The sequence below is a fragment of the Diospyros lotus genome, chromosome 12 (assembly GCF_014633365.1).
Source record: "Diospyros lotus cultivar Yz01 chromosome 12, ASM1463336v1, whole genome shotgun sequence".
Lineage (NCBI taxonomy): Eukaryota > Viridiplantae > Streptophyta > Magnoliopsida > Ericales > Ebenaceae > Diospyros > Diospyros lotus.
Window position 1 is genome coordinate 38,575,076 of NC_068349.1, and position 144,179 is coordinate 38,719,254.

At 37.1% G+C, this 144,179-nt stretch overlaps 9 protein-coding genes across 22 annotated transcripts in view; 3 read left to right on the top strand and 6 right to left on the bottom strand.

Moving 5' to 3' along the window:
- Positions 1 to 253: 253 nt before the first annotated feature.
- Positions 254 to 4,920, bottom strand: LOC127787204 (probable serine/threonine-protein kinase WNK10). 2 transcript variants are annotated; one of them, XM_052315131.1, is made up of 7 exons: positions 4,057 to 4,920; positions 2,817 to 2,854; positions 2,455 to 2,682; positions 2,157 to 2,377; positions 1,917 to 2,074; positions 1,424 to 1,817; positions 254 to 1,352 (listed from the first exon to the last, which is right to left on the bottom strand). In XM_052315131.1, exons 1-7 carry the CDS (start codon positions 4,192 to 4,194, stop codon positions 493 to 495), a joined length of 2,037 nt encoding a protein of 678 aa, XP_052171091.1. In that variant the 5' UTR covers positions 4,195 to 4,920; the 3' UTR covers positions 254 to 492. The 2 variants fall into 2 exon arrangements, with proteins under 2 accessions (XP_052171091.1, XP_052171092.1); XM_052315132.1 differs by lacking the exon at positions 2,817 to 2,854 and having other exon boundaries at positions 4,057 to 4,199.
- Positions 4,921 to 5,343: 423 nt separating this feature from the next.
- Positions 5,344 to 15,365, top strand: LOC127786934 (uncharacterized). 2 transcript variants are annotated; one of them, XM_052314721.1, is made up of 4 exons: positions 5,344 to 5,730; positions 9,778 to 9,926; positions 14,678 to 14,739; positions 14,933 to 15,079. In XM_052314721.1, exons 1-4 carry the CDS (start codon positions 5,545 to 5,547, stop codon positions 14,938 to 14,940), a joined length of 405 nt encoding a protein of 134 aa, XP_052170681.1. In that variant the 5' UTR covers positions 5,344 to 5,544; the 3' UTR covers positions 14,941 to 15,079. The 2 variants fall into 2 exon arrangements, with proteins under 2 accessions (XP_052170681.1, XP_052170680.1); XM_052314720.1 differs by lacking the exon at positions 14,678 to 14,739 and having other exon boundaries at positions 5,347 to 5,730; positions 14,933 to 15,365.
- Positions 15,366 to 16,726: 1,361 nt separating this feature from the next.
- On the bottom strand, positions 16,727 to 18,634 carry LOC127786933 (dof zinc finger protein DOF2.5-like). 2 transcript variants are annotated; one of them, XM_052314719.1, is made up of 3 exons: positions 18,437 to 18,634; positions 17,706 to 17,815; positions 16,727 to 17,624 (listed from the first exon to the last, which is right to left on the bottom strand). In XM_052314719.1, the coding sequence occupies exons 1-3, from the start codon at positions 18,458 to 18,460 to the stop codon at positions 16,964 to 16,966; spliced, it is 795 nt and encodes a 264-aa protein (XP_052170679.1). In that variant the 5' UTR covers positions 18,461 to 18,634; the 3' UTR covers positions 16,727 to 16,963. The 2 variants fall into 2 exon arrangements, with proteins under 2 accessions (XP_052170679.1, XP_052170678.1); XM_052314718.1 differs by having other exon boundaries at positions 16,727 to 17,815; positions 18,437 to 18,631.
- A 1,119-nt stretch (positions 18,635 to 19,753) lies between these two features.
- Positions 19,754 to 22,956, bottom strand: LOC127787038 (laccase-6). Of its 2 annotated transcripts, none has more exons than XM_052314878.1 (6): positions 22,834 to 22,933; positions 22,344 to 22,495; positions 21,919 to 22,163; positions 21,236 to 21,364; positions 20,151 to 21,095; positions 19,754 to 20,040 (listed from the first exon to the last, which is right to left on the bottom strand). In XM_052314878.1, the coding sequence occupies exons 1-6, from the start codon at positions 22,873 to 22,875 to the stop codon at positions 19,910 to 19,912; spliced, it is 1,644 nt and encodes a 547-aa protein (XP_052170838.1). In that variant the 5' UTR covers positions 22,876 to 22,933; the 3' UTR covers positions 19,754 to 19,909. The 2 variants fall into 2 exon arrangements, with proteins under 2 accessions (XP_052170838.1, XP_052170837.1); XM_052314877.1 differs by having other exon boundaries at positions 19,761 to 20,040; positions 22,818 to 22,956.
- A 2,277-nt stretch (positions 22,957 to 25,233) lies between these two features.
- Positions 25,234 to 28,393, bottom strand: LOC127787146 (serine/arginine-rich splicing factor RS31-like). Of its 4 annotated transcripts, none has more exons than XM_052315042.1 (6): positions 28,287 to 28,393; positions 27,974 to 28,089; positions 26,445 to 26,557; positions 26,106 to 26,335; positions 25,759 to 25,998; positions 25,234 to 25,525 (listed from the first exon to the last, which is right to left on the bottom strand). In XM_052315042.1, the coding sequence occupies exons 2-6, from the start codon at positions 28,077 to 28,079 to the stop codon at positions 25,495 to 25,497; spliced, it is 720 nt and encodes a 239-aa protein (XP_052171002.1). In that variant the 5' UTR covers positions 28,080 to 28,089; positions 28,287 to 28,393; the 3' UTR covers positions 25,234 to 25,494. The 4 variants fall into 4 exon arrangements, with proteins under 4 accessions (XP_052171002.1, XP_052170999.1, XP_052171000.1 ...); XM_052315039.1 differs by having other exon boundaries at positions 25,750 to 25,998; XM_052315040.1 differs by having other exon boundaries at positions 25,750 to 25,998; positions 27,974 to 28,104; positions 28,287 to 28,325.
- An 18,075-nt stretch (positions 28,394 to 46,468) lies between these two features.
- On the top strand, positions 46,469 to 55,802 carry LOC127814212 (calcium-transporting ATPase, endoplasmic reticulum-type). Of its 3 annotated transcripts, none has more exons than XM_052355565.1 (8): positions 46,469 to 46,743; positions 47,449 to 49,080; positions 49,168 to 49,289; positions 53,165 to 53,443; positions 53,534 to 53,917; positions 54,028 to 54,137; positions 54,222 to 54,450; positions 55,014 to 55,802. In XM_052355565.1, the coding sequence occupies exons 2-8, from the start codon at positions 47,601 to 47,603 to the stop codon at positions 55,572 to 55,574; spliced, it is 3,165 nt and encodes a 1,054-aa protein (XP_052211525.1). In that variant the 5' UTR covers positions 46,469 to 46,743; positions 47,449 to 47,600; the 3' UTR covers positions 55,575 to 55,802. The 3 variants fall into 3 exon arrangements, with proteins under 3 accessions (XP_052211525.1, XP_052211522.1, XP_052211523.1); XM_052355562.1 differs by having other exon boundaries at positions 47,490 to 49,080; XM_052355563.1 differs by lacking the exon at positions 46,469 to 46,743 and adding an exon at positions 46,779 to 46,932 and having other exon boundaries at positions 47,490 to 49,080.
- Positions 55,803 to 57,172: 1,370 nt separating this feature from the next.
- On the bottom strand, positions 57,173 to 104,277 carry LOC127814213 (U-box domain-containing protein 44-like). Of its 3 annotated transcripts, XM_052355567.1 has the most exons (6): positions 104,151 to 104,277; positions 103,854 to 104,030; positions 102,034 to 103,411; positions 101,181 to 101,484; positions 60,535 to 61,022; positions 57,173 to 58,808 (listed from the first exon to the last, which is right to left on the bottom strand). In XM_052355567.1, the coding sequence occupies exons 3-6, from the start codon at positions 103,264 to 103,266 to the stop codon at positions 57,822 to 57,824; spliced, it is 3,012 nt and encodes a 1,003-aa protein (XP_052211527.1). In that variant the 5' UTR covers positions 103,267 to 103,411; positions 103,854 to 104,030; positions 104,151 to 104,277; the 3' UTR covers positions 57,173 to 57,821. The 3 variants fall into 3 exon arrangements, with proteins under 3 accessions (XP_052211527.1, XP_052211526.1, XP_052211528.1); XM_052355566.1 differs by lacking the exon at positions 104,151 to 104,277 and having other exon boundaries at positions 103,854 to 104,144; XM_052355568.1 differs by lacking the exons at positions 103,854 to 104,030; positions 104,151 to 104,277 and adding an exon at positions 103,660 to 103,679.
- Positions 104,278 to 105,856: 1,579 nt separating this feature from the next.
- On the bottom strand, positions 105,857 to 107,700 carry LOC127787418 (AAA-ATPase At2g46620-like). The gene has a single exon (XM_052315461.1). It carries the CDS (start codon positions 107,443 to 107,445, stop codon positions 106,009 to 106,011), a length of 1,437 nt encoding a protein of 478 aa, XP_052171421.1. The 5' UTR covers positions 107,446 to 107,700; the 3' UTR covers positions 105,857 to 106,008.
- A 17,121-nt stretch (positions 107,701 to 124,821) lies between these two features.
- Positions 124,822 to 144,179, top strand: part of LOC127813844 (outer envelope pore protein 16, chloroplastic-like) — a 20,527-nt gene continuing 1,169 nt past the window's right edge. Inside the window, exons 1-3 of one of the 3 annotated variants that reach the window (XR_008026233.1) lie at positions 124,827 to 125,239; positions 125,344 to 125,395; positions 127,147 to 130,057. Coding sequence is in view for 1 of the 3 variants with exons in the window: in XM_052354934.1 (XP_052210894.1) it covers positions 125,126 to 125,239; positions 125,344 to 125,395 (166 nt within the window). In the remaining 2 variants the exon portion in view is untranslated. The other 2 variants (XR_008026232.1, XM_052354934.1) reach the window with 2 other exon arrangements.

The window sequence follows — 144,179 nt, forward strand, 5'->3', positions numbered from 1 at the left end:
GTCAATCAATTGTATTCAAGTGACCAAATAATGGTGCTTCTAGTTGGCACCAACCGAACTGTTCATATCCCTCCTGTAAATACAATTAATAGAGATGTTCTTGAGAGAGAGAGAGAGAGAGAGAGGGGGGGGGGGGGGGGGGTGAGAGTGTGTATGTGTGTGTTAAGACAACAAAAGAGTAGAACATACCACATTAGAGTACCAGAACATTACCAATGACAATGCTGAAAGATTGTGGAACAGAAGTATGATGTAATCGTTTGACAAAATTGGAAAATTATATACACTCTTCAAGTTCGTTCAAGCCAGGTAAATATGATATGATCTTCCCTCTCCAAGTACATGGAGGAGTTGACAGATGCTGGGCCTGGGCAGGGCAGGTTCCATGCACCCGTACTAAGAATCTCAATAGGATAATAGTTTCCAGAAAACGAAGAAACGTAATCTTCCACACCCAAGCTAGTAATTGAAATTGTTAAGCAGACAACACATTCATGGAACCACCAGCTTCTTCTTAGTCATCCATCTCTTCCTTGTTGCCTCCAGTGCTTCCTCTTTCATCCTCGAGAGCTGTTGAAACCATTGCTGATACTGTGCCTCAATTGCCTCAAGCTCCACCTTCAGCTCGCCGTCCTGATCTCTTTCAGATAAGGACAACGTTGAGCAGCAGCTTGACAAGCTCACGACTTTGGAAGTAACAAAAGACGATTCCGAGCTCTTTCCAAATTCATTCATCAACGTGATATCTTCAGCACTACTATTTCCCAGCAATTTAAATCCGTCGATTGAATCCCTGAATTCTATTTCAGAGACATGCCCGTTCAAGTCTTTGAAGCTGTCACCATTCCTATAATCCGTGAATCTGCCCATTTTGTTGGTCTTTGATGAAGCATCTTCAGCCATCCCCTCAGAAAAAGCTGACGCTTGAGACTCGGTATCTCCCATATATGCCAGACTTGGACAACTATTAAGTTCAACGGAAGGACTACCACAGTCAGAACTTCTATGCACGCAACCCTTTTCAGCTTGTACATAACCTTCTCCAGCACTTGTATTAAACTCAGAGGGTAAACTTTGCTCGGCTGTTAGCATTTTTTCCCATGGATTAGCAAGCGTGGTTTGGTCATTAGCAAGTACTGAGGACACTTGATTTGTGTTTCTCATTCCACACGAATTGGAAGCTGATGAAGGTTTCCAACTGGGTAAGATTCTCATTATTAAGTAATCAATGAACTCAGCAATGAATGCAACATCATGATCTGCTAGCTCTAATTGTTCAACCATCTCACCCGCGACTGAGAGTGCAGTGTCAGTATCAAGGTAGAAGAGGAAATGTATATTCCTCACTCGGCCTGCAATCAAAAGATGTAATAACATATTATTATGCATAGAAACAGACTAAAAAAAGGAACCATTTACATACCACTCAAGTGAGCAATTCGCAAGGTCAATGACACGGAGTTATCAGCGTTCTTTGTCCCTCTCAGCCTAAACTCATTGTCCTGGTGCCTCCTCTGGAATTCCACAACTACAGAATGTGGACTCCCACTGTTGGAGCCAGTACATACAGAATGGTTGTAATCAGCATCAATATCCATGGAAAGAGGCCCAGAGTTCAGTGAACTTAATGAGTGTGGAAGTTGGTTGGGTAATTGTAGTGGATCGCGAATAGGTTCCTTTAGAGTCTCTGATTGAAGAAATGGATCTTTGAGGAGTTCCTTAGCAGGCAGTCTTTGAGATGCTGGAACGAGACATTTCTCAATGAATTGCTTTACTTCAGGATCACTCAACTTGCAAAGGGAAGCAGGTTTAACGCCCTGCAACCAGACATCATTGGATATTCAGTCATATAATGAATTTTGGCTTTCTGGCTATGGGTAAATCAATACGATGAAACTACAGATGGGCAAACTTACAGAGGTAACCTTCTTGTAGATTTGAGCTGGATTCTTGCACTCACTATAAGGATATTCAAAAGTAACCATTTCCAACATGCACATCCCAAAAGAATATATGTCAACAAGCACATCATATTCCTCCTCATACAGTTCTGGGGCCATAAATTCAGGAGTTCCTTACATTTATAATAGAAAAAGTAAGCTCCTAATGAAGTTTCATGTTCAAAGCAGATCAACAAAAGTAATACACCCCCTTACCAATAACACTCTTGGCAGTAGGCTGCTGCATAGCAATTGCCAACCCAAGGTCTCCTATTTTTATTTCTCCATGGTTTCCGTTAACAAAAATATTGTCGCATTTTAAGTCCCTGTGGATAATAGGTGGGTTTTGACTATGAAGATAATCTAAACCTCTGAGAATCTGCCTTGCCCAGTTCTTTATCGCCTTCATATCAACACTTTTGTGCTTCTTACGGTATCTAACAGGAAAGATGTGCAGAATTACTTCAAGAACACTTGCCAGGTAAACAAGTGAGGAACAATTAAGTGAACTTACTGCCTCAGACTCCCAGATGTGAACAGCTCAGTGATCATGTTGATGGTCTTCTTCTTATCATCAATCCATGAATCATAGAACTTGATGATATTTTCATGTTTCAGAGTTTTAAGAAGATGAACTTCAGAATACAATTTTTCCAAATTTTCTGGAGACTGCAAGACATCATTTATCTTCACACGGTTCCAAGCAACTTCTATTCCATCAATTTCGTCAAAACCCTTATAGCTACAAAAAGGAGTGAAGAAACAAAACAGCACCACCTGAGAGTTAATAAAAAGTCTCTCCCATAGGAGAATTAATATTTCAATACAGGAAACAAAATTACAAAAAAACAAATGAAAGATTAAGCTTAGCCATACACGGTCTTGAATGCACCCTTGCCCAAAATTTCATTGTACTGTCAAAGAACAAAATACAAGAAAGACATCAATGCCCAGACAACTTTCTTGCAAACAATAAATATACAGTTGGTCAATCAAATTAAGTTTTTCCAACTATTTAATGGCATATTTGGTTGGGTTCTTGGGATACCTTTTTCAATTTCAGTTTTTGTTCTCAAAATTTTGGAATTGAAAATAAGGAATGGTTTTTGGTTACTTGCTTTCATTTAAAAAAAAATCAATATAGAAATTTTGAAAACTTTTGAAACAAAAATGGAGAGGCCAAAATGACTTTTTATTTCAGTTCCTTCCCGTTCCCCACAGATCTCTCCCTCCCATGACCACACAAACTCAACAGCCACCCCCCCCCCCCCCCCCCTCTCCCTCCCCCGGCTCCAAAGAACTCATTAGTAACCAATTCCATCCAGTAAATTCATCAGCTACCCTTCTCCGGTGAACCTTCCTCCTCTTCTCTTTCCGTGTCACTCCTTTCTTCTTAATTGTCCTTTATTTTTTCTTCCTAAAGCAATTTGGGAGTTACTAGACTTGATGAAGAGGAAGAAGGAAAGAAAAAATAAACAAAAACAAAACTATCTAAAATGTGTTAAGTTTTCATTCTATCTTTTTTTAACTAAAAAAAAAAAGAAGGAAAGAAAATTAACAAAAACAAAACTATCCATAATGTGTTAAGTTTTCATCCTTTCTTTTTTTTTTTTACTGCTATTTAGTTACTAATAAAGATGGAATAATCAACTTCAACTCTTGCCCCAAAAGATCACAAAACTTCTCTTGTTTGAGTGGAATATTCTGTTGTTAGAAAGCTTAAGTCTTTGTCCCTGAGGTCTTCCAATTTCTCATTAATCAAAGAGTTCAAATAAACTAATGTCGTTACACATTAACAAAGCAATCGTGGCAACCATGTAATGGCATTATAACAATGAGAGAAACATTGACCATCATTCCTAACACCTTCACCTTCTGGCTCAGCATTCAACGTAGTTATACAAAATGTTTGGCACTATAGGTACTACATTATCATGTTTAAAGAGCATGGTGCTAAATTTCCCAACATCCAAGATCAGCAATGCCAATCCACAGCTTCGATGCAAACAGCACCCATCAAGAAAAAGAGCTCATCTTTAACATATACAAGAAGGAAGCTGCTGCAAACAATGTCAGGTTCAATTCTAGTAAAAGGATTTGAAACATAGTAAATTACCCGAACATATCGACCCCTGGGGTCTTTCTCTACATAGTCAGCATCAGAGTTAGGAGGCTCCGCCGGGCCAACGGAGCCATTGTTACTCAAACTACTACTACCTGAAGGAGGCAAACCCAACCCATGCCCAGAATTCATTCCGACAAATAGCCGAACACGTAGCAGGCGAAGCGGAAGAATAGAAGAGCGAACCGCTTCCTAGTCAGAGAAGCGCGGATTGAATGCTGCGGCGGTGATCGGAGAGGGCTTCAGAGGCAATGGAATAGGGATCGAATGTCGATCGCTGGCGCGATCCGGATCGAAATCCGCAGGCAACATCGAGACCGAATGAGCCTGACAACGACGAAGAAAAGAAGAAGAAGAAGAAGAAGCGAATCGAATCATGACCACGAAACCCAACCCCACGCGCGACCCCTCAATTCCGCCATATCAACCCAGAAAACATTTTTCCCCGAATCACCATTTGGTCAGAAACAAGAAAGTTGCCAGCCAGCGAGCGAGCGATAAAGCCAAGCAGGATGAAAAGGAGAAGAAGAGAATAAAAAGAGAAAGGGAAAAGAAAAAAGTTTCTGGAGAAGCGAAATGAAAGCGGTGGGCGTGCAAAAAGAGTTTGGAAAGGAGAGAATGGAGGAGGGAGGGAGGGTGGGTGGGCTGATTTAGGGAATGTGGTTGGTTGGTGCGAAAGCCATGGATCCAAACAAACGCTACGCTTGTTCATGCCATATTGCCGTCTCTTCTCTTTTCTCTTTCTCTTCTCTTCTCTGCGGCTTCAAAATCCAAGCTTTGCTTTGGATTTCTTCAGCTCAATTTAGGGCTATGCAACCGTTCCACATCTTAAACACAGCAAAACCGTTTGATCCAAATTTGGGTCTTAATTAGGGCTTAAATTGAGAGTCTGATTCCTCCGGAAAATATACATTCCACGTGGAAGATTTGATCCTGATTTCCTCCTCTTTCTTTTTTTATTTTTTTAATTTATTGTATTTTATTAATAAATAATAAATAAATCACCTTAATTAAAGGAATTAAGGCACAAGAGGTGCAGTTACAATGATAATGATATTGGTGGGTGGATAATGATATGGATGCCACCATATCAATTATAATTTTTGAATTTTTAAAAATATTACAACTTTATCTTATATAATTTTATTATTTTATTCATTTTATCAAACCAAGCGTGACCTACAAAACGTAAATTGTACCGCCCCTCTGACTCTGTTGGGTATGCGTGGGTTTGTTAACTTAGAAATAAAATAAAAAATAAATAAATAAAAGGAAAGAAAAATATTCGAGTAGGGCTAGCTAGGGCTCCAATGTAACGATTATCCATCTGTCTGTCTGTCTGTCTGGTTTTGCATTGGGTTGGTGAGCTTCCGTCCTTCCTCCTCCTCCTCCTCGTTTGCCCTATTAAATAATCCCATACCAAACCAAAGGATCATCGATCAGAGATCAGACGGTGCAGTCTACGACTGTGAATCATCGGGCATGGCGAATTTGTACGTTATGGCGGTGCCACCCTCGGATCTCAATAGGAACACAGAGTGGTTCACATATCCTGGGGTTTGGACAACCTATATGTTGATCCTCTTTTTCTCTTGGCTGCTTGTTCTCTCCATCTTCGGCTGTACTCCCGGCATGGCCTGGACCATCGTAAATCTCTCCCATTTCGTTGTATGCTCTCTCTCTCTCTCTCTCTCATCGTCTGATTCATTGATGTTTAGTTTGGGGTCCATCTTATCTGGGTTTTTGGGTTTCCATCAAATTAACCTCTAAGATTACTTAATCTCTTGTTCTTCACTAAGTATTTCCAGAAATTACACAAGATATAGAGTGGCATGATATAAGGAAGAAAAAACACAGAATAACACTTAATTACTTTATACTCCTATCTTGCAGCAAACCAGAGAATACTGAAAACTGAAAGAAAAACATAGAATTCCATTTCCAAAAACAGAGACTGGTTTCTCTCTTGGTTTCTTTCACTCTAGGTTTGAGTGTTACCCATCTGTGGCACACAAATTTCGCACATCTGATGAGCTGAAGCCAGTATATCCAAGTATACACAACCATTTAAAAACTCTTTAGTATTTTATGAATATTTCATTTCCTTCCAACAAACTTTCTTTCTTTAAAACACATACGCAGATTTTCTTTGAGGGTGGCCTCTGCCCCTCCTTTTTCCTTTTACTGGAAAACCTTTTAAGCCTCTAGGAGAGAACTTCAAGTAAGCCATTTTGCCCTAGCAGTAGCAGAGACCATTTCCATTCTGTTATCCATATGCTGTTCTTTCTTTTCCGGTTTAGCCCATGCCAATGCATATGCAGACAATGCTTTCATGGATGCATTTCATTTCTTTTGATGGCATATATGCAATGCAGGTGGATATACCTCAGATGAATCAACTTTCAATAGCTGGAGCTCTTCCTATCCTTTTATATCCATCTGTTTCGTATAACCTTGAAGCTGAACTTAGTTTTTTTTACCTCTCTTTTTCTTCTGGATAATTGCTCAACTTTTCTGCTTTCCTTTCAGACCTTAGCCTTTTCTTTCTGTTAACCAAGAACCCTTAACATTTTATGTTGATTCTCTCTTGTAACAACCTGCTACCAGATTGTATCAATCCTCTACCATTCAGTTTCGAAGAAGGCTTCTAAAGGATTCTGCTTCTAGAACTTCAGGCTTAAACCAGCAACCACTAGTCTTCATCCACGATACAATGATTTTCATGAAATATTTATACAAAAATATGTTATATGAACATCCTGTTGCCACATTTACTTTTCCTTTTTTGGCTAATTATAATCTTTGTTTTTTACATGTACAAAAACTTGATTTTACAACTCCCCTTGGCTTCTTTCTCGGATGGATTCTCCTTTTATATTCTTTGTAAGCATTTGCTTCTTGTCCCTTTGCATAGGTTCACCCTCTCATAGCATTGTATTAACCACATATCAAGCCTCAGTCCCACGTATGATGTCAAACAGGCCAGCTCTAGCCCGCCATTGGCCCTAAAGAGACAGGCCGAGTTGGGCCCAGCTCGATCATGGGATAGGACAAGCTTGGGCCCAGCCCGTCAACCCAAAGCACGACCCTACTCAGCTTGTGAGCCTGCCTAAAGGGTCGTGTTAGGTCAGCCCATCGGGCTCTAGAGACGAGCCAAGCCCAGATTCATCAGCCTTAATAGTTTAGCAAAAGCCTGCCAGGCCAACCCATTTTTAAAATAGTTTTGACAATAATTTTAAAAAATATATTTATTTAATTAATAACTAAGATATAAATATTTTTAAAAATGCAAATTCTACTTGTAAAATAAAAATTTAGAATGTAGAAGTTAAAAGTTTGAAATTTGAAACTTTTAATAGTTTACAATTCCACTTCAAAAGTGGTATTAAATTTTATAAATATTAAATATTCAAAAGTTACTTCATATTTTGAATTCGAACTTCAACAATTGTGTATGAGATACATATTATTTATATACTTAAATTTTTTTAAAGTGATTATGCCTTTTTGTGTAAGAGATATAATTTTTTTTGTAAAAAAAGTATAAAATTGTGTATGAGATATAAATTATTTGGGATTTATTTATTGTCATTGCGAATTTGTGACATCGTCTATATAGTTTTTAAAGTATTAGAGTTATTAAATTAAATATCAACAATTAAAATTCAAAATTGTATTATTTATAATTTTACTTTTTTATAAAATTAAAATTGGTCAGGCCCAATGGGTCAAGCCCATGAGTTGGGCCTATGGGCCTGAACTGAGCCCTTGTTAGGCTCCACCCCACCCTATATACATGGTGTGCCAAGTTGAGCTCAGCTCACTACAGTAACAAGCTGGGCCTGGCAGGCCCGCGGGCTGCCTGTCCCATTTGACATCTCTAGTCCCACTAGGTGGGGTGGGCTACATTAATTCTAGCTTGCCAAAGTTCTCTATCTATGGCTTTGTCTTTTGTAATTGTGGCATCTCATTAACAAAGTAATATTATTTATCAGAAAAAAGAGGTTATGATGTTGTACAAGGTGTCTGATAGCTAGTAAAGCTCTCTTGGTAGTTGTACTAAAGGCCCAAGATTAAATCATTTCATCCAAGCTTGGGATTGGGGAAGCTCTCTATTTTGTTGCCCATCTCCTTTGGACCTAGGAAATGTTTAACAATGTATATACTTAAATGTTGGCAAATTTCTATAGGTCAGAAGCTTTAAGAGTTATCATATAATTATTTTTTCAATCTATCTGGGAAAAGGCTGTTAATTCTCCAGTGACTCTAGTCCAGCATAATGCTCCATTATAACTCCATTTGTAAGCCCATAAACCACTCTGTTAGCCCCCATGAATCAGTTGTGTCTCTAATTAAGTAAAAATGTTTGTGGTGCTTTATTCCTTTGATGGTCGTTTGTGAAGGATTAAATTGTTTTACTTTTTCTCGTTATAACAGGTGCCAAACAGAAAAAAGTTATAGTAGGGTTACAGTAGTAAGTACCTCTCTTTGTATGATTGATGCTATTGATTAGGTTTTGGTGGTTGAACATTTATTATTTCTAGTGGTAGGGTTACTTGTTATAGGATTACCTTTTAGGTATTCTCCAGGATTGCCCTATGATAAGATGGGTGATCTGTGGCTTGGAGTGTTCTTGCATCACTCGTTTTTGCCAAAATTCTACTGATGAGGGGGTGTTTCCCCGAAACAACTATTTGTTGATTGAAGACACCTTCCAAAGTAGCCTGCTTCATCTGCAGGCAGCCCTCAGTTCAATTTTTGTGGTGGATAATTTCCAGAAGAGGAATTTTGGATGGGTGTTGTATGAGTAAGTTGAGGTAAGACTATGTATCATCATCTTCACTAAATCATGGGCAACAAGGTTCAGAGTATCTTACAACCAATTTTTGGTGTATACCATCAAGATGGGGCTTTGGCAATGGTATGTTTGTATGTGGACACGACCTCTGTAAATTAAGGCAAGGCTGCATACCAAAACAACACTCCCCCAACCCTCACAAAGCTAGGAGCCTTGTGACATGGTCATGGGTTTGGTGTATGCCCTTTTCAGTGATGGACATTTTGTTTGCACAGGGTAAACCTAATTGGAATAATTGGCCTGTTATTCGATGCTTTTGTGATATGGGAACAATCAGTGGAAATTGGAAAGCAAGAGTAGAGAATTTGAGGGAATGGAGCCCCCAATTCATCATCTAAGGGGAAATATCCTCATTTCTCCTTGTTTTTTGTGGCCAAGGGGAGGGATCTGTTAAGTCCATTCTATGTTCAATTTTTTGTGGAGCTTATTGATTTTTAATTTTATTTCTTTTCTAAAGGGTCTTTTATTTTATTTTTTTGGTTAGGTGAATTTGTAAATAAATAAATAATTATCACAACAGCATTAATAAATAAATAATTAAAAATAAAAATAAAGTAGTTTTTTTTTCTTACAATCTTTTTCTCTTCTTAATGAATGAATTCAGTATCACGGATTATAGTTTTTCTTAGCATGCAAAATTCTATATAGTTAAGCACACATTTTCCTGCTTCAATGAAATTATTGAAAATTCATCAGCTCTATTATCTCTTTAGACATCCCAAGTATGTTCTATCATTTGGTTATTGTATTTCCCTAACACTAGTTCTTTTATATTTGTAACTTGATACATTCTGCACCATATTGATTTGCTTCATACCTCTATATTGCATGATTGTGGAGTATGTTTCTGTGTATAGGTTACTTATCACTTCTTCCATTGGAAGAAAGGAACCCCTTTTTCTGATGACCAGGGGATCTATAATGGGTTGACTTGGTGGGAGCAAATTGACAATGGAAAGCAGCTCACACGCAACAGAAAGTTCCTAACAGTTGTACCCGTGATGCTGTAAGTTACTTTAATTGAATTATAGAAACAACATGCTAGTTGGGAGATGTAGATTTCAAGAGTCTTATTGGTGGCCTTCTTTAGCTGTGGTATTTTAGGCATTAATGTGCTCTAAATTGACTTAGCATTAGAAGTGTGCCAGTTAGCATGCTTTTCACATTGACTATTGTTGTAAATGTTGGGTAATGTTTTCTAGTTGTGTTTTCTCTTTATATGTAACAAAATGAAGAACAAAGGAATGCAGAGAAGAAAGGCGCCCAGAAAAGGGAGAGAAAATATTCTCTAATCTTATCCCTCAAAACTATACACTCAATCATCTATGTACCATTACAAAAGGAATCTTCTAATAACCTATAAAAGAAAAAGTACATCATTGTTCCTCTGTATAGCTCAGCAAACAAAAAAGTAAAAAGCAGAAAAATAACAAAAGAAATAGCAAAAGAATGAAAATTATCCTTCTTCAATAATGGACACTTTCCCTTTATTAGATGGAGCGTGTGTCACGGAAGGGGACCTAGGACGGATACAATTTGTAGCTACGAATCTTGGTTTATTTTTTGCTTACTTTCGTTATTTCCAATTGCTGTAATTCTGTTAATTTCCTTGTTGTAATTGCCTTAGTTATATTAGCTGGAAGATTCCCCATGTGGAGGGAATTAGAATAGGACAAGAAGCGGTTATAACCGCATGGAGGAGGGAATCTGCTGTAGCAGTCCCCACCGCTGAGTGCTATATATTCCCAGCTGGTTGGAGTAAGAAGCATCAATGAGAATATCAGAATTGCTTCTCCTCTCTCCTTCTTAACTCTCTCTCTCTCTCTCTCTCTCTCATTCTACATTCTCGTTCTCTCCCTCCCTTGCTCTGTTCCGTTTTGTGTTAGTCGAACCCCACTCCTAATTCAATCCGAACTAGGAGTAGTGGCCTTCACGGGTGTGCCGTGACAATTTGGTATCAGAGCCACCTTTCCTTGGACAATCGAGAAGAAAGTCAGTAATGGCAGAAGGTACTCGTATGAAGAACCTGGAATCACAACTACAGCAGACCAACTCGGCCACGATCGACTGTCAAAATCGGATCGACCAGCTTGAGTTAGGAGCTACCCGTAGCCATGAGGCTATCATGGCGTTGGACAGACGAGTGGAGAACTCCATGGATGGAATGGAGAGAGGGGCAACAGATCATGTGATCTGTTGCTCCAGTGTCTATTATCCAAGAAGTGGTGTGCGTTTGGGTGGAGAAACAAGTAACCATACCAGCGACTTTAGAGTTAGTGACATGCTGAGAAGATGGGGAAGGTTGAGTAACAGACATGGTGGCAGTGGCTGAACTGGTGTCCTTAGAATGCAACAAAGCCAGTAGTTGATTATATTGACCCTTGGTAAGAACCATAGTCTCAGAGCACTCTTCATCATGATTATCAACAAAACATGCTCGAGAAGGAGCAACAGCAGCAGCAGTAGCAAACTTCTTGTTCTTGCCATAAAGCTTATGGCCAGGGGGGTACCTGTTTAATTTGTAACATTTCTCAACAGAATGGCCAAACATATTGCAATGAGTACACAAAGGTGGGGTTGCATTTCCTACTCTGAAGCAGTTCTCAAGAGTGTGACCCTGGATTTTGCAATAAGTGCAATAAGGACGAGTTGGTTTCTGAGCGACAGAGTTATAAAATTTCTGGGCAGGTTTGGAAGAAGAGGGGTTGGTTTTAGCCATCATGGCCATGAGGTCAAAGTTAGAGGGTTGGGTAAGCATGAGATGTTGCCATTCTTGCTGTTGAATCATGGAGAAAACTCGATTAAGAGGGGGTAGGGGTTCAAGAAGCATAATCTGATCTCTGGAATGGGAATAAGAATCAGATAAACCCATTAAAAACTATATGACACAATCACGATCGTATCGATCATTTAAGACCTTCAGCTTGCCACAATCACAAACAGGTATGGGGTCATAGGTAGCCAATTTATCCCATAAAATTTTTAAGCGGCCAAAATAAGTGCTAATGGAATCCTGACCTTGAGAGAGGCTAGCAAGATCCCGTTTGAGTTGAAATATGCGAGAACCATTTTGTTGAGTAAAATGGTCCTGAAGTTCAATCCAGAGAGTGCGAGAATCATCGACCAAGGCAAGACTGAATTTAACAGAAGAACTTACAGAATTTTGCAGCCAGGAGACAACTAAATCATTGCAACGTTCCCATGCTTCAAAAATTGGATCAGTAGCATCTTGAGGTTTGGAAATGGTCCCATTGATGAAACCAAGCTTGTTCTTGGCTCGAAGGGCACGACTTACAGCTCGAGACCAACTGACATAATTGTCAGCAATGAAGAGTTCTGAAACTAAGGCAGCAGTGGGATTGTCACCATTGTCGATGCGAAATGGGTTGAAAGGATCTGAAAAGTTGAGAAACCTTTCGTTAGCCATGGTGAGAAGTTTGGATCAAGGGGAGCTCTGATACCATGTAACAAAATGAAGAACAGAGGAATGCAGAGAAGAAAGACGCCCAAAAAATGGAGAGAAAATATTCTCTGATCTTATCTCTCAAAACTGTACACTCAATCATCTATATACCATTACAAAAGGAATCTTCTAACAACTTATAAAAGAAAAAATACGTCATTGTTCCTCTGTGCAGCTCAGCAAACAGAAAAGTAAAAAGCAGAAAAATAACAAAAGAAATAGCAAAAGAATGAAAATCATCCTTCTTCAATAATGGACACTTTTCCTTTATTCGAATGTGATGTATTATGCTTCAATATTATATGTTTGGTTTCTAAATATGTTAACCATGAATGTCATCATGAATTAGCAGTTATGATGTGGGGTGTTTGTTTATTTGATTTTTCCTGTGAATATTTGTTATTTCTGTATGTGTTTCATACGTACCATTACAAGAGTTTGCAGATTATTCCCTCATTTTCTTGTGATCTTTCTTTCTCTCCCCCTCTCTCTAGATATATAAGCATATGGTTTATATATCTGGCTATGGAAATGTAGGTGAGGATTGAGATGCAACAAGTTGGTTAGGGAGTTTGCTCCCATATGAATGGCTGTCATAACCTCCATTTTGAAGTCAAATGCAAAGATTTTCTGTATTGTTGCAAGTCTCTCAATTTATTCTTTGTTGTCCATCTTGATTTCCCTTTTGTTGGTTGGTTTGTGTTTCCTAAGTGATGATTGGAGACAAAGAATCTCTTCATGATTCTAACAGAGTGGTGAGAAAAATTGGTCAATTTAGTTTGACATTGTTATTGACCTTGAATTCAACAATACTATTGGGAATAATCTAATTGAAACAGAGCAGAGTGATTTAATTGAGGCAGAAAAATTGGCCACTGTTACTGACCTTGACAGTCTCATGATGCTCTCACAATCTAATTGAAACAGAACACGAGTGAAATAATGGAATTCTGGTGTTTTTGAATTATTTATTGGCTGTAACCTCAATTTTCAAGTCCAGTAGAACAGATTAATGTACCACAGATGTCAGAAAGTATTCTCTGCCTCTTCTTCGTTTTATGGCTTGATTTTCATTTAGAAGTTTGTATGTGAATTAATTTTGATTTTTGATGTCAGACATGAAATCTCTTAGTGGATTGTGAATGATGGTGCTTAATCAACGAAACAAACCCCCGCGGCTTAGTCAATTTTTTGTGATGTTAATGTGGTCTTGATAATTAGCTTGGGAAGTGGCATTCAAATTGATCTCTGGTTGAACAACAATAATGGGAAAAAAAAATGGTTGTGATCTGAACTGCATGGTGTCATAGAAGGAACAAGATTTCAATTTTTTTCAGTATATATGTCTGAAACATTTTTGTTGACTAGAGTTGGAAAAGAGATACTGGTGAAATAATGAAGTTCTACTGGTTCTAAAGCATAGAACACGATATATCACATTGCAATACAAGGATATATACTGAAATAAATGTTGAATTATCAACTACCATCTCATCTAACAGTTTAAGTTGTTAGATAAGGGGTTAATTTTATCTTTTATATTATTAATTTTTACACTCAACATGCCCCCTCAAGTGTGGCTAGGCTCTACTACAAAGCTGGTCTAAACACGTGCAACAATTAAATATTGGGTTAGGTTTGAGGTTTGAACTCAGGATCTTTGTCTGTTTTGATACTATGTTGAATTGTTAGCCATCTCATTTAAAGATTTAAGTTGTTAGATAGATGGTTAACTTCATTTTTTATATTATTATTTTTTACTCTCAACAGTGAGTTGTGTTTTGAGAATAATAGTAGAAGGTTGTATTATAAATATTATTTATAATCAATAGTACTATTGCTGTTTTTGTCTGGAGAAATTTATGGACCTTGTTTTGTTGATAGTTTTACACAATTTTGACTCTTGTATTTAGTTATAACCTTACTACTTTTAATTGGCAGAAATTTTTTTTTTATTTACTTTTAATTTTTGCTTGTCCTTTTATGAAAACGACTTTGTGAATAATTTCTTTGATAGATTGATTATCATCCCTTAATACATTTACTTTCCAGATATTTTTAGATATTTTAAAATTGCTTTTATGAGTACATTTTCATTCCAATGTTAATTGGAGCAACGTGAAAAAAGAAAAATGAATAGGGAAATTGTCAGTAATGAACCTCAAAACCGGAAATGTAATAAATAATAGATTGTGTACTTGGGGTCTCCTCAATTCTTTATCATATTAGTCTCCTGCCTGAATTGCAAGCATAATGCTCATGCTGAGCTTTTTAGCCCTTGTTCTACTTGGCAGGCTTGTGACCGAAGCCTTTTCTTGGTTCAAAAGAGCAAAATTGTTGAGCGCCTACAACTTTGGTATATTTTCCTGTATAACCCATAATATTTTGAATAATTAAGAAACATGAGAGTTCCTGATATATATATAGGCTACCCTATTATTAATAATAGTGTCAGTTCAAGTCTCTACTAAGACTTTAATTGAATTTCAATTATCCTGAAGGTAGGTGTTACCACTAACCCTTAAAATTCCGGTTTCTTATCCTGGCAGGTACTTGATTGCATCACACACAACTGACTACCAACATCCAATGCTCTTTTTCATCACTCTTGCAGTAATTGTGCTGGTTGTTGCCAAGTTCCCTAACATGCACAAGGTGCGAATTTTTGGAATCAATGGAGATCACTGAGCTGAGCCTGCACACTGCGAATCCCTGTTTTGCTGGTGTAGAAGCCCCTATCCTTCCTTTGTTCTGCGAAAACAAACATCCCTGTATGGAAGTCAGAACTGGAGGATCTTTTGGTATATAATGTTTTTATTTGTACTTCATTTTACATATATCAAAAATGGTTGCTCTTAGATGTTCAAGGAATAATTGTATCAAATTAAAATTTGTACAGAACAGTTCTCGTGTATTAGGATTCAATCACAGTGCGGTTATTAGCCCATGGAATACTTAAAAAGAGACGCTATTGTTTGTGTAGTTGCCGTGTGTCCTATCTCATTTGCCTCTAGAAAAGAGTAAATAGTTGGGAACTTGTTGATCTAGTGCACCATGGGAAAACTCATGGTTTTCCTTTAATCTCAACTGTTGAAATAAAAGATTTAGCAATGCTCATGACCTTAAAGTTTGGAATTCGAGCTTTTACTTTCTGAGAAGTCACAGTGGTGAGGGGAATTAGATTTCTGTTGTTGTGGAGCTCAGCAAATTTTGTTGTAGAAGACTACTAGACCTTGGCCTTGGTTTCAGGGCCTTGGCCTACTCTGGTCACGAAGCAGGCTATAGCAGTTAAAAGATTTTGTTGAATTGATAATATTTATGAATGGTCATGGGATTAGAATTGGCAAAGCCAGCTGGGCAACGATAATAAGATTACTTTGTGACTGTAGATTGATAATAAGGTTATTTCTTTGTGACTGTAGGTTTTGTTGTCAGTCTCGTGTGCTATGGACTTTGTTGAGATATGGAATTTGCTATGGGCAAACTTGAATCATGGGATTGTAGAAATACTTGTTCAGTGTGGAGCAGAACATGGGATTAAGGAAATAATCTAATGGGGTGAATTGTCTACCACCTTGCTTGTATGGTATTAACCTGGGATCGATGAACTCTGCAAGAGCCAATAGGTAATTGCTGTATGAATCTGAGCCACTCCACTTCATATATGAATCGGCTGGAGAGCAATGCATCTGATTGATGAGTGCATTTCTGTTGCAGCCGCGGTCGCATAAATGTATAGCAAAACGTTGATTTGTTTGGGACCATGTTTCCAAATTAGCACTATATTTTAATTATTGATTTAGACTTTGAAATATAATCTTTCACCTAATTGGCATTGGATGCTATTTAAATCTCAGCAGAGCAAGCTCTACTGGCTCAACTAGCAGGTCTTAGGCTGACCACCACATATTAATTACACTTTAAAGTTCAAACTGGGCCTGTTTTTCAAGTGTTGGAGTCCCTTATTTGACCGGTGCGTCTCTTCTTAGCTTAGGCTTTACTTACCCCAATTTTGAATAGTATCCAATTCTAGTTTGGTAAAAATTTTATTATGTTGCTAAATCAATAATTTAAAAATCAAAGAGTTTTTTAAAATAATAAAAAAATATTATTTCAGCATTCAACTAAAACTATTCATCAATTTAGCAAAAATTCTATTATTTTGAAACTAATTCTAGCTTGTGGTGCCCTAACAACGGTAAAAGAGATAAATGCTGCTCCATATTATCCTTGTTTAAATTCACCTGGTGAGAAAATAAAGGAAATCCCTCAATTGAAACTGATAATCTTCAACTCTAAAGGATTCCTTGTCACCAATCAAACTTTGATAGTCAGGCAGGAAATGCATTATAAGCTATCCAATCAAGTGAGGCCCCAAATAACAGTAAACAAAGAGTCAAGTGATAGACAGTTGAACTACATCCATCCTGCAATGAAGTTAGTATCTCAACTGCTCTATAAAAAGTAACAACTATCTGTGTGTGTGTGAGAGAGAGAGAGAGAGCAAATTAAATAGAAAGAAAAAAAAACACTCCTTCCTCTCCTATATATAGGTAGGTAGTCATAGATCTTGCCAGTAATTACCAAGATCCCCCTCCTAACTTTCGACTGAAATACCCAGATGAATTCCCTTGTCCCTTTTTTTGATCATCAATTTCACTAGTACTAGTGCTTGAAAGGCCTTTTAGCACTCCAAAGGGAAATACCATCCCTCCACCATTCTCTTCAACTCTATGAAGATTCGCATACCTACTTTCAGGACAATCAAGAGGAAAGTTCAAGTTTTGTTTCATCTCCTGCAAAGGAAATAGTACTGGAGTATATATTGTACTCGAGTCTGGAGTTGCGGTTGAAATTGAAGATGAATTATTTAAACCCACAGAAGTTATTCCAGCACCCTTAAGCAGCTCTATGGCTGAAAGAGGTGATGAAGCACACGAAGCTGAAGAAGAGCTTTGGGGATTGCTGTTGTTGTTATGAATCTTGGGTAACAACTGATCAACAGGCTGAGAGATGGTAAAGTAGTAGTTTTGTATAGCAGCAGAGAAAGGTGGGTTGAGATCGAGGCCTTCATGGATCCTGCTAGGGTTTTGATAAGAGAAGTTTGAGAGGCCAATTGTTGGATTTAGATTAGTAATTATTTCCGAAGCTGCTGTTGAAGAAGAAGAGGATCTCTTGTTTTTCCTAGAACCTCCTCCAACTGGGACATTTCTAAGAGTTCCACCTTCAGTCCAGTACCTTCTGCAAGTTTTGCAGAAGTATCTTGGTTGAGTGAGGCTGTAGTTGTTGTAATAACAAAATTTGGTGTTGGTGGAAGTGCACCTGGGACAATTCAAGGCTTCATCTTTCTGTGGCCTTGCCTTCCTCTCCAACATCATAGTCATAGGTTTGGAGCATCCGCTGATAGCCGCAGCCTCTTCCATGGCTTTAACCTATACGTACAACCCCCAGTCCCAGAGAATTAAGATCCGGGAAGCCATTGAAACATATATAATTAAGCTTATGATCTAGAAATAATAATCTAACTAACAAGGATTAATTCCTACTAATTAAGTAAAGTGGTCGAGAAATAAAGTAGATCACGAGGTCAAAATTCAAATTAAAAAAAGAAAAGAAAAAGGAGAGTGAGCTTTCACTTTAAGGATTGTTGAATTGGCTACAGATCATAAAGCTGCTGACAGTAACGATTAAAACCTTTTTCCAAGCCTTTTGTAAGTTACCACCAAAAGCAAAAGAAACAGTGCCTTCGTTCTCCATGATAAGACTTAAATTTGGAACAAACTGAAACTAGAGATCAAAAAGAGATGGAAAAGTAAAGAAAGAATATCATTGATCTGATGTATCCATATATAAAAGGAAAATCAATGGAATTGAATTCAAGTATATGTTCTACAACAAGAGGCCAAGAAAAGAAAAAAAATGTCTCCCATATATAATCTAAAGCAAACCATATATATATATATATATATATATTAAACTGGCCTATAGCAGCTTAAACCCTGAACAAATAAAAGGACAGAGAGATAAAATAATCTGGAGCTGAATTCACTCACCTGTGACCATTGAGCTGCGTCCATGATATGAACTCAGAAGTAAGAAAGAGAAAAGGGTTAAGATCCAAAGGCGAATCAAATGATGTCTTGACTCTTGAGAGAGAAAATCTACCTCCTTTGTCTGCAGTTGCCTTTAGTGCGAAAGAAAGAATGTTTAAAGATTTTTTTTTTTTTTGGCTGGGAAAAGATGTTTTTTTGTTGGATCACTTTTTCAAAGGTGGAATGGAAAGCTAGAGATGGTGTTTTGACTAGCTACAGGGTTCTGGTATATATTAGTCTAGGTCAATTAGTTCACCCCAAACGATGTGGTTAATTATGTTAATTTGCATTAAGTTGTTGGTGGAATTTGTGATGTGGTTTTCTTTTTTGACACTTTTATATATATATGTATATGGTGGATAACTTTGATTATATATATTCTTCACATTTTCGGCACATCCCTTTTACATACCGTTCTCCAATGGCGCACTTGAATTCGAGAAGAAGGGAAAAAGAAAAATGAATTCTACTTATACGTATTTTTTTTCTGGATATATAAATATATTTTGATTAATTGGTTAATTATTCAGAAAGTTTAGTAAGCTATAATTTTTTGTAACAAAGGCACTGATATCTAATTTAAATTAGAATAAATATATATATATATATATATATTGGGTCGAATGAGGACTCTTGTCTTGTATTTACGCATCACAGTTGGACTATCATTATTCTTGTAATAATCTAGAATCATGCTATCTCACTCTGATAAATTAAAGAAGTATTAGTTAATTAGTTGTATGATTATATCATTTCAAAAAGAGGGGGAGCAGGTAGGGGCCCTTGGAAGGTGATTTTTCTAATGTGAAAGGGACGTGGGATTAGCTGGGTTTGAATGTCTTCGATCAACAAGAGCCAAATTCCTTCAAATCTCAGTTACCAGTTACCTGCCTGCCTTTTTTATTAGTTCTTAATTTTGTTCCTTTTATCTTTATGATCAGTTCTGAATTTTGTTCTTTTTACTCTCTACGAAAACGTTACAAAGCCATCGACCTTTCAGTACATTTCCCGTTAACATAAATATTTTGTTCTGCATAAACGAGAAAAAAACAAGCGGTCATGGTGCACGATGATTCTGTTTACTTAAAAATAGTTAAGAGTGTGTTAAAAGTTTTTATATATTATTTAAATTTTATTTTTTTTGTCACAAATCAAGGATGTGATGTTTGAATAATTAGTAAAGAACAATTTTATTTTTAAAGCTTGTCTTGTATAAGCTCACTAAAATTTATAAGACCTTAGGATAATTAGTTTAATATACATATTAAACTGATAATACACTGCTGCAATGCACAATACTGTTGATATCGAGTCAAGGTATCCCAATTGATCACTTTTTTGGAAAGACCAAACCCATTTGTCAAATTTCTGCTATATATATAAAATCTTGAAAGCTCTCTAGCTTTATATATATATATATATATATATGTCTGGCTAGCACCTGGGCAGGTCTGCAGGAGGGTGAGGAAGGCTCTCTAGCTCTCCTTTCCCATCCTTCACTATAAACACCACTCCCAAGCCCCACGATAAATGTATGTCCAAGTGACAGTGCATGAACCACACCCCTGTACAATTAATAAAATTAAAAATATCATTAATGTCATTTTTATATGTATCATGAGTACTTGCTGATTCAAGTATATATGTAAGTCTATTCTATATGTAGATTAGGTACCTGGATTGTCGGCGACGAATCTAATTGCAGCCCATCCTCCTACTGGGACTCCAATTGTGTTCATGTAAGGCGGATCAACCAAGTTAAAATTCGCAGTTTTGGGATCATAGTTGCCAATTCCGTACCCTACTACATAGAAGCTATAGCCATGAAGATGCATGGGATGGTTCTCAGTGGTGACCGTGCCTGTATCCTGGAAGATTAGTTGAACCCTGGTCCCATATTCAACCACCTTGGTCCTGGTCCCAACCAATGACTGGGTATCATTAGGGCTGTTATTGGGCGCCCCATTGACGAAGTCATAGAACTCAAGGGGTAAGCCTGGAAAGTCCTCAGTGTAATACCCACTAATCCTCCTGTAGTAAGCTTCAAGAAGTGAAATCTTGGGCTTTATAAAGCTTATGTTATTCATGGAAGCAGCGAAAACCCCGCCATTAGGGCCTCGGCAGTTTTGCTGCGGGGTCCTGGAATGGCACAGATTAACATTTAACCCAATGGTGACGAAGAGGTCTGCGTCAATCTGCTTAGGCACATCCACTGCAGGATTAAGGCTCCTAAGCCCGTCCATTACGGTCTTAACCGCGAGATTGTTGTTGAAACTTGGCAATGAAGCAGGTAAAGCCAAGCTACTTGGCAAGGCGCCCAAGTAGCGGAAGTAGGCAATGGCCGTTGTGTTTTGGAACAAGACGTTTCTTGCCGACATGTAAGGTCCCATGGACATGGAATACGTGCCGATTGGCTGGTCCGCGGTGACGAGAACGCCCAGCGTCTGACCTGGGCCTATCATGACATGGTCTGTGGTGAATGGTTTTGTGTATTCCGCATCAGCTTCGACAATGGTGAATTTGTGATCAGCAATGGCAAAGAAGACCTCCATGTTCAAGGCTGCATTGATTAGTCTCAGCAGATATGTCTTCCCGGGGACTGCAACGACGTCATACACATCTGAAAGAAAAAGAAAATATAGCACAGTAACCAGCAGCTGACCCATTAATTAACTATTGTTTAATATATACTCGATCAGCACAGCTGATGATTAATGGAAGTCTAATTAGTATTTTATATATATATATAAATTTATGTACCATTGGTGGAACAATTGTAATTGGGACCAGGGTGCCCATTAATCGTGAAAGCATCGGCTGGCGGGGGAGGGCCGCCGCTGGCCAGAACTGCCTGTTCCAATCGTGGAATGTCTCTCAGCCAATACTCCCCTGTGATGTTCCAAACACATAACAGACACCAAACCTCTTTAGTGCGAAATCAGAATTCACTTCAATTATTAATAAATGGGTAATTACTACTTTTGAATTCCATAATTATCTTCAAATAAATAACCCATTAATTTTTTTTTCAGTCAAGTAATGAGCTTGTTAACGCTACCACCTTATACACCACTAGGTTACCACTCGAATTCATGATGGGTATAATCCATTAAAATTCAAGATGCAATGAATATAACCCTTATTTTATAAAACTTTAAGGCAGCAGTAGCCATAGGTGTTACACATTCCAAACTAGAAAATTCAATATTTTGCAAAATTTAATTTGGAATGTCAAGCGAGTCATATCATTGTAATCATATAAATTACAAAGAGTGAATTTTCTTTTTCTTTTTTTTCTTTTTTTGTATATAAGATAAAGTCTAGTGGTATTCTACTTGAATTTTTGTTTTTTTTTTTATAAATATGTAACTTGTTTTCCTCGGACAAAGATTAATTAGGATTTGGTGGGGGCACAGACTACAGAGATTTAAATATTAATTTACCTAGGATTATGACATGCTCTTGATAGGGGAATATAAAGGGGTAGGGCACCCCAGATTTAGGGTGGACAACAATGGCACCATGAACTGTGGCTCTAAGCCATGAAATATGAGCATGCCAAAAAAGAGTGCCCTTCTGTTGCACCAATGTGAAGTTATAGGTGAAAGTGTCTCCGGCTTGAATGGGGCACTGCGTAATGTATGATGGACCGTCAAACCAGCACGATAGTCTTTGCCGTACACCATGCCTGAAAACAACAATAAGCAGCCACCTTGCTACAAATTAGCTAGAAATTATTAATCAACTCAACTGATATCATCATTACTTATCTTTTAATTAAAAATGCCATATAATTAATGTCATATTAAATTCATATATGTACAGTTTCCCAATACTCTTATAATACATATAATTAGTTACCGCTTACCAGTGGATGGTAGCATTGTAAGGGGAAAGGTTGCTGACTCTAACAATCACTGTGTCATCCTCTTGGGCATAAACAACCGGGCCAGGAAACATTCCGTTGATCGTAACGATGTCCTTGCTATTGCAGAGCTTGGTGATTCTCAAGCTTCGCACCTATATATATATATATATATATATATATGAAAATTGAAATAACGATCACACAGAGAACATCAACTCAATCAATATAGATATATAGACGAATGCAGTATATACATTAATTATAAACTGCATGTATATATTTGCATTAGAACATGCATGCACGAAAGGAAGTCTTGATCTATTACGAGAATCCCTGTTTGGTGAGAATGGGGAGGAGAAATCGTATTAATACGTAATCTTTCCGTTAAAATAGTTAGGGCGATAGATGCAATAATATTACAAATAGATAACTATATGACGCACAGATAATGGGGATAGGAAAAGGCAGAGAGACCTTGAAGTCATAGAACCTGGTGGTTGAAGCGGCTGTTGGGCATTTTTCCACAAAGCATAACAGTAAGCTTAACCAGCTGATGAGAGTAGTGAAGGAAGAAGCCGAGCTGGTCATCTTTTGAGAGAGGGAGAATAGAATAGAATAGAATGGGTGATGGGTGATGGGGGAGGGTTTTTAAAGGGACATTTCTTTTGCCAAAGATTTATTATGTTTGTCAGCTTTCATCATTCCTCTAACATGGACTTGGAATCATAAGGCGTTGCTCCCCTTCTTTACCCAATGGAGAGAATTCAATCTCAAACATAAAAGAAAAATTAAAAAAATGAAAACAAAGTCCATTGGAGAAGATCTCACTCTCTCACACGCACACACTTTTTCTAACTTTTTTGATTCATTATTTTGTCACATTTAATTTATGCGCCCCCCCCCTCCAAACCGGCAACCACCACCTTTTATTGTTTTCTTCTCAAATTAAACATCATGACATAAAATTAATATATTTGTACTTTGTAAAAGGAATAGGAAAAAAATCGTATTTATAATATAATCTTTGTTTTACTTTACAAGTCAAATCTGTAACTTTCTTATCATAAATAACAACTTTAGTGTCGTTAACAAAACTCACTTCTTATATTTTTAATATAATTTTTTAACAATTAATCTTCCAACCCTAGCTACTTAAATATATGGACTATTAAGCATATATACAAATCTTAGTGGTAGATCGTGAGTACGGGTGGGAGATACAAACGTATATATATATATATATATAGAGAGAGAGAGAGAGAGAGAGAGAGAGAGAGAGGCTAATGTTAATGTCTGCGAATGACATGATGGATGGAGACAAGAAGACAACCCCAAAGTTAGCAGAAAGGTGAAGGAAACGGTTGATTTGCTTGGCCTTTATAGGACACCGTCTTACTCTTACTTGATCATACATAGATGCACGCCTTCCCAACCCCCAACCTTGATGGGTCTCATCGGCAATCACACTTCCTAAAAAGCTTTATGTTTAATCACTCAAAATTCATGTCAATAGCTAGCCCTTTTGATTTAATCCACTAAAATACTCTATATATTTGTATGTGCTAGTTGCTATAGTGCCAAAGGGTAAAGAAGATCTATCTAATTCAAGTTTTCTTTCTTAGTAATATGATGCTAATTGAAGGGTTGCTCTTTTATCATCAGTTTAAATTGATAATTGAAGGGTGGTAAGATGATGCTAATTAGTATATATATAAATTATATAGAAAGAGAGATTGGGGGGGGGGTTTGTAGAATCCGATGCATATTGGTAGCTAGAATCCCATGCGTATAAGCCGTGCAGAATGGTGGCTTTAAGATGAGATTGGAATTGGATATAAAATATATAGGGGCCGCTGACCAAGTGGATGATGGTGTTTCATTGACATGATTTTGTAGCTTAATCCTGCGGGCATCCTAATCGATGGCTCAGGACCCGCCACCTACACCCTTCACCTTTGCTGTGATAATATATATATATATATATTATTGGTGTGTTGCTGTATATAGAAATGTAAAAAGTTTATATATATATATATATATTATTGGTGTGTTGCTGTATATAGAAATGTAAAAAGTTTGAAAAACTTGCTGAATTCTCTAAACTCACATAGAAATAACCTCTATGGTAATATTTAATAATTGAGTGTAATATAACTTAGCGATAGTACGAGTTAAAACATTTGAAATGCAAATTATACATAGAACAGATTATTTTGGCGTATTCTCTCTCATAATCATCACAATGAAGTTGCTCTCTCTGTTGGATCCAAATTGTTTACATAAGCTGAAGCTCTAACGAACAATAATAATAGGCAACCAGTGGGCAGTGGGACAAGGTAAAATAATCCACACCCATGCTGATTTGTGAAGCATGCCTAGAAAAAGAGGGCATTTCAAAGCAACCACAACCAGTTTCTAACTGTACATTTAAAAAAAATGTTATATATAAATAAATACACGGGAAGCATGAAGAAATAAACCCCTATTCGGTCCTATCCCTACTACAACAGCACAAATATTTTGGCATTGGCACAACCTACTGGGATTTAGCAACTGTAGCTCGGAATGGTATAGTATAATTCAATTGATCGGATAGATGATCAACAACTGGGAGTCTGGGGCAAGATTTATTGGCCCCATGAAAGGCGTGCTACAAGGACGGAAGAGTGAGAGATAATTAGTTACAAGCTCTCTCACCAAAAGTGAACAAATGCTAGTTATGCTTAACAAGAGAAAATGGCAAGCCATTAGCAGAGCAGGTAGCGGATTTTGAAGAAGAAACAAATCCGCCTTGCGAGAACACAGCACTTTTCCAAAGAATGGCATGGCAGCTGCCTATAGCCGACACTGAGAAGATAAGACGGTGAATGACGAAAATATAGAGCAGAAGTTAGCAGGCAAATTTTGAGCCGTTCTAATTGCCAATGACTTCACAAAATAATGTACTCTTTAAAGAGTTCTAAAAACAGCCACAACATGCTGGTTCATATAACGTATCTACTAATCATATCACATCCTACCAACTCCACGAACTTCTAATACACATTCTATTGGACGAAATACATCTAACTTCTACTGTCTGGTAAACCTATTGTTCATTAGAACCACCACAGCCTGACAAGCACCATCATTCATCAACCATGATCATCAGTCACGTTCTTGACCTTCGCACAGGTGAGCGGCTGCAAGGCAAAAGTTAGAGAAAAATGAGTAAACAACAAATGACAAGTCCAAGAATCTTCAAACCAAAAGAACTAGTGCACCACAAACAAGACATTCATAGAAGCGAACTGGATCAACAGAGATCCGCCCCCCCCCCCCCCCCCCCAAAAAAAAAAAGAAAAAAGAAAAAAGAAAAAAGAAAAAAGAAAAAAAAAAAAAATCACTCCAAATGGTAAGTGCCTACCTCCTATACCTGCCGTATTCAGGGCTTCTGGGTCTATCATATGATGAACCATTATACCTATCATAAACTGGGCTGCGAGAGCGCCCATAGTCAGGACTAGGCCGACCCCTGCGATACATTGGACTTGGAGAGCGCCTATAAGGACTCTCCCTTCTGCCATAACTTCTCCTGGGGCTATCATATCTGTCATCTTTTTCACCATCATCCCTTAGGGCATACTCAACAGAAATCACCCTGTCTAAAAGCTTGCTGCAAAACCAGACATCCATTGCATCACAATAGTTCACATATAACGAACAATCAAGATATCAAGGCTCACAACCAAGCTAAAATAATTAAAAAAATATCCACTTTACCTCATATGTGTGCACTCCAGAGCTTTTGTCGCATCATCCTGTGTTTCAAACTGCACAAACGCAAAATTCCTTCGAATTCGAACATGTAAAACCTTCCCGTAAGGCTCAAAATGTCTCTCTATATCACGGACCCTTGTGAGGTGCGGATCAAAGTTTATAACAAACAAGGTTTTAGTAGGTCTCTGGTTAGCCATTGACCTAGAGCCATCCCGAGGATGACCACGTTCACCCTGCATGAGGAAACAAAATAGTGCCCTCGCTATTTCACTTAATCCAAGAACCTCAAGGAAACTAATTGATGCAAAAAAAATAAATAAAGCTAGTGAGGAATCAACTAACCCTGGCCCACTCTACTGACAGCCTGCGCCTGTCATATCCAAATGGTCTGTTGTCAAGACCACGGATGGCATCTTCAGCATCACGTTCATCTTCAAAATAAATAAATGCAAACCCTGCAGCAACAAAGCCAATATCAGAGGCCGAAGTATTTCCATGAATCCCATCCGAGACTGCCACAGGCAGTACAACAGCCAAATTAGGATCTCTTCCTCAGCAATAATAAATAAATATACAACACCTGCAAATACGTGCAGAGCTGATGAACATAAGGATGTAGAGCCTTGCATGATGAACTAAATCATGATCATGGTTGCATACTAAAGGTTTAAATCCAAAGTTTCAGGTCTGAGTTGTCATTGCCAAGCATGCTTCACCATTCAAACAGCAGGAGTTCAGTAATGGAAGGCATGGCATGACAGAATTCATTGATCTCCTTATGATCGGTGGTGGCAGGCATAGCATGATGAATTGATAGATCCCACCACACCAATTCTTGAAAAATGGCAACTTTGGGCAGTGAGGTGAGTGAGTGACAGATGATGGACTGACTGATGGTCGAGTGAATGAAATGCAGAACGAGGCCATCTGTAAGTAGGAGACAGATGTGGAGTGGCTGATGATCGAGTGAATGAAATGTAGAACGGGTCCATCTGTAAGTAGGAGTGCAGGCAGGCAGGTGGGTTTCCTTTGCATTAAAAGTTTATGGCACAGAAGCGAGCCAAGATAGAAGCTCATTATCCTTTAGTAGTAGATGTTCCTGCGTCAAAACAAACATTTAAATATGGAGTTCTTCTCTAATGAAATTTCAGGCTTCCATTTAATTTCCCACCCAGTGTACATACTTCGGATGTGCACACCATATAAGTAGCCATATCCATCGATCCCGTGATTTCACAAATTTCAAACAAAACCCATCCGTGATTTCACAAATTTCAACAGTGGATACGCACACCCTCAGCATACCACACTTAAAGTCTTAATTTGGTCACTCTGTATGTCGAAGATGCAAAAAGGTTTAGAAAAAAGTAGGAACAAAGCTTAGCTGATCAACATAGGAAGGAATCTGCAAACGATATTGACTCTGATAGATTGGACAATTTTCATGCAATATTTGAGACATAAGTTTATTGGCAAATATGAATTGGCACGAATACAAACATCACTTTAACAACTTAGGCAAAAAGAAAAAAAACCTGAAAATTACCGCCCAGACACCCATGCAGGAAAATAATCAATGTACATCTAACTGTAAAGCTAAACAAAAATTGGCAGGGGAAAAAAACCAAAAAACTACAACAGACCATTTTGCCAAATTCATGAGTTAATAAGTAACTTCGCAAAGAGAAATTTGCGCGTCGGCCAGATTGAAATACAATTACATGATTGAACCAACCATGAGATGATACGGAAAGGTCAATCAGTTAAAGGGAGCGGATAAATTTACCCAAAGAGAAATTGAGGAGAGATGAAAGAAACAGATTGTAACAATTAAAGCCAAAAAGATCGCGGAGACAAGTAGTGAAATATACCAGATTTCATGTCAACACGCTCCACCCTCCCGTACTTGGAGAACAATCGCTCCAACTCTGACTGGCGAGTGTCGTACTCGAAGTTACCACAAAACACCGGCCTCATCTTCACAAATCTGCCAACAACAGTACTTCAGATAAGGCAGAGAAGCACAAATTAAAAGGATTTCAAACCAAAATAACTGGACTGACTTCGACACCTAAATAGCAGAAATCGACGCCCAGAAAGCTACTTTACTTGGTTTTCTGGGAAACCAAACAGTTCGAAACCCTAGCAATGAATTGAAATCTAGACGCGAGACGAGAGTCTTACCTCTGGACTCTCCGAGTTCGAAACCAGAAAAACCCTAGACGCAATGAGAGGAGACTTGTTCGGAGTAAAGTGAGATTTGGCTCCTTTAAATCGCCAGGCAAGGGCCAACTTTGTGATCGGACTACACGTGGTACTCTCTTTACCGCCCGATAGTTGGATAGGTCAGCGCGCATTCAACGGGTTTGTCGTTGCGGAAATGGACCGGCCCGGCCCTAAACTTCTATACACATAATTCAAGGATAAATAGGTCCGTATTGTGGGCCAATAAATGGATCGGGTTTACTTCCACTTGAGTCATTATCTTAGAGTTTAGTAATATAGATATATATATGTATATTCGTTATCCAGATCTATTTTACATCGATTATAGATTTAATAATTTGTTCAAATATCGATTTATTAATTCTAATCCAATTAGGATTTAGATTATTTTAATATTAAATATAATATATTTTATATATATTATGTATAAAAAAATATGTAATAATATATACAAATAATTACACGACAGGGCATCGGTGGCGTCGGCCAGTAGCTGGAACGGCCATTCTTTTCTTTTATTTTTAATTTTTCATTTTTTTAATTAGATTTAACCTAATTTTTGTTTAATTAGTTGAATATAACTTAATTAAGACTTAAGTAAAGTTAATTTTAACATAAGGGGTGCTCAAGCAAAAAATTTAAACTACTAGGACCTTAAAAACCACTTTTAAATCATAAGGGGCTTTATGGCTTAAATCATTCTGTTTCGAAGTATTTAATTTTTTAAAAATAATATTTAGATATATTTTATATGAAAATATTATATATATATATATGAATATTATTTATGTATCTTATATTTATATGAAGAAAAAAAAAAAACCTCCAATACCATTACGAGAGTCAAATTTTATTATAAGGATTACAGATAATAAGAATCTAAACAAATTAATATGATGTACAGATATCAACAGTTTTTAATTTAGCGGAGACTTAGAGATGAACCCTAGCATATTTTTAGAATTGAGAGCAACAAGAAAAAAGAATTCTAACAAATTGAAAAATCAAGAACAATTTAACTGTGAAGTTTGCTCGAGAATATTTTTGAGGAATTTACAAAAAATCAAGGTTAAAAACCTAGGGTGCTGGTGCTGGTGCTGGTGCTGGATGGAAAAGTCCAGCACAACCAAAAGCCCACAAGTTAGGCTTCGATCATATTTTCAAGCACATCCAACTTGAACATATACAAGCTAGGAGACCCTTTTCAGCCTTTGTTATAGGTCTAGGGCCGTTATCCCAGTTGAGGTGGGATCCATAAGCTTCAAGGAACAAAATTTGGTAGTAGAATCTAAGAGGCATTGCGAGCCTATCTCGACTTGCTGGATGAACACTAGGAGAAGGCTCCTATTAGGCAAAAGCCATATAATTAGAGGATCGTCAAGTATTACAACCAGAAGGTGACGTCGAGGTATTTCCTCTTGGGAGATTTGGAGTCCCCAGTAAACCTAAAAAACTAATCTTAAATTGGGAAGAACTATACCAAGTATCAAATGCTTTAAGCTTGAGTGCCTATAAACTAAAGACTTTTCAGGACAATCTAATTCCAAAAACATGGAATATACAGAACTTGAGAAGAATCTTCTAGTAATTTTGCTCTCAATGTATCAGGCATCCAACAAATGGACCACCTCACTTGGATGATCCTCAAAATAAATGCACTGTTTTGAAAAGAAAAAAAAAAAAAGATGGTTGCCTAATGAATGGTGATGCTTTACAACTTAAGCTGAGAAGATGATCGCCCCATTTGCAATCACATTCTTTTTGCTTGGGACTCCAAAGTTGAAAATGGGACAACCCCACGAGCAATCAAGTCAAAACAAGAAATCAAGGAAAAAGACCAAGAACTCTAAACATTGGTAAAAGGGAAAATAAGACAACGAGCATAGAATACTATGAGATCATTCCATATATATATATATAAGCCCCAATAAAAGATGAACAAACATCTTTCCCCTTCACCATGCTAAGGTGGCACTCTCTCATTTGCATCTTTTCATGAAAAATGGTGATCTAAAAATGGTGAGAAAGATCCTTACTAGTTTGATTAAAGTAGGCAGATTGATAAACCATCTAATGACACAATATAATGCATGAGGGGGAGGTAAAAGTTAAAGGGTTTACTAATGATTTCAATGGCAACAAGTAGCAGTCGAACACTCTTAACCTCAATTGAAGTCAGGGCATGACGCGATCGTCAGGAAAAGAAAGACCCTTGACACTACTCCCTAATCTAATCACATTCAAAATATGGAGTAATGGGGCAAGTGATGATGGATAAAAAAGCCCAAAACAACCCGAAGCCCACGAGTTAGGCTTAGAGGGAGGCCTAATAAGTGTGGTACACTTCCAGCTCACCATCATTGTCCTTGGACCCAAGTGGGACCCATGAATAGTCCTTCAGGCCCAAGCAAGGTCCATGAATAGCCCTTAGCCCCATTTAACATATTTTATCCTTACTATTTATGTGGCCTTATTTGGACATCTCCTGCAACACAAGACACCTATATAAAGGCAAAGTGCCCAATGAGTGAGGTAGACTAATTATTAGACTCTCATTACATCATTATTATAGTAGTCCCGAGCAATGACTAATTTGAGCATTGGAGAACCTATCAAGAGATGAGACCTTGCATTTCGTGTTTCTTGTGGGAACATTTGGGACGTGCTCGAGTGGAGGGAATCAGAAAGCATTAGATGAGCAAATCACAAATTAAGTGATGGTCAACCACATCAAGTTCACATGATAAACCCAAACCTAGAGTTGGATTAATTGTCTAAACCCAACAAGGAAAGAAAATGTGATAGGGAAAGAAAGATAGGGGGGAGAAAGTAAAAGGAAATTGTGGTCATCGATGCTGAAAAAGAAGCGGAGTGAGTGTGGTGATTAAGAGAGCATGGAGGAAGAAGGAGAAATTGAGATGGGAAACTATGGTTTTTTTGTTATTTTTAAAAAAATCAAGAGAAGTCACATGTAATTAAAAACAAAATGGTTTCTCTAAAACTCAAGAAAAGCTAGTACACAATTTTAAAAATACAAAATTAGTTAATACAATTTAGACAATCTCATATATTGCGAAATTTACCTTTATAATAAATGGGGTGGATTCAAAGATTTAGCAATTAATAGCCACATTGTAGTTAACAAACGTGAAGGGTAAGAAACATTTTTGGGAAATGATGTTATGGAAAATGCTAGGGTTTTTCAAATTTCATTGAGAGAGAAATTACTTTATTGTCTGTATGAGTTTATTAGTCACCATACATCATATGTATTAATAGAGGTTGATTTGAAATCATCATGCGTTTAGACTAAGGAATGTCACATGTCCCGTAAATCTATAAGACATGATTCTAGAGAGACCTCCTTATCTAACTTGACTTGGAATCACTAATAAGGAAAACCTAGGTAAACTTAATCTACTCCTATGAATTTAGTTATTCGAGAATTTCTCTAAATATTTTGAAAATTTTTCAAATCATCCAAGAATCTTAACTCAAGAGTCAAACTACACTTTGAGTGTCACTCCACACTACCTATAAATATGAACGAACTTCTAAATGAATGATTATCCTAATAGAATCTCACATTTATAGTAGTCTATTTTCTTCTTAATAACTTGAGTGTTAAAATTTTTTTGACAGATAAAGGCTCTAACTTCGTAGGTATTTGATCTAAGACAAACCTCAACAATCAGTCTAGCATCATCATTTATATACGTATATAGTTTAAAATTGTAAATTTATAATTTTTTTCCTTAGACATACAAACTTATATTTTATAAATTATAATGCAAAACAATTTTGAATAATATGGTTAAACAATATTAGCAGTAAATAATATCTCAATATATTTTTTATTTTTATAAGGGCCCGCAAACCAATAGGAGCGACTAGGCACGATCCCATTGTGGAAAAGAACGGGAATGGAAGGTCACAAGTAGCAGCGCGACAGGTTGACAGCTCACACACCATAATAATGGCTTGCACAAATCAAATATTAATAATAATTATTTTCCCACTTCGACCCAAAAACAGTTTACTGAACATCAAATTAAAGTGTAGCTTGTCAGTTTAGGATTGGTACACTACAACAAATTTTGGATTAAAAGGTATTTAAAAATGCCTTAATAGATAGTTTATTGAGGCATTTTAACTATTAGGACATTAATAATAATGCCTCATATAACTATGCCCCAAAAATGTATTGAGACACTTACAAATGCCTAAAAAATAACTATAAATTTAAATTTGTTGCGACACTTAAAAATACCTCAAAAATCACTATAAATTTATTTTTCATATCCCCCACAAATTCATCTCTTAACTCTAACTTACTTATTCCTCAGCTCGAACCATGAACTTTTCCTTCTTCTTGCACATGCGTGACCACCTAATCTACACATTATCTTATTAATATATGTGCCTATGTTTATTTTATAGTATATCTAAGTTTTATTAGAATTATTCTATTGGGACACTTAAGATTTGTCTATTATGGCACTTTATTAGAGTGTCTTATTAGAATTATTTTAATGAGGCATTTCAAAAATTCTGCCCTATTAGATTTATCTATTAAGACACTTATATTTGTCTATTAGGGCATTTCATTGTCGTGCCTCATTAGAGTTGTTTTATTGGGGCACTTCTTTAAATTGTGCCTTAAAATAATATTTTATAGGACACTTAATTGTTGTGCCTCATTAAAGTTATTGTATTGGGGCACTTTTTTAGATTATGCCTTAAAATGATATTTTAGATGATACTTTCTAAAAAATGCCCTAAAAAAGATGCTTCAACAAATCATTTTTGTTGTAGTGGTAATAAGTCGAGCTACTTATGAATTGGCTCAAGACTCGACTCGATAATTGACTCAATAAACTAGCTTGTGATACAAATGAGCCAAGTTTGAGCTCAAATATTTGGCTCATTTAGTAAGTGAGCTGAGCTTGAATCAGCTAGACTCATTTGGCTCACGAGTCAACTCGATATACTTATATATATTAATTTTATAAATTTATTAAATAAAAAATATTTATTACTTAACACTCAATAATATAAATATATACTTAATAAATTTATAAATATACTATTTAAATATAAATAAATATATTATATATATCACATATATTATTTAAATATATATATACATCAATACATGTTAGATTTGGAGGGAGGAGGAACTCCAAAAAGCCAATTGATTGATTTGAAGAGTGTGGCCCAGTGGGTTTGGCAGGTAGGCTTTGTCTCCAAGGGGTGGGGGGCACTTAGTGTCTCTTCAATTCTTCTCTAGCACGCTTTCTTCTTTGCATTATCTTTTTCTTCTTCCAGGTTTCAGCGTATTTTTTTTTTCTTCTCATCCAACTTCTAGCAAGTCCTTCTCCAGCGACAGCACATTTTTTTCTTCTTCTCCTCCAGCTTCTAACGAGATGACCAACGACTTCTCCGACAATCAGCTAGCATGCGACCTATAGTTCCTGCAATTGGGTTTGTTTTCTATGTTGCTTATAATACCCCATATTTTTGTGAAGATGCCATGTATTTTAAATAAGTTTAAAATATCAAAAAATATGCTTGGAATAGCAATAAGTGACCGAATCGGTCGCAGGGAGTGCCCTGGAGCTTAGATACCTAAGGTCAAAAGTATATTTTTGACGAGCGTCTCGATGTGAGATTTATGACGCTGAAAGAAATAAAATAAGAGACGATTTTTCGGTTAAGCTAAATTGTAGCCTAAAAAAGCCGAATGATGGTAAAGGCTTCTCGAGAATCGTACATATCAAGTAATTTTAAGTTATTAATTTTGAGATTTTAAGTATCTCGATAAATTTGATGTTTGAGGGTGTAATTGTAATTAAAGAATTATCCAAATAAAATAAGAATGAAATTATAAGCTCATGTGGTAAAATATTAAAGTTGAGGACTTGAAATAAAGGCAAAAATGTCATTTTGAAGAAATTAGGGAATTAGATTGGATTTCAAAAATTAAATCCATTATAGTTTTGGATTTGAAAGGCCATTCAAATATATCTTTGAGTCTTTGGAGTCCATGGCTTAGATTGTGACAAGTGGCATAATATGATTAGTTGAAGAAATTTATAAATAAGCAATATGGGTTGTTCTCAAATCATTCCAAGCAAGTTTGAGAGTTGAGGCACTCTAAGATGAGGAGTTTTATCTAGAGAGAGAGGAGAAAGTTCGGTAAGAAGGCGGGAAGAAATCAAAGGAGAAGCCGGGGAGAACGAGTCTCGTCGGAGTTACTTGACTTCACTGGAGTTCACCAAAATCAGTCAGAAAAAAAGTGAGGTAAGTCCCTTTTTTTATAATCCTGTAGAGGGGGAAGAGAGAGTCGTGTAGGTTCAAACGGGGGTCGAATCGGAGTTAAAATGAGGGAGATATAGCCGAAATATGAAAACGATGCAATGTTGTCCGAATTTGGTAGGCAGCGCGTGAGATACACGTGCCGGAAGTGGCTGCGCGTGAAAGCGCGTGAGTCACATTCCCGGGGTGCGTGAGGGCGTGTGAGATGTCCTTTTTCTATGAATTTTTTCAGTTATGCCCCTACTTTAATGCCTCTCAATCTTATATAAAAATATTTGAGATTAGGTTTACCAAAACATGTGTTTTCTACAGAAATCTAGGCCATTTGATGCGAAATTATACTGTTCAAAAGATAAACCAACAAGGTGAGACTCTTATACTTCAAATTCTATTTCTTATTCTCTTATGAGAGACTTCTATTACATGAGACGTGTTTTGTGAAGTTCTTGTACGTAAACTCTTATTGTTCTCTTACGTGAAATCATGTTGCATATATGAATTGTATTTTTCTGAAAAATATATGCTGTTGGCTTTTTAACTGTTGTATTTATAACATTCGTGTGGCCATACTATTGTACCTATTTGTTGGCCGATGGCAAAAATCGGATATCCCCCGAGAGGCGCTATGCGTGCGCCATCGAGAAAGCTCTCGTGGGGAAGACCGTGAGCCTAAGGAACAACAGATGTGGTGCTTACATGAGTGCTATGAGGTCGGGCTGAAGTGACATGGTTAGGGACCTCCCGAGATACGCTATGCGTGCGCCATTGAGAAAGCTCTCGTTGGAGGAGGTTGACATGTTCACGAGGCACTTCGAAGTAGTTCTCGTTATTTTCCTCATACATTTTATAATTGTTCATATATTGATATAAATTGTTTTTTTTGGAGTTTCTCACTAAAAGATTCATTTTCTAATTGGACTATGTCCTTGGAATGTTCAAACGTTCCAGGTTCGATGAGCAGCTCTAAAGGAAAGGAGGTAGCTGAAGAATAAGCTTAATTTACTATATGTAGTATGTTTAGCATATTTTTATTTATGTGCGAACCTATATAATTTTGGATATGTTTAAGATATTCAGTTATCACTTACTAGAGATGATGTCCATGTAATACATTTTGTAGACGTCTTGAACAATTTTATGATAAATAAAATATTATGATTGTGAACCATATCAGGTTCGATCTAGTTTCCGCATTTGAAATTTTAACGTCTGTCTTAACTATTCGATTACTGTGTTTGTTAAGCTGAGAAGGTAAAAATTAGGGTTTTTGGGATATTGTGTGATGTATGACAGCTATTGTGATATGAAAACTTTTTATATTCCCTGAAATTCTAAGTTATAATACACTCAAGAAATTTGGGGTGTTACATTGCTATCCTTCTTTTTGGGTCTATTTTCTGAGTTTGTTTTCTATGCATAATTTGTTATACTTTAGCTGTTGTGCATTTTCATGTTGCACTTTTTTCAAATATACATAATACAATTGCATAATATGTTATATGTTAGTCGCTTGTAGATTTATTTGCATTACATTTTTTGATACCTTCCTATCTCTTTAGTTTTCTTGACATATGCATTTTATTGTATATTCGATACATGATGCATTTTTGGATGTATTAAACTATTTTATCTTTTTGATTCAAGCTATTATAATTTACTGGATTAATGAAGTTGTAAATGATAGCATATTTTGATATCTAGGAATTTCATGATGTTAGATAAATGCTATTATAATTTACTGGATTAATGAATTTCCGAAGATCTTCCCTGCAGCTTCCGAAGGGTTTTTTGTCCTTCCAAAGGGTATTTGGTTCTTCCGAAGGAACTGTAGTGGACAAACAAGGATTAGAAAGGCTCGCGGGATTTTCCTCCCGCAAAGGCCCTCCGATGCTCAAGTCAGTAATAGAAGGAAAGTGATCGCAATGAATGGAAAAGAATACTAAGTTTCGGAAGGAAAGTGGGAGAAAAATACTGATGTCTGGATCCCCCTCTGAGGGTCGAACTTGGCCTTTTATAGAGATCGAGTGGGGAGCACACGCGGCCCTTCCGAATGATTCCTTCCGAAGGGCTCCTTCCGTAGGAACCTTCCCCAGCCGTTTCCGAATGTGGCTTCCGAAGCTCTCCTCAGCACCTTCCGAAGCTCCTCCTCAGTAGCTTTCGAAGGTGGCTTCCAAAGCTCAGCAGCTTCCGAAGCTCTCCTCAGCAGCTTCCGAAGCTCCTTACCATCAGCTTCCGAAGCTTCTCCTCAGCAGCTTCCGAAGGTGGCTTTCCTGCCATGCTTGGACTTTTTCGTTCTCCATTTTTTGGGGCACCACAATTGTCCCCCACTCTTTGTTTTGTTCTTCTTAGATACAAAATGAAGAGTATTTTCTAAACATAGGGCACCAACAATCGGAAATGGCTCTTCCCGAATAACCTTTATTTCCTCATGAATTTTTCCTTAAAAACCTTGCTTCCCAGGATTTTTCCTGTCTTAGGAATTTTTTCGAACGTAACTTTTGACAAGGCTATGCCCATGGAGCTCTTACGCTTTTAAGCTCGAGGAGGGCGAAGTAAGTGTCAGCGCGTCTAGAACCACTCAGATGATCGAGAAGGCCCTAGAAATGGACTTTAACGCTGATGCTTCTTAAATACACTCTCTGGTGTGGGTTCAGGCCACGTGAATCGTCCCTTAGCTGAAGATTAGTGTCGTCTTTATAATTTACATTATTTTTTAACTAGCTGTAAGGAATGATCATTTTGCTAGTTTCATCTCAAAGCATTTTTCTTAGAATTTTTGACGCATTTCTTTGGCTATTGAGTTTCATTTTGTCATCTTTGGTTGAATGTAGTTTCTTGGCAATCGTTTCAACGTGCCTCGTGTGATTGCCTTATTTGAATCACTACGTAATTCTATTATGTTTCCATCATTTGTTTGTTGGTTATGCGACTTGCCTTCATACCTCTTTAGGCTTTGATTTATTAGCCATAATAGTTCAGTTTTTGCCTGTTCATGTCTACACCTTCTCTTCAAGGCTTTTTGGCCCTAGGAAACTCGGGATAGGCCTCGCACCCCTGACATGATTGCGAGACTCATGCAACATTCATCGAGCTCTCGACTTTTGTCTAGATTGGGGATTGTCGGGCCTTTGCGAACGTTTCGGGGAGTTAGATTGAGCTAAAGATCCAACGTGGGATTCATCCCCAGCATCCGAGTTTTTGCCGGGAGACCTAGGCGCCAGATCAATCGAGGAGTCGGGTCTAGCTTAAAAGCGTAGCACCGGACTCAGTCGAGTGATCTAGGTGAGTCTGCGGCGGGCATAGGCGTCGGAGCATCCGATGATCCCGAGTTGATCTATCGTCATGGGTGGTTCTTGATGGTGCCTGTTGTTTTCCATCAGCTTCGTTTGCCATGGGAGGGCTGGATTGAGTCAAGGATCCAACGCGGGATTCATCTCGGGCGTCCAAGTTTTTGCCGGGAGACCTAGGCGCCAGATCGATCGAGGAGTCGGGTCTCGCTTAAGAGCTTAGCACCGGACTTAGTCGAGTGATCTAGGTGAGTCTGTGGGCATAGGTGTCGGAGCATCCGATGATCCCGAGTTGATCTTATCGTCATAGGCATTAAATTAAGTCCTGGCGATCGGGTTTTCGAGGGTTGCATCTTGTCTCTTACTTTCTTCGTCTACCCCTTTGAGGTCCGGTCTGTCCAGAGGGATCTGGTTTTGACCAAATATCCAATCCGAGATTCCTTCTGGGTGTCTGAGCTTGCCGGGAGACCTAGGCACCAGATCAATTGAGGAGTCGGGTCTAGCTCAGGGGCATTACACCAGACTCAGTCGAGGGATCTAGGTGAGTCTAGGGCACAGGCGTCGGAGCATCCGATGATCCTAGGTTGGTCTTGGGTCATAAGCGCCAGATCGCACCTAGGAGACATAAACCTCGCATGGCGAAGGCGTCTTTCGACTTACCTTATAGCGACTCACCGCTTTGAGTTCCAGTCTGTCCCAGGGGATGTGGAGTTGGCCAACGATCCGATTCGAGATTCCTTCCGGGTGTCCGAGCTCGTCGGGAGACCTAGGTGCCAGATCAATCAAGGAGTTGGGTTTAGCTCAGGGGCATAGCATCGGACTCAATCGAGGGATCTAGGTGAGTCTGCGGGCACAGGCATCGGAGCATCCGGCGATCCCGAGTTGGTCTTAGGTCGTAAGAACCAGATTGCAGTTGGATGACTTAAGCCTCGCGCGGTGTGGACGCTTTTCGACTCATCATGTAGCGTCGTCACTACCTTTTATCCCTCATGAGAGTCAGTTTATCCTTAGTGTATCTGGGTTCAATAGCTAGTCAGGTTCCAGATTCTTCCCGGGTGTCTGAGCTTGCCGGGAGACCTAGGCGCCAGATCAATCGAGGAATCGGGTCTAGCTCAGGGGCATAACACCGGACTCAATCGAGGGATCCAGGTGAGTCTGCGAGCACAGCCATCAGAGCGTCCGATGATCCTGACCTGGCCTGGGGTCATATGCGCCCGATTTCTACCCAGTCATCCTGATCTCATCGAGGTCATCGCCAGGCTGTTGCACCTGCATTACATTTCATCGTACATACAAATGCTCAAGGCCTAGGTTATGTGGTTTGGCTTATAATTTTGCCCCTTCCACGGGAATACATGGGTTATATTCTTTTACGTATTGGGGGATATTATTACAATGGAAAATTTAAAAATAATTCCGGCTCATAGCGGAGTCGGGTAGTGCCTCTTGCAATGAACGCATCTCCATGTCTTGTGCTTCAAATCTTTCATAGCTGGCCCCGACCAATAGAGCAAGGGAATACCTTTGATAGTGCTTAGTGTTCCAGGTCTTGCTCTTCACATCTTCTCTGATTGTTTCTCCTGGACCTTTTCCTCCAACCTTGATGATTTTTCAGGTTTATCTAGTATGAATCGATTGAATTTCCCATCTTTGATTAGCTGTTCAATCTGGTTTCATAGCTCCTAACACTATTCTATAGTGTGCCTTGGGGACTCGTGAAATTTTGCGGAAAGAGTCCATGTCCCTGCCCATGTGCAATGGAGGAAAGGATAACAACTCTTGGCTTAGCGAGGGGAGCAAAGCTCTAGAATTGCATCTTTTGGGGGCTCTTCTCTTTTCTTGGCAACTTCACTGATGTGTCGGACCCAACGTCGTTCGGCCTTCCTCTTCTTTTCCCTTCCCATGCTTCTAAAATTTCCATTTGAACGATGAATTGTTCGATTCGGGCAAACAATTCAACCATTGAATCTGGCTCAGAAAATGCCAGGGATCTCCTGAGTGGGGCGTAGGCAGTTCCATTAAGCAAGGCTGAAGCTGCCAAACTGATAGAGAGGTCCTTTACCTCTTGCGTTGCAGCCCTAAATCGCTCAATATATCACTTTAGGGATTCATTTGACCTTTGCAGCAAGCTCATCAAATACATGGCACTCTTCTTCTTCGGGACATAGGTAGCGAACGCCTCCAAAAACTCTTTCTTCAGCTGTTCAAATGATTGGACATGTCCGACTGGTAATTCAGTGAACCATTGTTGAGCCTGTCCTACCAGGGAAAGCGGGAAGGCTCTGCACTTAGTGACCTCATTCCAACCATGTAACACAACCACTGCGGCGAAGTGTTGTAGGTGTTTCTCTAGGTCCTCCTTTCCCGAGTATATCGAAAGCTGCGGTAGCTCAAACCCCTATTGCACTGGTTGCCTTTGGAGTTCTTCAAATAAAGGAAACCCCTTTGGGGGTGTTTCCTTTGGCATCATCATTACCCGCTTCTGCTCTAGCACATTTTCTATGAGGCGCTTGATGTCAGACGCCTTAAGTGTTTCCTGTTCTACTTCGTTTTTGCGAGGAAGTGGGACATAAGGAGCTTGTGAGTATGTGCTTCCCTCTGTCTCTTTATACATGAGAGTTTTCCCTATCCTCCTATCACGTTCCCTTCCCAAGTCTGTCATCTCTGGGACTTGGTTATTCGGTCTTGGAGTTATAACTCTTACCCCCTGCTGTGTGGTCCTTGGAGGGGTTTCTATGGATCTCCGGTGTTCTCCTCCCATATCGGCTTGTCTCATGTGGGGAATTAGTTCATGCAGCAAAGTAGTGATTCCCTATAATCTTCTCATATTCTTCTCATTATTTATCTTGAGTTCATCATTTTGTTGTTTTAATTCCTCAAAATTCTTCTGTAGTTGTTCATAATCTGATAGTAGGACTGTGGGTGGGGCTATCCCGGAGGGTTCTAGAGGTACTAAAGCCTCTAAGATGTCTCTATTTGGAATTGAAGACTGTCCAAATGAGTGTTGTTCCTGACTAGCGGGCGCTGCATGCTGGACTTGCTTCCCTCGTTCTGTTGCATGCCTCCTCAATCCAGCTACGTATGCTTTTTCCTGCTCTGAACGTTCCATGCCCTCCAGTCTAGTGGTTTGGTTTCCCTCAAGCGTAGGAAACTTTTCTAAACCCACTTCATTGTCATGGTGATTTTCTGAAAATTCTAGCACTATAGGGTGCACTTGAGTGGGGCCTCTTGTGTCTTTTATCCTAGTACGAGCGCTCCTTCGGGTGGAGTTTTGCTTGTTCGTCAAGGTAGCTGATCTGGTCACATTTGGCATTTTGCGTTAAGATTGGCTTTTTGTTGCGTTTCCCACAGACGGTGCCAAATTGTTGTTGCCAAAATACAACAATTAGAATTTCTAGGAGTGGGATGCACGTGGATGCCGTCGGCCCAGGGACTCGATCGAAGATTTGGTTGCAAAACTAAGGGGGGCTTCCGAAGGGTTCCTTTCGAAAGGATGCTTCCGAAGCCTTCCTTCCGAAGGGTTTTTGTGGGCTTCCGAAGGTCTTCTCCAGCAGCTTCCGAAGGTCTTCCCTGCAACTTCCGAAGGGTTTTTTGTCCTTCCGAAGGGTATTTGGTTCTTCCGAAGGAACTGTAGTGGACAAACAAGGATTAGAAGGCTCGCGGGATTTTCCTCCCGCGAAGGCCCTCCGATGCTCAAGTCAGTAACGGAAGGAAAATAATCGCAATGAATGGAAAAGAATACTAAGTTTCGGAAGGAAAATGAAAGAGAAATACCGATGTCTGGATCCCCCTCTGAGGGTTGAACTTGGCCTTTTATAGAGATCGAGTGGGGAGCACACGTGGCCCTTCCGAAGGAACCTTCCCCAGCCGTTTCCGAATGTGGCTTCCGAAGGGAGCTTCCGAAGCTCAGCAGCTTCTGAAGCTCTCCTCAGCACCTTTCGAAGCTCCTTACCATCAGCTTCCGAAGCTCCTCCTCAACAGCTTCCGAAGGTGGCTTTCGAAGCTCAGCAGCTTCCGAAGCTCCTTACCATCAGCTTCCGAAGCTCCTCCTCAGCAGCTTCCGAAGGTGACTTTCCCGCCATGCTTGGACTTTTTCGTTCTCGATTTTTTTGGGCACCACAACTTCTAATTTTGTATTGATTGAGTTAAGTTTTGAGCTGAGCCAAGCCAGCTCGTAGTCATCATTGAGTCAACCTTGAGCTAAAAAAATCAGCTCATATCGAGCTCGAGTCGAGCTATGAGTTAAGCTAAAATCAATCAATTTAAGCTTAAACTAAGCCTAGCTCGGCTCAGCTTACTGCCAGCCTTAGTTCGGTCCATGAGCCAAGCTTTTGTATGAGCCGAGCTTTTGTATTTTTATATTTTCTTATGTATAATTATTTAAATATTTTATTATTTTAATTAAAATTTTAAATTTAATTTTGAAATTAATTTAACTTATATCCTTAAATTATTTTTCATGTAATAACTTAAATTTTTTATCATTTTAATTATATTATTTTATCTATATTTTTTGTTGTTTGTGAAGCACCAAACGGCGTCGTAAAGTTTAGTAGATTGGAAGGCTACGTGCTGCAACGGCTATCTGCCATTTGGCAGCTGCTGGATGGTAGTACGTGGCAACCATCTGTTGCCTCTTGATAGCTCCTGATTGTCCTTGTTGATTACTCTCTCCCGATTGTCTTCTCTGTCTGCTGTCATTTCTGTTGGAATAATCAATCGTGCTTGCACGATATGATCTCAGCCATCCATCCGTGCTTTATGAGGCTCAATGCCAACCATTCATCATCGCTTTTAATCTTACACCTCGGGATGTGAACAGTCAGACCAAAAGAGACGGAAAAAGGTGCGAAGAAGGAAATGGAAGAAAAAAGAAGATATGGAGAATCAAAGGTTCTCGTCTTCAAGCTAGGGTTCTCTGGTTTGCTCTCTATTTCTCTTTCTGTAAATACTCCGTATATTTTATGTTCTATGGTTCGATAGGTTTTGCCTTTAATCTGTATTAAGTGATTATCAGGCAAATTGTGTTTCTCGAACCATCATTTGTACAGATTGATTGAGAGAGTTTTATGTGGGTGTAATCTTTGATTCTATTTATAGTTCAGTGAGCTCTTCTCACCAGAGCTCAATGTGGACGTAGCCCTAATTTGGGTGAACCATGGTAAAAAATTTTGCTTCCTTTCGTTTTCGTTTCTGTTATGTGTATGTATGTTTTTGTTTCCTGATTTGTCTATCGAGAGTCTTAGATTGAAAGTTTTGAAAAACTCTAAGGTTTGTGTTATCGATTCTCAATATTTTTAAGTTAATTTAACTAATATATTTTTATATATTAAAAAAAATAAAATAAAATAACAAAATACAAGTCATACTCTATTTAAGTGTTAGGAATTTATTGATCTAGTACATGAATTAAAAATATAAATTTAAAAATATAATAGAAATAATGAAAGATTTAGATTAATACATAAAAAAATATATAGAGAGAGATTAAATTGAATTAAAAATATAAATTGAGAAGTATAATTAAAATAATATTATATTTTAAATAATTATAAAAAAACGTAAAATTAGAAGAAAAAATATAAACTGGGCTGTATTATTTTTGTTATTAAAGTGTTGGGTTGGTAGTGGTTTGGATCTAATCAATCAAGGTATATATATAATAATAACAAATAATTAAAATAGGCATGGAACAGTGTTGCAGGTTCAAGCAGCAGGAAGCTTCCTGGAAATTTGGGTGCTTAATAAAGTATACACGTGCGAATCTGTTTGATGGGATATTGCTACAGGTACAACTACGTTGCCAGAACTACCTCCACGCTTCACCATTTAAGGTTAGGGAAAAGGCTAATTTGTAACAATATTTTTAGATTTTTATTGTCAAATCCTGCAAATTGAACAACTTACTTAATTTGCTTATAAGTGTATTTGTGTTTGATTAATTCTATCATAATGTCAAAAGAGATGTTGTAAGATCATGTCAAATAAAATGAATATTGTAATAATATATTGAGTCTCGCACAATAATTTAGGGTGATGTTAATAGAAAGACGGGGATCATGATAATATCAATCAATCTCTTGTAAGATTAGAATTTTTCATTCTTATGTATAAATTCTAATGTCAAGTTAGTGTTCTACAATAATAAGTTGAGTAAAATAATGAATAAAAAAAAATAATACGTACTTGTCATAACCTATAATAAATGCTTGTATAGTCTACAAAGACGATGGTTCAAGCATGATTTTCATCCAAAACTCTATCTTGAACACGATTGAGTATGATTAGTTCATGATATCAATCAAGAGGTCAAGCTATGCTCATTTATGGTTGAGCCACCAAATGTTGTCGCATAATATGGTGAGTCAACAGAGCTTGAATGCATTCTTCTTCCTTGCTTGTTGCCCCACCCACCAACACAAGCAGCGTAATTCTTGAGAGGAAATATTTTTATTTGGTTTAGGGCATAGCAAATTAGCAATAAAGAAGTGAGCATTTGTTTACATTGAAGCTGTCCCCTACACGTGTCCGTCTACATTCTACTATTGCATGATGATTTGTCATTTTAAAGTAATTTTAATTTGAATAATCTTAGAAGTCAGGATAATATTATCATTAGTAATGTGATACTTTTTCATTAGAAAAGGTAGTAAACAATTATATGTCATTGTCTCTTTATTTATTATCTCTTTTAATAAAAAAAATACCACATTGCTGATGATATTATCTCAGTGATGACTGATACCATCACTCTTTTAATTTTTATTTTCTCAACAGAACAGACAATAAATTATATGAGAAAATAATATTCAGTTCAATTGAATATAATCAATTGGATCCATCGTGTTTTTAATGATTGGATTGCTAGTAAATTTTAGAACTGCGTGATGTGAGTTATTATTTATTGGAAAAGAAATCAAAGAAACTCTAATAATTCAATCCTCAAGGTGACACTAAATTAAGGGATTAATTATACCAATAAACACTGAACTTTATATTCTATTACTACTTGATCATTGAACTTTAAAATATTACTCGTTACTCACTTATCTTTTAAAATCGTTTTTCATCCATCATTCGTTAGTTAAAGTTAATTATGTCAAACAGAAAACACACATGGCACTGATGCGTGCTAATAGTGGCATTAACTGTCAATCATAATCTGCCACGTCCCCCCTCTAAACTCACCTCATTCTCCTTGCCTCACCCTTTCTCTCTATCTCTCGACTTCAATTTTGCCGACGATAGCAAACTCGCGCGTTCACCACCGCTGCACTTACTGCTACAACCTCCATCGGCGTTTAACGCCGTAGCCTTCATCGACAATCACTGCTGCAACCTCCATCGTTGCACCCGTTGCCGCAGCCTTCATTCGCCGCAACATGCATCTTAGACGATGCCTGGAAAACGATTCTCATCTAATTCCTTCACGTACTTTCTTACAATGGTAGAGACTCTGTAACTAACAATGGTTGACATTTCCTTCCCTTGCGATTGAGGATGATTGGCCCTTCTTTACACCTAGTGTTTTACAACGTTAATATTCTTCCTTCGTGTCCATGGCTTGTGAGAGTGAAATCTCTTTGCAGATATCTCCACTAATGGGCTTTTTTCTCTCCTCAAATGACTCTCTATCACTAATGGACTTTTGATCTTCGACGAGCAATGGCCTCTGTTTCAGTTCTCCGTTTCTTTGTATACATTTATTTCTTCTTTCTCTTAACCTTTCTTTAGGCCAACTACGACGCTCTATAGGTGTTGTCTGAGAAAGAGGGGAGTGGGATTGAGATTGGGAAGAGATGGTGAAGGCTAACGTCTGAGACGCAGGATGCATTAGATGAAGGCTGTGGCAACAAGTGTAATGGTGGAAGCTATGACGGTGAATGCCGATAGGGGTTGTGGGTAGGGGGTGCAACGATGGTGAACGATGAGTCTATTATTGGTAATAAAATTAGAGGCAGGAGAGAGAGAGTTTTTTTGGAAAAGAATGTTTGGAGACGTGATAGATTATGATTGACAATTAATATCATTATTAATATATATCAACGTCACATGTATTTTTTGTTTGATATCATTAAGTCTAATTAACGATTAGTTAATGAGTAACAGATGAAAAATAATTTTAAAAAATAAGTAAGGAAAGAGTAACATTTAAAAATTTACTGATGAAGTAATAACAGAATATAAAATTCAGTAATTATTAATATAATTAACCCAAATTAAGGAACCAAAAGTCAGCCAGCTTAGACAGAGGGAGGGAGGGAGGGAGGGAGGGAGGGAGGCATTGTCTGTCTCTCGTTGTCCCAACTCAAGTCGAGGTGTCTGGAACTGGAAGGATTCTGCAACCAAATATTATTATTATTAATTAATTAATAATTAAATCTTCCATGTTAATGCGTACGGTAAGTCGCAGACAGGCACGGATACCGAAAGAAGTCAACCTTTGGGCTGTACTCGGAATTGAATAAAACTCGAGGGGCTCCATCATAATTTTCGAGTTTTCTTCAAATTTTAAAAAATAAGAAGCGCTTGCCGAAATTCCCGAAAAAACTCCTGAACTGAAGCCAAACAGAGCGTTGGCCGTCGTCACTCGTCAGCCGTCAGTGACGGACGGTGGGCGGGCGAGCGAATAACACCCAACCAACAAACCGAATTAATTTTTCAGTTTCCAATTCAGTCGCTTCGCTTCGATGCCTTTCAATTTCAAACTCAGAAAATTTCCAGTCATAGACGGCCCCAAAGAATTTTCTTTTTCACTTTGCTTTGTCTCAAAGCCATCTCTCTCCTTCTCCTTCTCCTCCCTCCTATAGGTACAAGATCCCCTCTCTCTCTCTCTCTCTCTCTCTCTCTCTCTCTTTATATATATATATATGTGCAACTCTCTCTGCATTGCTGCGTTTTCTTCTCCATTTTCGTTTCTGCAACCATAACCTCTGGCCCCTTTTTAGCAATTGTGCTTATAAGCAGAATTTGAAGTCGGTTGGTGTGGGTTGCCATTGGTGAGACTATTTTGTTTTTTGTTTCTGTGTTTTCCTCTGATGCTTCTCTCTAGTTCTATGGCTTGTCTTCGATTGCGTCGTGTTAATGTGCCCAGTGGTTTGCGGGGTACTTTGTTGCTCTTAGCGCCTGTTATCTATTTTTCCTATTCTTTCTTGGCAATTTATTTAGTTTTCTATTTCCATTTTGCTGTGATTAAAGGAGGCCTCAGTTTCTAGGGTTTACTTTTTATCGATTTTACTGGGGACAAAATCCAAGTTTTTAACTTGATGGAGACACTGACGTGACATATGTACTCTTTTTCGTTTTTCTTTTTTCTTTTTTTTTTGTGCTCGATGATTTGCACCTCTTTCATCCTGTTCTGAGGCCAGATAATCAGTTTCATCCTTTTTTGTCTTCTTTTTTTTTTTTTGGTTAAAACCTTTTTCTACTCAATAGCTTGGACAGAAAATATAGTCGTAATTATATCAGTATTTGTTTGACGTCTTGTATCTGAACGCGTGTTTGTTTGTTAGCAGAAGTCAATTTTTGAATTATGCAGTATTGTTGCATATTTCAGGCTTTTCAGAACTTGTTTCTGGTGTATAAATCCTGCGTAGGGAGCCAAATGGGTGTAAGGCAATTTGTGTAGAAAGAAATTCTTGCTGGTGCGGTAGTTTGTTTAGTGTCAATGGAAGTATCCGTGGATGAAAAACTGTTCCCTGCATGGTCATGGTCTGTTGAGCAGTGTTTGAAAGAGTACCAAGTAAAACTAGACAAGGGCCTGAGCACCTATGAGGTTGAAAAGTGGCGAGAGAGATATGGTTGGAATGAGCTTCAGAAAGACAAGGGGAAGCCTCTATGGAGGCTCGTTTTGGAACAGTTTGATGATATGCTAGTTAAGATACTTCTTCTTGCCGCTGTCACATCTTTCATTCTAGCTTACTTGCATGGAGATGAAACAGGGGAATCTGGGTTTGAAGCATATGTGGAACCGTTTGTAATTATCTTAATTTTGATACTTAATGCCATCGTTGGAGTTTGGCAAGAGACTAATGCTGAAAAGGCACTTGAAGTGCTCAAAGAGATGCAATGTGAATCAGCTAAAGTTTTAAGGGATGGGTATCTTATACTGGATCTGCCAGCAAGAGAACTTGTCCCTGGAGACATAGTGGAATTACGTGTTGGTGACAAAGTCCCTGCTGACATGAGAATTGCGGTTCTGAAAACTTCAACCTTGAGAGTTGAGCAGAGCTCATTGACTGGAGAGGCTATGCCTGTTTTGAAAGGCACTAATCCTATCTTCATGGAAGACTGTGACTTGCAGGCCAAAGAAAACATGGTTTTTGCTGGCACAACGGTTGTAAACGGCTGCTGCATATGTATTGTCATAAGCACTGGGATGCACACTGAAATTGGGAACATACAGAAGCAAATACATGAGGCCTCTCTGGAAGAAACTGACACCCCTTTGAAGAAGAAGCTTGACGAATTTGGAAGCAGGCTTACAACTGCCATTGGTGTTGTGTGCCTCATTGTGTGGGTCATTAACTATAAATATTTCCTTACCTGGGATCTTGAGAATGGATGGCCTACAAATTTCAAGTTTTCATTTGAGAGGTGCACATATTATTTCAAGATAGCTGTTGCCCTAGCAGTTGCTGCAATCCCGGAAGGCCTACCAGCTGTAATCACAACTTGTTTAGCTCTCGGTACACGAAAGATGGCACAGAAGAATGCAATTGTGAGGAAGCTTCCAAGTGTGGAGACCTTAGGGTGTACAACTGTGATTTGCTCTGATAAAACTGGGACTTTGACAACCAATCAGATGTCTGTGATGGAATTTTTCACTTTAGGTGGAAAAACAACAGCCTCTAGAATTTTTCATGTTGAAGGCACAACTTATGATCCTAAAGATGGGGGAATTGTTGATTGGAATTGCTACAATATGGATGCTAACCTGCAAGCACTGGCAGAAATATGTGCAGTTTGCAATGATGCTGGAATATTCTCCAATGGTTTTACCTTCCGAGCAGCAGGTTTACCTACCGAGGCAGCTCTTAAAGTTTTAGTTGAGAAGATGGGGGTTGCAGATAGCAAGGTTAGGAACAAGATCCGTGAAACACAGCTTGCTGCTAACTATTTGATTGACTGCAACAGTGTGAAATTAGGTGAGTTGGTGACTCTCCTTGTTCAGTTTAAGTACATGTTCCAATTTTACCATATGTAAATGAAAAGTTTATCTGTATTTGTGACAGGCTGTTCTGAATGGTGGACAAAAAGATCAAAGAGGCTGGCAACATTGGAGTTTGATCGCATTCGAAAGTCGATGAGTGTTATTGTCCGGGAGCAAACTGGACGGAATAGATTACTTGTGAAGGTAACTTTTACTTATGTTTGTGCTGGATGCTTTAGAGAGTGTAAGAAGTACTTAGTAACTGTTCAAATCCATTTAGTTTTTTTCCCACATGGAATGATTTTCTGCTGGTTGATGCTCCACTAGGAAGGAGGGAGACCTCAAGGGGGTGGAAAATGAAGGGATAAAGAGAGTTTTCAGTGTGGTAGGGAGGAAAGGGGAATCAAGATAAAAGAGGAGGGAGAGGTTTATAGGTCAAATTTTTGAAGGTTTTGAACACTGGTTGGGAGATAAACTCCTAAAAATGTATTTGCAAAATAGTTTTGGAAAACAAGTTTTAAAACAACCCATTCATAGAAAGCAACAAAACTATCTTTACACTGGTTTTAGAAACTGTTTTTATACATGAAAACACTTAAAATATATACAAATGGCTCGCATCAGGAAGGAAGCAGGGCAAGCTCTTCCACCAACATAGTTGATACAAACAACAATTTTTGTTGTAAATAAGTCTGTCTGATGTTGAAAGAGAATTAGAAATAGCAATGGGCCAGGTTTGGACTGATGACATCATGCCCCCCTTTTCACCCTGCTTTCTCAAATATTCTCTTATCTCTGTCTGGTAGAGAGTGCCCATTGGGCATCTGTACAGACTGTACCTGATCAATTCATATAAGAATAACAAATTTATAAAAATAAAAGAATAATTTATAATAAACATATCAATAAATCTACAGTGTTACTTGCAATATTTGCTATTTATTGTACATTATAGGAATGTGCTTAAAATATTCACTTGAATTTGATATAAAGACTAGCAGGTCTTCTTTAATATCAAATCAATACAAATAAAAATTTTAATTAATAACACAAATTATTGGGATAGCACCAAACACAGAATAAATTTTGTCATGCCCACTTAGAATCAAAATCAGAGACATAGATTTAATGTGATTTGGCGATGCACCTATGTCCATGGTCAAATGAGGATTAGGGATTCCCTATGTGAATAACAGGTATACAAAAGTTATAAACTATCTTACTTTCAACCAAAACCCCAATGTGCCCAATCCCTCTCAAATTGGCACTCAATAAACTACACTCAAATTTGAAAACTGAAAAATCAGTTATGGAGAGCTATTTATAATGGATTTTTTTGGTTAATTAACGTTATTTTTTATTTGTTTATGAGGTTAGCATTGGATTTTACCCTTTTACCAAATTAGCATTGGATGTTAACCGAGCTTGGCCAAGGGAGATTTGCCAGTTGGATGACAGGTAGGCCAAAAGAAAGAGTCACTAGTTCAACCGGCAGGTCTTCTTCTAGAATGTGTTGGTATTGGTACTGTTGGTGTAATACCTGTGGTAGTACAAGTATACATGCACGCATTGATATTTGTGCAAGCCACTACTGCTGTTCTCTTCTCTCTCTTCTGCCTCTTCTTCTTTGGTCTCTTGTTGGTACATCTCTTCCACCATTAATGAACCAGTTTGAGACTTGAAGCCCACAATTGTAACCCCGAATTTTGGAAAACTAAGATGAGGAGATAGGTCCTCCAAACACAAACTAAGGTCGTCTCTATGGTTTTCCCATTATAAATTTTTGCCTCTTTGCTGTCCCTTTCTTTAACTAAGTTTTTTTTTCGCTTCATCCCTGTCTCTTTTCTTTAACTAAGTTGGAAGATAGAGGAAAGATGACTCTCTCTCTCTCTCTCTGAAGTTGTTTCTGTTGCACCATACATATATGTATTATATATATTACTGTATGGTGTGTAAATATACGAGAGTGATGTAAGAGATGGAGGATAGCTAACTTGGCTTCTCAATAAACCAGTTCGTCTTGACAAAAAAATGCTTATCAGCATTCCTTGGAAACCTGAGAAAGAGACCAGAAATCGTCTTTACCTAAATCATGCAGACCCCACAGTCTTACTGCCAACACAGCAAATTCTGCTAAGTGTTGGCATAAACCAGCTAGTTGAACCAGAGGGTCTATGTGAGAGGTAGACCCGCCGGTTCAACTGAAGGTTCTTCCTCTAGTCCAGACCTGCCGGTCAAACTGGCGGGTCTTCCTCAGCTACGCTGGGCTAACACCCAATGCTAGTTTGGTAAAAAAATATACTTTGATGCTAATTTCATAAATACATAAAAAAATACTGTTAATTTAATAAAAACATCTTTATAAAGGCAGGATTAGACAGAAATTCTAAGCTCACTGAGTTTTGGATTGGTTATAGAAATCAAATCTCTATCATAAATTTGGTAAACTTAATCAAAATTCAAGGCAATCTCAACACAAATAAATCATTGTTCAACCATCATAAAACATATTTACATCAAATCACTTTTTACAAATCCATTCCAGTGATCAACAATATTCATAACCATTATCATGATCTTTTATAAATCTACTATAATTATCTTTGTGTTTGAGGCCGTCAGGCTATGACTTAAAACATTTTCGTTTAAATTATAATATGAAATTTATAATATCAATCATATATGCTGGTTGCGGATGGGGTATCCCACAAACGTGTCTTCAACCTGAGCAATTTTCTTCTTTTGTAACTGTCTCAGCCAGTAACATTTGAGGTCCAAGACCTTTCCATTTGGGGTGGGTTTGATAGGTACTCAATGGATCAGGTACAAATTATGATCCCTAGAAAAAAAAACTCCTTCCTTTGCTACCTTGTATTGTACCTGCATACTCAACCAAACAGATGCAGGAAGCCAGTTGACTAAACCATTTATGTCCTCCTAACTTCCCTTAATTCTCCATCCCGATAACCAAACAATGTCTTTTAACTGGTTGAGAGAAGATTAGTTTGATATTTTGTTTTTCTTCCTTGTATGCTACAATTCTAGGAACTTGGTTTATTCAGTTGGTACCCAACTGTCAACTCTGCAAGCCTGAATCATAGTGATGAAGGAAATAGAAGCAAAAATTTTGGTAGATATTATTCTAGGCACAAATATAGAAACTAGCATATTTTATTTATTTTTTTCCTAGTTAATATCTTATTTATTATGTTTCGATCAGAGCTTAGTAGCCTATATAATCTCTTTTTTGATGTATCCTTTGGCAGCTTCGATATTAATTCTATATTGATTTGAGACTTCGTGTTGAGTGTTCTTTGTATTTGTTCTTGTTCTTTGTTGGTTCTGCGTCACATATATACTTACTTGGGCTTGATTAAAAGAATGTGTTTTACCCTATTGTTTGTATTGTTATTGTAATATTTGAACTTTAGAAAGTAGATGATGCAGAACCTGAACCAAAATAAACAAGAGTAATCCCGATTACTCAAAATCAATATTAATATTCAATATAATTTATCAAATCTGTCCTTCAATACTTCCTTGAAGGATTATTTATATACAATTAATAGATATGAGCCTATACTAACAACAATTCCTTTCTAACTAGGATTCTTTGGTTTTTAAGCTAATAAAGGTAATCCTAATCTAATTAGGATTGTAGGACATAAAAGAAATTAAAAAAAACTAGGAAACAAATTAAAATAAAGAAATTAATATCTATTTTTACTCCTAAAATATTGTTTTCCAAAACATTTAACTCTATGATCTCCATCATTAGACTCCTTTATTCTATTTTTTCTTTTTCTGTTGTCAATCATTCTGTTTGACTATGCACTTTTTTTTTTTCCCTCACAGTAACAGAATGGATGCACGTTTTTTGGAAAGTGCCCCATAACCTGAAAATGCAACCTCTGAATTTGTTACTTACATCTCTGAGTTGTCTTTTGCCTTTTTCAATGGTTTCTCCTTTCTCTGGTTACCTGTCATACTGCACTGGGATTTGCTGGTTATTTGCCACTTGCAGCATTCTTCCCTAATTGATCTCATTTTCAGCACTTCTACTAAAATGGGATTTGCAGGGTGCTGTTGAGAACCTATTGGAGCGCAGTTCACATGTTCAACTTGCAGATGGATCACTTGTTCCAATTGATGAACCTTGTAGGCAACTTCTGTTGTTGAGACATTTGGAGATGAGCTCAAAGGGATTGCGTTGCTTGGGTATGGGATATAAGGATGATTTGGGAGAGTTTTCAGACTACTATGGTGATAATCATCCTGCCCACAAGAAGTTACTGGATCCAGCTTACTACTCCTCCATTGAAAGTAACTTAGCTTTTGTTGGGGTTGTTGGTATAAGGGTAAGCTTACTTTTTCGTGATAGGCTTGCAGTTTTTATACTTAGCCTTAATCTGCTGTTTACTCCTGTAATAAATACCTGTGCTGAACAGGATCCTCCTCGTGATGAAGTTCACAAGGCCATCAATGATTGTAGAGGAGCTGGAATTAAAGTCATGGTGATAACCGGTGACAATAAGTCCACTGCAGAGGCTATTTGTCGGGAAATTTGTTTGTTTTCTAAAGGTGAGGATCTCAGGGGGAGAAGTTTAACTGGGAAAGAATTCATGGCCCTTCCTTCTGCTGAGCAGATTGAAATTTTGTTGAAACCTGGGGGAAAGGTGTTCTCACGAGCAGAGCCTAGGCACAAGCAAGAAATTGTAAGAATGCTAAAGGAGATGGGGGAAGTTGTTGCAATGACTGGAGATGGTGTAAATGATGCACCTGCACTGAAACTGGCTGATATTGGAATTGCCATGGGGATTACTGGTACAGAGGTAGTCTACTCCACACCTCATCAGGCCCTTGTACTGCAAGTTTACTCATTCTTTATTAGTTTGACTGCAAAATTTTTTATGATGTACTCGTCATCTCCTGCTCTTTCCAGGTTGCAAAAGAAGCTTCAGACATGGTTCTGGCTGACGATAATTTCAGCACCATTGTCTCCGCTGTTGCAGAGGGTCGTTCTATTTATAATAACATGAAAGCTTTTATCAGGTATATCATTTGCTTTCTCTGCCTTTCAGAAAGGGTAGATAACTTATAATCTCCCCGCACTTTCTTTATTATCTCAATCTGCAGGTACATGATATCTTCGAATGTTGGGGAGGTTATATCCATATTCTTGACTGCTGCTCTGGGAATACCAGAATGTATGATTCCAGTGCAGCTTCTTTGGGTCAATTTGGTTACTGATGGCCCACCTGCCACCGCACTTGGATTCAATCCTGCTGATACTGATATAATGAGGAAGCCACCCCGCAAAAGTGATGACACTCTCATTAATGCCTGGGTTCTCTTCCGGTATATGGTTAGTGCTCGATCCTGAAATCCCAATTATTATTGTGCCCGCATTCATGGTTTTGCATCTCCTAACCTCTCGAGGACCAATATTCACTGTGTAAGATGAGGTACCCTCTTTCAATGTACAATAATACTGATGATGTTGCAACTTGACTGATGTTAGAACTTTGCTGTAAATTTTAGATGTAGTGTATCTATCCACTGGGTCATCTAGTCTCATTTATTTGGAACCTGGGGTTATGCAATGTCAATGGCGACCAGTAGAAAAGAATTTATGTGCTAGCACATTTACCACCTTAGTTTACTAGACTCTGTATGTTCTTGTGTACTTGGGACAAGATTCGGTAACATTTAAAAATTGAGAAGGTAAAGGTTTTCCCTAATAAAATATTTAATGTGCTTCCAGTTAAGATGAAAATTCCTTGGGAAAATTTTCAGTGTACAGTATTGCTACTTAAAATTCATTGGTCACTAGCTAGAGTGTGTGGGGACACTCTGCATTACATGTTAGGTGAAGAAACTTCACATAAATATGAACAGTAGCTCTGATTGGTGTGCATCATATTGCAGGTAATAGGTTCTTATGTGGGCATTGCAACTGTTGGCGTCTTTATCTTGTGGTACACTCAGGCCTCTGTTCTGGGTATCAATCTTGTAAGCGACGGGCACACGCTTATTGAACTATCTCAGCTTCAGAACTGGGGAGAATGCTCCTCATGGTCAAATTTCTCTGCGACCCCATACACAGTAGCTGGAGGCAGTGTGGTTACTTTTTCGAACCCTTGTGATTACTTTTCCGTAGGTAAAGTGAAGGCAATGACTTTGTCACTTTCCGTGTTGGTGGCCATTGAGATGTTCAATTCTCTCAATGCCCTCTCTGAAGACGTTAGTTTGATCAAAATGCCACCTTGGAGGAACCCTTGGCTTCTTGTCGCCATGTCAATGTCCTTTGGGCTCGATTGCTTAATACTCTATGTACCTTTCTTGGCAGAAGTCTTTGGTGTTGTTCCACTAAGTCTGACTGAATGGCTTTTAGTTATGTTGGTTTCGGCACCCGTGGTTCTAATCGATGAATTCCTCAAATTTGCTGGGAGGAGGAGGAGATCCAGAACCAAGGTAAAGACAGCATAACAGTCCAGCAACGTCGGAGACTTGGCAGGAACGCATGCAGTTTCATCTGGGAGACGGATTACAGGAATGAAGGATGTTGTGGGGACTTGCTGTATTATTCTCTCATACAACTTTTAGTTTTAGTTTTACTTTTTTTTTTAAATTTATTTATTCGGAATAACAATACCATATATATAGATAGATAGATTGCGTTTTGATGGAATGACGATTTGTTCTCTATGAAGATTAGCTGGACTGTTGTTATGTTGTTAACCTGCAAATCGAAATAGGCCATTAATTTTGCAAGTCTAGGAAGACTCATTCAGTCAGGGAATGAGCTACCTAAATCCAGTGACATGTCAGCCAGCCAAATAGCCAATTCTTGCCTGGGAATGGATGGATGTGGTTTTGAATTTTTTTGATCATGATAAATCCAAACTTCAGACCCACACCGCCGCTTACAACATGCAAAGAGGAAGAGGAGCTTGCCTCTGCCCCTTGTCTTGTGTTTGCATGTGTAGCTGCTATCTTCAACTTTCTTTCTTGTGGGCGGTGTTCATGTATTATTATTATTATTATTATTATTTATTTATTTAAACCCCAACAGGTACAAGCGGGCATCATCAACATCAAAGTACTAGGTCTCATATATTGTATAATCCAACGGATATGGATGTCAAAATATGTACTAGAGGAATATTATTGGATAGAGATAGATTGATATTCATTCTAATAGCAGCCTCCAACCAAGTTTACTCCTCTACATCTACATGAAAGAATAACCGAGACGACGCACTTGACATAGTTTCAGCCAAGCCATCATTCAGAAAGAGCATTCTCAACAGCATTCATTCCAAATAACTGCAACTCCTCCTCCTCCTCCTCAGCAAGATGAGTGGGACCCTTGTAGAATGACGAAGCACGAGACTTCAAGCAAGCAGCCAGGCCTAAGATTATAGTACATGTAATTGATAGTACATGTAAATAAACTCACTTTGACCTATTTCACCCGTACTCATGGCAGCATGTGTTCGGATTCGAAAGAATCCTACTCACGACAGCAGTTTCGCCCCTAGTCAATCCACTAGAATAATCAAGAGATTTACAGAATACATATACAAGATCCTCACGGCCTTCGCAAATCAAAAACCATAACAAATAAAACAATAGAGTACAATGCTCAAAATACCCGGACAACCCATCACTCATACCTCACCAATCTCTCTCAAAGAAAACCCCAAGTGATACACACTTACCGTGAGACAAGATTGAAATCACACGCTTTTTTGTTCCTTCTGATTGCTGAGTTCGCCTTTCCCGTTCTTCGACCTTGCTCCTTCGTTCTATTCTTGCTCCTCTCTCTCGCTTGAACTATTAGGGTTTCTCGTGTGTGTGTGTGTGTGTGAAAGTACAAGAGAAAAGCTACCCCTCCTCTGATTTCTCCCCAATTCATAAGTTTATATGCATGGGTCAAGAGACACAAATGGCATTAATGGGTTTAACATAAAACACGGGCTTGGGTTGCAAACACCAATGGCCCAACCTAGTTTCTGTATACACAGCCCAAATAACAAATCCACATGCAAACGAAATTAAGGCCAAATGTAATGCAAATGAAATGGAAATCAAATGCAAACATTTATCAATATATTTTGAATCACAAATCCTAACATATATATAGATATATATATATCTCAGCATATCATAATACAAGAGATTCAGGACTTTTGGCCTTTTTTTTTATTGAGTTTTAGAATGCATGACAGCATCTACAACTGAATCTTAGCAAGACTGAAGAGTTAAAGAATGCAACTTATCATTTAAACTAGGACTACCCAGCTCTCAGCTCATCAGGCCTTGGGGGTGGAGGATTTTACCAATTTCTTACCTCCCACCACAGCAAAACTAATTAGACTCTCAACAAACGCAAACATCATTGGTCTCCTGCTGCTCACATGACATGAAGTATAAAGTCCCCGCAATTCCTAATTTTCTTCAAAATTATAGTTGAGGTCAAGTGCCAGAATGAGTTGAACTCTATGCCAGGCCTAAGGATGTATAGGGCACTTCACATCATATGCACATGCCTGTATGCAGATGAGAGGCCTAACAAGAAAGTTGTGCTTCTTCCTGCTCTACATTTGGATAGTTGCGGTGCATAGGTATAGAAAATCATCTGTGCACATCCATGACTTGCCAAATAGAGAATCATGGGGTTTTCTGAGCAAACAGACACCTCAAATGGAGTATGTAAACTGTTGTAATCCTTCAGAAATATGAAGACTGTTCTTGAAGCACATTCAAATGGGCAAGAATTCTGGCCGCGAGAGGTTTTGTAGTATTATTTCCCCTCTGAGTCAAGTCAACCAAAGGCATCTGAGCTGAGGGTCCGTATTTCTGTTTGAAATCCACCTGTCGAAAAATTCTCTCTAAAGAAATCAGAACTTTCTGCTGCAATGTGGAGGAAGGAGTATCGAGCAGTCTTATAATTGATGGCATGGCTCTTGCTTCAGCCAGTACCTTACTACCACTTTGCAATTTTGGACCTTCAATCAAAGTCGATAACGCCTCTAAAGCAGCTTCACAGGCTCCAGGGTCGTCAGGTTCTCCAAGAACTTTCACAAGAGGTTCCACTGCACCAGCTTCCAGAAGGCATGATTCTTCTGTACAGGTTACTTGATGAACCGGGCACACAGTTTCTGGTGGAGATGAGAAGCAACAAAATCCATGCCGCTTCGGAGATGGCCGGCATAGTGTATCCGAAATTTTAGAAAACTGAGCCAGCAAAATAGCTGCCTGCCTTTTTGTTAAGCTGGTACCTAACTCCAGCAACTGTACCAATACAGGAATCACACCGATTTCAACCATTTGCCTTTGTAATTGTTGATTTGTTGGATCACTAAAATGGAAGGTGGCTCCAACAGCACTCTCTATCAACTGATCGTTACGGGAACCATTGTGTTTACTAATACGAATAAATTTGAATATAACTGGAAGAGCCTCTGCATTCAATAGCCGCTCAGTAAACTGGGGAGATTTGGGAAGTTTAGAGATGATCCCAAGTGCAGAAGCAATTTCTTCATCATCATTAGAAGTTTTGATAATCTTAAGTAGGGTCTCAATTGAATTCTGATGTTCCAATACAGTGGTTTCATTATCATCTTCTATCAAGCAGTAGAGCAGCTTGACAGCATTTGCCCGTACACCAAGGTTATCGGCCTCACATAATGTGACCAACAATTGCACAGCTGAGAACTGCAAAAGCTGTTAGTTAATACTCTGAAAGAAGAATAACCCTACACAATGAAGGGAGGCCAAAACAGGTAATGCTTTAATTTACTCACACTATCTTTGCAATCAGGAAATGAAAAGAGAGTAAATACCCTGACTTGTTGGCAGACTTGTGTAAAAGACATTGGTAAAGAGGAAAAAAAAGTCTGATAAGAGATGAAAATGATTTAAATCTTCCATGGATGAAGCTAACAATCATAAAAATGCTTTAAATCTTCCATGGATGAAGCTAACCTTCTAGCTATTGTCTAGGACTTCCAGGTTTATATATTTTCCAATTGGAATAAATTGTGATTTTTGAATATAATTATTCCATTATCATACTTAAAAGCTTAATCATTCTGTATATAACAAGATCAATGCTACTTAACCATTGTTAAATTATGTACCCAAGCGCAAAATGTTAGAGTACAACTGTATAAGATATTTCCACATCCACGTGTCCTGAAACTCAGCAAAAAATGGAATTTTTACTTTTGTGCTGTTTTCATCAGTGTGGGAGTAGCAAAATTCTGGAAGCATTTCAGAAACACAAGGGAAAAGGGAAAAATATAGGAAATGTTCAGAGACTATTATGAAATAAAAACTAAAACCTAGATAAATGAATATGCAAGTGCAACAACTAAATAATTGATCACGCACAGATGCTATATATTTCTTTGACCAAAAGTTATATGTGCATAATCTGAAAGCAAATTCTATATATATACCAAGAGTTATCAAATAACTATTACAAAATTAATTTATCACACCTAAGCTATTCAGAACGTGCATTAAGATTCTAAAGAATTGAGGTCTACAAATATGAAAATTAGCAATGATATTTAATTTTTAAAAGTCCAGTAAATGCATTCAAAGAAGGTTAAAGTATCCAAGGTGGTGGAGGTGCTTAGGACAGACAAGGTTAATTTTTAGCATGATTAAACAAAGGGTTGAATAAATGTCAATGAACATAGAAAGCTCATAAGCTAATTTTTTGAAGGTCAATTAAGGAAGGGGGTTTATATCAGAGGACAAAGAATAAGAATATATAGCAGCAGCAGAGACAAAAACCAATGAAACAGTAAAAATATGGTTAATTTTTTATAGATTTTTTTTTAATCAACAAAGAATATTATTCATATTATTTTTATTTTCTTACAAAAAGATAAGATGAGATTTGTTCTTCATCTCTCTGTTTTGATCTTCTCATTTCTAGTTTCTCATTTTGTCTTATTAATTGAAATTTTCTCCATAAAACATTCTTAAACAAAAGAAGATTTTAGTAGGTAATAAAACAACTTGTTTCCAAATATTCGACTGCATTTTGACACATTTCAATGTTTCTGTGGAAATATTGGAATTTCTTGATATTTACTGTTCCAGAAAATAGAAATTTATTTTCCATTTTGATGGAAAAGAACAAAATGTGGTTCCTTTAGCTTATTGCTAGGCAGCTTGTCGATAGGTGCCATATCTCAAGGCGGAATTGGTATTGCTGACAAATTAGACAGTCTTGCTGTCATATCCGTATTATGCTTAACTAATACCTTCTATTTCCTTCAAAAGATATTTCTTCCAACTCCAGGGCTTAACATATTGAAATTTGATACCAGGTACTTTTGCATATCTGGAGTTGTACTCTTCCAACTAAATGGATCATTTTTTTTCTAAAATGGGCTACAAGAATCTTCCACATAAATACTCATACCTGAATTAACTTAGCCTTGATAGTGGTAGCAAATGGAGAATGGCACATTGCATGAAATGCCCTGAGAATGCTTTGCTGCACAGGAGGCCATGTCAAGTTCACCAATAAGAACATTCCGCATATCTGTTCATCAGCTTCCAACAATGATACTGGTGTCGTACTTGAATCTTGAGATCTAGTTGATATAGCCAGATGCACAAATGTGGCTGCTACCTGTTCACGCAAAGTTGGTGGAGATGTGTGAGTGCAGAGAATGTCTAGTAAGGGGACAACAACACCTCCTCTTATCATCTCCAGCCCATTCTTTGGTAAGCTTGCAAGATTTTGAAGAGCTTTAACAGCCACTTTCCTAATCTCCGCGTCACCCTCTGTTAACAAATTAAGTAGAGAACCTAGTATGCCATCCCTGAGCAGAGATGATTTATTGTGATCAGTCAACTCCATGTCGGCCACAGTTGTGGCCATGAGTAGCTTCTCATCCTCTGGCCCTGAAATACAGATGCCGTGGGGTTCGTGGTTATAAATTTGTGTTCGCACAATTTCAATCAGGCTTGAAGCAAGTCATCATGACAACTAGATTATACCAACATTAGATTTTTGCATTATAGGAGATTTACTTCACTCAATCAATGCAGAGGAGAATCAATTATCTACTACATTGTAATTGTAAACAACAATTGTCCAGGACATTTGACCTTAACTCAGGCCATGAAAAATCAGGAAGTTATAGAATAAAAACTGGGTACTGTGTTCTATGATTGGCAAACACTTGAACAAGATAACAGAATTGCTCACAAGCTGTCTGGGTGCCAACAAATAAAAGTTTAGGGCCTGTTTGATTTTGCTGTCATTTTGAAATTTCTATTTTCATTTTTCAATTTTTAGAAACAGAAACGGAAAAAGGTGTTTTATGTGCCATTTTTGTTCCCAAAAAAGTGACTGCAGTTTTCATTTGTCTAGGTGTTTCCGTGTTTGTACTTTTGTTTTCATTTGATTAACTAGCCACCCTCTTCATCAACTCAACCTTTGCTAATCAACTAGCTACACCCTTGTCATCAACCAAACTAAGAATAGCAATAAAGCGAGTCTGGACTGGGGACCCCTTCCTTCATCCCCATCCTTGCATGCCCATGCCCATGCCCATTCCCTTCCCCGTCCCCATCCTCATCAGTCATCCCTGTTAGGTATTTTGTGTAATTCCCTGACCTGTCCTTGTGGGGTACCAGGTACCCAGCAGTTGCCAGTGCCCGGTAAAATCATACAAAAATAGATAAACAGTTAATCTTTTTCATGGTTTAAATAATTTCCTAACAAATTTTTTATGTTACTTTAATTTCATTCATTCATTACAAGGAAAAGAAAAACACTCAAAACAAAAATATATCAAAACCTATAAAGTTTTTCACCATTCTTACAAAACTACACAACCAGCAAGCATGAAGCAACACAAGTTACGATCAGTAAATTAAAGAACATTTCAACGAGTAGGTGTGCAAAGAATCCTGTGTCTCCAATCATTACTCTAATAGATGGAATAAAAAAGAAATAATTATATCATTTATTTATGCTCTTGAAGCAGCAGTAACAAGCATTGCCAAGACACAACAAAAGGCACATGAGAGACAAAACCAAACTAGCTGCTCAAAGGGGGGCAATCCCAAAGACAGCAGCATATTGATTGAAAGAAAGAAGAAAGCATACACAGCAGATCTAAGCAAAGCGGAAGAGTCAAGATTTACTGAGCTAAGGAGGGAGGGTTTTGATAGATGATATGCAATTTGCTGGTCAGACAGAGGATCATTGGTCAAATGAAGGATTGCTGGTCAATGGAATCAACAAAGGTTGCTGAAATGTAGCTCATTGAGCAAGCGAGGATGTTATTTATGCTGAACCAAATGCCATCAGAGTTTTTCCAAGAAAAACATGATGGTTCTGATATTGTTTGGCAAATTTGGTTCGTAATTGGTGTTTAAAGAAGTTTATACTGTAAAACTCCTTTTCTATTATTTGGATTTGACACATTTATATTACAAATGGTAATTGCTCATATGGAGACAGTTACACAGAAAAAAATTGCCTAATTATATATTACAAATAACTGTATAATTAATGAAACTGTCCCTATATTTTGTCTGTTTCTATTTCTTGTACACGATTTTCTACACGCCCTCTCAAGCTAGGCTGTAAATATTAAGAAAGCCCAACTAGGTGATGAATTGTGTGTTAATTTTGAAAAACAATGTTTGAAAAATAAAACTCTTCAAAAATAATTGGATTTGCTATCTAATGAGTTGGAAGCTTTAAAATCAAATAATGAATTGTTGCTTGCTTTAAATAAAGAATTTTCAATAAAAAATGATTTGAAAGAAACTAAATTGAAATATCCTAATGATGCTTTAAATAAGAAACCTATTTTAAATAGGAAGATTTCAAATTCATGTGATCATGAAATATGTGTTCAAAATTTTCATAGTCAAAGAGCTTATGTCAAAAGCTCATTGTTACACACCTATCATAACATTAGATACTTTCATTGTTGCAAGTTAGGCAACATTCCATCCTCTTGTTCTTTTAAAAGAAAATTATCTAGTGGTCATAAAATGAAATGGATGCCTAAGGAAACTAAGCTTTCTAATATTTCTCATACTAAACCCCAAGGATCCAAGCATGTTTTGATACCTAAAAATTCTCATTTAAAGAGGAATGTGCGTAAGGATAAAATGAAAACAAATTTCAAACAGAAATCATTTGTTTCACATCCTAGCTATAGGTTTCATTTTATAAACAAAAGTTTTGTAAGAAGCAATCCACATAGGTTTAAACAAATTTGGGTTCCTAAGGAGGAGCTCTATGCTAACATTGGTGAATCCAAAGTGGTTTGGGCACAAAAAGTTTGTGGATGATTTATTTGTATAGATTTGCTTGACATTCAAATGGAGCTCAATGTCAAAACATTTTGGATGAATCAAGCAAGTAAGAAAAGGGGATCAAGAAGAGATTCAACCCCAAATGATAAATTGCCATCCCAGAGTAAGTAAGATTTTATCATTTAAAATCTTGGTGGTATATTTCTTTCCCTAAACTCTATATGTTTATGAGTTTTGATGATAATGAATTATGAGTTTGTCTTTATGATTGTGTTGAAAATTTTATCCATAATTATATTGGAGAATAAAAGTTGTTGATATGTGCTAGAAAATGTTGTCTTGATAAATAGTCTTAAGCACAACCTAATTAGGATAAGTCAATTGTGTGATAAGGGACATAAAGTATGCTTTAATGCCAAATCATGTGAAGTATCTTGTCTCAAAACAAATAAAATGAAGATCATAGAAAATAGGATAGAAATGTGTATAGACTTATCCTTATCTAATATAGAAAAATGCCTAGTATCAACTATCTCTCAAAATACTTTGATGTGGCATAAGAGACTAGGACATACTAGTATGATTGTCATTAGTAAATTATGCAAACATAATCTTATTAGAGGATTGCCTAATGTCAAAAATGAAAGAGACCACATTTGTGGTGCATGTATGAAAGGCAAATAAATAAGGATATCATTTAAACCTTCAAATGAAGCTTCAACCCCTAGGTCTATAATACTACTTCATTTAGATCTTTTAAGACCTATAAGAACACAAAGCCTAGGAGGAAAACATTATGCTCTTGTCATTTAGATGACTACATTAGATTCGATTGGTAATGTTTCTTGTTTCAAAAAGTCAAATGTTTAGAAAATTTTAAATCTTTTGATAAAGGTATATATATATATATATATATATCAAAAATTAGAAGCAATCATGGGGAGATATTTTTTAACAAATCAAGCACTATTGTGAGCAAAATGATATTGATTATAATTTTCTAGTGCTAGATCATCTCAACAAAATGGGGTAGTTGAAAAGAAAAATAGATCTTTAGAAGAAATGGCTAGAATTGTGCTATGTGACAAAAATCTTTTGCTCTAAACCATTAACACCTCATGCTACATGTTGAATAGGGATTCCATAAATCATATCTTAAAGAAAACCCCTACGAGTTATGTACCAAATATTTCATATTTTCATGTTTTTGGCAGTACATGCTTTATGCTTATCAAATGGTAAAATATTGAATATTGAAATGGGAAAATCTCTTGAGCAAATTTCGTTTTTATTCTTAAAATATATATATATATATATATACATAAATTAAAAAGGCTGACCTAGATAAGGTCGACCCTTCTTCACTTACTGTCGGCCTCCCTCCTTCAAAACCCTCTAGGTTTTCTTTGGTATTAGCCGTCGTTCTCTCACTCTCCTCTCACCTGAATACCCCCCCTCTCTCTCTCACTCTTTCGTTCCCTTTCTCGTTGCCAGCGTTGTCTTTTCCGATTGTCGTCGCCATCATCACCTCTAATCTTCTCGCGCCGTTCCATCTTCGATCTCTCTCTTCGGGCTCAGGTAAATATTTTTTTTCTTTCTATTTCGGTGTGTGTGTTATCGTATCTCCCTCGTTTGCCGTCGCCTCTCCGTCGTGCCACCAATCGGATCCACGATGAGTCTCTCTTTTCATTTTTTTTTTGGTTATTCGTTGTTCTTTCGTTTATCTTGTATCTAACCCTCCGCCGATCTAACGTCTGTTTGCTTTGAAACCCAACCTTGTTAAAGTTGTTCGTCTGTTTGCTTTCCCCCTTTCTCTCCTCTTGTTGCCCTTGCCCTCTCTCTTGCTGCTTCGTCATTTGCTGCCTCTTTCTCCTCTCTCTACTCTGCCTCCCAGATCTGTGTCGACAGCCACCCAGATCTAGCTAGATCTATCAAGATCTACTCAGTCCCAACATCCAGTCAGATCTATCCAGATCTACCTAGATCTAATCAGATCTGACCAATACCCAAATCTAGCTAAATCTACCTAGATTAGGCTAGATCTACCAAGTCTTAAAAAAAATAATAATAAAATAAAATAAAAATAAAAATAAAAAAAATAATAAAAAAAACTAGAAGATCATGTCAGGACCCGGTTCTCCGTGCGGTGCCTGCAAAGTATTAAGAAGAAAATGTACCCAATCATGCGTGTTTGCCCCTTTCTTCTGCCATGAAGAAGGATCTATTGATTTTGTAGCTATCCATAAGGTTTTTGGTGCCAGTAATGCCTCAAAGCTCCTGACCCAGCTTCCAGTTAGTGACTATTATGGGGCTGTCGCTACACTCTTATATGAAGCTCAAGCTAGGCTTCAAGATCCGATTTATGGTTGTGTATCCTACATTTTTTTCCCTCCAACAGCAGGTCTTCCATTTTCAATTTCATCTAGCTTTATTGGAGGAATTATTATTTACAAACTCTTATGAAAACCCTAACAATGTTCAAAATTGGTTTCACCCAAAAACTACTTTAAACTTATATTCTGACAGTGGATCTTTCTTTGTGGATAATCCAAACCCTATTTGGAATTTTGAAAACCCAATCATCTAAGAACAAAATGTGTCGTTTCCTTATTTCCAAGAGACTAATTCGCAACATTACCCAGTCGAAACTAGCAATAGCCAGTGGCCATTCCTAGGTGATATCGATAAACTTGGATCCATCGTGTTCAGCAACCATCATCAGCAATGAACATCGACGAAATCCAAAACTATCAACATGGGTGAATTAGATTATTGTTCTATAGATTTTGTAATGATATTGTATTGCTAGAATATTATATGATTACTCTCTTTGATGTTGTGTATTCTTGGATCTATGGTCATGAATATGGAATGTGATATCAAACTTTTTGAATTGTTTGGAGATTATTATGGACTCTTATGTGAATGCCTTATGAATGACACTTGTATATGGATTGTGCACATGTATATGAATGTATGAATGTATGGATTATGTGCTTATTGATTGTTGATCTCATGCAAGTATTCCTACAACTCAACTATTTCTATGTTCTTGATTTAAGAGGGAGTATCTAAGTATGGTTGACTTGTTTCTAATCATATCAGTTTAAGGGGGAGTTTTTGAATATAAAATGATTATAAACATTTCCTCCAACTCATTATTCCTTTAAGAGTTTTGATTTAAAGAGGAATCTTGAGCTTCTTTTTTTTTTGAACACAAACCTTTTTGATTTATGACAAAAAGGGGGAGAGATATATGTTGAAATTGATTTTGGGTTTTGTTATCATCAAAAAGGGGGAGATTGATGTTTTACTCTTGTGTTGGATTTGATGATGAAAAATAAATAATTTATATTTAAGTCAAGTATATGTTTTGGAAATAAAAATCAATTTCAATACCTTTGCGAAACTAAAAACCAAATGATCTATAATTTTCTATATATGGAGATTTACAAAAACTAGTATTAAGATTTAAAGGAATCTCCTAAATGATTTTTCAAATTGGTTTTGAATCATTGGATAAATGAAGCAAAATATTTGAAAGGCAAAAGACTATGTTGTTTAGCCCAATTGGTCCAATCCCTTAATGGATTTTTGATATGACTTATGGTGAAAAATATATTTTAAGTATTATTGTATTTTGTGTATCAAAATGAACCAAGAAATGGTTATTTCTCTAAGTTTGGAAGATTAACACATTATAAAGAGACAAAAGAAAATGTTTTCATTTTGAAAAACTATCTCCTGATACTTTAATAGCTAATATTCATTGTTGTTAAAACGATTTTTAATGAATTTTTCAATAAATAGAAGGTATGTATTTTGAGAGGTAAATTTGTTAAATCCTGAATTTGTACTACAATCAAAATTCTATTTTCTTATTATTATGGATTTTGATTTTTTAGATATTTTTATTGAATCCAAATGGGGGGTACTTTCTTATTTACATTTATGTATTAAAGTAAATGGAAGGTAAAATATAAATTAAAGAAAATGAGGACATTTACTTAAACTAAAGAAATGTAAATATGTTGTGGATTGTATCATCAAGCAAAGTTAATAGCATCAGTGAATTTTTATCTTGGCAAATTGTCAACAGTTTGTTTCAAGATGTCGACAGTTTCAAACCTTGCTCTCTGTATCTAAATGTCGACAGCTCCTGCATAAAAAATGTTAACAGTTCTTCAATATTGTCGACAATTCTTTATCAAATGTTGACAGTTTATGTCGCAGATAGCTTCCAACGGCTAGATTCTCCACTATTCAAGTCTCTAACGGCTATATTTTTGAATGGGCTCAAGATGCACTATAAATAGAGATCAAAGGGATGAATCAAGACACCCAAGAGATTACATTACAAGCTTCCAAGTGCTTACTCTATTGTGTGCTTCATTGGTGATTTTATTTCTCTCCAAAAGGCTTTGTGCTTATCTTTGTAAATTTATCTTCAAGCCTTCTTGTATTATTGAGAGAATTTGTAACTAAGAGTGATAACTCTTAGATCCTCTCTTATCTTGTACTACTTTGTAAAATTCCTAACTTGTTGAGCTAGAGGACTTGCTTATTGAAGCAAGGGGTTAAAATACCTAACTTGGTGCTAGAGGGCTTGCTTGATTAAGCAAGAGATTGTAAATTCCTAGCTTGTTGCTAGAGGGTCTATCTGAAGAGATAGGACGCTTTTAGTGGATTAATTAAAAAATCCTTAGTGAGGAGCTAAGGTAGTGGATTAGGCTTGTTTTAAGCCTGAACCACTATATATCGTTGTGTCTCTCTTCTTTGCTTGTGCTACTTCTTTCATTTATTGTTTCAAGCATTTCAATAATCCTCACTTTCACTAAAATCTCATTTTTCATCAAAAGGATTTTTAAGTTCAATCAATTTTTTAAAACAACCCAATTCACCCCCCTCTTGGGTATTAGTGCCATTGCTATGATGATGTTTATGATGATGTTTTCTTAAGGGGGAGTTATTTGTAATTTTCTTTCTTTCCCAATTCCTTCTTTTTTTAAGGGGGAGCATTTTTATTCTTCTATATCTTTTTTGATTTTTAACAAAAAAGGGGGAGATGGGTATATATATATAGGTCAAATGATTTTTATATGTTTTTTGTCATCATCAAAAAGGGGGAGATTGATAATTTGCTTCTTTGCTTTAGGTTTTGATGATGATCAACAAGAATGGTTTGCTTGTCAAAATAAATTTACATTCGTTTTGGTTTCAAACTAAAAATCATTTTTCCATCCTTACAAAAATCAAAATGGTTTCTAAATCAAAATCATCATTTTTAAATACGTTTTCCCAAATTCAATTTATTCATATAGATTATTTGATATACATGATAAACATGTTTTAATCTTAAGAATTCAAAGAAAGGGATAAAGGAGAAAAGAAGTCTTGTAAATAAAAAATGTCTCTTTAAATCATAAATAGCAAATGTCGACAGTTCTAAAAGAATATGTCGACAATATTTGTTGTTTGGGAAAAAATGTCGACAATATATCCTAAACTGTCGACAGTCCTCATTAAACTGTCGACAGATTAATTGCATGCTCTCGGTTTCTAAATATCAACAATCACTGCATCAACAATGTCGACAGTTTTTGAAAAATGTCGACAGTTGTTTAAATTTGACGTAACCTGTCGACAGCCTGAAAATAAGCTATCGACAACCTCTATGGCAGACAGCTTTTAGCGGCCAAAATTCCTTCCTCCATGATGGTGTCTCCACTTGCAACGGGATGATTTCAAGTTCTGTCTTTCAAACCTCTATAAATGCAAGTCAAGAAGAAGAATTCGAACAACCGAAGTTATCGATCTACAAGCTCCCAAGTGCTCATCAATTGTTGTGCTTTCATTGTGCCCTAAATCTCTTTGTTTCCAAGGCTTGTATTTTATTTGTTATAAAGCATATTGTTAGCCTTGCATTTGTTATTGTTTACATTGTAACTAAGAGTGCATACTCTTAGAAATTTATCTCTTGTATCATTTCCTTTGTTCCTAGCTGGCATAAGCTAGAGGACCTACTTGTCATAGTAGGAAACTTGTATTACCTAGCATTGTTAGAGGCTTGCTTAGTTGTTTAAGCAAGAGGATTGTATTTTCCTAGCTTAATGCTAGAGGGCCTATCCGGTGTGATAGGAGAGTTATAGTGTTTTGCTTGAAAATCCTTAGTGAGGAGCTAAGATAGTGGATTTTTCTTAGTTAAGCCGAACCACTATAAATCCTTGTGTTCTTGTGATCTTTCCTTTTTTATCTTTTCAAGCATTCCTTGATTTCTCTCTTGCTTCACATTTTTAAACCCTTCATTGAAAAAGATTTTCCATTTTTCATTCTTGTGTTTTCCCTTATCAAAACGAGATTGTCTTTACACGATTGATACCTTATCGTGCCATTTCAAGGTCTTGAGGTTTAACGAAGCTGTGGTCTTCATAGAAGACATCTCCTATTTATCAAAAGAATTTTAATATACCAATTCACCCCCCCTCTTAGTGTGTGCCATAGCACTTTTATTCTAACACTAGGATCTTCACATCTTCAAATTGAGTCTTCGGTAGATTCTTGTCCACCTTCAATTTTTTCTTTATGAAGTGCCTGTTTATTTAGGTCACTTTGAACATGTTGAGTTGCTATCAATATCTAATTAGACGACTAAGATATTGGGTAATTGAAAGGTCTCCTTGACAACACCTATGTTGTGTCCTCAATGTTAGAATAGGTCTCCTTTGCAACATCCTAGATTTCTTGTGCTATCTCGTGGAGGATGAAATTTACTCCGACTTGATGTGTCTTTAGGGTCGGAATACTTCTCTTTTATGGCATCCCAGATTTCTTATGCCATCTTGTGGAGGATGACATTTACTTCGACTTCTTGTGTCTCTTCTTTTTTGTAGGACTTCTTGGTAGTCTTCTTGGCCAAGTCCTTGCTAATCACCCTCTTAGGGTATTTAGCGAGGCCAACGATGATGCAATGATTGTAGGGGCAATCAAGAGTGCCGTCATCGAATGACCACATGATGATGACCTTTCGAACGATGAATTGCCCTTGGAGGACGATCATTGCCTTGTTTGGTTTCGGCTATGGCTACGGCAATGGCAGGTGAAGATGAAGGAGATGGGCAGTGATAGATGATGGCAGTGGGTTTTCTCTCAGGAAAGAACTTCACCATCTTCGCCTCTCTCTCCCACTGAACTCTCTGACTCACCACTCTGATACCATGAAGAAGTTTGTATTGTAAAACTCCTTTCCTATTATTTGGATTTGACACATTTATATTACAAATAGTAAATGCTCATATAGAGATAGTTACACAAAAAAAAAAAAAAAAAAAAATTGCCTAAGTCTAACTATATATTACAAATAATTGTATAATTAATGAAACTGCCCCTATATTTTGTCTAACTGTCTACTTGTCTCTATTTCTTGTACACGGTTCTCTACAGTGTTGGGGAAGTTTGACATAGATCATGTTCGTGGTTTTGACATTAGGCGATGTGTTATATGTGTTATACTCATTTGTGTTTTGAGGAGTTTTCATTTGAGTGATCAACCACGTTCTCAACAAGGACCCTTTCCCTTCCTTGAGGCAAGCTTATTCATTTTTGCAACATGAGGAGAGCCATAGGAACATGATGGCTTATTCTGTCCCTCATATCGCTCTGCAATGGTAGTTAAACCTCCACAAAATAAAGAACTACAGACTCGTCTTGGTGATTAGGGACCCATTGACAAGGACACTAGAGAGACATATTGAAAACTTCACCCATGTACCAATAAGGGTCATGGAGGTAAGAGGATGGGAAACTCTAAATCCCATGCACATCTGACTAAAGTGGTTGAATGGATGACTTGCACAACGGAATATCAAAATTGCACGTAGATGTGGATACTTACACTTTGTCACATGATGAACTGCAAACTTTCCAACGTCTCATGTCTAAAGTTAAGATTGATTCTTCATCTTCCATGGCTTCTTCTTCCAATTTTGCTCATACTAGACTATCAGGTATAACTCTTAATGCTTCTAAGACTACTACTGTCTCCCCATGGATCATTGATCTAAGGTGCATCAGATCACATGACTGGTTCTTCAAGTAAAATTCTTGTCTTATATTCTTTCCTTAGGTCGGGATAAACTTTGAGCAATGGACGGATCCTTGTTCTTAGTATCTGGGAAAGGTTCCATCCATTGCACTTCCTTACTATCATTGTCTTTTGTTCTCCAAAATTTTACCATAATTTGTTATCTACTAGTACCACCACTAGTGATTTGAACTGTAAAGTCATTTTTTTCCCTTCCTGCTGTGTTTTTCAGGAGTTGGATACAGGGAAAATGATTGGCTATAGTAGAGTACGAGATGGTCTATACCTTTCGGAAGATTGTCCTGGATCACTCATTGATATTAAATCTCCTGAATCTGCTCATGCTTTCAAGCAGATGTCGCAACTGAAGCTTCTCATCAATTGTTCCAGTGGCACCACAGATTGGGACATCCATCTTTTGTGGTTTTAGAGAAACTAGTTCCTGCCTTGAGTAAGCAGTGTAACCACAAAATCTTAACATGTGATGCTTGTGAATTTTCAAAGCATACATGAGCTTCTTATCCCTCTACTGATAATAGCAGCACTACCCTTCTATGATTGCTCATTTTGATGTTTGGGGTCCTGCTCAAATTCTTTAATTGTCTGGGTATAGGTGGTTTGTAACAATCATTGATTGTTATAGCAGAACAACATGGGTCTACTTATTGCACAACAAGAATGAGGTATTTTCTGACTTCAAGATGTTCCAGAACATGGTTGCCAATCAGTTTAATACTCCCATTAAATTTTGCGAAGTGACAATGGAACCAAGTACACTGATGGTGCTTTTCAGAACTACCTGAATGCCCATGGGATTATCCATCAAACTAGTTGTGTGGATATACCTATTCAGAATGGTGTCGCTGAATGTAAAAACTAACATCTTCTTGAGGTTGCTCGATCATTGCATTTTACCATGGAAGCTCCCAAGACATATTGGAGTCATGCAATTCTTTCCACAACATATCTCATTAATTGAATGCTGCTGAAAGCACTTGATTTTCATACTCCTTCGGAATTATTGCAAGGTCAATCATCTTTATTCACAATCAGCACTGAAACATTGGTAAGTTGGATCCTCGAGACTTTACATATATGTTCATTGGGTACTCTGCCCTCAGAAAGGGTAAAAATGTTATCACCCTCCAATGTGATAAGTGTTTGTCTTTATGGATGTTATCTTTCAGGAAGATGAAAGTTATTTCATATGATTCCTTGTCTCCCTCCTATAGAACTTCGTTTCATCTTTGTCATCTGTTTCTATTCCCAAGAATTGGCAGGAAGCACTTAGCCAAGAATGACACTTGGGAACTTGTAGATCTTCTAGTTGGAAAAAAGGTGGTGGGATGTAAATGGGTCTTTACTATTAAACACAATATTGATGGCACGATAGAGAGATTTAAAGAAAGGCTTGTTGCAAAAGGATTCACCAAGACTTATAGACTACCAAGAAACATTTGCCCCTATAGAAAAGGTGAACTTTATCTGGGTTCTTTTTTCTTGTCCTGCTCTTGGGTTCAGAAGAGAAGAAGAACACAAGTATAATGCTTCATTGATTGTCTATTCATTCTAGATCTCAACTCTTAAATAGTAAAAATAGTGAGCCATTGTCTAATTACAGAATTGTCCATGCCACTATCAACTAATCACATAAATGCCACAAAACTAATAATAGAACATTCTAATATACAAATACAAAATCAAATATTTTTGTTACTCCCCCTCAATATGGACGGTGGATATCAGTAACAACCATCTTGGACAACAAAAAACACAACTTGGCAACTGGTAAAGGTTTAGTAAACAGATCAACAAATTGGTGCTGTGTACGAATGGGAAGAAGCTTCAGAAACTGATTTGTGATCTTGTCACGAACAAAATGACAGTCTATTTCTATGTGTTTTGTACGCTCATGAAACACGAGGTTAGTAGCAATATGAATAGCTGCTTGATTGTCACAAAACAAGAGCGCAGGTGAAGTAGAAACAACTTGGAAATCAAAGAGGAGTTGAGTGAGCCAAACAACCTCACTGGCAGTAGAAGCAAGCGCTCGATATTCTGCCGTTTAGCTTTCCATGAAACCAAAGAGTTACCAAGAAATACACAAAAACTAGTGGTGGACTTCTGTGAATCCATACAAGACCCCCAATCAGCATCAGAAAATGCTCGAAGCTGAAGGGAAGATGAAGCAGAGAAAAATAAACCCTAACCTGGAGCATTTTTATGATATTGAAGGAGATGATGGACTGCATCAAGATGAGGCTGCCTAGGTTGAGCAACAAACTGACTCAACTTATGAACAACAAAAGAAATATCTGGCCTGGAGATAGTAAGGTAAAGAAGTCTACCAATGAGTCGCCTATATACTGATGGATCCTCAAGTAAATTCCCGTCAATGGAGTTCAATTTCAAATTGGAAATCATAGGTACAGAGGCTGGCTTGCAAGCCAAAAAACCTGAATCCTCAAGTAATTGCAAAGTATATTGCCTTTGAGAAAAGAATATCCCCTTAGCAGATTGAGCAATCTCTAAACCAAGGAAATATCGTAAGCGGCCAAGATCTTTGAGTTTGAACTGTGTATTAAGAAACCCCTTTAGAGAATTAATAGCATCAATGTTAGGACTCGTGATGATTATGTCATCAACATATACAAGAAGTGCCACAAAAGAAGAACCAGTCCCTTTAGTAAAAAGAGAATAATCTGAGCTAGACTGGATAAAGCCATGCTGAATTAGAACATGAGAAAACTTAGAAAACCACTGTCTTGAGGCTTGTTTTAAACCGTAGATGGACTTATGAAGCTTACAAACTAGCCTCTCCCCCTGTCGAGGAACACAATTTGGGGGCTTATAACCAAGAGGAAGATCCATGTAGACTTCCTCAAACAAGTCACCGTTAAGGAAAGCATTGTTGACATCAAGTTGGATAAGGGACCAAGAATTGATGGCAGCAAGAGCAAGTAATACTTTCACTGTAACCAGCTTAGCAACAAGGGAAAAAGTATCCAAAAAATCTAACCCTTCTTGCTGAGTGTGCCCTTTAGCTACCAAGCGGGCTTTGTAACATTCTATAGAGCCATCCAAATGATATTTAACCTTATATACCCACTTGCACCCAATAGAATGTTTATCAGGAGGTAAGGGAATAACTAACCAAGTCTTAGTTTGCTGCATAGCCTCTAATTCTGCAGCCATAACATCTCTCCAATGAGAGTGTTAAACAGCTTGATGGTAAAATTGAGGTTCAAAAGTGGAGGACATTGTGAAAAGGAAATGGCTATATGAAGAAGAAAGCTGATCATAGGAAAGGGATTTATGTAAAGGATATAGAGGCTAGTTTGTAGAGAATAACTGATGATGTAGCAAGTTGAAATGAAAATCCCTAAGATATGAAGGTGGTTGGATGGCCCTAGTTGACCGGCAAACAGGAATTGAAGGCACAACAATAGGGAGGGAAGGAGAAATAACACCCGCAGGCGAAATAGAAGATGAAGGTGTAGTAGATTCAACATTGACAGGAAACAAATCAGATGCCGGCTTGGGCAGAACTAAATAAGGAAATGGATCTACCAGATCAGCAGAGGCAGAGATTGTATGGAAAGGAAACAAGTCCTCGTGAAAAATAACATCACGGGAAACAAAAAAAATCTTGTTAACAATATCATACACCTTGTATCCTTTCATGTCGGGGGGATATCCAAGAAAAACACAAGCTGTGGCTCTAGGCTGAAATTTAGTGCGATGAGAGGCCAAGGTTGAAGCAAAACACAAGCTACCAAACACTAGTAGGAAACCATAATCAACATCAGTATGGTAGAGCACTTGATAGGGAGATTGATGATGTAAAATGGGTGTCGATATCTTATTAGTCAGGTAAGCAGCAGTAAGACCATACTCCCCCCAGAATTTAATGGGTACCCGAGATTGAAAGAACAAGGCTCTAGCCACATTGAGAAGGTGCTGATGCTTACGTTCAACTACAGAGTTTTGTTCAGGTTTTTCAACACATGAGAACTGATGAACAACCCCTTTAGAAGCAAAATATTCCTTGAATAATAACTTAGGGGCATTGTTAGACCTAAAGCTCTTAATCCTTGTGTTAAACTAGGTTTCAATGAGGGAAAAGAACTTAGGTATAATGCTTCTGGCATCTGATATATGTCTCATGAGAAAAATCCAAGTATACCTTGTGCAATCATCAACTAATGTAAGAAAATATCTATATCCAGCATGAGTGGGTGTATGATATGGGCCCCAAGTATCACAATGAACGAGGTCAAAAGCAGATTTAGACATATTGTTATTAGAAACAAATGATAATCGTCTTTGCTTAGCCAAAGGACATACCAAACAAGGCACATTATCTGTATCTTTACAAACAGAAGGGAAATTTAAAGCATCACTCAGCTTATTCAACCTATCTAAAGATAGATGGCCAAGTCTTTTATGCCAAGTATCACAACTAACAACATGTCTTATTGTATCAATTGAATTACAAATCCTATCTACTTCCGTATTTTTAGGTACACAACAATCAGCATCAAGTGCATATAGGCTTTCCACAAGCCTACCCTTGCCAATCATCTTTGAATGAAGTACACCCTGAATAACACAGGTATGAGAGAAGAAACTAAGAGACATGGTGGAGTTATTCTTAGTTAATGCACTGAAAGATAGTAGATTAAACTGAAATTGTGGCACAAAGAGAACATTCTCAAGCACCAATTCAGAAGTGAGCCTCACAGACCCAATAGAAGAAACCAAGATCCGGTAATGGTTAGGCAATGTAACATATACATTGCGAACATGCTTTAGATGATCAAAAGAAGACTTACTAAAACATGTGGCTTGTAGCACCAGAATCTATTATCCAATATCTAGAATAATTGAATATAGGATTGATTGAGGTCGAAAAATAGATACTTGAAGATTTTTCAGAAATATCAGATTCAATAAGAACTTTAGTAGATGATAGATGAGAACTCAGCATACTCATCAACTGCTGGTACTGCACAGGACTTAAGGATTGAACAAAATTTCCCCAATGTCATTATCTTTGGGCTGATTAGAAGATGCCTCAGAGACCTGGCTGACCACAGCAGATTGCATATTATTATTAGGCCCATTCCTTTGTTTAGATTTATATCTCAGAGGATAACCATGTAGTTTATAGCATTTTTCTACAATATGTCCACTAAAACCACAATGTGTACAAATAGGTCTATCTTTTTTTTGAACTTTTCCTTGATTATTCCTGCTTTGTCCATGCCTAACAGAGAATGTCACCGGATCATTTCCTATTGTCATAATATTCCTTTGATGTTCTTCTTGAGATATAAGGGCAAACACTTTGTTTATAGGGGGAATAGGATCCATAAGCAATAGTTGGCCTCTAACCTGAGCATATGACTCATTTAGCCCCATTAAAAACGACATTACATACTCTGTTTGATAATGATTCGCAAGGGATTTTATACCACCACAAGAGCACTTTCCACAAGAACATATTGGCCTATAATTACTAAGCTCTTCCCAAATTGTTTTTAACTTAGTGTAATATGCACTTACAGTCAATTGTCCTTGAGTTAAATTCATCAAATCACGTCTCAGTTGAAAAATACGAGGTCCATTACTTTGCTGGAACCTCTCCTTAAGATCTAACCAAATCTCATGTGTAGATTCAGAAAATATCACACTAGCAGATATGTCTTTAGAAACTGAATTCAACAACCAAGATATAACAACATTGTTATTCCGAATCCATGCGTTAAGGAAGATAGGATCATCACCTGGAGGTCGCGAAATAGTGCCATTAATAAAACCGAGTCTATTCTTTACCGATAGGGCAATGAGCATCGCCCGACTCCACGAAGCATAGTTCTCCCCCGTCAATGGTTGAGATACCAGGAGAAGGCCTGGACTGTCCGAATGGTGTAGATAATATGGACTAGATCCATCGTCAATGGCTGAAATACTCATCGACGAGGAAGACAAATTCGGAGAAGTTATCACCATTGAAAGAATCAGATCTAAAAGAAAAATCATCAGAGGAAAAAATGACGGAAGAAAAGACACGCCGATGAGAGAATAACACGACGATCTTTGAACAAAGGAGACTCGCGGACTCACAGCTGCCAGACGAGATCGTAAAACAGTGTTGAGGAACTCATGGTGTCGGAAATCGACGGGAATAAGGCGAGAAATCAATGAAGAAGGTGGCAAAATCGACGAAGAAGGAAGCAAAATCGGGCCTAGGGTTTTAAAAAGATCGCTCTGATACCATTTCAGAAGAGAACAATAACACAAGTATAATGCCTCATTGATCGTCTATTCATTCTAGATCTCAGCTCTTAAATAGTAAAAATAGTGAGCCATTGTCTAATTATAGAATTGTCCATACCACTATCAACTAATCACAGAAATGCCACAAAACTAATAACAGAATGTAATAATAGAAACATTCTAATATATAAATACAAAATCAAATATTTCTATTAGTGGGACTTACAACTAGTTGTGAAGAAGGTATGTGGCCACTATGATAGAAGGGAAGGCATGCCAACTTGGCAAAAGAGGTGTACTTGGGTTGTGACTCGCGAGGCATTGCTGACATTGGAGAGAACGATGACAGGCCTTAGGGACGAATTCTCTAGTTTGGGCCAGCAATTGAGTGCTACCTTGAGCATGTTCTCCAGGTAGCCGAATATGAGCTTACTGGCGTATTTCCCTCCTAGGACCACCACAACACCTATCCTATTGGTGCCAAGAAATTAGTAGAGAGTTTCCGATCCTTTGGAAACCGAGGATCGATTGGAACTCGATGGGGAGACGCTGGCATGGGAGCTTACAAAGGCCAAATGAATCTTCCAATGCCGAGGATGAAGATTTCGACATTCGAAGGTGTTGGCGAAGATAAAGATAGAGTAGCAAGCAACTAACTTTCTGATTTATGTTGTATTTTTCTATAAATTAATTGTTGTAATCTAGTCCTAGAAAGTAGGAATTATCTAGTCCTATATTTTAGGAATTATCCAGTCCTAAAACTTAGGAGATTTCTTAGGAGTTGTTCTCTGTTCATACTTGTACATTCATTCCTAGTATGAGTGAGAAAGTATTATTCTTTTTCTCAATTATTTCACATGGTATCAGAGCCACCATTACAGACTCTGAAACCCTAGCCGTGTGCCTTCATTGCACGTTTCCTAACCTCTCTTTGAGTGCCTTCATTACACTCCTTTATTCATTAGCCATTTGCTTTTGTTGTTGGCCCTTCCAAATTCTCCAAATTGTCTAGAATGTCCACAAGATCTAATATTGTTGTTGGAGAGTCTTCACCTGAGGAGGAGCAGCCTGTCGATCCTAGTCAAGAGATAAATCATTGTGCTGTTGCTGGAGATTTGCCAAACATCACCCTATCCTATTGCCTAGACGGAAAAAACTACTTGCAATGGGCCCAATTGGTGTGAACTTTTCTCAAAGGAAAAGGGAAAATTGCCCATCTCATGGCCTTTCCTTCTAATGCAGATCATCCATTGTTTTCCACATGGGAAATTGAAGATTCCCAGATCATGTCTTGGCTATGGAATGCCATGCTACCTGAGGTAAATAGGAATTATATGTTTTTGGGAACTGCTAGGGAGATTTGGGAGGTTGTAACACAAACTTACTCAAAGGTACAAGATGCATCTATTATCTATGAAATTAAAACCAAGATTAGTGGGGCTAAACAAGGTGGGATGACAGTTATGGAATATTATAATTACATGAAAGGCCTTTGGCTAGAGTTGGATCACTATCAAAATATTAAGATGATATGTAAGGAGGATGCTGTGACCCTTAATCAAATAATGAATAGGGATCGGATCATTGACTTCTTGGCTGGACTTAATCATGAATTTGATCAAGTTAGGGTGCAGATACTTGGCCGAGAAAAGCTACCATCCATCAATGAAGTATTTGCCACGGTAAGGAGTGAGGAGAATAGGAGGATTGTGATGCTAAAGGAGGCAACCATTGATGGTTCAGCATTGATGTCAAACAGGGGCAATGGACCAAGGAAGTTAGGAAGGATGGAACAGCAGGTAAAACCTGGCAGTAGCAAGGATGGCCTATGGTGCACTTTCTGCCGGAAACCTAAGCACACTCGAGACACTTGTTTCAAGCTACATGGAAAGGAGGCAGTTCTCAGCAAGCTTGGTGGGTTTAAAAACTTGGCTCCAAAGAATCAAGTCTACCTATCTCACAAAACCCAAGAGGAGGGAAAATCTGGAGAAAAGACTGATGCAGATGGCAGCCCTAATCTCACTCAACTTAATGCTGATGAGATCCATAAGTTGAAATCCTTTCTTAAGACTATGCAAGAAGGCACCTGCTCTTTAGCACTCTCAGGTAACACAAATTCTGCATACTTTACTGCCTTAAAGACTATTTGGAATGATGTTTGGATCTTGGATTCAGGAGCCACTAGCCACATGTCGCCCAATCCAAGTATATTTACTACCTACCAGCCACTCAACACCTCCAAACAAATTACCATTGCCAATGGGAAATCAGTCCCTATTGTTGGTCAAGGCCAAGTTAACCTTTTCCCAAATTTGTCTCTTAAATCAGTCCTACATGTCCCTCAATTATCAGCAAACCTTCTCTCAATCCATCAACTCACAAAGGACTTGAATTGCTTAGCCATTTTCTCTCCTAATGATTGTGAGTTTCAGGAACTGAAGACCTGGGACGAGGATTGGAGCTACTAGGGTAAAGGATGGGCTGTACTGCTTCATGGGGAAGAACTCTCAACCACCTAGGGACCAGCTGCAGGTGGCATACTCCTCAAACAATGAAGCAGATCACTCAGAAATATGGTTGCACCATTACCGCCTAGGCCACCCTCCATTTTCACTATTGAAGGCTATGTTTCCTACTTTCTTTAGGTCTATAGACCCTAGCATATTTCATTGTGATATTTGCATCTTGGCTAAACATCGTGTTTCTTATTCAATCAGTAATAAAATCAGTTCAAAACCTTTTTCCTTAATCCATTCGGATGTTAGGGGGCCTTGCAAAATTCCTAATTATCCTGGGGCAAAATGGTTTATCTCCTTCATTGATGATTGCACCCGTATGACATGGGTTTTTTTGCTTAAAGATAAGACAGCCATAGGGATAGTATTGCCAAACTTTTGCAAAATGATAGCTACCCAATTTGGAACCCCTATCCAAAAATTTAGGACAGACAATGCCCGTGATTATTTCAATCATCATATGCATCAATTCTTCCAACAAGAAGGGATTGTCCATAAATCTTTTTGTGTAGACACCCTATAACAAAATGGAGTAGCCGAACGGAAGATGAGACATCTTCTTAATGTGGCCCGTACCCTACTTCATCATCATCAAGTACCTAAACTATATTGGGGGGAAGCTGTCCTAATTGCTGCATTTTTTATTAATCGAGTGCCAACCAAAATTCTCAACTATCAAAGCCCTATTGCATGCCTAACTACACATTTTCCAGATTTTAATGTGCACAACTCTTTACCTCTTAGAGTATTCGGTTGTGTGGCCTTTGTCCATATTTCCAAACAACATAGAGATAAACTTAATCCCAGGGCAATCAAATGTGTATTCTTAGGCTATTCACCTACCCAAAAAGGATACAAATGTTACCATTCTCCTACCCGAAAACTATATGTCTCTAAGGACGTTACCTTCATTGAAACCCTTCCATTTTTTCATTCCTCTATCACTGGTCACCAGGGGGAGCCTACTTATGGTTACCACGGTGATCTTTGGAATACCACCACTGACCACCTATCAATTCAAACCCAGCCATTCCAGCCATGCCAAATCCAGCTTCTGCCCCTGCTTCCAAACAGCCACAACACTCTCATTCCAGCCCTGCTTCCAAACAGCCACAACACTCTCATTCTAGCCTCAATGCCCAGCCTTCCCATACCACTGACAGCAACCTATCTTCGGGTACTGGCAGCCATATAGAAGGACAAGATCATGCTGAAATGAATAGGGAAATTGCCACTCAAATGCTGTCACCTCTAGTACGGTTTAAGGGTTCACCCTATATTTACAAGCAGAGGCAAACTGGCCAACAACCCCAGCAGATTCAGTCCTCAGTCTCTAGTCAAGGTAATGATCTCACACAACCCATTCCCATGACTTCTACTAAATCTATCTTTGATGATCTAAACCTCCCTATTGTTGTTAGAAAAGGGGTGAGAAACTGCACAAAACACCCCTTAACCAATTACATCTCCTATCACCGACTTTTCCCAAAACATAGGAGCTTCCTAGCATCCTTAGATGCAATTATCATTCCTAAAACAGTCCAGGAGGCACTAGAGGATCATAATTGGAAAAAATGCCATGATGGAAGAAATGGGGGCGTTGAAAAAGAACCACACATGGGATCTTGTATCCAAACCAAAAGGGTAACATCCTGTTGGGTGTAGATGGATTTTTAATGTTAAATACAAGGCAGATGGCACCCTTGAAAAATATAAGGCCAGGCTGGTGGCTAAGGGATATACCCAGTCATATGGAATTGATTATCTTGAAACATTTGCCCTAATAGCAAAAATGACCACAGTCAGAATCCTCTTATCATTGGCAGCCCATTTTGAATGGAACCTACAACAACTAGATGTAAAAAATGCATTCCTCCATGGAGACTTAGAGGAAGAAATATATATGAAATTACCACCAGGATTCCAAGAAGAAAATGAAGGACAGGTATGCCGCTTAAAGAAGGCCTTATATGGCCTTAAGCAATCCCCCAGGGCATGGTTTGACAGGTTTTCTAAAGCTATGAAAGCTTTAGGGTATTTTCAAAGTAGAGGGGATCATACTCTCTTTATAAAGCATTCAAAGGCACACAAGGTAACAATTCTTTTAGTGTATGTTGATAATATAATTATTACAGGTGATGATAAAGAAGAGCAAGTAAAACTCAAAGAAAAATTAGCTAAAGAGTTCGAAATCAAAGACTTGGGCACTCTCAAATATTTCCAAGGCATTGAGGTTGCCTACTCCAATGAAGGGATTTTTCTATCCCAAAGAAAATATGCACTTGATTTGTTGGCAGAAACAGGTATGCTTGGTGGAAAAGGATCTAAAATTCCAATTGAACCTAATAGTAAATTGTGGAATAATCCAAACAGTCAAATGGTGGATAAGGGGAGATATCAAAGACTTGTTGGGAGACTAATCTACTTATCCCACACAAGGCCAGACATAGCATTTGCAATCAGCCTTATGAGTCAATTCATGCACAATCCAACAAAGGAGCACATGCTAGCTGTGAGGAGGATCTTAAGCTATTTGAAGACCACTCCAGGCAAAGGAATTCTCTTTAAAGTAAGGAAAGAACTAGACATCAATGGTTTTTCAGATGCAGATTATGCAGCTTCAATAATAGATAGAAGATCTACAAGTGGTTATTATGTATATCTAGGGGGAAATTTGGTATCATGGAGAAGCAAGAAGCAAATTGTGGTAGCAAGGTCAAGTGCAGAGGTAGAGTTTCGGGCCATGGCCCTAAGTCTATGTGAGATCTTATAGTTGAAAATCATTTTAGAAAACCTAAAGATTCAAATCCAAGGCCCAATTGGTATAAGGTTTGATAACCAAGCAGCTATCAGCATAGCCTATAATCAGGTTCAACATGACAGGACTAAACATGTTGAGGTTGATAGACATTTTGTAAAGGAAAAATTGGAAGTAGGTTTAATACAGTTACCCTATGTGCCTTCAGAGGATCAAGTAGTAGATATACTGACCAAGGGGTTGCCAGCAAAGAGATTTGATGATTTGACAAGCAAGCTTGGAATGTGCGATATACATTCTCCAGCTTAAGGGCGAGTGTTGGCGAAGATAAAGTAGAAGATAAAGATAGAGTAGCAAGCAACTAACTTTCTGATTTATATTGTATTTTTCTATAAATTAATTGTTGTAATCTAGTCCTAAAAAGTAAGAATTATCTAGTCCTATATTTTAGGAATTATCCAGTCCTAAAACTTAGGAGATTTCTTAAGAGTTGTTCTCTATTTATACTTGTACATTCATTCCTAGTATGAGTGAGAAAGTATTCTTCTTTTTCCCAATTATTTCACAGAAGGCACTAAGCCCCAACGGTGGATCAGAAGGTGCAAGAGGTTCTTTTATTAGTATCAAGTAGTAGAAGGGCAAAAGGTAAACATAGCGGCCACATACCTCAATGAAGTGGCAGACGCTTGGTTTTAGGGGTGGAGTAGGAGCAAAATGGAGTGGAGTTGGACGGAGTTCGTGACTGATCTATGTGCCCGGTTTGGTGAAAGATCAAAGACGAATGTCATCGAGGAGTTCAACAAATTGAGGCAAGATGGAACAGTAGATGAATATCATATTAAGTTCAAGGAATTGAGGTCCTTACTCTCACTTTCCCACCCTACATTAGATGAGTCCTACTTCATGTCCAGTTTTATCAATGGATTAGATTAGCAACTCAGGTCGACGATCAAAATGCTACAACCAACTACGGTCAAGTAGGCTAAGGAGCAAGCTCAACTTCAGGAGATGGCCTTAGAGGCATTTGCCAAGAAACACTGATTGTCAACAAAAAGCTACCAAGAGTATAGTCCGCAGAGCAATGGAGTGAATCCGAAAAGCAATAATTAATTGGTTCAGAAGGGAAGCCTAGTCCCTAGAAATCCCCCTAATATGGCTCTGGTGAAATCACTGTCGGTGGAACAAAAGTGTCAACTAGGATTGTGTTTCCATTGTGGTAAGAAGTACACCCCTAGTCAACAATGTAGAAGGCAATTATTGCAGATGGAAGGTTAGGAAGAAGAGTATGAAGAAGGGATGGAAGGAGTGGGAGAACTGGCGATCATAGGAAGTGGGACAGTAGGGGAAGAAGACGGGGAAATATTCATGCATGCCCTGCAGGGTTGCCCCACGGGAGAATACTTAAGGTGAAAGGATTGGTGGGCAAGAAGAAGGTGATGATACTAATTGATAGCAGAAGCACTCATAGCTTCCTTGACGAGGAGGTTGTCATGGAATTGTGGTGTATGACCCAAGTTTGTAATTGTAAATGGCAGTAGGATGATCAGCAGGTACAAGTGCCATGGATTTAAATGGGTGATGCATGGCCAGGAGTTCATTGCAGACCTTCGAATCCTAAAGTTAAGAGGCTGCCATATTGTCTTAGGGGTTGATTGGATGAAGACGGTCAGTCCCTTGGTGTTTGATTTCAACACTTTGGAGGTCACTTTTGAGGTCGAAGGGAAGAGGATCACGTTGACTGGGTGGATGGAGACGGGGGAATGCAAGCTAACGTCTGGCCGGAAAAATACAAAAATTGTTAGATCAATGCGATAGCTCACTTCCACTCTCTATATGCAATGGAAGTTGGGGGAAGCATCGAAGAAGAAGTAAGCTAAGTAGCAATGGCAACCCAAATTGTAGCCAGTTTGACCCTACTTCCACCCTACAAGCGATCACAGAGACACTTGCAATCCCTTACACTCATTATTGATTGAACTTGAGGACCTCTTTGTTGAGCCATCAACCCTACCCCCTCATCGATTCCTAGACCACTCCATACACCAAAAGCCAAACACAGAACCGGTTAATATTTGATCCTATAGATACTCACTCCTACAGAAGGCTGAAATCGAGAAGCTGGTAAAAGAAATGTTGTTTAAGGCCATAATTCAGCCAATCCAAAGTCCATTTGCCTCTTCTATTCTATTCTTTTAGTTAAGAAGAAGGATGAGACTTGGGGATTTTCCGTAGACTATTGCCAACTAAACTCTATCACAGTCAAAAACAAATTCTCCATTCCTATCATTAAAGACCTGTAGGATGAACTGTTGAGATTTGTGATATTCTTTTTTTAAATTAAAGTTGATTTAGTTTTCTGTTTTTTCATTTATGTCTCCACTGTTATATTTTCCATTTGCAACTAAAGTTTGGCATTCAAATTTGGAATGCAAAACATCCCACATTTAAAGTTTTATTTATAGCTTTTCAGTTTTATTTAATGAATGTTATGTATTTAAGTCCTATATAAATAGGACTTCATTTATGTGTTTTGGTGTAGTGTGGTCTTTAATGCAAGCTTTCATTTCAATAAGAAGAAGTTATCTTTCTTCAAGTTCTGATTTTCTTCTTCTCACATTTTCTTTTTTCTGCCTCTTTGTTTAACATAATGTTGAGGCTTTACTATTGCTTCCCCAATATCTTCTTTTATTATTTTTTCAATAGTGGTATCAGAGCCTAAAGGGCTATGATTTTGTTTGAGAAAAGAGAATTCCAGTTTTACACTTTACATCATGTCTTCTAATTTTGGTGTTTCCACTCCCCCACAATTTAATGGTGACAACTACCAATTTTGGGTTGTTAAAATGCAATCCTGTCTCAAAGCACTTGGCCTTTGGGAATCCGTTTTGAATGATGCTGATCCTCCATCATTGGGAGCAAATCCAACCTTGAATCAAATAAGACAACATGAGGAGGAGAAGTCAAAGAAGCCCAAGGCTTTATCTTGTATTCATGCTGCTTTATCAGATCCTATTTTTGCAAGGATTATTGATTGTGACATGGCCAAGAAAGCTTGGGATAAGTTGAAAGAGGAGTTTGAAGGAAGCACAAGGGTGAAAGCTATTAAATTAATAACTCTCAAAAGAGAGTTTGAGATGCTGAAGATGAAGGATTCAGACACTGTGAAGGAGTACACTACCAAAGTGATGACTATTGTGAACCAAATCAGATTAGCTGGTAAAGATTTTCCAGATCAAAGGGTTGTGGAAAAAATAATGGTAAGTGTCCCTGACAGATTTGAGTTGAAGATCTCAGCCATAAAGGAGTCTTGTGACTTGACTACTCTCTCTATAACTGAGTTAATCAGCAAATTACAAGCCCAAGAGCAAAGGGATGCAATCCGTAATGAGGAGCATGTTGAAGGTGCCTTTAATGCCAAATTCAAAGGCAAGAAACCTGTTGCAAGGGATGATAGAAAGGCAACCGAAGATCAGGGGAGCAAGGGAAAAGAAGGAGCATCAAGGAGGGGAAAATCTCCTCCTTGCCGTTTCTGCAAAAAGACCAATCATGCTGAGAAAAATTGCTAGTCCAAAAACAAGCAAGTCTACCATTGTGATTATTGTGATAAGAATGGTCATATTGAAAAGTTTTGTTGTGCCAAGCAAAACCAATCATCCCAACAGCCCCCACAGCAAGCAAATCGTGCAGATGATCAAAAGCAAGAAACAACTTTCTTGTTTATGGCTTCTCATGTTGTTGAAACAGATATAAACTCATGGCTTATTGACAGCGGCTACACCACCCACATGGCTAAAAATATCAGTCTTTTTAGCCAAATTGACAAATCTATAAGGACAAAGGTGGTCCTTGGACATGGAGAGACAGTACTAGTTGAAGGTAAAGGCAATGTCATCATGCATACTAAGCAAGATGAAAAGAAAATCTCTAATGTTTTATTTGTTTCGAGATTATCTCAAAACTTGCTTAGTATTGCTCAGTTGATGCATAGCAATTTTTCTGAGTTTTTCAAAGATCGTGTTGTACTATTTATGACCCACAAGGAGTGGAGATTGCAAGGGTCAATATGGTTGACAACGCATTCTTTTTGAATGGCGACTCTCTATGTCATCATGCTCTAAATGCCAAAGTTGAAGAAAGCAAAAAATGGCATCAACGCTTTGGCCACTACAACGACAAAGCTTTGAAAATTTTGTGTTCTTCTAACATGGTCGAAGATTTTCCTGGTTTTCATTCCTTTGGCCAGATTTGTGAAAGTTGCCAAGTAGGGAAGATGCACAAGCTGCCTTTTCCAAAAGGTGGCAGTTTGAGAGCTAAGGAGAAGCTTGAATTAGTGCACACTGATGTTTGTGGTCCTATGCGTACCACTTCTTTTGGAAACAGTAAATATTTCATCATTTTTATTGATGATTTGACAAGGATGACTTGGATTTATTTTTTGAGTGAGAAAGCTCAAGTTTTTGATGTCTTCAAGAAGTTTGTGAATTTGGTTGAAACTCAAAGTGGCTACAAGCTCAAAACTTTGAGATCTGATAATGGGAAGGAATATACTTCCAAGCAATTTGATAAGTTTTGTGAAGATTTCGGAATTCAGCACCAATTGTCCATTGTCTACACACCACAGCAAAATGGTGTATCTGAAAGGAAGAATAGAACTGTGATGGAGATGGCAAGATGTTTACTCTTTGGAAAGAAATTGCCAAAGAATTTTTGGGCATAAGCTGTTTGTACTATTGTTTACTTGCTCAACAGACTACCCACAAGGGTAGTAGAGGGCAAGACTCCTTATGAAGCTTGGTCAGGTATAAAACCTTCTATTAAAAACTTGAAGATTTTTGGGTCTATTTGTTATTCTTTTGTTCCTTCTATGAAGAGATCCAAACTTGATGAGAAGGCGATCAAAGGAATCTTTATTGGTTATGCTCCTAATTCCAAGGGGTATAGAATTTTTGATATGAAAACTAAAGAAGTTATCTTGTGTCGTGATGTCATCATTGATGAAGACTCTTATTGGGATTTTGAGCAGCAAAAAGTTGTGAGAGACTCCCCCACCAACATTGAAGGTTTGGAATTAGTTGAGTCTTCTTTTGACTCAATTCATTCTAGTGGTTCTAGTACCCAAGATCCTCCCTTGGATGATGATGCCTTAGTTGAAGCCACTGGAGATAGTCCAAATTATCAGGTAAAATCACTTGCTGATGTATATGAAAGATGCAGTCTTATTGTTGTTGAACCTAACATCTATTATGAAGCTTCACAATCTACTAACTGGATTGCTGCTACGGAAGCTGAAATGGAGATGATCAATAAAAATGATACATGGGAGCTTGTTGAGCAACCTCAAGGCAAGAACATCATTGGTGTGAAATAGGTGTTTAGGGTGAAGTATAATTCTGATGGCTCTATCAATAAATACAAAGTGAGATTGGTGGTAAAAGGGGTATGCACAACAACCTAGAGCTGATTATGGAGACACATTTGCGCCGATTGCACGGCATGACACCATAAGGTTGATTATTGCTTTAGCTGCACAGTTGGGGTGGAAAATATTCCACTTGGATGTCAAATCAGCTTTTTTGAATGGTGATCTTGAGGAGGAGATCTATGTAAGCCAACCTGAAGGGTTCATAGAAGAAGGCAAAGAAGACAAAGTGTATCGTCTGAAAAAGCTCTCTATGGACTGAAGCAAGCACCACGAGCTTGGTACAATAAAATTGATGCTTACTTGATTCATTAAGGATTTAGGAGGAGTATGAGTGAAACTACTCTCTACGTGAAGGTTGGTGATAATTCTAAGCAACTCATTCTTTCTCTTTATGTTGATAATATGCTTGTAACTGGGAATGATCATCAAATGCTACAAAAATTTAAAGTTGAGATGGAAAAGATGTTTGAGATGTCAGATCTAGGTTATATGCATTATTTTCTTGGCATTGAGATTTATCAAGAAGAAAGGGGTATTTTCATTTCTCAAAAGAAGTATGCCCAAGACATTTTAAAGAAATTCAAGATGGACACATGCAAAGCAGTTTCCACTCCTCTAGCTTTGAATTTAAAAGTCTCTAAGAATGATGGTGAGAAACTCTCCAATCCTATAATTTTTAGAAGTTTGGTAGGAAGTTTGCTGGATTTGACGGCATCCAGGCCAAATTTAATGTTTGTTGCAAGTATGCTCTCAAGATATATGAATTCTCCTAGTGAAGTTCATTTTGGTATTGCTAAAAGGGTGCTTAGATACTTAAAGGGTACTCTTGAGTTTGGAATTTGGTTTGAGTCCATTGGTGACTTGAAATTGATTGGATATGCTGATAGTGATTGGGTTGGTTGTGTTAATGATTCTAAAAGCACTTCTAGTTATATTTTTTCTCTTGGCACTGGGGTTTTCTCTTGGAACTCAAAGAAGCAGGAAGTTGTGGCTCAATCCACCGCTGAAGCTGAATATATTTCAGCAGCAAGTGCTACAAATCAAGCAATATGGCTTCACAAATTGCTTGGTGATTTAGGATATGAACAAAAGGAGCCTACAGTATTGTTTTGTGATAACAAGTCTGCTATTGCTATCGCCTCCAATCCAGTACAACATGGTAAAACAAAACACATTAAAGTCAAGTTTCATTTGTTGAGGGAAGTAGAGAAAGAAGGCGAGATCAAGCTCACTCATTGTAATTCAAAATTTCAGCTTGCTGACATCCTCACAAAAGCTTTACCATGTGGTCAATTTGAATTTTTACGCTACAAGTTGGGCTTGATAAAGAAAAATCTCAAGGAGGAGTGTTGAGATTTGTGATATTTTTCTTTAATTAAAGTTGGTTTAATTTTTTATTTTTTCATTTATGTCTCCACTGTTATATTTTCCATTCGCAAAAGTTTGGCATTCAAATTTGGAATGCAAAACATCCCACATTTAAAGTTTTATTTATAACTTTTCAGTTTTATTTGATGAATGTTATGTATTTAAGTCCTATATAAATAGGACTTCATTTATGTCCTTTGGTGTAGTGTGAGCTTTAATGCAAGCTTTCATTCAATAAGAAGAATTTATCTTTCTTCAAGTTCTGGTTTTCTTCTTCTCACATTTTCTTTTTTCTGTCTCTTTGTTTAACATAACGTTGAGGCTTTACTATTGCTTCCGCAATATCTTCTTTTATTATTTTTTCAACATGAACTAACTGGAGTCACAATCTTTTCCAAGTTGGACCTAATCTCCAGATACCACCAAATTTTGATGAATCCTACAAAAAGCCCCAAGATAACCTTTTGAATCCATTAAGGGCATTACAAGTTCCTAGTCATCCCATTCGACTTGACTAATGCCCCAACCATATTCAAAGCCTTAATGAATCACATCTTTGAACCTTATCTAAGGAAATTTATTCTTGTATTTTTTGGTGACATCCTCATATATAGCCCAAACTTGGACCAACATATAACCCATCTCAGAATGACATTTGAGATCCTAAAAAATAATCAATTATTTGTGAAGAGGTCCAAGTGTACCTTTGCTGAAACGCAAGTGGAGCACTTAGGCCATATCATCATTGGGACAAGGGTTAGCACAGATCCTAAAAAAATTGCAACAATGCTGGTGTGGCTAAGACCTCAATCAATCAGGAAGCTAAGGGGTTTTCTAGGCTTAACTGGTATTATAGAAGGTTCATCAGAAGATATAGGATTATCAGCAAGCCATTGACTAATTTGCCTAAGAAGAATAGTTTCGAGTGGAACAATGGGGCAGAAGAAGCATTCCGAACACTGAAAGCAGCCATAGCACAAGCCCCTATACTAGCCTGCTTGATTTTTCAAAACCCTTTACCTTAGAAATAGATGCTTGTGAGACAGGGGTAGGAGTTGTATTAGTTCAAGACAGCAGGCCAATGGCTTTCCTCAGCAAAGCATTAGCCCCAAAACACTTGGGACTAAGCATATATGGTAAAGAACTAATTACAGTGCTGCTGATAAATGGATATATTACCTAGAGGGAAATCAATTTGTGATCAAACCAGACTATAAGAGCCTCAAGTTCTTAACAAAACAAAGAATTCACACCCAACTGCAAAGAAAGGGTGAAGAACTTTTGAACAAATAGCAAACGATATGTAAAATACCTGGATCGCAGTGAAATAATAGAAACTGATTTATCTAACGACCTCCGTGGAAGAAAACTATAAAAGCTTTCTTATACATCCACCCCTTGTCTGCCCGAGACTCGAATGGTGATGCCAGAGATAATATAAGAGCAATCAGAAACTGATTCTGATTATTGTGTATTTTTCATTAGGCTCTATGTCTATTTATAGGTATCACAGAGATATAGATAGGCATATCTCTTTAGAAATTTGAATCTAATTCAAATTTTAATTACTTATCCCATTACATTGTTAAAATTCAAATACTAATGAATTTGAAACAAATTCAAATTCATAACATTTATCTTATCATTAGGAAACTTATGCCAATGTAATCGCAATTCTAACAATCTCCCACTCGGGTACATGGGATAATGCTCAATTCATCTCCTTATACAGGACATCAAGGGGTGTGACTTTGATGACAATGATAAGAGTACTATATCAAACAATCACCAATGCCAACATAGTACTGCTGCAAAAAGAAATAAATGAGGGCAATGTCATCTATGCCTTAAATAATAAATAACACATCTATCAAATGCTTCCAATCTCTCAAGAGTAACTTTGAACAATATTTGATCATCAATCGAAGTTCTTGCACTCATGATCATTATACAGATGATCATCCAGACTATGAGTTGCAAAACTTACATGATGTGGTATAAATTATCTTTCCCAAAATTCGAATCAATCCATCTCTTGGTTCAACCACTTGCCCAGTTATGGCCCGCTTAGCTGCTTTCTTGCTGGCCAATTGGGTGACATGCTAAAGTAGTGTAATTGAATCTCAACTTCATGAAACAATTTTAGGTCACAAGGCATATGTGAATAGGGTCCCATGCAGTGACAGAGAGAGAAGAATTTTGTCACTTCCCTACAGCGATCGTACAAGTGCATGTTGTATGATGTGCATGCTACAATGGAACTCCCACTAATCAGGGATGTCACACTCAAAACACCGTACAGATGTCGACCTAATCACCACATAAGCACTAGCCTGAGTCACTCAACTCATGAGTACTCACATCCTGCTATTCTTAGGCTTAATATGGAAATCATAATATATCCATATTTGACTTCTTCAAATAAATCTCATCTTAGCCATATTAAGGCGACAATAACAACCTTGGATACCCCTCATGTATCAAGGCACTTACATTGACCATATAAGTTCAAGAGTAAGTTGTCTCATCCTGCACACCACATAGGTGTCAGGGCGATCGTTCGCGTGAGTGGACCGATCCAAGCCTGGTGACATTCACGAGTATGTGCAATTATTTCCATGTTTTCCATATCAACAACACAATGTCATATAATGAAAACAAAAAGAAGATAACAAATATCCATCAAATAAGATAACAAATATCCATTAAATAAAATAACAAATATCCATCAGCATAAATCAATATGAATGTCGTAGACAGTGATCAAATGTAGAACTCAAATTCTACGTAATCCCATACGCCTCACATGGGATTCAAATACATTCCTGCTTAGTGGCTTTGTCAATGGGTCAGCCAATATTTCAACGTTAGGAATATAACTCAAAATCACTTCCTTGTCCCTGATCAATCCTCTAATGTAGTGATATCTTCTTTTTATGTGCTTTCCTCTATCATGGAATTTGGGGTCATGTGCAAACTACATTGCAGTCGTGTTGTCGATATGAATTTCGATAGGTTCATCAGCCTGAGCTGTTACCCCGAACTCTCAAAGGAAAGCACTAAGCCAGGATGCATGTCTTCCAACTTCTGAGCTAGCCACATACTCTACTTCCATGGTCGACTGAGCAACTCAATCTTACTTCTTGCTTCGCCAAGAAATAAAGCCTCCACCAATAGTGAAAACATATGCTGATGTGAAGACACTATCATCTATATCTCCGCCAAAATCAGTATCAATGCAACCATATACTTTCATATCTCCACCTTGGAAAGCTAGGGCATAATCATAAGTACCACATAGATACCTCATGATTCTCTTGACAACTTTCCAATGTTTCTCACCATGATTACTTTGGTATTTGCTTACTAGCCCAACGATGAAGTAGATATCAGGATGAGTACACTTCATAAGGTACATGAGACTCCTAACAGCACTAGCATATGGTTTCTTTTCCATTAGTTTCCTTTCTTCCTCTGTTTTAGGGCACTGACTAGCACTCAAGATGCAACCCTTATCAACTGGAATATCAATAGGCTTTAAGTTATCCATATTAAACCGTTCAAGGATCTTACGAAGGTAAGTCTCTTGAGACAAACTCAAAAACCTCCTTGAGCAATCCCTTGAGATCTTAACCCCGAGGATATAACTCGCTTCCCCTAAATCCTTCATCTCAAAGACAGAGGATAGCCATTCCTTAATGGTGTTGAACATCTCCAAGTTATTTCCAACCAATAAGATGTCATCTACATATAAGGACAAAATCAAGAACCCATCTTTTGTCCATTGAACATACACACAATGGTCTTCCTCCATCATGGTCAAACCAATGGATGCGATGGTTTCATGAAACCGTAGATACCATTGTCTAGACGACTGCTTGAGACTATATATGGATCGTTTGAGACAGCACACTTTGCCCTCCTGCCCTTCAATAACAAAACCGATGGGTTGATTCATATATATCTCCTCGTCTAGTTCTCCATTGAGAAATGTTGTCTTGACATCCATCTGGTGTAGCTTAAGATCTAAATAAGTGACGATGGCCAAAATCACGTGAATAGAGTCAAATCTCACCACTAAAGAAAATGTCTCTAAGAAATCTACACCCTCCATTTAGGTGTAGCCCTTCGCAACCAACCGGCTTTATACTTGTCAATCGATCCATCAACTCAGCGTTTGATTTTCAAGACCCACTTGTTACCAATCGCCTTTCTATTTAGTGGAAGATTAACAAGTTCCCACACCTTGTTCTTATCCATTGAGTCCATTTCCTCTTTTATAGTGATCAACCATTGATCTCGGTTTAGGGAGGTTAAGACTTCTTCATAAGAAGTCGGCTCAGTGTCATCCGACATGGCATACATAAGTACCCTTCCCTCAATATCATTGAAATGACGATGAGGGATATGCCCATGCTGGCTGCGTCGAATTACTTGAGTCTTCGAAGTTCTATCTATGGGTTCACTCCCACTAACTACAGGAATTCTCCCACTGACAAAAGGCACTTCCTCTTGTAACTCATACAATTGGGAGTCCTTATTAACCTCACCAATTCTTGGGAACTCATCCTCAAGAAACTCTACATCCCGAGATTTTATCTCAGTCAAACCCCCACTAGGATGTTCACCATACATGACGTATCCTTTTGAACCCGCAAGATACTGAATGAACACCTTCTTGCTGGCTCTTGGTCCAAGTTTTCCATACTTGTGGGACGTGCTATGAACATATCCAGCTGATCCCCAAGATCGCAAGTGATCCAAGTTTGGACTTCTACCAATCCATAACTCATAAGGGGTAGAAGGCACGGACTTGTTTGGAACACAGTTAAGAATGTAGGTTGCAATCAACAACGCATCTCCCTATAAACTAATCGGGAGATTCGCTTGCGCCAACATTAATCTAACCATTTCCATCAAGGTCCTATTCCGGCATTCTACAACACCATTTTGTTACAGAGTGCCAGGAATGGTTAGGTGTCGAACTATACCTTTTTCCTCACATAGACTTCTAAACTGATGAGAAAGATATTCACGGCCTCTATCGGTTAGAAGAGTTTTTAAGTTCTTATCCATCTGATTTTCAACCTCATGCACAAAGCGTCTAAAGCAATCTAAAGCTTCTGACTTGTGAGAAATCAAATACACGTAACTGAAACGTGAATAATCGTCTATGAAGGTAATAAAGTATGATGCACCATGACGTGCCCTCACACTCATAGGACCGCATATGTCGGAGTGTACTAACTCCAAAGGACAAAGTGCACGGGAAGCCTTACCAAAAGGTTTCCTCTTGGCCTTACAGGCTAAGCAAGGCTCACACACAGCGAGTCTTACTTTACTGAGAGATCCCAATAGACTTTCTTGCGGTAGCCTAACCATCATATCTTAGCTCACATGACCAAGTCTTTTGTGCCATAAATCACAATCAACATTTACGATAGAAGAGGTAGAAGAAACTAAAGCAATAGAACGGTTATCATAAACATGATCCAAATTAAGTTTGAAAAAACCATCCATTAAGAAACCACTACCAAAGAATGTATCATCCAAATAGATGTTCGCCCCAGTATCACATAAAAGAAAAGAATAACATTGTCCTAATAAACATGCTACTGATAATAGATTACACCGGACTCTAGGAGCATACATAACGTCCTTTAGGAGTAGAATCTTGCCATTTTTCATCTTGAGCTGGAATGAACCAACTCTAAGAACTTCTTCTTGTGTGCCAATCCCAAGTGTGACATACTGAGTTTCTGCTGGCACCTGGTGGTAATTCACAAACCCTTCTTTCTCAACACTTATATGTTGTGTTGCTCTTGTATCCACAATCCACTCAGGACATGAGTATGCAACTAATGCATGCGAGCAAACATGAATCAAAGGGGAATAAGAAGATAAATGTACTTTCTTCAGCTCTGGACAATCCCGAGCGAAGTGACCTTTCTTCTTACAATTATAGCATTTTAATTTGGACAAGTCTTTCTTTCCACGTGCCCCTCTTTTGGCCTTCTTGCTCTTGCCAATCTTAGGTGTAGGCCCTAATGCCTTCAATCCTTGTCTCTTGCGTTTGGGCCCGAAGCCCTCACGTCTGTCGACCTTGGCTACAAAAACTGCCGCACGGTTCGCTTCAATGCGCTCTACCTCAAGCTCCAAGTGACATGAAATATCATCAAAAGTTTTGATATTTTCGTTGTGTGCCATAAGGAGCTTCATCTGAGACCACTCAGAGTCAGGCAAGGATCTGATCACCCCTAGGAATTGTTGCTCATCAGTAAGTGCTACTCTCACACTCTGAAGATCTCTGATAAATGAACCCATCACTCTCAAATACTTAGCCATGCTGTGCCTCGGGTCTTTGACATACTCTTGAAATTTCAATTGTAAAGCACAAAGCTTTGTTGCAGATGTCTGACCAAAAGTGATCTTCAACTTTTGCCACATTTCCATGGCAGTCTGGCAAGACTCAAACTGGTCCATGAGATCAGCCTGCATGCTAACAAGTATCGCAAGACGAGCATAACGGTCCCTCTCAAGCCATTTGTCATAGGCCCGTTATGTTGCTAAGGAAACATTTTCCCCTTGCGGCACGGGATGTGAAGTCTCCAAAACGTCCCATACTTTCTCCAAGTAGATATTGAATCTGCTTCTCCCATGTGGAGTAGTTGGACCCATCCAACTTATCTATCCTGGTCATACTTCCAGTAACTAAACTGGTGGCCATTGATCACTGAATCAGGGACAACAAAAAACATTCAATGCACATGTTCAAGACAAACAATTAAATCAAATATTTAACCATGCACTTCGGGATCAACAGATCACTGGGCTTCAAAGTCATCACCCTTAATACACAACTAAAATGTTATGACTCAATTGTTTATGTAGAATTAATCCACAATATCCAACAATATATTAGGACCCACACAAGGCCCAAGATCGGTACTAAACCGAAATTAATTATCAATAAGCAAATAAAACTAAATATTTGCAAACAACAGATAATTAATTAAGTTAATTTCTATTGAGCAAAAATATGCCACATCACATCTATTTATAATTTTAGACTCAAAATTAAACTTATTAATTTATGGTCTAAAAGAATAATCAAAACAATTATCATGACAAAATTAAAGCACATTATAAATGTCATGAAAACAATTTTACTAATTACAAAAATTAGAATTCCAAAATTGGATATTCAAATAAATAATTCTGGATTTTTTTTTTAAATCTGAAAATGAATTTATTATTTAATCTTTAGGCTCAAAATTATACTAATTAATTCATGGCCCAAAAACATAATCCAAATAATTAAATATAAAACCCCCAACATGGCCCAATACAAAATTGAGCCCAAATAATTTTAATTAAAACCTGGTCCAATTTGTTAATAAAACAAATGGCCCAAATATATGCCAAGCCCAACCCATTTGGAATAAAAAACATTGGCCCAGATCTCCTTCTCCAGATCTATTCATAGATCTTCAAATGGATTGGGTCTCACCTGATTCGAATTTGACCCGGTGGGTCAACCCAGCACTCAAGTGGCTTTTCTTCTTCCCCAACACATAGTTAGGATTTTCTAGGCATCCATGCGCCGCCGCCTTCTTCCTCCACCGCCGCTAATCGCCCCATCTCCTTCCTCACCCATCATCATGGCGGCTCTAGCCGCCGTCTTTCTTCCTAAACAATGGCCACAAAGGCTGTTGTTCGAAAGAAAAGGGGGAGGAGACCAATGCCATGGTGAGAAGAAGCAACCCAACCGGTCGGCCATGGCGTCGCCAGCCACAACTGCAGCGTACTAATGAGGCGAAGGCAGTCGCAGCAGCTCACGACCACGGCCACTCCATGGCAAGCCACAACAAACCTTCGGCCATGGCCACTCCATGGTGACTAGTCATGGCAAGACCCACGAAGAATTAGCCACTCCGATCGGACCTCCCACTGGCAGCGACTATGGCAATCGCCTTGACGGGTGAAAACGGTCGACCTTCGGCCATGGCAAGAGGCAAAGGCTCTTGGCCACGGCGTCATTGACCACAACCATGGCCAATTTCAACCTCCAGCGACGGATCTCCCACTGGCCACGACATACGCGACCACTGGGGATAGCCTCAACCACTAGTCGTGACAAACATGACCGTCGTCAACGATGCCTCAGCCAATATGAGGATGGCCAAGGAGCAGCAAGCCCAGCAGCCATGACAAACATGGCCACTAGCGACTGCCTCAGTCATGTCTGTATTGTAGCAAACATAAAATAATTTTTACACAAAAAAATATCACGAGCTACAAAAAAAATGTGATTGGATCATAGTAAACAAAGAGACCAAAAATTATTTCATATAGAAAAATATCACAAGTTACTAAAACCATGACTACAAATGGTCAATCACAATGGTGTAGACAAATAAACAAAAGCTCTGATACCACTAAAGAACTTTTGAACAAATAGCAAACGGTATGTAAAATACCTGGATTGCAGCGGAATAATCGAAACTGATTTGTTTAACGACCTCCGTGGAAGAAAACTATAAAAGATTTCTTATACGTCCACCCTTTGTCCGCCCGAAACTCGAATGGTGATGCCGGAGACAATATATGAGTGATTAGAAACTAATTCTGATTGTTGTGTATTTTTCATTAGGCTCTATGCCTATTTATAGGTATCACACAGATATAGATAGGCATATCTCTCTAGGAATTTGAATCTAATTCAAATTCCAATTAGTTATCCCATTACATTGTTAAAATTCAAATACTAATGAATTTGAAACAAATTCAAATTCATAACATTTATCTTATCATTAGGAAACTTATCCCAATGTAACAACAATTTTAACAAAGGGGGTTACCAAACTACTGGGACTAGACTGTACAATACATTATAGGAAGGGGAAAGAAAACATAGTGGTGGATGCTTTATCCAGGAAGGAGGAATGGGGGAGTTGTTAAGCTATTTCAGGCGCAATCCCTGAGTAGGAGCAAGACATATCAGCCAGCTATGAACAATCAACATGGATCAAATACCTATTGACTCAATTGGTTGTGCAGCCACAAGGTAGGGGAAACTATACCTTGACAGTAGGGCTTCTCAGATATAAGGGGAGATTGGTGATTGGGGAGGATGCCCAACTCAAGGAGAGGATCCTACATTCAATGCATGACTCACCATTTGGGGGACACTCAGGTTGGAACATGACCTATCATCGAGTGAGACAATTGTTCTACTAGCCCGAGCTTAAAAAAGATGTAACACAGTATGTATTGAAGTGTGCGACTTGCCAACGATACAAACGTGAACAAGTACCTTACCTGGGCTTACTACAACCTTTGGTCATACCAGATCAAGCATGATAGCAGATCAATGGATTTCGCAAAAGGGTTACCGAAATCAGAGGGCTATGACACAATTTTGGTGGTAGTGGATAAGCTAACCAAATTCAGTTACTTCATCAGCCTGGCACACCCATTCACAGCCCCTGAAGTGGCGCGGGAACTAAATGATTTAGTGTTTAAAGTACATGGCTTACCCCAATCCATAATCTCTGACTAGGGCAAGATATTCACTAGCCAATTTTGGAGGGAATTACTCAAGAATTTGGGGGTCGGATTACATATGTCAGCGGCCTATTACCTGGAGACCGATGGGTAGACGGAAAGGGTGAACCAACGCTTAGAAACCTATATCAAATGTCTCTACTTCTCTAGACCAAAAAGTTGGAATAAGTAGTTACCTTTGCCACAGTGGTGATACAATTCTAACTGCCACACCTCCCTTAAAAGATCTCCTTTTGAAGCTCTTTTTGGATACAAGGCCCCTATACTTCCTGCAGTCATGCATTATACTCCAGTAGAGACCTCGGTGGATTAATAATTAAGGCCCTACAGGTGATCAAGAGGGAGCTTACCTTGGCCCAACAAAGAATGAAACAACAAGAAGATCAAAACAGAAGTTATCTAACTTTTGAAGTAGGTGATGAGGTCTATCTGAAAGTTAAGAGATTCCAACAACAACTTTTCTTCACAGTTCCTCCCACTAAGCTCAACCCTAAGTACTATGGGCCCTATCCAATAACAACTAAGGTTGGGAAAGTGGCATATAGGCTACAATTACCTGAAGGAGTGGGAATACACCCGGTCTTCCATGTATCTCTAATAAAAAAGGCAATTGGCCCTACTGATCCAGTCAATCAAGATCTTCCTCCTATTGTGGAAGACCTACCGATCATAGTGGAACCCCTAGCAATATTGGAGATGAGGATGACCTATCAGAATTCAGAGCCCTCTGATACAAGTACTAGTACAATGGGAATACCTGCCAGACCTACTCAAGCAGTCTTGTAATTGTGTCTTTTTTCCGCTATTGCTATTATTGTTTCTTGTACTTAGCAGTAATGGCAGTTAAGCTATCCTAGATGGTACATTCTAGAATTGTGTAGGGATGGCTATAAATAAGCCATATCAGGGGATGGGGATCATCATGTGAATGAGATTGATCTTTTCCCTCTCTCTTTCTCTCTTCCTCACTCTTTCCCTCCCTTAATTCAAATCTTCCCTCCAAAATTCCTAAAAACATTATTGAAATTACCTTGCCAGATCCTATGGATCTGACAGCCCAATTCTGAAGATTTTCTAGCCTCAAGCTATTTCCTTATTTTTTTCCAAACCAAATATTCCCCAAATTTATTTAATTATTCCTGAAATAGGACATAAATAATTTGGGTCATTACATCACAACCCAATGATTTAGTCTTTTATCTAGAATTCGAGACATAAGATCTAACAAATATTTCCCGACTATCAATGACCTAAAGCAATTGTCCTCCTTGAACTAGGTTTGTGACTGGATGTGAATAGGAGGGATACCTTCAACATTAAGATGTGTCGAGGGGATTACTCAATCTATAGGCTGAGTTAGGTAGCCATATGGTTTGTTATTTTGCTCCTGCCGAAAGGGGATTTCTCAATCAATAGGCTGAGGTAGGTAGCCACATGGATTATTATCTTGTTCCTGCTGAAAGGAGAATTACAAAGGGGAAAAGATTCAAGCTCGATAGAGAAAGTTTCAGGGTAATTTCATTGTATTTCTTATGTTAAAGACACATCAGGTCATTACCAATTCCTATGTTGATTTAATAAGTTTTAGAAACTTCAGAAGTTTTAGCATTCAACAAATTTCAAATGTTTCAATTAGCAGACTGCCACTGTAACCAATGAAAGACAATTATGGAAGTCTTTAGCATTCAACAAATTTCAGATGTTCCAATTAGTAGTATGCAACTGAAACCTACTAGATATCATTATCTTCTCAATGGATAAACAAGATAAGTTTTAAGGAAAGAACCTGAAGAAAGACTCTGCAATAAATGCTTAAAATAATTTGCCTTTGCCATTTGGATAACATTCTGAGTAGAGAATGTGAGATTCTCCAAAAGCTCCTTAGCATCTCTGGCAGCCTGACTGTCATCATTGCTTGTCATGGTCACTAGAAGGAGTATGCAACCCTGAGCCTTCCCAATGCAGTCTCGTACAGATTCACTTTTTGACAATTCCAGTAGCAATGCCACAGCTAACTTCGCTTCTGCAACACGACGTCCAAGTGAGCGAACAATGGATCCAATTGCATTATCAGCTTTTGCAATTCTTTCCTGCAATGCAATGCAATCCAATATTACATTATTAAACCTGAGTACAGAGACTAACATTTCATGTTAAATGTAAACTATTCTTGTTGAGAAACGGGGTAAATGGAAAGTTGACAAGATCATACAACTGCATGGTGCAAGAAGAGAAGTGCATACACCAAGTCTATACATTGACTGGATCCTCATCTATATTTTAGTAGAGGACAGCAAGTATAAATGTTCATCTACTCTCTGTTGGACAGGCCAAAATAAAGTCCCTGCTAGACTTTTCCCTTTCTAGTTCAGCAAGTATACAGATAGAATCAAAATGAAGTAAAGGTGATGCATTTAACAATTAGTTGACGAGAAAAGAAATATAGTCCCTCAAGATGCATTTCAGACTCTCAGAGTTCTGAAAAATCTAAATCTAACCCCTAAAAAGGTGAATTAAGAAAGAAACATCACATCTCACTAAGACTTCAGGCCACATAAAAACACGAAAGCATAGGTGTGTGAAAAAACAGATGCACCCCAATCAAGCACACACAGATTTAACATTACAACAAGTGGTACCTTAGCTTCATCACTATGTTTTGCCAAGATGCAGAGGACGATTAGAGAATTGTTTTTTATATCTCGATTTTTGGAACCTAGAAGTTCTACAAGGATAGGTATGTAATTCTCCAAAACCACCCATTCTCGGTGTGTGTCCTTCTGCTGACAGAGATCCTGTAGCTGTTCCAGGCAATGAAGTACTTCTTCTTCCTCTTCTGAGGGGAGTTTTCGTTTCATGGAAGCAATCAAGATCATGATATTTCTGTCCTTCCATTCTTCAATTGATTGTCGTAAAGTTTTGTTAGGCCGCAAAATTGATGTGTCTAAAGTTACCATGGTCAAGGGACACAAATTATTTCCATCAGCAAACCATTTCCCTATGGCACTTCTCTCAAATGTGTGCCCAGAAGAAATCTCAACGGGATCCACCATAACTTCTTTAGTGATTGGGCAAATAAATGAATGGAGAGGATCAAGTGGCTGGTTGCCCAAAGAATCTCGCTTGGCAATGTACCTGACTTCTCTCTCATTTGGGGAAGAGGTAGCATCTGCTCTTTCGAGCAAAGAAATAATTTGATCCATTTGTATAGCTTCCGCCTGGTCCTTCCTCAGTTTTGCATTTTCTGCCTCTCTCTTGAATTCTTCAAATTCTTTCTTCAATGCTGAAGGTTCAGTTGAAATTCCAAGAGCCTCTGCAATCGAAAAAAGCAAATTATTGACATATGAGCGATCAGCATTCCTCTCCTGTATTCCTGACTCTATTTTCTCCAAAATCTCTTCCTGTTCTATGGCTGCCTTGAACTCTGCAGTCTGCATATGGTCCAACAGTTGCCTGATTTCGGCAGTTATGCCGAATGAAAGATTCAATGAGGTCAAGGGAATGAGACCTAATGCCCTGCTGATCTCCTTTGTGGTGTTCTCCAAGCGCTTAGCAATTGACCGGGTGTTCACCAAGAGATATACTTTGTTTTTCTGACTACATTCCTCTGTTAATTGCTTTGCAACTTTGACCTCCTGATTAAGAAGCATGATAGCATTGCTTAAGCCATCATGGCTACTGAAGTTCTGCCTTTTTAGCTCCTCCAGGAGAGGCAGAATCTTTTGCAAGAAATTTGCAAGTTGTGCAAAGCTCTTTCTCTCAATGAAGACAACTTTGGCAGCAATTAAAATCTCTATAATTGTCTCAATCATAGCCGAAAGGACTTCTGCAACAACCTCAAATGAGGAACTAGTAATAACATCCAACATCATCCGGTTAAAAGCAAGAGAGCCCTAAAAACCGATATCCTGTAGTCCCATATATAAGATAAGACCAAATTTGCCCAACTCAACTCATCAAAGCCTTACATTTCCATCCTTGGTCTCTCCTCAAGTCAGCACCAACTTTAAATTGCATCTGCATTAAAAGTAACCATAAAGTCAGGATGATTCACAAGCATTTAAAACAACATACTCTTTGGTTGCTCAGATCCTGGAATAATTTCCCGATTACTTAATTGGATTAGGCTCATGGTGGTTCCCTTTTTGCATTCGAGTAAACAGTAAAATTGGGGTTGAACCTTTGGGGAACTTATTCTCAGATTTTTCTGGGAAACCAAAGAAAGCTTTACAGATATTAAAGTCAACTAGAGTTGGAGTGAGGACCGGCACATTCCGCTGTCCGAAATCAAACGCCAAATTTGCAATATAAATGAATGAATGAAATAGAGAAATTCTAGTCCTTTCTCAGCTCTGGAACTGGAAACTCCAAATGCGGAAAGGAAAAGGAACTCAAAAAAAGAAACGCTAAGAAAAAAAATGAAGAAACAGCGAAGACCAAGTGAGTCAACGTAGCTGACCTTAAGAGATTTGGACTCTGCACCCGATGATCAAACAACAAATCCAACATAGGGAAGCAAGCCAGAGCTCAAAACGTCGTTCACAGGCAGGCAATTATTGGTTCATTTGAGCCGATTTTCCGGGAAAGTGGCAACGAACTTTCGGAGAAAACATGGAGGCAAAATGGCGATAGTTGCCTGGAAGGAAGAGCGTAGCAGGCAGGCAGACCGTAGAATTAGATCAAAAAGAGGATAAAATTAACTTACTTGTAGAAACAACAAAGATTGATAACGAAAATGAATCGAAATAGGATCTACCAGGGATTGCACAAGAAATGTTTGTCTATTCTAATTCTGTCTGTGTCTTTACCATTTATACCATACATAACAACGTTACGTCGCACGAGCGCAAGCACAAGCACAAGCACAAGCACTCCTCCCTGCGCTTGACCGCGTCGTGTTATTTATTTATTATTATATAAATATATAGCATAATAATATGTACTAATATACACGGAGATGGTCGGACTCGGGTCGGACGCACACATCAGATTCTTCAAAAAGACAATGAATGGTATTTAACAACATCTTTATTATTCCTTTGAATTTAGGGTTTAAAATAAATTAAAATCAACACCCTTTAAAGTTTTACTAACTTCAAACACATACCCCAAATTCTAAAAATTATACTAACCTCCAATTGGTTAAATAGTTGTTAAGAATTCTATCTACTTTTATAATAAGAATTTGAACAATACATTTATCATTAATTTAATATTAACAAATAATTTAATATAAATAAAACTACATTCCATACCAACTTCACTTGTTACTTAGTTATAAAATGTTTCAAATATTTCTTCATAAAATATATAAAAACAATGAGTTGTTAAAAAACATTTAAAGATTATAAAAAATAAATGTAGTCCGAACTAAAAAAAATCAATCTCATTTAATATAATATTTAAACAATAAAAATAATTAGTGTGTTTTTTGAAAAGTAGAGCTTTCTATATATTTATTCCAAACAGTTTTGGAGGTATTTATTATATTCTTTTTTATTTTTTAATAATTTAAAACATATTGACGTATTGTAGAAGGAGGAGGAGACGGAAAATACTTTCAACTTGGGCTGGGCCGTAGTTAGCCTGACAAATAAATTTGGAAGCCTACCAAGAGGTCTTATTTTATTATTTTAGGTTGGGTTGGGTGGACTTAGATGGCCCAACTCCTTTCCAAAAGGAGACTGGATTGCACTGAAACCAAAACGAAAAGTAGAAACAAATATAATATAAAATAAAAATAAATAAATGTTATTTTTAAAAAAATAAATAAATAAATAATTATAAGATTTTTTTATAAATATAATTTTAATATAAACAATCATTTTTTAATTTAAAAATAAACATAAATTCATATCAATAAATTATAGAAAAAAATAAAAATTTTGAGTTAGAAATGAAAAAAATTTCATCTTTATATATGGATAAAAATTTATTTTCAAATTGAAAATATATTTTTAAATTTTTTTAATATTACGAAATGATTACAAAAGGTTTTTGAAAGTGAAATCATTTCATAAATATTTCTTATAGTTTCGAAAATAAAAATATTTTAAAAATATCAAAATAGTACTATCGAAAAGTTTTCGTACATCATTTTATCATCATTCACACTATTTTCTTTTTTTTCAAGCATACAAATGCAAGAAGGAAAGAACGAAAATGCCTTTTGATTTTCCATCGAATTTTCTGAGCAGCCAAACATGTCGAAGAATTTGGGGGACCATAATGGAACGAACAAAACAGACCCATTGACTGAATAAATGACAAAAAACAATTTCAATTTGTTCTTACACGAAGCTTACATCTTGACATCCTTCAATCCCTATCCCCTTTTCCTCAAATTTAAATATATTCAAATTATTTTACACCTAACAAATGATTGCTTTGCTAGCCACAAATCTCCTAATTTCAGAACAAATTTCACAGGAAAAAAAAAAAAAACAAGAGAGAGAACAAAACTGCTACCGAACAGAGATCGATCGTATTTCTTAAGAGGGTAAAGAAAAAAAGAAAAAAGAGAAAGAAACACAGAGATCGTATTTATAAACAATCTTAGCTGTTTTTGAACTAATAATAATGCAATGCAGGCCAATGGATCGCCGTACGATCTTCTACGAGTCATGATCGGACGGTTCAACTTTGTTACAGCTCTTCAACCGCAATAAACCATACAACTTCCTTAACTCCTTCACCGGAGGGATGCCGCTGTCTTTGAACCGGCCAGACTCGCCGGGGTTGTCCGCCGAAGCTCTCGACGAGGCTGTCTCGCTCAATCTCCGGCCCACATTTTTGGCCGCCCTTGTCTCGGCGTTGGTCTGGAGCGCCGTGATCACCGATTTCAGGGCCCGGCTCGGCGAGCCCCTGTGGGCGATCATGATCTCGCCGATCTCCGCCGGGCTTAGCGTCGCGCCGCTCTGGAACACCTCCTCCACTTGCGGAAACAGCTTGTGGTCCTTGAGCCCTAGATAGCAATTGGCTAGGCTCTTGAAAGAATTGAAGTTGCAGAAAGGGAAATGAATATGGACATCGATTCGTCCCGGCCTGAGGATCGCTGGATCGATATGGTCTTTGCTGTTCATCGTGAACAACATCACCCTCTCATCTCCACAACACGAACTCACAATTCCGTCCATAAAGTTCAGCACGCCGGACATGCTCACCGCCGTAGATTTCTCCCCCATGAACCGATCGAGATCTTCTAATACGATCAAGGATTTGTTCTTCGTCTGTAACAAAAGCATTTTGAGATCGGAGTCGTCTGAGACTCTCGAGAGATCGATGTCATAGACGTCGTAGGAGAGGAATTTGGCCATGGCGGCGACGAAGCTTGATTTTCCCGTGCCGGACGGGCCGTAGAGAAGGTAGCTTCTCTTCCAGACGCGGCCGAGCCTGTGATAGTACTGTTCCGACTTGAGAAACGATTCCAGGTCGGATCTGACCTTGTTCTTCAGATCGGAATCCAAGGCGACGGTGTCGAACGTGGAGGGGTGCGTAAAGGGAACAGATCTCCAGCGTCCATTGGTCCGATCATCGGGTTGCGTGTTCATGTAGAGCCTCAACTCTCTCCGCCTCTGCTGGATCTCATCGGAGACCGTGTGAAGGTGCTGAAGATAAGGCCTGAGAATCCGGCGCTTGTCCTTCTTCTTGATCCTCAACACAAGACTCCTCCTTCCGCCAGTGACCTCGTTCTTCCAGGAAACTCTGGCTCCGAGAAATTCGTCGTGAACTGTCTGATTGTCGTCGAGGCAGAGAAGGATATCGTTGGACTTCTTGCCGGCGAAGAGGTTGGTGAAATCGGAGTCCTCGATGGAAGCCAAGGAATTGAGGTAAGTATAGACTTTGCCGTAAAACTGATTCTCCTGGAAGTTGTCATTCAATTGGGGAACCTTGAAAAACTGGTGAACATGAAGTCGGTCTTCGACCCAATGCGCCCAATTCTTGAAAAGGTAAATCAAAGCCGTGCGGTACAGAAACAATCGAAGCAGAAAGAAGGAACAAGTAATCGCAATCAACGAGAGGAACAAATAAGCAATAATAATCGTAAACATGCCTTCTTCTGAGTAGCTCTGGGCCGAGATTGAAGGAACCGAAATCAGAGGCAGAGCCAAAGCCTTCTCCTCCTCCTCGTGGGAGCCAAAACCATAATTGGATTGGGGAAAGAGGAGAAAAACGTGGGGTGGGAAGGTTTGATTTTGGGTGCAATTTGAGGAGAGATGGGGGCGGGGGAGGTGGTGCTTGAAGGGACGACGATGGTCGCCTCTCTCTCTCTATCGATTATTATTTCCACCCACTTTACAGGCAGGATTTTAAATAAACAAATAAATAATAAATGGTGGGGGGGGGGATTGGGTTGTTCTACTGGGCTACGTTCCTTGAGGTAGACAGGTAAGGCCGGTTCATATCGGAGCCCCCGCACCACACCCCTACCTCCTCAAGCTTGGTCAATCTCTTAACCCCACCAGTTACGATTCTCTCCAGTATATCTATCTATCTATCTATCTATCTATATATATATATAGATATTTTCTTTAAAATTACACTAGTCAACACTCCCTAAGTTTTATTAAATTAAAATGCTTAGTTTTATATTTCAAAAATTATACTGATCTTTGTTTTTTTTTTCTTTTGTTAAATAGACATTAATAATCCTGTTGTATGCATATTCACAATTATAATTTTGCTTATGAAATATTATATTTTATTTATTAAATCAGTGACAATTATTTTAAATAATATTAAAAAAAATAACAATAACGAGGATGACCACAAAAACAATGTCTTTTAATTAAGTTTTGCCAATAGGGGAGGGGAGCTTGGGAGTATTTATTATTAATTGGTTTTATTTTTATTCTTTATTTTTATATTTTTCTCTCTCTAATATGTTCTTCTTCTCGTCAGTTGTCATTGCTGCGCCAACAACTGTTCGGAATTGGAGAGAGTAGAGATGTTCAAAAAAATCGATGCACCGCAAAAATCAATCAAACCGAACTGAATCAAGCCGAATCAATCAATTTTTTTTTCGCAATCGAAAACGGTTTGGATCTTGTCCAAATGCACGGTTTGGGTTTGGACAGTTGACGGTTCGATTTAAAACTGAATCGTCTAAAAAAATAATATAAAAAATTTATTATTATAAAAATCTAACAATCGGCCGCCTCTTCTATTTATTTTTTACACTATTTTGTTTAAAAAGTAGTGAAAAACTAATCATTGAACCAAACTCTTTTATCATTTTGTCTTTAGTTAAAAAAATTAGAAAAAATAACCAAAGGCAAAAGGCAGAGGCAGAGGCACCTTCCCTTCATTCAATGACAAGGGCATCTTGTTTTTTGATTCAAAAAGAAGAACAAATGATATTGAATTAGTGTGAGCGACGAGAAATGAAATATCAAATGCCATCCCTTCCCTTAATTTGGTTTTCTTTATTTGTCATGTAAAACGTAAATCAAGAAGAGAAACCACTATTTGACTACCTACTATAATATATGTATTTATTTGTGTCTCAAAATTATTTGGAATTTGGAGTGAATCCCATCCCCACCACGCTAACTTGAATTTCAGAATAAATAATTCATAATGAAATTGACTAGTTTGGATTTGAGTGGAGAATGGAGATGGGTTGGTTGGCTGCCTGGGAAGCTAAACTAATAGCTTAGCTTGTAAGATTGATTTATTCAAGCGGTTTGGTGAGAGTTGATGAAAGTTGCTAATCATGAAAATTGGTAAGAGTGTGGAAAAAGATGTACATTTAATATAAGATTCTTTGAAAAATATCATAAATTGATTCAGGAAACAAGTTCGTTGAATTTTGAATTAGAAAAGAGTTAATTTCAACCTTATCACTTATATAATTTTTTGGTTATTGAATTCTGATAATTAGACTTTTTTGTCGTGGTATACATAGTGTTGCGGGTGCGTGTGTAATGGGGGCACGGCCACAAGGACATGGATTCACGGCTCTTCCGACTGGCGTTGTTTCTTTCCTCGGAGTCGGATGTTAGTTTAAGCCGCCGACGCCCGACGGTCATCGCTCGATCATCTGTCTTCGCTTCTTCACACTTACTTACTCACAGCCGAAAGCAAAAAGTTCCGTTCCATCCATGATATGATTATTCTATCAAGTGGGCGAGGGGGTCCACACCACCCCTCACTAGCACAGACTATAAAAAGTTCTCCATTCCTTTTTATATATATGTGTTTCTTTCTGCCCAAACAGGCGGTTGGAGACGGACACCTATTTACCTGACATTTTCGCACTTTGAATCGAAATATAAAAATGGATTCCTAAATTGTAAAGTATATTTAAATTTTATTTTTTATAATAAAGTATAAAAAAAATAAATAAATATGTATACCATATCAAAGAATAAAATTAATTTTTTTTTAAATTATCAATTAAAAATTACTCTTTTTGGAGGTAAAAATAGGATAAAATTAATAAACAGTCATTGAACTTTAAAGTTATAATTATTTACACTGAACTTTAAATTGTAGTTAGTTACTCATTGAACTTTACTCAATGTCAACCGTTCATCATTCGTTATAATTCCGTCAACTATTACAAACGAAAAATGATAACGAAATCTAACGTGGCTAACGGAATCTGACATGATAAAAATAAATTTAACATACACTTACTGAACTTTAAAAATGTAACTACTTACTCACTAACTTTGCTCAACGTCAACCATCAATCACTTCATTACATCACCGTCTAATTTTGAAACATATTAAAAGATTTTTATATGCATTTGAGATCATTTATTTCTCAAAACTAAACTAATGATTCAAATTAAAAAAACTACTGATGCAAACCAAAAGTAAAAAAAATGTCTCTATAGATTTTTTTACCTCCATTACGAACAACGAAATTCAACATATTCAATAATGAGACTAAGAGCCAAAAACTGAAGGTATGCCGGTCACCAGATATGACCAATTTGATCTCATTATTAAATACATTTTTTGTGAATTTCGTTATTCGTAATAGAGGTAAAAAAACAAACATTTTTTTTTTACTTTTAGTTTGCATCAATAGCTTTTTTAATGTGAATCATTGGTTTAGTTTTTGGTATTTGGTTTGAGAAGTAAGTGATCTCAAATGCATACAAAAGTCTTTTAATATGTTTCAAGATCAGATGGTGATGTAACGGGATGATGGATGGTTGACGTTGATCAAAGTTTAGTGAGTAAGTAGTTACATTTTTAAAGTTCAGTGAGTATATGTTAAATTAATTTTTGCCACGTCAGATTCTGTTAGCCACATCAGATTCTGTTAGCATTTTCCTTTTGTAATAGTTAACGGAGTTATAACGAGTGATGGATGGTTGACGTTGAATAAAGTTCAATGAGTAACTGGTTACAATTTAAAGTTCAGTGAGTAAATAATTACAACATTAAAGTTCAATGAGTATTTATTAATTTTACTAGCAAAAATATTAATCAAGTTTACATAATCAAGTTGTTTGAGCATTTTTTTCTCAATAGAAAACATAGTCAATCCATTCAATTTGTCTTGTGATATAATTAAACGGAGATAAGTCTTGATCAACTTTAAGTTGGAGAAACTTCTTTCTACAGATGCAACTCTAACTAGTATAGTTAATAGGTTTCTTGTTCATCCACCAACGTTTCACCTAGGTTTTTAACTATTTCTTCTTTCTGTGTTATTTTGTTGCTATTAAAATATTTAAACATATTACCAGTTTGACATTGAACTAATGCTTCTTCCTTCTGTTTTCATTTTTTTTTTTTTTTATCTCTAAACATATGTATACAGGCATACTTAAATGATAATAATGTTAACATAATTTCTTATAATAATAATAAAAAAAATAAAATAAACAAGGCATCTCTAGACTCCAGTTCTAACTTCTAACAAGAAAACAATTGTCATCATGTCATGAATCATAAACAAAATAGAGTAACATCAATAAAATTAAATTCGTTTTTACAGATTCAGCAAACATCAATAAAATAGATATGGGCAAGCAAGCCAAATCTCTGAATACATCATAAACGAAATGAAATGAAGGAGCAACTAACCGCTAATTAAGAAGTCGAATAGAAAGAAAGTTGAAGCATATCTAAAAGAATGAATCTGATGAGTGATGAGCCAATCAACAATCGAGAGGCAGCGATCGACCAGTGACAATGAGTGACAGAGCAAGAGGCAAGATGCAAGAGTAGCAAGCCACCGACCACGAGGACAAGCTAGTAAGGGTGTGAAACTGCCACGGAGCGAGAAAGAGGCAGCGAGTGATGGAGAGCGAGCCATTGCCCACGAGGTCGAGCGACCAACAAACCAAGCGATTGAGCGAGAGAAAGGCAGTGAGTAATAGTCAACGGAGCAAGTGAGCAGCGAGGGTGAGCCACCGACGACGAGGAAGAGGGCGACTGGGTAGCAAGCGAAAGAAAGAGGGGGGAAAGGCAAGGGCGAGCCAGGTTTGTAGAGGAAGAGGGGGTGGATGGCTAGATAGTGGGCCCTAGGAAAGGTTCCCAATTTTATGGGCCCCCAAATAATCAAATATTCATGGGCCATGAGGCAACCGCCTCATGGGCCTCATGAAAGGTCCGACCCTACCTACAAGCACTCCGACGCTCAAGTAAGTGAGAGAATAAGTTGGCAGAGTATTGGTAACGCTAGAAGAGAACATACCTTAACTCTGGAGAGAGTTGGTTTATATAGAAGGAGGAGAGGTCCTCCTGCATGCATGCGTCATGCGTTTGTAGGGTGATGGGACTGGATATTCGGCACCGACGGGGCTCATTGATGGTGGCATGGTGCCGACAAGACCTTCATTAAATGAGGATGAGATCTGCCATTAATGAGGATGGGATCTTAGAGTGAGCACGAGAGAGCCCAGCATACAGAGGTAATAATGCTATTGCAGGCTGATGTAGAGCTAAGATTAGGTTAATGGTTGGGCCAAGATTGGCTAGGGGTCAAGCCGAGGGCTGCGATTGGGCTAGTACAGTCCACAACCCCTTGGGTAATGTGTTTCAATCGTCTGTTGCGAGAATGAGGTCGGGATATAATCCCCTAGGCCAAATTGTTTTGATAGACGATTCCTGGACCTACTCGGGATAACTTTATGGCTCAATTACTAGTGGAACTCAAGGCTCGTAATGCCCAATTGAGGCGGTAATGGAGCCGAGCTTCTGGGAGTTTCACTCGGATGGGGCTCAAGGGCAGCTCTGGAGGTTGGCAAATGGTCATATCCACGATTAGTTGCTCATATCTCAGAATGTGGAGAGATGAAGTGTGCTTATGGGTTAGTCGGAGTGGAGTTTGGAGCCTACAATCATCAGGGTCTTTCTGGTTTAGCCTCGACAGGGCGATTCGGGGAATGATTCAGAACAAATGCTTGACACTAGGTTCTGACGCCTTTGTTTTCCTCAATTTGTTCGAGGACAGTATAGGTAGTACGCCCATGGTTGGGAAGGCTACCAAGGTGAAGGGGGTTAAGGGCAAGTGTGCTAGGACCTCTCTTGGAGCCAATAAGTATGATTGGGTTAGTAAAGACATGCCCAAGGTTGCTTCGGTCTATGGAACGGTAGATGACATCTGCATGCTTCGATCGCAAATTACCCTTTTTGCCACTGGCCGGGAAGACCGATTCAAGTGTTATCCATGCAAGCCAGAGGATTGGGTCTCCATGGAGCCGAAGCTCGAGGCGGACGCTAGGTGTGTGTTCATGTACTAGACCCTCTTCTCACGTTGGGTGTGTGTTCGTGTACGAGATTGGAACGAGTTAGGTCAAGGAAAGAGCTCAGAAGGCCGAGGAGTCCACGCCTGCCGAACTTATTGTCGGACCTCCTTCTTCATAGTTTTTTGCTTTTGTGGTAATATAGGTCTCATGTTTCCTTTGCAATTTGTAATTCGTCATTCATCCTAATAAAAGACTATTTTCGATCCTTTCGTGTTTGTGCCTTTTGCTTGTCTACGTATGGATTCGTTGATATGCCATGTACTTTATGCTTTGCTCTTTAAGCAGTTTTTCACTTATTTTTCTTCTGAGTATTAGGTCGGCCTTGCACAAGCCTTAAGTGGGGTAGCTTAGGTCATCCTAAACGGACTCGTGTGTCAAGAGTGACTTGGGCGCATTGGTACGGATTACCAAACCTAGATGAGGTTTGGGTAGACCCGTGGTCTGCATGTAGAGATGGATCCAGACACTTAGGCGGGGACTAAGATGGCTTTGTCTTATGTTCAAAACCTTTATCCCGAGTTTGAATTCTTGGTGCTTGGCCCTTCTAAGAAGTTTAAGAATGGTCGTTTTGTATATTATGGTTGGGAGTGTCTGGAAACATGTATATTATGGGCATGGACTCCTCGGACGTCGGGCGTCCTGCGGCTTGGTGCTCTACTCCTGCCTCTAGTAAACGTACCATTAAAGGTGGCCTTGCTTGATCAGTCTTTCAATCTGATCTTTAAAGGCTTCACATTCTTCAGTTGTATGCCCAAACATCTTATGTTAATCACAACGTTTACTGGTGTCTTGGTTGGGGTCATAGTTAGGCTAAGGTCTTTTCCTGGGGAACGGGATAACCCTTGAATTATAAACTCTCAGAAGATCCGATCCCACTAGGTTATAAGGGAAGTGTAGCTGTCATAGCGTAACCTCGGCGACTCAAGGAATCAGGCTGGCTCTCTGTGTCCCCCATGGTGGTTTTTATTTCCCTGTGCCATGCCGAAGTCCTTCTTATGACGGCGTTGATGATCGATCAAGGGTCCTGGCCTTTGAGCCATCTGTGGTCTAGCTTTGGGGGAGGGTTATGGTTTATGGCGGCTGCAACTTCCTCCACATTTATATACCTCGCAACTCATATTATTAGATTGTCCAGGTTGACCGGAGGTTTCCAAGCTAGCAAGTTGGCGAAGGGGTCTGGTTTAAGCCTGGTCATAATGGCATGCAAGGAGATGACTGGGTTTAAATCCATGATTTGAATGGCCTCCTAATTGAACCAGTGTAGGAAGGCTTGGAGTGACTCACTTTTTCCTTACTTTAGATTGATGAGGCTTGCAGACGTTTTAAGATGTGCTCAGTTGGTGGAAAAGTGGGTGAGAAAGCGTGTGGTTAGCTCGGAGAAGTCATGAATGAAGTTCGGTTCCAACGACGAGAACCACAGCATGGTCGACTTTGTGAGCGTGGTAGGAAACGCTTGACAAATGATTGAGTTTGTACTCCCACTTAATAACAGCATGGCATTGAACATGGTTAGGTGCTCCTGGGGGTCAGAGGTGCCATCATATGGTTCCAAGTTGTTGGGTAGGTGAAAACCATCTGGTAGAGGCACAAACATTATGAACTCCGAGAAGGGGTGGCCCAGAGCACATGAGGATGCAGAGGGTGAAAGAGTGGGAGTGTGGGTAGCCTGGTGTTGTTGATGACGGTTACCCTTTATGTCGTCACTGACCTGTTCGCTACGCTGGTTACGCTGCGAGTTTCGTGTTAGCTCAACAACTTAGTTTTGGAGTTGTTGAACGGTTTGGAGGAGGGTCTCCATAGCAATTGTATTTTCTAGCTGGTGGTTGTTGGCATTTGGGTTTTATAGGATGGGAATGAAGTTGTTTTGGCTTCTGCTTCTAATCATGGCTCGTTAAGAGGCAAATCAAGAGATTCATGTGAGTGTGTAAAGTAGATATGCTTTATTGTGCCCCACGGTGGACCCCAGATGTTCCTTCCTACCCAAAGAGACGGTTGGAGGTGGGCTTGTAATGGCAAGGGAATGAGCTCAAACGATCGGTCCATCAAGGGGTGACTGGCACCTGCAAGCACTCTGACGCTCAAGTAAGTGAGAGAATAAGTTGGTAGAGTGTTGAAAGCGCAAAAAGAGAACATAACTTGACTTTGGAGAGAGTTAATTTATATAAAATGAGGAAAAATTATGACCCGAAATGCAAATTTGACTGAGATTGAGACTCCTAATTTGACCATGATTATGACTTCGAATTTGACTATGATTATGATATTGTCAAATTTGATTTTAAGTGAGATTTATCTCATCTGGAGGAATATTCACATGAATCATCTTTTGATTAGGATATGATTTCTTGTGTACATTTACAGATGATTTTAGGTTTATAAATAGGTGTCCAATGTTATGGAATTAGTTGCAATTATATCACTTTTATATTATCAATATTTGATTAATGATATTTTATTCTTTTTACTCGTGGTTTTTCCAGATTTGGGTTTCCCACATAAATTCTGTGTTTATGTGTGGTTGATTAGTTTGATTGTAGTTTGTATTCAATCTGATTTCATAACAAATTGGTATTAGAGCCATTGAATCAAACCATCAATGTTTGGAAAATCAAAATTGTTGGATCTATATCATCTTTCAGAACATAGGTTTCCCAACTATCGCTGTTGCCACTGCCACTGGCCTTCGCCATCGGGCATCGCCGTTGTTCAACAATTGACAGCCTCTCCTTGGCCTCCACCATCATGACTTTTGTTTTAGTCATCATCGTCGGCCATCGTTCTAGTTTCTTTGTCATGACCATCCCTGCCTTTATCTACTATTCGATCATCACTGCCACCGTTAGCCGCCTCTATCGTCAATCTCAGCTAGTCTTCTTCTTCTCCATCGTCGGCCGTCAGCATCCTCGCCTACTGTCGTTGATCGCCTATCGAACCTTCCTTGTTGCTTGTCGTTCGTCAACACAGCCACCATCGCTGATTGGGTTTCCCCTATCCAGATCTAGCCCAGATCTTGGTCGACCCAACTCGCTAGGATCTGACCCGATTTAAATCCATCCGGCCAAATTAATAGATCCAGTTTTGTTTTTATGTCCAAATTTGGCCTATATCTAGTATTTTAGTTCACTTTCAATTGGGATTTTGTTTATGGTTCACTTGGCATTATTTGTGGTTATTTGATCTTTGTATTGACTACCTTGAAGTATGATATTCCATTATTGGATTGGAATATATTGATTCTCACTATTGCAGGTTAAGATGCGTACAAATTTGGACGGATGGATTTAGATGAAGGTGGAGTTATCAATAGGGATTTATATTGATCAATGCAGAGTTATTAAAATTAACAAAGATATATTGAGGCTGATATATGGATATGCTTTAAGTGCGGCTAAAGATATCTACTACAGTAAACTTTGTGTGGATTTGGGTGGCATTTCCTATGGTGCAGTTTTGATTGGTATTTATTAGGAGATTAATTCTCTATAATTTTGTTGGCAGAAAGAATTTTGGATAATTCTATATTTGAATTTCGTGTCAATGTGGAGCTTGTTACAATTGTGACCCGAAATTTAAATTTGACTGAGATTAAGACTCCTAATTTGATCATGATTATGACTTTGAATTTAACTATAATTATGATATTGTCAAATTTGATTTTAAGTGAAATTTATCTCATCTGGAGCAATATCCTCATGAATCATTTTTTGATAAGAATATGATTTCATGTGTACATTTACAGATGATTTTAAGTTTATAAATAGGTGTCCAATGTTTTGGAATTAATTGCAAGCTATATCACTTTTGTATTACCAATATTTGATTAGTGATATTTTATTCTTTTTACTCGTGGTTCTTCCCGATTTGGATTTTCCACATAAATTCTGTGTTCATGTGTGATTGATTGGTTTGATTATAGTTTGTATTCAATCTGATTTCATAACAATTTGGTATTAGAGCCATTGGATCAAACCATCAATGTTTGGCAGATCACAATTGTTGGATCTGTATCATCTTTCAGAACACAAGTTTGCCAATTGTCGTTGCTGCCACTGCCATTGGCCTCTGCCATCGGGCATCGCTGTTGTTCAGTAATCGACGCCATCAATCGACAGCCTCTCCTTGGCCTCCACCATCATGACTTTTGTTTTAGTCATCATCGTCGGCCATCATTCTAGTTTCTTTGTCGTGACCATCCCTGCCTTTGTCCACAATTCGATCATCACCGCCACCGTTAGCCGTCTCTATCATCAATCTCAGTTAGTCTTCTTTTTCTCCATCGTCGGCCGTCAGCATCCTCGCCTATTGTCGTTGATTGCCTATCGAACCTTCCTTGTTGCTTGTCATTCGTCAACACAGCCACCATCGCCGATTGGGCTTCCTTCATCCAGATCTAGCCCAGATCTTGGTCGACCCAACTCGCCAGGATCTGACCCGATTTAAATCCATCCAGCCAAATTAATAGATCCAGTTTTGTTTTTATGTCCACTTTTGTTTTTATGTCCAGATTTGGCCTTGATCAAGTATTTTAGTTCGTTTTCAATTAGGATTTTGTTTATGGTTCACTTGGCATTATTTGTGGTTATTTGATCTTTGTATTGACTACCTTGAAGTATGATATTCCATTATTGGATTGAAATATCTTGATTCTCACTATTCCAGGTTAAGATGCGTGTAAATTTGGACGAATGGATTTAGATGAAGGTAGAGTTATCAATGGGGATTTATATTGATAAATGCAGAGTTATTAAAATTAACAAAGATATATTGAGGCTGATATATGGCTACACTTTATGTGCGACTGAAGATTTCTACTATAGTAAACTTTGTGTGGATTTGAGTGGTATTTTTTATGGTGCAATTTTGATTGGTATTTGTCAGGAGATTAATTCTCTATGATTTTGTTGGACGAAAGAATTTTGGATAATTTTATATTTGAATTTCGTGTCGAGGTGAAGCTTGTTACAATTGTGATCCAAAATTCAAATTTGACTGAGATTGAAACTCCTAATTTGATCATAATTATGATTTCGAATTTGACTATAATTATGATATTATCAAATTTGATTTTAAATGAGATTTATCTCATATGGAGAAATATCCTCATGAATCATTTCTGATTAGAATATGATTTCTTGTGTATATTTACATATTATTTTAGGTCTATAAATAGGTGTTTAATGTTCTAGAATTAGTTGCAGGTATATTACTTTTGTATTATCAATATTTGGTTAGTGATATTTTGTTCTTTCTACCTATAATTTATCTCGATTTGGGTTTTTCACATAAATTCTGTGTTCGCGTGTGGTTGATTGGTTTGATTGTGATTTGTATTCGATCCGATTTTGTAACAACATGCGTTCTGTATTTACAAGGTGATGAGACTGGATATTCAACGCCGACGAGGCTCCCTAATGGTGGCATAGTGCCGATAAGATCTTCATAAAATAAGGATGAGATCTACCATTAATGAGGATGAGATCTTAAAGCGAGCGCAAGAGAACCTAGCGTGCAACGATAATAATGCTGTTGCACGGCCAAGATCGAGTCAATGGTTGGGTCAAGATTGGGGTGGGTCGGGATAGGACTGCAAGCTGAGGGCTGTGATTGGGCCAGTACGGTGCAGTATGTATTAGAATTCTTCTTTGCTTTATTATTATTATTATTATTCTTATTATTATTATATGATGATGATATTTGTTAATAATCCCTTGACGGAAAGGGACGGCTATTTGTTTCCCTTTCGGGTTATTTGTTAATAGTCACGGCAGTCACCAGTCACCAGCATTTGGAATTTGGGTTTGGACTTTGGATTTGGACTTTGGACGCGCATTATACACGGGACTAACGCGCATGATTGAAGATTGATTCCCCTGCCCACTTCCCAGCCCCTTTGCTTAGCCTCACTTTTATTTGATAGCTATAGCCGTATCCATAATTATAGCCATAACCAAACCCAGAATTTGATAGTCTCAACATAACATATGCATGTGAGACTATACACACATATGTATATATATATGTCCAAAAGGCTAGTGGCTTCTATTCTTCTCCAAATTCTATCTCCCTCCTAGATTCTTCCTGCCAGCCTCTCATATCACATCAGAATAAGTTCTATTCTCAATCAAAACACCCACCACACACACACACACACACACATATATATGAATTTCTCATTCAATTATTCTACTATAATTTTGATTTTCTACTTACTTCACCATATTATTATTATTTTTTTCTGCCGTAGGGATGTACAATATCACTGTAAGTTTGCTCCTATTTTAGTTGGAGATACCATTCGACAAGGTGGAGACGAGACAAACTTTAACAAAAATTTTAATTGCATTATTTGAAATTAAGCAGATTATAAGACATATGATCTGCGAATTATGAAAGAGTTTTATTTCATAAACTAGTGACAACTTCCCTCCTATTACAACTTTTTTTTTTCTTTTAAAGATAAAACCATACATTCATGCCATGCACATGTAAAACCAAAAAGGGGAACTAATTAAGGTTGCGTTCTCTTTACTTTTTAATTTTTATTTTTGAGTTTTGAATTCATTTTCAGTTTTGATAATCTATTTTTAGAAAATTAAAAACGCGTTCTTTTTGTCATTTTGAAAAATTATTTCTCAAAACAAAAAATTAGAAAACGCATTCTCTTTAAAATTTTGAAAATAATTTTTTAATAATATTTTATTCAATAAATTTGATTATTCAGTAAATTAAAAATATTTAATATTAATATATTATTAAAAATATATAATTTTAAAGTTAATGAATTTTGTAATATTTTTTTCTATTATAATAATAAAATATGAATAAATAAATAAATAAATGTGTTTTGAATTTAGAATTTGTTTTAGATAAAAATACTCAAAATAATTTTTTATTGTTTTGAGTTTTTTTTATAATTTATTTTTTGTTTTCAAAAATACATTTTTAAAAACAGTAAAGAGAACGCGTTTTCATTATTTTAGAAAATTAAAACTAAAAGTGACTTGAAAACAGTAAAAAAAACGCAACCTAATAATTGTTAAGCTAATGGGGCCATATTTTGTATGTATCATTAACTAATATCTTCATTACCGTGTTACTAAAAGTTATGGCTAAAGTTTTAAGCTTTTCAAACTACTAATTGTTATTGTTTATTTATTTATATATATATGGGTACAAACTATATATATTTCATAATTAATTTATTATATATCAATTACTCAGCTGAATTTAATTAATTGAATCATTACGTAAATTACAAATTATCAAGTTAAATTAATTAAATACAAATCAAATCAAATGAAGCCAATAATACATTTTTTTTTAAAAAAAATCCTACTAATTACAAGATTTAAACCTAAAACCTAAGAGTTTCTAAGGGATCATGCAGCTGATTCTAGCTACCTTGCCACTAAACCTAAAACGTAATTGGCATTATAAGCGGGACCCGTAGCAAATGTCTTTATTCTCTGATGATTTCTATTGAATTTGACGATAATACAAATGAAATTTAAAAACTTTAGGAGATCATATATTATAATACAATTGATGCATGACATGGTCAATGCTATGTGCTTAATTGATGGACATACTTAAAATACATGGCCTTAAAACCTTTAACCATTACCTGATGCTGCAATATGTACCTATCACTACATATTCACATGAACTATACTTATGTATATTAAAATAAAATTTCTTCTTACAATTGTTTCTTATAACTTTTCATATTAGAAATTATAACCGTTCAAAAAAGTTATTTTGATTATTTGAATTTTCAGACTCATCATGACTACGAAAAATTAGTTCTTATCGTAGAACAAGTCGATTGCATTTAAACAAATTTGATAATCACCCAATGTTTATTCTAATTGCATGAGGAAAACTATCTCAATATTTTATTCTTGATTCATTCAGGTTTTATAATTATTTCGATCTTAATTGTGTGTACTATTAATATCTCTAACATGAACTTAAAATCTATCTTTTTTTTTTTTTAATTACTAAATCTTTCTTTCACAAAAGAATCACCATCTTCTTGTTTTTCATTATTTATTTTAAAAAGATAACAGTATAAGCAAAATGCGACATCTTTACTTATACTATATTCTAATCAATCACCAAATTCATTGAAACAACCTGAAATAAATCGTCTTGATTTTGAAGTTGACACATATTTCTTTGCAAGTAGACTTTTTTAATTTGAACTCAAAATTTAACACTGTAATCCATTATTATAGTTCTTAACCCGAGATTCATAGGAAATTGTGTAATATCAATTTGTTCAATACTTGTTTTGTTAATTTGTTCATCTTCTTTAATATAAATTTCCTCTATACTTGTTTTATTTGTTTCACAATTTTTTTCAACACTTAGTTTTATTTACATCATCATTGTAAACAAATAAAATTACGAGTAAATTATAAAAAAAATTGTAATGGTTACTACTAGACCATTATATACTTGCTTTCTTTAATACTTATATTTTTTTTATTTTTAGTATTAAAATATAATATAATATAATATTTTTATTTTTAATAATAAATTATTATAAAAAAATCTGATTAAACAATTAATAGCAGATAGATATATAATGGCCATGGATTAGTATTATATATATATATATATATATGTAATCAAGAACTCTCGGCTGCACTGACTGGGAAAGAGCTGTGGCCATTAAGCACACAAGCACTATTCAAGTTCAAGAACTCTCGGCTGCACTGACTGGGAAAGAGCTGTGGCCATTAAGCACACAAGCACTATTCAAGAATCAAGAACTCTCGGCTGCACTGACTGGGAAAGAGCTGTGGCCATTAAGCACACAAGCACTATTCAAGAATCAAGAACTCTCGGCTGCACTGACTGGGAAAGAGCTGTGGCCATTAAGCACACAAGCACTATTCAAGTTTAAACAGCTATATATATATATATATATATAGCTTATGGTTATATGGGTGCCTAGCTAGCTCATTGGTGGCCTGGCTAAGGCTTCGTTTAACAAATCATTTCAAATTGCAGCTTTTAAACTCCTTAATTTTTAAGTAGTATAAAATTTTTAAGTTTGGTACCGTTTAGACTGATAATTTATTTAGATAATATATTTTTAAGTTGTCAGATAAATAATTATGTATTTACTTTGAAAAATCTGATAATTTATTAGAATTTGATAAAAAAAAGAAAAATAAACATGTTAGATAATGTAAAATTTTATTATTAAATATTAATAAATTATATATAATTATTAAAAAAATAATAATATAATATATATACACATTTTATTTTTTTTCCTTCAAATATATTACCATTAGATTAATATATATAATATACATATATACACACACATTGTACAAGGATAGAGTCGACGATGAAAGCGTGAGTAGCAAGTGAGGTTGCAGTCGATGGCGATTGAGGCCGGACGTGGCAATTGATGGGGACAATGATGGGTTTGAGGTGGTGGAGGAGCTAAAAGGACGGTGGGGGTGATGGGTGGGGTGACAGCGAGGTGGATGGCGACGAACGACAGTGGTGACTGAAAATTGGTTGCTATGAGGTTGAAGAAGAAGGATATGTGTTAGAAATTAGTGTTTTGTTTGGGAATAAATAGATAATTTTTATGGTCAATGTAGCTTTTATTTTGATAGCATTTTGTAAAAGTTGAGGGGATTGATCTTTTAAAAAAGCTGTTGGAATAGTGTTAAAGCTATATAGTTTTTAAGGTATTTGGATTTAACAAACACTCAATTGAAAAATGCTTGACAGCTTATAAGCTATACTAATAGTTTATAAACGGTCAAATTACTTAGCAAAAAGAAGCATAAATCATCTTCTTTAATTTAATGCATGCGTCATGCCCACGTATGGCTTAGAATGCGAGTTCAGTATCATTATTATTAGTATTATTATAATTAATTAGGCAAGTGGATATACATACAAGTTGCACCCACCTCTTCTAAGGACATTAATTAATGGTGTATAATATTTAAATATATGGAGAGCAGGCAGCTGGTTGGTTGGTTGGTTGGTTTTTGAAGAGGAGAGGAGTCCACATGATCTCACCACACCACAGGGGAGCCTTTCAGGTTTCAGCGGCTGAGAGAATTTGAGCGCCTGCAACTGCAAATTAAGTGCCGACTATAAATTATTTTTAACATATATAACGTGTCTTTGTCTTTTAATTATATATATATATATAGAGAGAGAGAGAGAGAGAGAGAGAGAGACGACTCTGTGAGTCCGTGTGTTAGATCGATCGAGACAAATCCAATTGTGGTGCTTATTATATATTATTATTGAATGAATACCCACCACCTGTTCATCCACGTGCGCATCGATGATATATATATATATATATATCTGTATACTAATCCTCAGTATTGGTCAGTAGTTCTGGATTTTAGACATCCACACACACACACACTAAATGGGTTATGACATTCGCTTGTACACTTTATATATATATATATATATATGATGATAGGTTCACCTTGAGATTTTAGGGGTGTTAAGCAAAATATAATTATAAATGGGATTTTTTGTATTTAAAAGTAAAATTATAAATAATTTTTTATATTATATAAAAATATTTAAAGTTATCATAATAATAATTTAAAATTCACAATATTTCACTTTAAATTTATTCTTCTAGCATTTTTAGATAAAAAATTAATAAATATTTTCTAATAGACATAATAAATCAATTCAAATATAAAAATCAATACAATATCAAATTCAAATGTAATTGAGGAATAATAGAACTTAGTTAGATTTGATATTTAAATTGAAATCTGTAAAATAAATTAAATAACACAATTATAAAAAATAGAAGAAATTAATTACACTTTTCGAAATTTCTCATCGCCCACAAAACAACTCCAGACCCACCACTATTAAAATTTTTGAGAACTTAGTGTGCACTAGTTTCCTTATTAAAAATAATTTTTTATGTCCTCATTTTTCTCCATTTTTAACTGTAAAATTTAGAACCAGAAAAAAAAGTCAAATAGAATTTTCAAACCTGAATAGTGAATTGGAGAGCAGTGTATACCTAAACAAAACAATGATTTTCCACTAATGGCCACTAGCGAGACACGATGATCGATTGGCTGGAGACGATGAAGAAGATTGTATGTGAGAGGGAGATAAAGACAATGGGAGCTTGGATTTTGCACTTTAGAGATTTGGGAATTTGGTTAAGAAAAAGAGTTGGGGTATCCCTCGCCACTATTTTTGATTTTTTCTTTGTTGAAATATTTTGTTGTTAAATAAAAAAATAAAAATAATTTATGAAAATAATATTAATAATTATTTAATTGATAAAAATAAAATAATTTAAGATTATGATAACTAATAAAATAATTTAAATTATGATAATTATTAAATAATTTAAATAAAAATTTATGAACCTTACTAATTTTTTTTTTTTAAAAAATTAAAAGTAATTGGATGAGGGGGGAGCCTATGCCCAAGGTCGACCCTGATGATGATGATTGTGGAAGAGCAGATTTGTAGGTACCCCCATATTTGGATTAATTCATGCATGTAAAGACGACTATACATGACTCTCTCTCCATACTTGTTATATAAGAATAGGTATTAATTTGTTTGTGATTTATAATTGCTCATATTCGACCAATTCTTCGTTTTATTGATAGATAAGTCGAAATAGTGATCCAACACATGGGTTATGATGAGAATAAAGTTGGTCACTTTTTTGCACACATGGGTTTTCAAATTTCTAGTCTAAACGCATGGAAGGTGCATTTCTCTTCTTATACCGTGTCTTAAAGTTCGAGTATTCTTAGTTGACAATTCAAGTTAAAATTACACATTTACCCCAAATCCCAATTACAGATCTGCCTCTGTTAAGTCTTCTTTCTCATTCTATCCACCAAAAAATTTTGAATACCCGCTCGCCCTCTCTCTCTCACCTACTCGGATGCCCAAGCCTTCTTTGTCGTCGGTGTACTCTCTCTCGTTCTCGCTCGCAAGAACGAGTTGTGATTGAGAGAGAAAGGAGATGTTGAGGACCAAATTCAGAGGATCACTCACAAGTCTGAAGGTAGACTTAATAGTGAACATGGGCAATCCCTTCGTCAATCTCACCATCGACGGCTTCTTGAAGATCGGCACTGTAAAATTCCTTTTTCATGCTTCTCTATTGCCATCATCAATTCATCATCATCAAATATCAGTTCTTTCTTCACCATTGGTTTTCTTTCTCTTTAAATCTTCTAGGTTGTAGTGGCTAAGACGATGACCGAGGAAGCATATCACATCGTCAAAAGAGGTTTCATTTTTCTGTCGTTCTTCACCTTCATCTATGTGTCCATCCACGACTGCTTTGATATCTAAATTTAGGAACTTTATAGTTAATATTCGTATTAATTAACTTCTTCGAGTGAGCTATATGTGATGGAATATTGATGGGTTTTCCTGATATTGACTACGCGGGTGGGTTAAACAGATGGAAAGGGTGTAATTTACACTTACCTGTATAAACTGTTAGGACTTAGTTATATGAATCAAATGATATTTTTAGAAGATACTTAGTATGATGCTAAATTTTTCTGTGACCTTTTGAAGAGTTAATCTAAATTTAATGGCCTGTTGTCAATGTTACTAGTTCGTTATTATATTTTATGTTCATTTATTGTTCTTTATTTAATTCTCAATACAAGCTTGAGAATTCGGTGAGAACTCATTTCCTTCTACCTCATTTCAACTACAGTTTATTAAGGTTTTTCTATTACTATTGATGGAAAATTCTCCTTATTTGATTTTGAGCACTATCTATGTTTGAGTGATGCTCTACTTGATTGGCAACTTGTCTTGTATGTACTCTTGTTTGTAATCCACACAAATATGTAGATTGTTCTGTTTTTGGGTACACCTTGCTTATATGGGCTGTCAACGTTGATTCATTAGTCCACTAAGATGTGAATATATGGGATCTCATACTTGATTTCTAGTGGTGGACTGTCTAAAAAGCAGGTGTTTTCACTTAAGTACTTGCAGAAATATATAAGGCCATCTTCAACCATACTCCCTATTCTACTCCCTATTATATTATAAACAATTCATTCCCTATTCTAATTTTACTTAAAAAACTATGCGTGCTCTAACCATATTTCCTATTCTCCTCCCTATCACACTCCATATCCCACTTATTTATTAATAAATTTCAATTCTATTTATTTTACCTCACTTATAATTTTTATTATTATAAGATTTTATTATTTATTTGTTAATTTAATAATAAATATGACGGTATTAGATTTTTATAATATTTAATATATTTATAAATAAATTTACTAATATTTTTTAAAAATGATTATTTAACAAAATCATTTAAAATATTTCCATAATTCGAAATTTAATTGTCAAACTGTGTAAAAAATCACAAAAATAAATACTATCTTTGTGATATAATACTTATTATTTTAAAGATATAATCAAATATTTACAAATATATATTTAAATATTTACACAAAATATATAATCAAATACACAAAATAATTAAATACACGCATATAAAAATAATAATAATTAAATACATAAAATATAATTTACTCAATACTTCAATACATATAAAAAATATATAAAATGGAGTAGGGAGCAAATTTTAGCTCCTCATCTATAGGGAGCCATTTTAACCGAAGCTAAATTTTGAGGAGTGACAAGACATATAGGGAGCTGCGTTGGAGATGAATTCAAGCACTTTCCTCTTTATTTTTTGACTTAAGGAGTATTCTGGCCATCCCTTGGAGATGGCCTAACAGGAACTGCATTGACCTGCTTCCCAATTGTGAGTGCAGATCTGAAGCCTTGAATTTTTGGGTCTGTGTGGCTGTCTTCTTGATTTTCTGTAGTCATGTTTTACAGAAGACATATCCAAAATGAGTTGGAACCTGCAAGTTGAAGCTAACTATGTAAACGCTAGCTTTCCTTATAATTCAGCTAGTAGCTTTATCAATTTCTTTATTGTTTGTTGCATATGAACATGTCAATTTCATTTTTGCTGATGCACTACCTGTTCAGGTACCTATTATTTGTGATGGTTTTTGTTCCCCTTGGTTTATGCTTTTTGGCTTGGCAAGATAAATGTGTATATGGACTTAATTATGCTTATTATTTACTGTTATCAGATTTTGGTTTACTGTTTGTTCCCCTTTGTTTATGTATATGGCTTGACAAGATAAATATGTATTAGTGGTGAGGCTTGATGTTTCAAGGACAACTTTTGAATTTGTTTTTCTTCAACATGCAAACATTGGCTAATAATTCTGAAAAGGTCATTAAATTCTTGCTTTGCCCGTTAAATATGGATTTCAATTGGTTGTGGAACACAACAATATGGTATCTTCATATAGTTTGGTGAATACAAACTAAAGTTTATTAATTTCTTCGTTTATTTATTTTTGGACACAACAAAGTGACATTAATTTTTGTAAGCGCATAAATACATGAAGTGACACTGGTTTTTGTAAGCGTAACAAAGAATGACCTCAACATTAGTGTCGCCGTCAATTGCTTCCCATTCTTGCATCACCAATGATCCAAAAGAACGGCACCAGCATCGCCGTCAACCGCTTCCTATTCTTGAATAACTGATGAACCAAAAGAATGACACCGACACTACTTCAAATCTTCGAAGCACTTCTTGTTCTGCTTAAAGTCATCAATTGCTTCGAATGTTCAATCGTTATCAATTGCTTCAATTTGTTTTTCTTTTAGATTTTTGTTTTTTTAATTCTCAATCAAAATTGTTTTTCTTAGATCTTATTTGATTGATTGCAACACCTAGCTAGCTAGGAAATTTAATTTTATATTTTGTCTAGGAGCTTGTTCATCCTTTCCAACTTTGTTGTGCTACATATAAATAAATAATATGTAATAATTATTTGATTAATGGTTTTGATTGCTTTCCTTTAATGATCTAGATTTGAATTCAGATCAAAGTATATTTCAATATTTCTACCTAACTGTTGGATTCTTCGCTATCTCAAAAACCATTTTTGCAGCCATTACAATACTTCCAACCCAAGACCAAGCATTTTACTAAAATTGAAAGGTAAAAAACAAAACATGCATTATTGTCACCAAGGCCAACAAATATTAGTGTTAGCAACTTCTACTTTCCATTGAATCAGACATAAACCAAAAACTAAACCAATTATGGGTTAGAATCAATTAGAACAATCTTGATTTATATTTTTATATAGAGAGATTTAAGGACAATAACCTTGTAAGCTCGATCAAGTCTATAAAATATTCGCACAAAAAGTGAGATACAACTATACCATGAGAAAAGGGAGACCTTTTCCATTAAGGTCTATAGTAAAACACGTTATACTACAAATCTAGAGGGGGGCATTAGATATGTAATATATGCGTATATATAATAATTGGAACCTTTAGAGCTCAGTTTCCACAAATAAATAAGAAATAAATATGACAAAGGTTGTAAAAAAATCGAGTCCAAAATGAACAAAAACCACTCTGAAAATATGACAAATTGCTCAAACTTAGCTTAACCATTAGAAATGCATGATCTTTGAGGCTGCAACTGCTGGGCTTGTGGAGGCACTAACAGTTGCAGCCACTGACAACCGTCGAGAGTCATGGCCATTGAGGGAGAGAAGAAGGGGAGAGGTTGTTGGTGTGTGAAGAAACAAGGGACTACTCGTTGCTGCTATTAAAGCCAAGAAGATCAGGATTCACAAACAAAGGGCAGTCCTCACTTTGCTAGTCAGCTTCAGGGGCGGCAAAATCTGCATCCAAGATCAGATTCAGAGGCTCTTGGATGCAATCTTGGTGGAAAATAGCCGAGCATTAACTAGTCAATCCTATGTTTGTTTGTAAGAGATGTTGCCATTCTTGCTCAAATCACAATCCAAGCCCTTTCAATTAGCCAAGTCCATATCAATAAATCAAGCAAGGAAGCAAAATCCATAATTTGTAAAAATGTGCATGAAGCTCCTTGCACACGAGGCTCCGGCAAAGCCATAATTGCATATAACCTTCCTCTTTATCTTTTTGTAAAGAGACAGTTTTCCCAACCCAGAATAGTGATATTAGCAACCTAAAATTAAAACCCATAACATCTCTCATGCATCAACCCAAATGAGATAAAGAATAAAATAGTTCACACTAAAAGCAAGCTGAAAATATCATGAAATATGCAGAACATAATCACACTTTTAAAGACTACAGAAATATAAAAATCCTCTAACACTCCTCAAAGCAAGCAAACAAGTTTTTTGTGAAGGATAGATTATACCCCTAATTTGGTACTAGTGTGTGTTAGTAGCCCTTGAGGGAATTTATTTAGCTAACTGGAAATCAACAAATTGAAACAGAAAGACAGATGCATACAAACACCTAACATACATCTAACTGGAAATGCAAATGCATAGCAAAAGAAGTAAATGAAACAAATGCAGACAAACACAGACCATGAACCATGTAAACATAAACACATAGACCACAATGAACATCAAGAGAATGAACCCCTAAAATTCAGAAAAGCAATACAGATAATAGAGGCAAAAACTCAAAAATTACACAACACTAGTCAATATTAGCCCATTTTTGCAGCAAACCAAAGTCAATCCCATGTTGTAAAATGTAACATGTTGGTAATACATATACATGAGATTTCTCAAGCTTCACCTCATTAGGGCATGAAGTGTATGACATGAGGATTAAACACATATACATGAGATTTTAAAATATTAGAAAGCTAATTGCTACTAGTTAGCTGTAGGCTTGAGAAAGAGCAAACTTTAAAAACACAACTGATATGTTCATAAAACCCATTAAAGCCACATTAGCTATGTTTTCCAAAAAGTGAAGAAAATACCTTAAGGGAGCCAAACCTGTATAGATTGAAGGCAACAACTAAGTGTAGGAATAAGCATAAATAAATCATTCCACAAACAACAAAGAAAAAAAAAAAAACGATAGAAGAAAACAAGGAATCAACTCCAAGCCACAAAAGAATGGAAATGAGAATGGTTCCACTTTATGAACCACCCCACAAGGATAATCTCATTCTTAGTAAGAACCCACCAAATGTGAAATCACCAGGGAGGAAAAAAAATCAAAATCATCTCATAATTATTAATTTACTCTAGGATTTCTAGCAAAATAAAATGGTATCATATGTAAACAAAAAATGTGACACCAAAACACCTTTACCCCAACTAAGCCTCAAATCCACCATTCTGTCCATTAGTTGGATCACAATACTAATGACTAAGGGTTTTCGTAATGAGGATAAGCACAAGAGAACTTATTGTAACACACAAGAGATATATTCATCTTGTACATGAACAAAAGTAAAGACAATGTGTCTCTATTATCACATACATTCAATTTGGAAACTCACCGATGTATTATCCAAAGTGACAACAAGAATGAGACAGTGTGGGTGAGGGGTAGGTGCAACAACAGTAGCTGATGACGGATGCGGTAAGGGAGACGATGGAGATTCGACTATAGTGGATGGTAAATGCGGCGACGACAAGGAGGAGAAAGAAAGAGTATTTGAGGGACGGGTGGAGAAGACGTCGGCAGAAGCAAAGTGGGCCAGTCTAAGTAGGTGAAAGAGCAGGTGAATGAGAGGCCGACGGTGTTGGGGAGCACGAGAAGCGAAGATAGTGGTCGTTGTTGGTGAGGACCGACAACTGCAACACCACAATGTCACGCCGAAGGTCGTCAAGCGGTGGATAGACAGAGAGAAAGAGATCTCTAGTGGAGAGAGAGGGTTTTTCAATTTGGGTCATTCGAAGAGAGAGAGAGAGAGGGGGGGGGGGGGGGGAGAGGGATAAGTGGGCGAGAATTCAAATTATTTTACTTTTAAATTATCGCGATAATTTGGTCTCAAAATATCACGATAATATGAGGTTGTCAACCAAATTGTCAAAGTGATTGGCTATGTAGCGTTATCCTTTGGATTAATTCATGCATGTAAAGACGACTATACACGACTCTCTTTCCATACCTGTTACCTAAGAACATGTATTAATTTGTTTGTGATTTATAGTTGCTCATATTGGACCAATTCTTTGTCTTATTGATAGACAACCGGGAATAGTGATCCAACACATGGGTTATGATGAGAATAAAGTTGTTCACTTTTTTGCACACATGGGTTCTCAAATTTCCAGTCTAATCGTATGGAAGGTGCATTTCTCTTCTTATACTGTGTCTTAAACTTCGGGTATTCTTAGTTGGATAAATTGAACCTTTGCCCCCGGGTATTATTTTATCTTAACTCAGCAGGTATAATATTTTGTAGCTATTTGACCATTTTGCTCCTCTAATTGTAAGCTATTTCATCGTCCTTCCCCTCTTCCCTCCACTACCATCACCACCGCCATTGGACACTTTCTGCTATTGCTGGCACCAGTACCAACATGCACCATCACCATCGGTTCCACCACTCCCACCATGACTGTTATCTATTTTCGCCATTCCACACCACCATCGATATTGGTGATTGACTATTAATTGAATTTATACTATTCAAATGAGAGATTATGTGTGTTTTAAAAAGCCCTCGACCATGTCACCTCGCGCCTATGATGTCCTAAAATTTATGGAGGGTGTCCTCCTCCCTCATCCTTTACCAGATCAAACTTGTCCTAACATGTGTAGGTGTACCAAATGATTTCCTCTCATGCCTCCTATGGGACAACAAAAAACTTGGGTTAGAAGTTAAAAAAAAAAAAATTATATCAGCTAACAATTTAATATTTAAAATTTTATCACACGAGTCATTGTCCCTATATCAATGGCCTTGTCCAGACACTCTCACATGAATATAATTATTATATCAGTTCATGCCAATCACTATGTCATTTAGTTATAAAATAATGTTTCATTAATCTCCTTAACATGTTGTTTTTCCATATATTGAACACTCAAATTGAAATCAAAATTATTGACAATATTAGTGGAATTGTCAACCATTTTGTATTTTTATTTTTTTAGGTTGTTGACCATTTTAAGCCTTTCAGTAAAAATAATTGACAGTCTCTATGAACTGTCGACAAGCATTTTTCATGCTCTTTATTATTTTGATTTTAATTCAATTTCAGTTGACCATAACTGTATAGTGTCAACCTTTTCCAAAAACTGTTCACTTGTTGTTTAAAACAGTCGACCGTTTGTTGAAAGAAGTCGACCTCTTTTGTAAAAGAGTTGACCATTTTCCAAAGCCAATATGTGCTTCAAAATTATTGAAGAAAACTGTTGATTGTTTCTTTCACTAGCATTCTGTAACGACTAGTTTTTACAGTTTTTTTTTTTCTTCTTTTCCAATAGGTATAAATGGCTAGTTTTTATTTAAACATGAGATAAACCTATAAATACAGCCTAAGAAAATACTGGAAAAGGCTAATGAATGGAAATGAAGTGTTAAGAGATTACTATTGTATTAATCCTTCTCATTAGCGCTTAAGCTTTCATTTTTCTCTCAAAAGATTATAGATACCATTTGCATTATTTTGTTTTAGCCTTTGTATATTTGTTTGAAAGATATTGTAACTGAGAGTGTCAACTCTTAGATCTTATTGTTTCTATTCTTTATTGTAATTTCTATTGGTTGTGTTAGAGGGCTTATTTTGGTATAAGTAAGAGATTGTATTTCCTAACGGTTTATGTTAGAAGGCTTACTTGGTAAAGTAGCATGATTTAATGGATTGTGAAATGTCTAGTGGAGAGATAGAGTAGTGGAGTAGACTGGATTTAGCCAATAAGATTTAATATACACCCAAGGGGGGGGGGGGGGGAAGAGTGAATTAGGTGTTTTACAGACTTTTTCAATTTAAAGTCCTTTTATGCAAATAAAACTTTTTAACTTTTAGAGCCCTATTGAAAGATAGTTATAAAATATTTTATTGAAAACTTTAACTCTTGATGCTTCAAGAAATAGTATTGTAAATATGACTTTAAAGAGAATGACCTTTACAAAATCAAATTATATAGTTGTTACTACAAACTTTGAATACTGAAAATATTAACTTGACTTGTTGAAATGAAAGGTAGAAACAAATAATGCAATACATACAGATTTTATAGTGGTTCGGCTCAATCAGCCTACTCCACTCCCTTGGTTTCTTATTAAGAATTTCAACAATCCACTATACCTTTTTCAAGATCAGCTAAAATCTCTACTTTTTACAAGTATAGTTGTAATATCTATTTTTCAATAGATTAGTAGTAATTGGATACAAATAATTTTTATAAGGAGCAATTGAAGCCTCTTACACTTTGTTTTTTATGAGTTCAAGCACTAACCACCCTAAGATAAGTGAAGTATACAAATTAAGTACTTTGAGAAACTTTTACAAGATCAAAATCAAAGTAGCTTCTCACAAAGAAAAGAGAGATTTAAAAAGAATGTGAAGATAAGAACACACTCTCTCTTTTGCTAGTAGAAGATGTATGCTTTTAGGGTTCTTTGGCTCAAGGTAGGAGTAGGAAGAATTCAAGAACAACTACTATTTCTTTAGTCTCTTTTTCCTTTTATACTTGTTGTTAAAATAATGATATCTACAAGAAATATTCAATTTTATAAGTTCTTCAAGAGTTCCTTCTTAAATTTCAGAATTTGAGAATTTTAAGAATTTGATATTAAATACCAAATAGGAAATCTAAGCTCTTATGAATTTGGACTTAGGATCACTACTTGAGAATATAAACATTTACTCAAGAGCTTTGATATTTGAAACTTAAACATATTGCTATTAGATATTGAGCAATGCTTTCACATATTTTGAGCACTTAAGATATTTTTCAATCTTAAACTTTGAGTATCATGAGTATATATGACATTTATTTATGACACTAATGCATTATGGATATTTACAATATCCATTGAAATCCTAGAACAACATATTAACATAGATAAGACATAAAAATAATCTTATTTTCAAATAGATAAAAAATATAATAACATATTAAGGTTATCAATACAACTTTAAATCTCCTTAAGAAATATGAGACCTTAACATAAAATAATTTGCACATATATAAAACATATTAGCAAGCCTATGAAAACAACCTTCACATAACATATGAGAACATTAAAGTTTTAACATAAAACAATCATCATCAAAACATTCATAACAGAAAACTCAACATAGTTGAACCACTCTAAAATTCTTGTGTCCCTAGTATACTTTGTTTTATACTTTCTTGTTTATATTTCACTATTTTGATTTTTTTTGTGAAAATCTTCACAAATTTTTAAAAATCATAAACACCCAATTCACTCCTTTTTTGGGTGTGTGGTGCCATACTTGTGCAAAACTAACACATGTTACATCACTAATTTGGATTACAATACCAAAATGATTTATATTTTCTAAATATGCAACCTTAATATTGTATGACTACATGACCATTAAGATGGTCAGCTACACTAGGTACTACCATGCTCAACCTCTGGGGTAAGAGTATACTGAAACTTTTTCAGAGACTTTCTCGGGCAAAATTCTTTCGAGGCTCTCTTGGAGACCTCTTGGTTGAGAGGGTCTCCCAAGGCCTTTTGGCCTAAGACTTTTTTGGGCTCTTTTGCAATTTAGGCTGTGTTCTCTTTACTTTTCAATTTTCAGTTTTGAGTTTTGAATTTATTTTTAATTTTTTATTTTGATAGTCTGTTTTTAGAAAATTGAAAACAAGTTCTCTTTGTCATTTTGAAAAACTATTTCTCAAAACAGAAAATTAAAAAACGCGTTCTCTTTGAAATTTTGCAAATAATTTTTTAATGATATTTTATTCAATAAATTTGATTACTTAGTAAATTAGAAATATTTAATGTTAATATATTATTAAAAAAATATATACATTTTAAAGTTAATGAATTTTGTAATATTTTTTCCCATTACAATAATAAAAAATGAATGAATAAATAAATAAATAAATAAATAAATAAATATATTTTGAGTTTAGAGCTTGTTTTAGATGGAAACACTTAAAATAACTTTTTGTTATTTTGAGTTTTCTTTACAATATTGTTTTTGTTTTCAAAAATGAATTTTTAAAAATAACAAAGAGAACACATTTTCATTATTTTAGGAACTCGAAAACTAAAAATAACTTGAAAACAGCAAAGAGAATGCAGTCTTAGCTTTTGGACTTATTTTTCATAGAGTTTGTAATTAATGGTTATTTATTAGGAGGATTTTTTTGTCCCAAATTTTTTTCCTTTGGATCTTCTGAGCTTTCCTTAGAATTTTCCTTTGAATTTCTCATTAAAATCTATAATTAGATCTTAATCCATGAGAGATCACTTACATTCTCCTTTCATCTCTGGTTTTCCCTTATAAATCATCTTTTTTCTTAGTAATTTCATTTCAGTCAATAAGGTATCTTTTTAACCATTGATTTGGTTTGGAAGACTTTAGATTTATTGAGGTCATTGGGGCCAAAGCCTACCATTGTTGTCTTTTGGAAGGGTAATAGGGTCAATAGAGTTAGACTTAGGAACTTTTGAATTGGTTAGATCGGTTTCGAAGAAACTAGCCAATCCGTGGACTAAAGTTCAAGCTGCGGGACATTAAGAATTCCGATGAGAGAGGCCACTGAGATCTTCACAACTCAGGTAGGTGATGCTAAACCTTTATTGAAGGCTATGGAGGATGATGTTAATGCATAAATGTTGGTATTGTGTGCCTTGATGTTAGATTTGGATTATATCTAGCGGGTTTGTTTGTTATGCATTAATTGTATTTTTATATAAATCAATAAAAGGTAAGGTTTTTTTCATTCATATTTTCTCCAATTAATTATATGAATGAGTTTCTAGATCTTCTATGTAAGAATCTTATTCTCAAGGTGTTAAGATTGTGCGACAGGATTCTCTGGTAACTTAACTTCTTAAACTATTCTTAGTCCTTAGATTCTTTGAATGGGGACTCCGATTAATCGAGTATGAACTAGCACATGGATTGTAACACTTCGTTTTTCCCATGGATGGCATTAACCCGGGTGATATGTGCTCCGGAATTCCGATACCAATTAATATGAACCCGCGATGGAATGAAGCCAAAGGAACCCACAAAAGATTGAAACAAACCCTAGAAAAGCCAAAATAGGATATAAGGCAAAGAATTCTTGTTAAATAAGAATCTTAGTAAAAAAGGAATTAGTATTCATCCAATTCCAACACGGTTGATTGGATTAACTGATCTGATTGCATCATTGTTAGTTGGCCCTCCATGATTCTCATCACTGGGATTTCGAGAATATTTTTTTCCAACACACTTAACATAAATCATTTCCTAATAATCCCATTCTACCTTTTCAACATATTAAACATAATAATCAATAAGCTAAGGCAGATAATTTTATCACATATGCAGAAGCAAGATCATAACCTCAAATGGTACATAACCATAAACACTTTATTTATAACATAGAAACCTCAAATATAGTCAAAAGATATGCTAAAGATCACTTATGTAAACAACGGCTACATCTCAATACTCTCTTTTCCCTTGGTGCCGCTACTTGCACCTGGAATGTTTGAATATTCTAGGGATATAGTCCAAATTAGATACTGAATCACATAAGTGAAGGTTCAAAAACATTTTCATGAGTATATACAATACCATGAATAAATTGACATATCCTGACATATCATAGTCCAAGAGAAACCCATACAACGCTTAACCCATACCACGAGAAAAGAGCAATCTCTTTAAAAACAATATAACCACATTGACACATTGTCATAACACATCACAACCCAAGCCTCCACAAGAGGATCATATGGACACTAACCTTGGGAATGCAACGTTCTCCTCGGTAACAATTATATCGCTCAAAGAAACCTGGGGTGGTGTCCACTCTCAGTCCCACCACTTGAGCCAGATCCGGGGTGGTGTCCACTCTTAGCCCCACCATAAATGGGTATTAATCCTTGGAACCCATCCCGAGTGTTATCTCAAGGGTCACACCCTAAGTTGACATCCCACATGGACAACATAAAAACATGCCAATGCCACTAACACATACCATGATTGGATGCATCATATAAATCAACATTTCAATGCACATAATTTAATGCACAAAATTCAATGCATATGAATCAATAAAATAGATTTGGGATTGAACCACCCACATGAAAACAACCATTCATAAGTGAAAACCATTTGCATGAAACTAAATCAAGTTTTCGAAAAATCACTCATAATAAACCAAGTTTTAGGTAGGAACGCTCACATCAAACCAACCATTTACATGCCAAAACTATTTGCATGAAACCAAATCAAGTATAGGGTCAAACCACTCACAATAAATCAAGTTTTAGGTAGGAACACTCACATGAAACCAACCATTCACATGCCAAAACTATTTGCATGAAACTAAATCAAGTATAAGGTCGAACCACTCACCTTGAACGAAACTCAAAACACCTCGAATCTCGTGGCCAATCTCAATTTTCATGCAAAGCCTCAACAATCGTATTATTACTCAATTTTGAGGTTCAACATTTTCTAGCCATCATATGTATTCAAAGAAGTATCAATATCTATTTTTTCATAATTTTCTCTTATTTTCTTCCTATTTTTCCCTCAATAATTCCAAAATAAATATCTGCTCAAGGTTTTTCTCAAATTTTCCACTACCATAAATCATAAAATAATTTCAAAAAAATTATAAAATTAATTTTGAGGCAAAATACCTTCACACGTGCCCTCATGCACTTCACACGCGCATAATGACCAGCACGTGCACCTCACGCACCGATCGTTTTCTCCGATTTCGGCCGTTGGCGACTATTGGTTTTTCCTTCTACCTTATTCTACTCTTCAAGTCGATTATAATGGTGCCCCTCAATGCCTGAAACACCAACTAGAAGTGCTTCAATCGACCATTTAAAGGTTCGCTCGAGGCTTTCGTCTACTTTTTAGACAACCTCCCCAAAGCTTCTCAAATCTAAACGAAAGCTCACCAAACTCTCTAGAAAAATTCTACTAGACACGAAGAACAAAATCTCCTTATTCTCAGCACTCGATTCACCCTCTAAAGTTTCAAATTTGAGCTTGAATGTGATGAAAAATTCTCGGTCGTTGACCCTATTTTTTACCTATTTTTGAGCCTCGAAACGTTCGTTGTTGTCAACTCCAAGGTCTTAAATGCCTTAACCAGCCTCAGATCGACCCGAATCCTTCATCAATAGCCTCAAATGAGAGGATTATAGAGGTTGAATTTTTGGCCATCTCATGGCTGTAATTTCGATTATATCGGCTGTCGACGTGGCTGCGCGTTTCTTCACTGCGGGCAAGCCCTAACGACTTTAGGCCTAGCTGTGATGCCTTTGATTCCCTCCTAACAGCTCCCCTACGGCTGAAATCGACGATGGGTGAGGTGGTCGGCGATTGGCAATGTTCACACTGTCAGTTTTTGGAAAATTGCACTTTGGCCCCTCCAAACTTCTAAATTCCATTTGGGCCTTTCCATGAAACCACCCTTTGAGTTTCTGAAAACTCCACAATGAACCCATGCATTTCCCTTTTCACATTTTATCCCTTAAGTTTCGTTTTACCACTTTTGGCCAAGATTAATACATTACACTTAGGCCAAAAGATCACACTTAGGCTATCCTCTAAAAATTCCCATCTAAAACAACTTCAAGGTTGTTCTACTTATAAAATCAGAGCTTCTTTGGGTTCTGTTGATTTCTCAAGTGCCTCTCTCGACCTTTTAATTTTTTGGACTGTATTTTAGTTGTATCGAAAACTGTCACTATTTTAATTTCTTTCAGCGTTGTAAATCTTATCTCAAGACGCTCATCAATGACACACCCTTCTCTGTAGAAATTTATGTTATGGGGCACTCTCTTCCAATGATTCGATCACTTAATAATTTAGGGTATTATAGGGGTTACTACCTCATTACGTATGGGGATACCGATAGGAGGATTGTGTGTCACATGTCATATGATATGAGATGTCACTTGTAGACATGTGGGTGGTCGTTGGGGAACGATCAGTCGAATGTGATGCCAATGATTGACCACTTGGACTAGTGGATAATGGTTGTGTTATCAGATTGCAATAGTGTGTTGATCCTTAGACTTGAACCGACATGATTGTTTTGTGTATCGATATGCTATATTTGTTAATGAGTCGAACCATCCAATTGGGAGGTGGCTCGTTAATATTACCGAATTGCCCTAGTAGGTGCAACCATACATGTGGATGGTCCACATTCACCCCGTGTCCCAAAAAATAAGGCTGATTGTTGGCCACTAACACATAAAACAAAACAAGTGGGTCCCGCCCATGTGAAAGCTTAAGTTGATTGATATATATTATGTTTTTTTTTAATTTGAATTACAAATTAATTTGAAATTCAAAATTCAAAGTTAAATAGAGCGAATGCACTTTCCCAATTTGCAATGGACCTGAGAGATATCCAGGGTTTCTAGAGGGTCGTGTAGAGGTTAGGTCCAACTGCAACCCTGAGGTCCTTGACCACTTATTACGCTTGCTTAACAGTTGTTCCCGTACATCAATTGACTCCAGCATGAGAAAGAAGAGGTATTTTGTGCCCTCAATGCCTGCTTAGAGCCAAATAAGAACAAAGAGATGTTTACAGTTCACATCTACTCAGAGGAGGCAGCTTCCCCTGAGATATCTTGCACTGAGGAAGGGGAAGCTTCGGAAACAACACCTTTATTATGACATTATTAACACCACTATCACTAACGCTGGGTCTGTGTTCTATATCAATGAGCGCTTTGCTAGGTTAAATATGGGGGCCAGGTACACTCAACATATGGCATGGACTAAGCTTTTCATAAAGAGTTGAGTTGGGCTTGGTGATGAAGCTAATAAGAATTCATGGCATCAACATGTGTACATGTGGGTTATTTGGGATAAGAGGCCTAGTATAGCTGCTACGGGCCAAGCCGATATGTTGTAAGGCCTATCAGGTGATCTGGAGTTGTGGTTTAAAACAGATGAGAACTCAGACCGGTTCAACATACTAGCCAAATATGTGTTCAACATGATTAGACAGGGCCCAGTGCCAGTAAATCAGGATAAGGGTTATTCTGTAAGCAAGAGGTATGCAATGGTGGATAAGGAACTTATCCTGAAGAAGATGACCCATTTCAAGGATACCACCATAGGGGTTATTGATGACATGCAGAATGGGGCCTTTTACCTTATACTTGCTAGTTTTCATTCACAGGCTTGCAATTGTAATGTCAAATGTAAACTGTATTTTCGGTCTATGAATTAATAAAATTTAATTTTATTCATCATAAGAGAAAATCTTGGTCTTCTCATAGTTAATAGAGTAATACCTACATAGATTCCACTCATAAAATACATTATTAATTGAGAATTCAATGGTTTCTTGACTAATGACGCCTAATCTATTAAGACATTCCATAATCAGGCCACGAGTACGTGTAGTCATAACCCAAGCCGAGAGATCTTTGACTATCTCTGAGATCATCCAAAGATTTACATATGTCCAGGAAATCCTCATCCTCAACATCCTCCTTAGGTTGTAGTTAGCCTTGATGAGGATGGTACACCTCTTGTCCACTAGGTTTGTGTTGCTCAAGTGGAGTGGGTTCTGGATTGAATCGTAAAAGACCCCTACACACATTAGGTTGTCCAATCTAGTGACGTAGGATGCATCCATAAGAATGGAAAAGGGTGCATTCGCATTCTCTGAACCATAAGGCCTTTCTTCTTCTTGCCTTCTTTGAGATGGCATGGCTAATCTTGATGTTGGGAGGATTCTTGGGTGTGTCCCTTGTCCACTTCGTATAGGGCTTCTTGGATGAAGTGGAATTTTGCATTTGTTAGAGTCCACTGCTTTGTTGATGCATTCTCTTCCTTCTCGAGAAACTCTTTATAGGATGTTTTTGGGCTAAGGTTATACAGTATGATTGTTGGTATTCTACCTTCAATTAATTGAGGTTTGCCGTACTTACAATTTATTTTCTAATGTCTTTGGGCCTCGATAAAGTCATTCCAGTGTTTCATCTTTAGGTATTTAGGCTCCATATCGTCAATGACATTGTACCACGCATCATTATTGTAGTTGGCCAAGTTAATGTAACCTTCGATGTAATTATGAGCCTTCTATAATAACAGATCTGGGTTTCTTTGGCCTGGACTTGATTGGGCGGATGTTATCTACCACCCATTCCAACAGGTCCACTAGAACCCTATCAAATACTGTATGTCTACTCTCATACAGTCAATGAGGATTAGCAAATATTCTGTCTATATTTGCCTTGATGTTATGATATTGCAAAACAAAAGATTTCGAATTCCTATCTCTAATAATTTGTAATAAGCTACCCTTATTATTGCTGGCAAGTGCAGAAAGGAGGGGAGAAATTGTAACGACTCGATAAAGGATAAGGATACTAGGTAAGAATATGTTATCGATGTTTATGTATTAGTGGTTGGAATGTCAATTTTGAGGTTGTTAGGTGAATGACCATGCCCTAACATTAAGAGTTAATGAGGCTTACGGGTGAAACGTGGAGAAACATATGATTATAATATTCAATGTACTCACATTATATTAAAAAAATGAAAATAATAATGAGGTCAAGTAAGTGGAAGTTAGAAAAGGAAAGGAAATTATGTGTTGAAGAGTCAAGCCAAAATGAGAGAATGCAAGATATATATAAATTTATATATAATAATTGGGTTATTACCTTGATATAAATGAATACATTTATGAACTAAGATTAGTGTAATGTTAAACTATGAAAATTACATAGAGTTTTATGGCATTAGTAAATTCCATGAGGTTATGAATTATGGCAAATGTAGGTATCGTAGAATCTATTCTAATGTTTAAAAATATTGCATTAATATGATATTAATGTTATGCAAAGGCAATGGTTATATATTATATTTCATTGAGACTTAAATTATATACTATGTGAGAATATGATATACTACCAATTATAAGCTAGGAAATGGAAGCTAGGAGAAGTGAAAGTGAAGTGAGGAAGCAGTCGAAGTGCAAGGGGCAAGTGGACATACGTATATAATATTATATTTGATGAGGCAAAATACCCTTGGGTCCATAATTACTCCAATACCCTAGGAATACAGCCAATCGCAACGGTGACATGTGCCTACTAAGGAGCCACTCCCCCGACGTCATCCTACTTAACCCCAGAGAGGACACGTGGCAGAGACGCCTCACCATACCGGTTAGCCCGTTACTCAGTGAAGATTCTCTAGATTCCTCGAGATCGATCATCACACCGAGAATCATGGAGATAGGAACTACCCCAAACTCATCAGAAGCAATTATGGGATCCATATCAATAAGATCATAGCTCCACGAAGAACGGGATAAGAATCTTAGTAATTTGAAAGAGAATCCTTACCTTGGGAGGAGGATAAAGGGAGGGGACGTGCGACGGGTAAGGGATCTAATCTTTTCTTTCTCTAAGTTCGAAACTGCATACTTTGAGCTGGTATCAATTTAGTAATTTAACTTGAATGTCGGAGTGATCCCAGGGGAGAAAGACCCCAACTCCATTACAGGTTCTTGATTTGAGGCAGAGGAAGGTGATCGGCCTCCGCATCATCAATATTGTTATTGGATGTATGATAGATTATATACCATTTATATATAGAGAAAGAGAGAGAAAGTCTCTCTTTCATTTTTCTTCTCTTGTTGTCCATGTGCATCCCATTAAAAGTATAAACATATATATATATATATATATTATGTTATAAGAAGTTGATAGCAAGGAAGCTGGAGGTGGTGGAAATTTGGAAGAAAATGAAGCTGGTAGAATCCTCATGGGACGCGAAGAGGGTCTTCTCGTCCATCGCGAATTCTTTTCTCCTCCTCTAGGAATGTGTTGTTCATTTAAAATCTATGTGTGATAAACATATATAATTATTACAGAAAAGTAGATTATATATTATAAGAAATGGAAAGAGGAGAAGCTGGAAATTCTTCTCCAACTTTCTTCTCGGGAACTTCCAAGCATATTGTCACATTCCACCCCAATTTTGCCCAATGAAGGTTTGGATTAGGTAATATCTTTCTTGGTGTTGTATAGTATGTAAAGTGTGTAAAATGTCATACAAGACTCTAGAAAGTTCTAGAATATTTTAGAATACCCTAGAATGTTCCAAAAGACTCTAAAACACTACAAGAACTTGATGAATTTACTCTACACGTAAATGTGGGTAAAAATTATCTTATGTGTCAACTATAATTTTTCCTCACACATAATGCAAATGTCAATATGTGTGGGTAATTAGGGGTTAGAAAATAATTTTTACCCAAACATATATTTGTGTGTGAGTAAAGCTTAATATATTACCTACATATACATATATTTCTGTATATGTAGTTATTTTTATGTCAACAAGTTGTAATAGTGACATGGCTGATGATGTGGTTTTAATTGAATGATGATGTGGTATGACACATGTATTTGTTTATGTACGGGTAAAGTTAAGATTATGTGGGTAATAATATAAAAAATATTTTCATATGTGAATAAAAACATTATGTATAGGTAAAAAAAAATTATGTGTGGGTAATAATATAAATTTTTTTTGAATATGTGTGGATAAAAAAATATAATGTGAGTTACAAACATATTATGTGTGGACAATAATATAAAAAATAATTTTCGTATGAAAGGATAATTTTCATATGTGTGGCTAAAAAATATATTATGTGTGGGAAAAACTAAAGTTTTATATTTAAAATTTTAATTATTACAATATCTATTACAATATAGTTCAAATATATACGTTTCTAAAAAATCATAAAGTTACTTAAAAAGTTTAAACATATATAAAAAAAATTATAAAACAAATTATTAAATCCCGTTGCTAAACAATAATAATGGCAGCGCCAATACCAACTACAGACATCAGCAGCAGCAGCATCCAAATTGGCACTTCTACTTTGTTTTTCTTGTCTTGGATAGGATTGCCAATTTTCTCGGCCATAGGTTTGGACCTTTCTTACGCAGTCAGAGCCCGTGATGAATGTTCTATAACGAATTGATATGAAACTTACTGCTTTTCATA

Coding starts and splice junctions, on each gene's coding strand:
- LOC127786933 (XM_052314718.1), bottom strand. CDS start 18,460: ATGGACGCAGCTCAATGGTCACAG. Junction 17,816..18,436: donor ACGCAGCTCAATGGTCACAG/GTGAGTGAATTC, acceptor TTGTACGTATAG/GTTAAAGCCATGGAAGAGGC.
- LOC127814212 (XM_052355565.1), top strand. CDS start 47,601: ATGGAAGTATCCGTGGATGAAAAACTGTTCCCTGCATGGTCATGGTCT. Junction 49,290..53,164: donor GGAATAGATTACTTGTGAAG/GTAACTTTTACT, acceptor TGGGATTTGCAG/GGTGCTGTTGAGAACCTATT. Junction 54,451..55,013: donor GGGTTCTCTTCCGGTATATG/GTTAGTGCTCGA, acceptor ATCATATTGCAG/GTAATAGGTTCTTATGTGGG.
- LOC127787418 (XM_052315461.1), bottom strand. CDS start 107,445: ATGTTTACGATTATTATTGCTTATTTGTTCCTCTCGTTGATTGCGATT.
- LOC127814213 (XM_052355567.1), bottom strand. CDS start 103,266: ATGATGTTGGATGTTATTACTAGTTCCTCATTTGAGGTTGTTGCAGAA. Junction 61,023..101,180: donor ATTGCAGAGTCTTTCTTCAG/GTTCTTTCCTTA, acceptor TCTGTATTTCAG/GGCCAGAGGATGAGAAGCTA. Junction 58,809..60,534: donor TCAAGGCTAAGTTAATTCAG/GTATGAGTATTT, acceptor CAGCTTTTGCAG/TTCTCAGCTGTGCAATTGTT.
- LOC127787038 (XM_052314877.1), bottom strand. CDS start 22,931: ATGACCAGCTCGGCTTCTTCCTTCACTACTCTCATCAGCTGGTTAAGC. Junction 21,365..21,918: donor AGAGCATGTCATAATCCTAG/GTAAATTAATAT, acceptor GGAACATCACAG/GGGAGTATTGGCTGAGAGAC. Junction 20,041..20,150: donor ATTCGTCGCCGACAATCCAG/GTACCTAATCTA, acceptor TTAATTGTACAG/GGGTGTGGTTCATGCACTGT.
- LOC127787146 (XM_052315039.1), bottom strand. CDS start 28,079: ATGAGGCCGGTGTTTTGTGGTAACTTCGAGTACGACACTCGCCAGTCA. Junction 26,558..27,973: donor GCGTGTTGACATGAAATCTG/GTATATTTCACT, acceptor TTGTTGCTGCAG/GGTTTGCATTTATTTATTTT. Junction 26,336..26,444: donor TGTCAGTAGAGTGGGCCAGG/GTTAGTTGATTC, acceptor TTCCTCATGCAG/GGTGAACGTGGTCATCCTCG.
- LOC127786934 (XM_052314720.1), top strand. CDS start 5,545: ATGGCGAATTTGTACGTTATGGCGGTGCCACCCTCGGATCTCAATAGG. Junction 5,731..9,777: donor TAAATCTCTCCCATTTCGTT/GTATGCTCTCTC, acceptor TTCTGTGTATAG/GTTACTTATCACTTCTTCCA. Junction 9,927..14,932: donor ACAGTTGTACCCGTGATGCT/GTAAGTTACTTT, acceptor TTATCCTGGCAG/GTACTTGATTGCATCACACA.
- LOC127787204 (XM_052315131.1), bottom strand. CDS start 4,194: ATGAATTCTGGGCATGGGTTGGGTTTGCCTCCTTCAGGTAGTAGTAGT. Junction 2,855..4,056: donor CCAGGGGTCGATATGTTCGG/GTAATTTACTAT, acceptor GTTCTTTGACAG/TACAATGAAATTTTGGGCAA. Junction 1,818..1,916: donor TCTACAAGAAGGTTACCTCT/GTAAGTTTGCCC, acceptor GTCTGGTTGCAG/GGCGTTAAACCTGCTTCCCT.